The following is a 144,179-nucleotide window of genomic DNA, read 5'->3' on the forward strand; positions in this document are numbered from 1 at the left end:
AGCACGCTGCCTCCCCAAACATGCGCCCTTCAGCAACACTTTGCTTAATTCATCTAGTCCTATTAAAGTAGCGGGAGGGGAAAGGAATCCACAGAGGGCACACAAGGCTGTGCCCATGGGCCAGCCAAGAAACACCAGCACAATGACCCAAAATAATCCCCACACTAAGCAGTTGCAGGCTGCCATCTGAAAGCCAGTGACACGGCAAAGAAGGGTTAACTTTGACTGCAAGTGTATGCAGAGATATACAGATAGAACTCTCTTTTGTTTGCAAATCTTATTTTGGGGAAAAAAAAAGATATTTTCAGCCAAGAAAAATCTGTTTCCTATATTTAACAAAAGTCTAATATAACAAATACCAAGTCACACGTGCCTCCTGGGAAACTTCCTAAGGAGGAAAGGGAAATATCAGATTCGCTTTAATGAGTAGTTTTCTAGACTAGAATGACTTGGATGCAAATTTTTAACATATCTCTACAGAGATAAGTTGCAATGTACCTTCAACACATGAGAAAATATGGCTATAGATGAAGAACACAATTAATGTTTGGAATATATGTTTGGAATATCATACATTAAGAAAATCCCAAGGTCCAGACTATGGCTTGCCCATAAAGCAGCAGAACTTCTCGGGTTGTCAACAGGCAACCTAAGAAGGACACCTCCCATTGCTTATTCTCTGGCTTAATGAGAAACAGGTTGCACGCAACTAGTGCCAGGTTAATTGAGTTTACATATCTGCTGGTCCTTTTCATTATCACCTACTCCCTGTGCTGAGCTTTGAGACTATGAGCTTTATTTAACAGATCCATCAAGCCTATTATCCACCAAGACTATTAACAGTTATCTCCCCAATGACTGAGATGTGTTGTGAGCTGTCAGAGCGTTTTATTTCTGCCTTGTTCATTCTTTCAGCAGTCTGGAAAATTGCAGATATATTTATATGTATGAAAATGCTACACAATCCAAAACACAACCTGGCAATTTCTTCTAGTCATGTGAGATGTCCAGCAGCTAAATAAACCAAGAAAAATAAAAAAAATGGAAAAATAAACTGATTATACCTAAAACACTGGAACATTTCCCAGTGTTTCTTTTTTAATAATTCAAAATTGAGATTTCATGGTAAAAATACAGACTGCTCAGGAAATTCTTTTAAAATTAAAAAACAAGTGTTTACTATGTGCACCTTGGTTATCACTGGACTGCTGTTAACCAGCCGTATATATAAGGTGATAAAGTGGTTAAACATCAAGGAGAGAGATACAGAAGCAAAAGTTAGGGTAGTAAAAACCAGTATTACTCAGCCTAATGAGCGATCACTGCAGGTGGCACAGTATTACTGAGTTAAACAGGTTGCTCTAATTCAGACGCTAATAACATACATGAACAACATGGCAGCAGGCACTGCTTTGAAATCATGAGAGAGTAAACAATGTCTTGAAAAATAGCAGTAACTCTGGATCCATGGGCAGTGTAAACTGTTCCATTTCTTTAGCCAAGTTCTGTTTACAAAACACTTAAAATATGACCAAAAAGAATGTTTTCTTGAACAATGTAACTCTACCTAGATAGTGTTGCTCATGGACTAATTTCATATCAATCATGCTAATATTTCATACTAATGCTGCTTTCACTGTTCCTGTTTAGAAAAAGAGACTGTAACAGGGCTCAGGGAAAAAATGGCGTGGATTTATTAGCTGAATTTATGCTGTTTTATGATATCGTACTGAAAAGTACACAAATTGCTCAATTATCAGTAAAGGCAGAAAAATATATGGAAAACAGCCTCACCTTTACAGCACAACTCTATGGCTTTTTAAATGATCAAGTTTCTCTGCCAGGGATTCACCAAAGCAGGAAAGCAAGGCGAATACATTGTTTGACAAAAGCCCTTGTCTCCCCTTTTGTCACCTGAGCGTGACCGACCGCCCTGTACCAAAACACGGACATGCCACAGCGACAGTGGCCTCAGCAAGTGGCTCAGGTCTTGGGTGGGCTGCAAGGAACAGAGGGATCACTGCAAACAGCAAACATCTCTCGGGAACTGAGGGACCCCTGAGCCTGGCATTCCCTGACATCCACACCCGTAAACCTGCTACCTTGGGAGAAACTATCTTTGCGCCGGTTCACGTAACGCCAACGGGGTGGCTGGGCTGGCTGGAGCTGCCGGGCAAGGACAGAAGTGTCTGGAAGCCACCAGCTGCGGCCAGAGACTGCCCATCCCCGGGGGAACTGCCGGCTGCCCGGCTAAAGCCGCGGCGTGTCACCTGTGCCACAGGGCTGAAGACGCAGCTTCCAGCCTTAGCCGGGGTTTTGGCGGCTGCGTTTTAGTTGATGCGGTAAGTAACTTCTGATCTCAACCACAAAACCACGAGGCAGGGAAACTAAAGATAGACGCTAATACATGTGCATGTCATGTTTTGATTGGTGAAAACTTTTGGAGGAGAGACCTGCCATATCCTAGAGGTATTAAAAACATGTCTCCGCCTTCCTTCCATGACAGGGGTAGAGAAATAAGGATGGCTAAAAAAGTTCTGCAGCGATCTTACAGAAAACTCCACCGTGCCCAGTGGAAGAGAGTCCATTTCAGAGCAGACATACAATAGAAACAGCAGAGAACCAAAACAGGGAGGAAAACATGCCTCCCAAAATCACTATGGGAAGGTTTCTGTTTGTATCCGTTACACAAGCACTTCAGATATTCCTCAAATCCCCCAATTTCCTTCATTTTGTCTTTTCCATCTTTTTGGTAGATACCAAGAATATTCTGTAATTTCCAAGGAATTTTCAGTGTCTATTTCTGTTACCACATTTGGTAATTTTTTAAAAGACAGCTTACAAATGCTGTTGAATAGGCAGCTTTTTATAATTCAACTATGTTTATGCTTCAGAAAATTCTGGTAAAAACCACTTAGGCTGTATTAAATCACATCAGAGTGAAACACTGTAAGATACTCTCAGTAACTTTCTTGTTACCTAGATATCTCAAAGAAAGTCTTAGCCACAAAATGATTTGAGCATTTAGTTTAACAAAACATCTTATATTCAAGGTAAATACATGGTGATCTGAATTATGTCAAAATTATGCCTGAATTATGTCAACATTTTTTTCATAGTTTATATGAAGAGGTGGGTTTTTTTCATCAATTTTTTCAGCACTGAAGTTGCTAAACGAATGTTATGGTTGAAAATGTGAATATACGGATGTCATGGTATTCACAGCTATAATGCTGCTGGCAAGCCTGACAGCTTGCCAGCTGAAATTTTAAACACCCAGTCAGCTTAAGCAGAAGAATGAATTTAAATAAAGAAACTTCACAGGACATAGCAAAACATTGGTACTATATCTTCAGTCATGTCTTTGCTGCACAGGCCCTTAAAATTGAGTTTGCAGACCTTTTTTTTTTATTTCCATTAGAAAACAAACAGGCTAATTTCACTCTGAACATGTACACACTGAAATAATATTGCAAATTAGTACTCAATTTCCAATTGCCTTTCATAAACAAACCAGTCAAACAGCTAATTAAAACTGTCTTCAGACATCTCAGTTGCCAATATATTCAAGATGTCCTAAATCTGGCTTCAAGCTAGAACAAAACAAGAAAGTACAGTCTGTTGTTCTATTGAATGACTTAGCTATTTCAAGCAGATTTTACTAGGGTATCTGAAATGTTGGTAGTCCACAAAATTTATGAAAACACTATGAATACATTCAAGTCTTTTCTCAGAATTACCAAAAAGACTGTTATGAATAATTGTTCCTTGTCTCCAAGACTGACGATTTGAAAAGGATGCTGCAAAACTCACTGTTTTTTCTCCATCTATTGATATCTATACAGCCTAGAGCTAGATCTGAAAAAAAAAACCAAAACAAAAAAAAAAGACTTTTGTGACTACAATGGCATCAAATCTAAACTGTAACCTGAGAATCTGCACATAGCTCCTGTCTAATCCCAAAGGGTTGTATGGCTCATGAGAGTTCTTGATGTACGTGGCCTAAATTCAGAGTCGGGCAGTGGCAAATTAGGTTACTGGCAGTTTAGCAATTTAGGCCAATTACCCTAATACAAATTTCTACTTGCGAGCACGTTCATTCTTTTTCACATTACATCCTTCACAGACATAGCATATCCAGTCCAAAATGCAAGCAAGGCTTATGGCTTTCCCCTCAACTGTGTGTGTAATGTGACCATAACCAGACTGCAAAAAGCAGCAAAACTCAGCCAGCTAACAGTTACCAAGTAGGGGAAAAAAATGTCCCGTCACCAGCAAACTGAGACAGTGAACCCATGTCAGAAGGTGGAGGGTACGGGAAGATTCCCACCTCGGCTTTTCTGGTTCTCTTGAGGAAGAGAGCTTTTCTCTGCAGGCATGAGAAGAATCATCAACACCAGTTGGTTCCCTACCTTCTCAAAGGAGAAAGGTAGCCTCAGGTGGAGGCAGGTGCCAACTGGGAAAATATTTGATCAAAGCAGATGAAGGACAGGCTAAGGATATCCATGACAAGTGAATCCAATAGTGACCTTTGATTCCAGGATTCTTGTTACAGCTTTTAGCTTTGGGTCCCTTCAATACTCTCAGACTCACTGTTGTCTCCTCTCTTCAAACAGTGCTACCCTGAAATCAGTATTTGAGACATCCCAAACTCAGAAATCACTTATAAATGCTCCAGCTGGGCTGTTGGTAATCTAAACTTTCTTCTTTGAATTCTTTGGGATAATGTGAAAGGAAAGTAAGGAGAGCAAGCTCAGTGAGTCGAACAGTGACTTCATTCTCAGAGAGGTAATTTCCAGACTCCAGAACAGAAATCTGGGCACACAGCAATCATCTTTATATCTGGTAATGGCCAACCTGCCTGCACACGGATATTGCTTTGTAACTGGTTTGTCTCCTTACCATGTGCTCCATTGGGAGGCTTTAATTCTCTCCCCAAAGATATGAAGTCCCACAGAGAAAAAGCAGTTGTTCTGGGAAGGAGTGGGAGCTGCTTGCCAGGATACCGTCAAAATCAGTGCCCTAGAGTTACTGTGATGGTTCTCTCTTCAAAAAGTTCAGCGCTTCAGTGAAATGAAGTACGGTTTTAGTCTAAATGGCACCACACAAAAGACCAAGATCCATTAGACATGTGGTGAAAGTGAGCTGCAAAAACTTTAGTAGCCATCTTTCATACCCAGGTAAGACCCAGTACATAGACATGCACACACACACACACACTTCTCCTGAGGTTTGGCTTAGGAAAGAAATAAAACAAGCTAATCTTTAGTCAGCTGCACATCTACTCCAGTTTTTTAATCTGAAGTCACTAAACCAGTTTCCCTGCTAGTGCGTATATTTTTTGTTTTTTCAACTGTATTTATAGTTAATTTAAAAGATCTTGCTAGAAGAAACAAGGAACTGTTGTTAGATTCATAAATTAAAGCTAAAACACTGAGGTATATGTTTAGCTTACTGCTACACATTACTGGGCATCTCCTCGTAACATGCTTATTGCATATAATGCTTATTGCACCTCTGATCTAATGCCCCCACCAGTTTCCACCTATCGCATTCCAGGTCCCAGTTACTCACGGTCATGCAATCCCCTACACAGAAGTATGGATAGCAGTCTTCAGGACAGCTTTATATTTGTATGTATGTAAACTTAGCATCTTTAGCTAAGGTCTAGGAGGATTAAGATAAAAATTCTTGATCCAAACCCTCATTAACTTGGGTAGAACATGCTCTCCTCTAGCACTCTCCTTTGCTGGCAGAATTCAGAAACCTAGGAGAGGGATTGCCTTCTCCACACCTCCTCCTCCATGGCACAGGAGCATCAGCAGTAACTTACATTGGCTCTTTGTTCTGCTGTATTCATCTTGGAACACTGTATGGCATCATTTCTAGATATAATAACATAAATTCAAATAAAATAACTTTACATTTGCAGAACAAACCCTTTTTGGGAAAATGATATGCCAAAACCCCACTTTAAAGGGCATTACATTGTTTAAATTGAAAGGCTTTTCATATATTCTCGTAAGGAGAGAGCATATAGAGCATATATTAATTCATAGTTCTGTATATTGAAATAATACCAAAAACATTTTAAGTCCTGGTTTAAACTATTAGTTTGCAGAATAGGCTTTACCTTATATTAAGTAAAATATCAGACAAGTTTGTGACAATTGTGACACAATTAAGCATATCACATTTGTGATTATAGTAAGAAATTCTCTTAAGAATCAACTTTCTCTACATAAATTTACGGCTACACAAGATGTGCATGTATATTTCCACTGATATTTGTGTTCCAATAAACGAAATTTAAAACACTAAACCCGCCATCTTTGCCAAGTTTTCCTTTTCAGTTTTTCTTTCCAATTTATAACGATAATTGTTTCAGCTTAGAGTTACCGGGAGGTGCCGCGCAGAGGGCTGAGGCTGGGGTGAGGCAGGAGCAGCAGCTGCCCTCAGTGCCCCCTCGCATCGCGCAGCTCGGGCTCAGAACGCCGGTGGGGAACGCTGCAGGAGCAGGGAGCGATCTGGGACAATTGCCCCATCACTGAAGTATCTGGGTATGCCGGAGCACGATTAGTTCATAGTACATTAGAGATCAAATGAGATAAAGAACGAAGCCTGTGAAAATAACGAGCTACTCAGGAGCATTTCTTAGCTCTGAGTAAAACTGGCGGGTGCCTGAAACATGGTCAGTCTGAACGAGGGAAGAAAAGGTGTGTTAATACATCCTGTACCAGGAGAGGAAAGCAGGGCCTTGAAGACAATTTTTAATAGCTTGAACTTCATCAAGATTACAGTGAATCCCTTCTGTGACTCACTTCTGTGTCTAGGTCAGCCAGTTTTCAAAACCGGAACTCAAGTGGTACCACAAACATACTTGATCAGAGCTGGTCAGAGTTTCAAGTTTTCATTTTGTGTGAAATTCCAAATTTTAAAATTTCTTTTCAGTGCTAATTGGAACAAAAAAAAAAAATCTGAATTTTTGATAACTCAGTGACAGACAGCAAGACAACTTTTCTGCAGTTGGGCTTTTCTTTTTCCCAATTAGTCTTGTTTCAGTGTTCTTGCATGTGTCCTCAGCACAAGAGGACTATCGGTGAGGCACTTTCTCAGCATGCAAAGCATGTGGTATGGCTCATTTCAGAAAACATGGTATTGCCCAATGGGACATGACTGCTGCCGCCAACAATCACTCTAAAAAAATGAGGCAAGTCTGCACTGCTGGGATTAAGGTCAGAAACAGAATCTTAGTGCCTCTATACTGAGCTTCTCCCTACCCACTTCTGCTGCCCCTGAACTACTTCCTTTACAGTAGTTAAGAAACAGTATGTCCCTAATGACTGTCCCATCTAAAAATAAGTGCTCTCGACACACAAGAGATGTCAGGCTAGCATAGCAGGATGCTGAAGCGTCTCTGGATGCGTAGCAGGGCTTCTCTTACACTGGGTTGCAGCAATTTAAGAATTCACACTTGATAAATGCAATAAGGGCGGCTTCTTTTTATCTCTTCAAATGGTACCAGGACTGATATATTCCTGACCCTTATCTGGGTCTCTAGCTTATTCTTTTGTGCTGTTCTCTGGAATCATAAAATTTGCCTAATGTTTCATTAGGCAAACATGCACTGTAGTTGTATATGCTTTTTCACTGACATCTATAGATGAACTATGTAATTGACAGCAGCTGGCTCAACTTTTTGCTTGGGTCTACATTTTCTTAAACGACACTCATACAGAAACATACTCTGATAGTGTTTCTCAAGCAGAGAGATAATGCCTGAACTCTGGAAAGTTTCTTAACTATAGCTGAAATAACTCTTCTTCAGCTTTTATTTTTATCTTGTTTTCCAGATATAACAGTACAGCAATAGGCTTCTCTGCATTACACTTAAGTAATGCTACTACTTGATTCAAAAATCCATGTCCTTGCTTTTTCTTTCCAAGGTGAGTGAAAATTATAACTGAAGCTAAATGAAACGTACTATTTTTCTTAATAGCAACATACTACATTATCCCTGGTATGGGCTAGATTAAGCTGATTAAAGCCCTGCTGGAGCAAGGCCCAGAGAAACAGTCTGTCCTTGTTACCTACCACAGGAATGGAAAAAGATCACTTTCATTACAGTAGCAGTATTTAGTCTCCTGAAATACTACTGTTTACAAACTGAGAGGGAGTGGTATTGCAGGTATTGTTTCTCCCTCTTTTCTTGCATTCTCTTCACTGTAGTAATTTTGTAGATGCCTGTGTTGGCATGGAGGAACTTTATTTTGGAAGTTTGAGTACTGCACTTTTTCAGAAACCTCCCAAAAGTTAGGAAAGTACATGGACTTACAGGGGGTGCTGAGCTGAAAGTCTAAGAAAGTTCTTTTTCAATTTGCAATGGAAACATCGCAAAAGCATTCTTTTAAAATGTGTTTATCAGTGCTATAGACATAAACATTACACAGTTATTGGGCTTGACAGGTACCCAAGCAACCAATCCTCTGAGAAAAAGGACTGTAAAAGAACTGCACTTGAGAAACCACATAGTAAAGGAAGCACTAAGGGCCATAAAAACAGCCTCCAAAACTCCCCCGAAAACATTCATTTTCTATTGATTGTTTCTACTGGGAGGATTACCATGTTTGGCAAAGGAAACTACACTGGCATATGTCTCAATGGCATTCACAGCTTCTTGACTGCTGTGGGTTGTGATTCATTTGTTGGCTAGGATGTTCGCTTTTGTCTGCTTGCTCTACAAGATTTCAAGTGTTACCTAATTCTTGTTTCAATAGAATTGTATGTCATCATATTTATCCAGTACGTGATCAACATTGCCTCTAGGTCTTCTTTTTTAAAAGAATTCTGTGATTTCAGAGAATAAAACTGGTCTCTTGTCTTGTCCGCAAAGCCATTCTGTCAGGAAAACTTAACTTCTACTCCTTAAGAGAATACTTTTCTTCAGGATTCATATCACTCTACGTCCCAGGAAACTGCAGAGATCCATTCCATGAGGGAGGAGAAGGGGCCAGATGTTTGCTCCTCTTTTGAAGGAAGTTAGAACCTACCTTATCCAACACGTAGAGCAGTATTCGGTATCCACTACTAAAGCAAATGCAAAGTAGGCTAGGAAAAAGTAATGGCCTTATCTTTAGGAGTTCATGGACATACTCATTATCGTAAAATGCTTATTGAGACCTCCAGATTGTCTCTTTTCCCCTTGGCAAACTTTGTCCTGAACTTTTTAGAACTAACTTATCCACCGTCTTTGCCACATTGCCAAGCTGTTTCAAAGTCCCTTACAGACTAAAGCAAAAGCAAGCCATGCTCTGAGTGTTACTAAGGCATTTTCTTTGATACCTAAACCTGCACTTACTGCAGGTTTCAGTGTCACAGATGGAAAGGGGCCTCTATTTATATAGTACTATCTCAGCTATGTATGGATGACAGAACCCTAAGTAAATTGCTCTTTGCCCTTGTTTTTCTGGCCATTACAGAAATGAACAGTACATTGAATTACAGTATCATTTTTATATCAGGACAATATTAGAGTCCAAGCCTTGAGCTGTTTCTAAACTAGTCTCTATTTAAATAAATCTGGAAAGTAGTGCCTAAGTTGTTTTACAGGCTCAGCATAACAGAGGAAAACTAAGCAATTCATGGTAGCATTGGCTAAATAAATATGAAGAAAAACCACTAACAGTTCTTTAGTTTCCCCTCAAAAAGTCCTTAGTGGGTTTCTTTTATTACATGGCTTTGGAAGAATAAAAGAAAGTAATTTTGTATCTTTTCCTCCGGTTTATACCCTTAACGGATCTTGTCTTCACAAAGATTTTGTTCGCTAGGTTTTCATGCAGTGCTGTAATTCTTTGCAATAATGCTTGAATAGAATTTTTTAAAAGCTATTTTAACAATAGTTTTGTTCACTTACTTACAGATTCTGTCTTTTAAAAATAATTAAGCTTGTATATGTCATTTTTTTTTTTTTTTAAAATTTCAATACATTTAGTTTAACAACTGGATCTTGTTGTTCACTAGAATAAAGATAGAGACATCAGAAGGGGATGCTAAATCCCAAGTAAATATTGCCATTAGAAAACAAACCATGTAGATCAAAATTACAGTTTTAGACTGCTTTACTTCTCCTACTTTTCGTATAAGAAAATGTAAATAGAATATTAAAAACTATTTTGGTGGAAAAGGCAAAATTCATCCTTTACCAAAAACGAAAAACAGAACTGAAAAGCTTTGGGGGAAAAAAAGCCCCAAACCCCTAACCTCGTACTCCAAATGAAAGCCTCAAGAACTTTCCAACCATTGCTACAAGAAAACCATCAGTTTCCAGACTTTTGAAAATGCATTCTCCTAATTCTATCATGTCCCTGAAACAAATAAAGTTCAACATATGGAAGACAGCAGCAAGGGTAATGAACCACTTGCTCAGCTCAAGTCAACTCCACAAAACCCTCCACCTCTTACAGGTGGTGCTTGGTCCCTCAGAAAACGGCGTATTAAGGCTGTTCAAGCTTTTGCAATTGTTTGCAGTTCAACTGCCTCTTCCTACACCTTAGCCAGAAACAACCTTCATTACAACGCCACTCACCATTTTAGGGCCACACTGAAGTCTGGGACGACTCTATACTTGGCTGTTGTTCCACATGGACTGAGCCAGAAGCGACCACGTACACCTGGGGCCTGCAATGGAACCCAGCATCACACAGGCAGGTGTGGCCACAGCTCACCGCAAACTCTGCACAGCTCAAAAAGGTCTTCGCAGCTCATTTCAGCTTTGGGTGCTTGCTAAGAGTCATTCTGTCCTAATTATTTATAGAATCTCTGTCAGTTAAATTATCCATTTTAGAAAAAAACCTCCAGAATCCTTCTCCAATTCCTAAAATACTAAAGCACAATAAATGATTGTAAGACTCAAATATTTATAGAAAATAGGCTGGAAAACAAAGATGACAACCCTCAGCTGAGCTAGTCGCCTGAGGCCTGAAGGCCCTGCATGAACATGTGAATGTTACTGCATGAAACTTATCACCCGAATGTTCAACACTGCAATATTTGTTCTCCCAAGGCAGACAATTTGGTAATAAAAAGTACACTCCCTTCCAGTCAAAACAAGCAATGAAAGAACACATTCTGCCCAAATGATTAGTTTTCTTGTTTGAGAAAACTTGATTCTAGCGAATGAAAAATGTAAGAGAACACTGTGTACCAATAACAAGTATTAGGATTTGTTAGTCCTGAGCTCCCCCCTAACTGACGGGGGCAGAATGATTTGGGGGGGGGGGGGGGGGGGGGCAGGCAGATGAGATCTCAGCATGCACACACAAGTATGCAATGGACGTGTTTCACGGAGCTTGGCTTACTTTACACTATTTCTTTTTTCCTTATTATACGACAAAAATATTAAGAAAAATAAAGAACTTCAATGCTATTAATAAAAGCCTCAATTTAGAAGTCCTTCTGGCAGCTTCACAACTACAACATTTGAAAACCAAGCATTTTCCCTTTGCCAGCAATAAAGGTGTTCCTATGGCTACCGCTTTGTTCGAAAATCTAGTTGGAAACCCTAAGTCTCATTGAACCATTGAATAATTTTCCAAGTTGGCAGGTATTCTTAACGAACCAGGGAAAAACCTTTCTCTGATCACTTTATGAAAGATGTACACTTGGAAGTTACCCACTCAACCATTATGTCATTAATATCAATATTGTATGTTTTGCAAATCCTGCATTCAGGGAACTACTTCCATTTTTTTTCCTCATGTTGCTTTATCCTAAGCAATTACTGTGTCCTCTTAAAGCAAAAGAAATTTATTGCAAAACACTAATTTAAAAACCAGTGCTGTTGAAAAGCTGTATCCTCACCTCTTCTGTAAATAACGATCAATTAAAAACAGCGGCAGAAGTCAACAGTGAGAAATTGCTACAGGTACTTGGGCCTAATGAAATTCTGAGAACCTGCTAAAGTCCCAGATCAATAAAGCTTTTAAACATTTCAAAGTCCCACGATAATTCACATTTCTCACACATACAATTTCTCACAATACAATATCTTATTGAACTTGAGTCTACACCAAAAATACCATCTCAGTGTATATAAGCACAGCTCTGCGTAAGGAATTCTCCACTGCAAAATATTAAGGAAACTATAAAGAGTGTCTGACCAATATTGAATATACTTAATCAGTGAGGTTTAAAAGTCAAATATTCAAAACTGGTATAAAAAGCATCTTTACTGAACAACTTATGAAAAGGAAATTGTGAATCATTTGAGGCCATTAAACAAATTACATTACTGATACTGACAAGAACTCAGCAAAATGTTTGCCAAACATTTTGTTTGTCCACAAAGTATTCAGTGAAAAATATACCAAACAGGTTACATTACACAAGCAAGCATTTAAAAAAATCAATGTAAAAACAGTAATTATATTCCCAACTGCTTTTTTCCCCCGTCCGTTTTCCAAAACATGTAGAGGACAAACATCACGTGGATCACTTCTCAGTCTCGTTCTCAGGTTCACTGTCTCCACTATCACTGTCTCTTCCAGGGTGTTCTGGCATTGTTCGATGTTCATCCACTTCGGCCACTTTCAATTCTCCTTCCTTTATCGTTTCTTCCCCTACCTTATTTTCTTCTTCTTCTGCATCTTCCTGCATGCCTTGCACTTCACCTTCTACTTCAGTCTCTTGAGTTTGAGTAGTTTCTGGTTCTTCAATCATGGCAGGTGGGGGCAGTAAACGCTAGATGATTAAAAAAGAAAGGATTTTCATTTTTTACAACAAATGCATCTATTTGGGCATCTACTCCTATTTTGGCTTGAACTGTTCACCTTATATTTAGGATTTTGCATTAGATAACAAGTTAACAACAAAGACTTAAAAATTAGAAGCCCTAATCATTTGTAGGCACTGAACTCCTATATAAAAAAAAATTTAAGAATAATCTTGGCTCACACAATGGTCTTATCAGACACATTTTTTTGCCTGAAAAAGAGCGTGTTAAAAACTCAAGTATTTCCAAATTCCAGGAAAACACATTTCATTATCCCAAACAGCCAGACAAGTAATAGGGCTAGGGTAAATCCCTACTGGGAGCAACAAGCACATTTCTATCGTAATCTATTACCATTTTGAACTCCTAGATATGTTCAACTTGCCTTTTGAGGCCTTTAACAGGCTTGTCTTTAACAACTCATTCCAGTAATTTCCCCTTGAAACGTCTCATAAAATGCTATGTGAACGTTATCCGTACTTATACAAGTTTCACCCACAGCTGTAAGTGTAGAACAACGCAAGTTCCAGTAACAGTTAAAGCAATGCTTAGATATTTTTCACATAATACTTCTGGAAAAGTACTGCAGTATATTCAAAGTGTTTTGCTTGCAACCAAAAAAGCAGTTTCCAAAACATTATAAGCACCAATGGTAGCCATATTACAGACTTCGGAAAAAAAATACCAAGAACAGAGTGAGCTGAAAAGGATGAATGCTATACAACTCCAGGCTGTACAGAAACACTCTTTCTACACTGCACTTCTTGCAGCCTGACATTATCTAATGACATGATGGATATGCCCTTGGAATACTGTGAAGTATTTTAATGAAATGAAAGCTCGATAAACCTCCCATGGATGATTGTTTAGTTTTGTTTTGCTTAAAGGCAACTTGGCTTCACATGACAAATTGTTTAATTACAGTGAAGTCTTATCTTCAATCAGATGACACTAATATTACAAATTTCTGACAAGTATAGGCAAATCTATGAAGCAATTATGACTACCAGCAGAGATATGAAAAGCACTCTTTGTAGACTTTGAAGTTGTCATACTGGTCTCTATGATCCATCTGTTCACAGAAAAAGTGTATTTCAAAACCAGAGATCCTTTAATTACAAAAACATATTCTTGATGCCTGAGACAAACTCAGACTTCTGTGATTTAGTTAGATGCATATTGTACTTCGTGACTACTACTGTTAAGACCAGTGTAAAAGAAAAGGAAAAATATCATGTACTAAATAGGGTAAAAGAAATGTAATGCCCGCATTTTTTTTTTTTTGTAGTTCATTTTTTGGCTTCTTCTGCAAGGAGAATGTGATTCATTGCCACAGTAGGAAAGCAGTAGTTTTGTAACTAATTTTAGCTAGCAATGGATAAGATTAGGATACTAAGAAGAGTAACTGGTATTATCCTCTTTCTCTATCCCCTTTTTCTTTACAGCAGACAGATAATTAGAGCACTTCCCCAAAACAGTGAGAAAATATCCTGTCCACCTGGCAGAAGCTATGCCTCCCAGAAGAAAAGAAAAAAAAAATCCAAGATTCACTGGACAAGAACTGCAGAGGAAATTTTCCATCTGGGAGTCTGACATTCAGTTAAAGGAGAAGTTTGGGTTCTGATCTCTAATGATTACACTGTTCCGTATTAGATAAAACAGTCACTGGAAGAAGGAAAGAAGAGGAGGTGATAGAGAAACATCTTTGCATTAAAGAACAGAACCTAGATCTCACAGACAAGTACCTTGGACTAATCTGTTCAAGGATACAGAGCTGTGCTTGCACTCTCCTCCCACAGGCAGCTAATACAGAGTGCGTAGTATCCTTTTACATCAATTTTTTCCACTTTTGGAAATGCTTCAGAAGAGCAAAAACCAACAAGTGAACTTCAGAGTACCATAAAGAATAAATTATAGGTAATATAATCATGATACACCCCAGACATTAAGTGAAAGCTGATGCAGTTGAGGGGCAGCATTTCTGTTTACTATCAACTACCTCTAGGCATCTACTGATCCAAGTATGCTGAGTAAAGGCAGCTTTCTGCTCAGGATACTATCTAAACTACCGTAAAGCTCTGCTCACATACATAAGACAACACGGTATTTCTGTTGGGTTCCAAATTCTGCTTCAGGGATTAAACACTGACAAAATTAGGTGAGAAAACACTGCCAAAACAGAACTGAGAAAGCATCTACAACTGTTTCCAAGCCCATGCTATTTTGCTTGGTGCTGAACTAGTGCTGAAAAAAATTGCTTCAGAATAAACACGTTACAGCTGCGAACCAGCCTGGATAATGCAGTGAGCTAACATGGTTAAAATGGTTCCAAGACATGATCTGGTCTTTCTATACACTGCAGGGTTGTCATGAAAACCTCTATTACAAAACATTATTGCACCATGCGGTGGTGCTGTAATACCACTAGCTGCACTCACCTGAAACATAACACACAAGTTTACTTCAAGTAAATACTGGACAGGCTAGTTCTTTAGTATTAATGAGGAATTTTGGGGCCCAGACAGAGCCGTGTCTAGCACTCAGCATCAATTACTACTGGTTTTGGGGCCTTAAATTGGGGCTTAAATTACTAAAAGATACAGCTCTTGCCTCTGCAAGATTTTAAAGTCCTCAATATTCTCGCTCCTAGTCATAAAACCTTCTTGAATTTTAAACATAACAGGAACAGTCTCAAACCTCAACAGCATCCCATGTCACCTACTAAAAATCAATTTTATTTTAAATGCACACCTTCCAAAAGTTAGAAGGTCCTTACCTGTTGATAGTGGCGTGTACTCTGTATCATGTGCATATACATATTGTACACAAAGTTAGCCATTTGAGGCATGTTCTTAATAACATGTATTTGGTGAGATGGTCTCTCTCCATTCTAAGGAAGGGGAAAAAAAGTAGACATTCAGCAAGCAAAGCAAAACAGCCATTATTCCAAGGTTATTTAACTATACTACAAAACATAAACCCCAAGAAATTAAATAATGCTTTTTAAAGAAAAAAAATAGCTCAATTCTTTGGAAAGATAGAAAGTGTAAGTCTTACATGTTGGGGAACTGGATTAATCATGATACTACAGCCCAACGAAGAAATTTCAAAAGGAAAGGCTGGGTTCTGATGCTTACTCCATAAAGTACATTTTGGACTTGAGTCATTTAACATATTAAAGGCACAAATAGTGTAGGATCAGATTAGCACTTAGCCTGCTTGTCCATCACTGTCCAGCTCCTTGCTCCCATTTGCTGACCATACACACTGCATTCTTTGTTGCACAGTGGACCTGAAAGTGTCAATTGAAGGGCTCCCTCCCAAACTTGTCAACAGCACTTAAGACCAGGGAAAAATCTGTAACTGAATTTTGAGTTCATGTAGGCACCCCTTCTCAAAGCTCCAGGAAGCAAAGCAGATATGCTCCTCCATTTCTTCATTTAGCATCCTACTCTGTGTGTCCTGTGGTTAGATGCTTAATACAAACCTTTCCCTAAAGACATAGTGTGGTATTACAAATTACATTTTCATACTTATACACCTAGCTCAGCAACAAAACTCTTTTGTGATTCTGGACCCAATAAAAAAAAAAAAAAAGAAAAATTAATTGGTTATCAGGAATTACTCAGTCAAATGTAATTTTACCTCTTTTAATAAGAAGCGATTAGCTTTGTGTGGCTTTTTTTTTTTGAGAAATAACATTATTTTGTTTCATACCAAGACCAAAAATACATAACATACTAAAAACTTACCTGTTTATCATAAAAAAAAATATTGAATCACTTACAGAGGCAGAACTTAGTAAAAAACAGGCACAACAGAGTTATTAATGTAACTAAGTTTTGTGGAAAAATCAATTAAAATCAGCTAGTGTGTATCATGATAAAAGTTAACTCTAGGGACATAATTATCCAAGAGGCACTAATTTAGCAGAGAAGGTGGTCCCATCTCTTATAGCCCACTCAAAAAAAGTGGGCAGACACACATACCCATTACAGATAGCAAAATTCAGAGCAGCTGTTCCTACCTGTCTTGCCGTTGGAAAACATTCTGTGGGAACGATGTGGAGGTGAAGTGGTCGAGCTGTGAGTTGGCTGAAAGCTGGAGTTAGCTCAAAACAGTTCTGAAACAGCGATACCCTTGCAAAGATATAAAGCCCAAGTCTGGCTCTTGACATGGCAACAACTAATCGTCGGACATCCCTTCAGAAAACAAACAAAATCAATCATGTTCTTTTCACTGATGACATAGTTGCAGTAAAAATAAGTACAAGTATACAGAAGTCTTAATTAAAGGGAATATAAAATCATCTGCTAAAATACTATTTTGTCTTTAGTTTTTTTCCCTACATAGTTTCAATAACTACCGAATCCTAGAACCATTACATAAGAGAGGGTTCACTGTACCGACGATATGAAAAATCACCCTCTACTATTTTCCTAGACTTCAGAGGTAAAGATTTACATTGAGAACAAATCACAACAGCTTTTCGGTATCCCTGAATGAATAAACATGAGTTTGATAACTCATCAAACTACTGCTGAATAGACAAGTCTTCCTCCACCCCACCCCAAAACTGAAGTGTAAACATTTTTAACTACACATCATAATGCAACTTATGCAGTGATCAAACCCTTCTGACACAAAACAAATAAAAAGCTCACTTACAGGAAAGAATCTATGAGAAAACTTAAGCCCACATTTGTTCAACAAGCATTACATTCCTATCATTCTATTAGGGTGAAACCAAGTTCAGCCTATCTGCAGTAATATAAACTAATTATAGTATAAGAGCCATTACTAAAGGATAAAGTGGTTGTGAAGAGGGTACCAGACAGTTATAAAAGGAAGTATGTCTGAACTTCATTCAAAACATAGTATTAAACTTCGTTTCTATACCTACTCAAATAATTGAACACTTTTGTATAACGTACTATAAACATCTTTCTGATACAGAAAACATGTAATTTCATGACACTTACAAGAGTATCTTCTTACATACCTAAGGTGGCCTACAGCTTTGGTACGCACTAGTGAAAGGAGAATATAATCATTTTGTTGACCTTGAAATCTGTCCACAGTTGTTACCTAGAGAATCAAAAACCAAGAAAAAACCTCCATAGGTTAATCTTTGCCATTTCAATTAAAACATGACACCAAAATTTTAACATCAACTTCAGACTAAGACTGCAATAAATGGGAAGAGAAAAGAAAATGCTTTCTCTCAAGAAAATGCTAAAGCATTTTTAGTTGACCTCTAACCAAAAATCATCAGCCTGTTCTTTTTGGGAGATGTTGGGAGGAGCTTTTGTCTGACTGTATACCAATTCTTTTACATTTTTATTCAATTCAGACAGCTAATAGTGGGGTGCTAATACCAAAAGATTGTGGAAAGCCATCAGTTTTGTAATACAGAGTTTTAACCTGCAGAATTAGCACCAGATTGTTGTAGGTATGTTTTTTATTTGTGTCATCAGATTTGTCATCATACATTTTATCAAATCATTTCCACTCTGGGTGGACCTAAAGGTGTGGGTTTTGGGGTTTTGTTTTGTTTGGTTTTGTTTTTTTTTTTTTTTTTGAGGACAAAATAAATGACAAAAGAAAAGAGTTATTCTGTCCCATGTAGTCTGTAGGCTTTCCAACTTCACTGACTTCAGTTTGTTTGTATGTCAAATTACAAACAGGCAAAAGCAAGGGCACTACTCTATGAAATTCCATAGAATATAGGTTAATAAATGTGTAGTTAACCAGGGAATACTTGTGCAGAAAGCTGTGAATCTATTCAATTAGTCTGTTCTATAGTATGACAATTTAAAAGCAAACAAACCAGAATAAATCCAGTGACTGATATATTTTCAAAGTCACCTTGTTTGGCCGCCCAATCAGTGGATTATTTCCACACCGCTGATTGATGACATCACGGATCAGGTGTTTCTGCCCATTGTATGTTGTCAGGATACTTATCTTGTCTGCAGGATAACCAAGCAGGCACATATACATGAAGAGTGCTACAACATACTCTGCTTCACCAAGATTCTTAAGTTTAAAAGAGGAGAGAGAGGGAAAAAAAAAGGAAAAACAAAAAGGAAAAAAGGGGTTACTCAACTTGTAAGGTTGGAAAGAATAACATCTGACGTGACATTATCGTGTATTTAGACAAAAAATCTCAGTGCTGAGAAACATCTATAGATCTGAACTTTCTTTGCTCACTTAAAAGACATTTTGAAAGAGCAAAAGAACAAGTAGGTTTAATAACTTCATTCTGATTCCTCTTCAGAGAATTGCTGAAAATCTCTACATCAGTATTATTGCTAGTCATTGATTGACACTTTTCAATATCTACTCAGAAGCTCTCAGTTTTATTTCAACACAAGACTAAAATCTAAATATTTAATAGTCCATTTAAATTATATTTATGAGCTATTAAATATTTACACATTTGTATATAAGTGCATTTATACGCTTATAGCTGTCTGCCCAACAGAACTGCCACCTTAACTGTATTATTACAGAACTCAACCAATACAATATTTCATTTTTCCTTCTTAAAGGTCACATGCCAAAAAAACACCTGTTATGTAAAACTGTGCAATTATTATTTGTTAAGAAGTATTACAAGCTGATAGTCTACAGATACTTGTATTTAAATACGAGGGTTTAAAAAACACTTAGCACCAATTTAACATGTTTCCAAATACGCACACAAAAAAGTTGCAATGACTCATGCTCCAGTAAGATGAAAGTAAGAATTAGTTGAAGTAGAATAACTAAACTCCTTTCAACTATTAATTAGGAGAGACACATCTGGATTTCAAATCCAGTTATTTCTACTGAGGCCATACCTATTCAATTTCAAATGACCAGCTGTTATTTTGTATTTTGTAACTTTTTTTCTGTGCCATTACTAATAATAGATGTCTGTCCCAAAGCATCACTCTTCTGGCTGTAGGAAGTTTTGTCCTATTTCCAGACTGAAGTTATTCATAGCCTGTTTAAATCCCTTTGCCGTCAACAAAAGTTATCTTTCAGGCTAAAAAGTTTTTCTCAATTGCTGCCATTTACTTCTGCTCTATTTATACCGGGAATCTTATGCCTGCTTGGTGTATGTTTGACTAGGCTAGACATACCAGCCTCCTTTATTTCTTCTTATTAAGTGGGCTCTGCATTACTTGGAAAATGCAGTTGCTACACATACCAAACACCTGTGGGTGTAAAGCTATTCCACAAATCTTAATCCCCTTTAAGTCTGGAAGGAAATGCCCAAATTCACAAAGAGAGAAATAATACATGGTAGGAATTTGTCTTCTCATGAAAAACTATGCAATGCCACCAACATACTCTGCTAATATCTCTCCATCCTCAAGATCATGAAAAAAATGTAACTGTAGAACATATTATAAGAGTTTGCTCACGAAAGCACTGTAAAGGTGTTCTGTGTCCTTGCGTGAGTGTTCTCAGTCTTCTTTGGCTCAGGAGCGGACTAAAGCAGTGCTCAGATTCTCAGTTATCAGAATCCTGTTTTTAAGGCACTAATTTCAGCTGTTCCACAGGACAACTTTTTATTACTTGTACATTACAGTGTTACAGCTTAAAAAACAAAATCATAAGAAACTCTCCCCTCCAAACAACCCTGTCCTCAAACTAGAAATGAGATATAGTGGATTATGGCTCACCATGGCTTTGTTCATTAACAGCACACTAGTTTGTATTAAAAAAAAAAAAAACTGAGAGGAACCCAAGCACAAACTCTAATTATCTTTCACACCTTTTAAAAAATAGATTAACATAACTCCCAATGATCTTCACAGGGAAAAAATGACCATGAATATTATCATCTTAAAGTATATTGTTTGTTTTCCATAATGTTAAACAAAATATAGGTGTTCATTCCATGTTTGAATTAAAGTCATTAACTTGCACACAGCTACAGCCTCTAACTTTGCCAAAACCCAAACTGGTAATTTAGGCACCAGAGTTTGTTTTCGTCACTGTTTTTAAAACAAGAAAAATAAGAGGACTGAAAATATAAGCATCTCATTACAAGTGTAAAAGGTTTTCCTATATTTAAGAGAATTAGATGGAGGCTGTTGTTGCTGGCTTTACTTGAAAGTTTAGTTGAGAAATTCCAAGGCTAAGGTTTTTTTGGCAATTTACTTCAGCCTCAATGTCTCTCTGCCTCTTACGTATATTTCTTCAGTACTGTTTCATTCTTTTATGAATGGGCTTTTTAGCATTCTTAAATATAGATCAAACCAAAACAGTGACTCTTCAAACTCAAATATGTGCCACAGAGCAAACTTTGATCCTTCATGTACAGGGGAAATGCTACTGTTTATTTCACTGTCATGGCAGTACAGCTGAATTACAATGGAATTTAATTTGCCATAGGCCAAAACAACGTTTTATAATGAATTATACACCACATCTCACCCCTCTCATAATATTGAGAAAACACAGCTATCAAGCAAAGTCATTCACTTTGAGCAAAAAGCACAACATAATACATTATCATTTTCAACATTCAAAACTGATTAAAAGGAGAAAAAAAAAAATCATGCATACACGACTCAATTATCTGAGAACATGAATTAAACATCAGTTTACTGTATTTTGATAGTCTGTCTTCATTGCAGATTTAATAAGCCATATCCAGATTAAATAAAGTATACATGTAATATTTCTCTTACCTGATAGAAATAAGGATTGGGTTCAGACTCTCCCACACCATTGAAGTCTTCTACGTTTATGAGCTGGAAGTCGTACAAAAACCCAGCATTGGCTGTTCTGAACTCTGGCAGAAGCTGCACGTGAGGCAGGTTACCCAGATTCTTGTACCGCCAGTTGTAGAGGTTACATAAACTGTCCCAAAACACAAAGAGACAAACCCCAAATAGTTACAGCGGGTTCTTGAACTCATTCAAGATAGTTCAGGTACACACAACGCCTTGCTTTGAAGATGAATGCTTCTCTAGGTTTTCAATGAAAAAAAAAATATTGCTGGATAGCCTGTACATATATAAACGAACATACTGGTACAAGCTATCCAGCAATTAAGTTCTGATTCTGTTTGGTTCTCTCTCACAGAAAACTTCAGATTTCACTTCTTTTTAGAAAGCTCAATGCAGCACACTCACCCTTAAGCCTGTTACACTTGATCAGCTCTACACTGAAGGGTACAAATTTTGCAAAGAAATCTAGTAGGAATTTTCATGGGGAACAAACCTTAAGGAATATTAATGCTTCTTTACAAAAGAAAGGAGTAAGGGAAAACGGATTTTTTGCATTATCTGCTGTAAAGCCCCTTACTGCAAAAAGAAATTTATTTTCTTATTTTGCGTATTGCCATGTATTAACATGAGATGTGAAGGGAAGCAACCAAAATCTACACAATTCTGAATCATATCTGGTATTTATAGGGACAGTAATATAAACAAAATGCCTCAGTCAGAAATGCACAACAATATCCAGACCAGATAACGTAGCAGATAGCTCATGGGGAAGCTACCTCTGATCAGAAAAGACAAAGCGCAGGAAGGTATGGAAAAAAATCCTTGATCAAGAAATTGCTTGCAAAGTGAAGGAATTCTTCTGCTCTCTTATCTCTAAGAAGTTCTGAGATGTTGCAAAATAGTAGATGGAAAAATAAACTTCATTTATCATCATGCTCAGATACAATTTGCATTTTTAAAATCATACTGAAAGTATCTGTTATTCATACGACTGGAAAATAATATTCTACCAGCCCCAACATTTCTTACATAAAAGACTTGAAGTTGTCCTTCACATTGTTCATTCCACTTTATGCCTAAAAAAAATTAGGATTTAAAACTAAACTTTAGTTTAGCTATTTATTTAGATTTTAGATTTCATACGGAGTAATTTTCTCTTCTTTGGTTTTATTTTTCCTTGCTAATATGACACCACAAACACGCACTTTACACAAAAAATAAATTTGACATCTAAATTACCACAATGAAATGACAAATACATGCATAAAAAGAAAAGTTATCTTACTACAGAGAAGCAGTATCTCTTTTAATATTAAAAAAAAGGCATTATGCTCTTGTGTGGACAGCCCGGTTGTCTCCAATCAATCAAAGCTGAAGCTCTGCTGAAATACTACAAGAAAAGTACCCTTTTGCAGACCATAAGGGAAATATGGCATATTCAAGGCCAAATAAAGAAAATCTTTATTTAGTCTTGAAAATTTTAAATATATTAGTTTACAAAAGGAAGCTTCTGCAAAAAGAGTCTCAGCTGTAAAAAAAACCCCAAACACTTAAGAATATTAAAATTCCTTTAAATAGCATTTTCATTAAAGTACTCATACAGTAGCAGAGTACTACTATATAAAAATAAAAGGAAGTAAAACTGATTGCATTTCAGCGAAGTACAATCTGACTTCCTAGTCTAAGCTGAAACAAATGGAACAAAACAACTAAATTAGTTTTGCAAACTCCTGTCATAACAACAGGAAAAAAGTTTCCAATGCTATGCGTGCTTTTCCAATCTTTAACCTGGTAGTTTCTTGCAAGCTAGACATGACATTTTCTCTTGACTCACCTTGCTCTTGCTCTTCCTTGTGCATCCAAATCAACAGTTGGCACTCCAACACGAACAAACCGTGTAAAGAGGGACTGCTCCATGTTGGAGTATTTTTGAAAAGCCATGTTCTTAATGACTGGTGGCAACTGATGATGGTCACCAATCATAATCCACCGCTTCAAACGACTGAATCCATCCTGGGGGTTCTAGAATTAAACAATTACTCAATTATAACTATTACAGTATAATCGAGGCACTCAATTACAACACATTAATAGTCAAATTGGCTGTCTTAGTCTAAGCCCTAAATTTCAACATTTGTTGTCAAGCTACACTGAACTGCGCTCATTTTAAAGACAACTACGAGCTTCTTTCCAATCTACTACCAGAAAAAGGGAGTAGTATTTTAAATAGTCTTGTTTCTTATAAAGCAACAGGTAAGTTCATCTATTAAAATCAGTAGAGAAACATCAGGATAAATATCATATTACATTGTTTTAAAGGCCAAAAGTAACATATTATCAGAGGACAAAAGGAAGAACCAATAATAGAAGTTACAGTAGTAAAAAAACTGGTTTCTACACAGTACTGTTACCCTAGAACAGCCTTTCAAACATGATTTTTTGGATTCTGAGATAGTGGATATGAAGTGCCTGAAGCATCTGAAACAATTTTAGTGCTCACATTTCTGGGGCACAAACTGAGCCTGCTTTTCAAGTGTCTCTCTGGTTCATGTGCTTCACCTGTTTACCTCTGGAATTCCCACATGGCCTCTTCCATGACCAGGTTGTGCCTCTAATTAATCCTCACCCTGGCTCTTGGACTGACTGCTCTTCAGTTTGGTATCTCTCTTTCCAGTTCCTCACCATCCTTTGTGTACCTATGTTACATACTGACAGAGCTCATGAAGGAACATTGTAATACAGGGACAAAAAAGGAACAGATGCGTGGGTAACGTTATCCAGGAATTAGAATCCTGAAGATTTCCACCTGCCAGTTTTACAATTCAGACCCTCGTTTCTTACACACTCCTGTGATATCTCCCTCTCCCCATAGGAGCACTATTCAAAACAGAGCCTAGAGTTCCTTTTCTTGGCACTTGAAGTGGAAGAGCGCTGAAGCTCCCTCTGATCAGAGAGCAAGAAAGGAAAACTGAACTCTGGACTGCCGGCTCATCAAGCCTGAAGATGCCTTAGTAAGAAAGTAAGGGGACGAAAATTATTTTCAATGGCATGGGAAAAAAGGTTACTGATTTGGAGAAGACCAAGCATTCTATATAATCATTCTGCTCTTATCAGAAATTTCAAATCTCAGACAAAGAGCCCTTCAAAGAACTCTGCTTTTAAAAATTTCTTACTCTCAATTGCAAGTGCAAGAAATCAAGTACTACTACTCTGTAAGCCTAGTTCTTTAGGTCTTGTTAAAAAAACCCCTCCATTTTCAAGGACTATTTGGATAGCTCTTGTAAGAATGGTCATGGAATATCCCCCAGAATATGGCTCTATGGTAAAAAGGTCTGCTTTAATTACACAAAACTCTTCAGCTTCTACATTGCTCATATCCATATATTTCCCCTCACCAGCCTGATGCATCTGGTTATTCAATGCTCATTCAAACATTTGAAAAACACTATAAGATGCTTATTTCATTAAATATAGTAATTTCATTATCAATGAAAACCATGGTAAAAGCCACGCAGGATTTACTCATTACACAGCACTATAATACAATGTTGTAACATTAAATTCAAGACTGCCAAAACGCAAAAGCAACAGCCTAAAGTATTACACCTGTCTTTACGCACAGAGATTTAAATACCTAATTGCAGGAGAAGCCACCTAAATGACAACTTATGCCTCCATACCTTTCTGACAGGGGAATCTAACTAGGCAGCAAGAAGAAATCTTGTATTTCAGGTTTAACTAAATTGAATGTTGTTCTAAAGACTACAGTGAGGATTCACTAAGCCTGCAGGACAGAAAGGAACCAAGTGTATTTCATTGCATTATTATAATTGCTGAACTAATAAGTGAAAGGGAAAGAGAGCTTGACTGTCACTGGTTTATGATTTCTGAGAAGCCTCACCCAGTAGAGGTTTGCTCTCCAAACACCCCAAACAAGATGGACAAATATGTGCTCCTGTTCAGAGTTCCGGCAGTATTTGGGGTTTAGAGGGTGAATTAGTTGCCTACCTGCTCACAATTATCAAAACTCAGTCTTGAACACATCGAGAAGGTGTTAAAGAACTGCATTAATATCCCCAAAACTTAAAAACCTACAGAATTAAACAGCAGCTGAGAACAGGAACTTGGGCTTTAATAGCAATACGGTTAACTTGGACATGCACATTCTTTTGTGCACTAAGCCCATACTGAGTTACTTTCCTGCAATTGTATTCTACTCTCCATTGTTAAAGAGTAAAGTGAAAAATTATGAGCTGCAATTACAAATATATCAAATATTTCATGGAGTTTCTATCACACCTTTTTCAATTGAGATTAATTTTCTTTTAGAATGAATACCCAAAAGCTTGGATGTGGTTTTCTAGAAGACTTAAAATTATTGCTTTTCAATGAAAATATCTGCCCCAGGCAAAACTTCTGGAAGGAAACTTAATTTTTGAATATGAGCAAATGCAGACTGTGTATTTTTCAGAAAGCCACTAGAGTAAGAACCAAATCAACAGTACAGAGTGTCTTCAGTTTTACTGACTTCCCACAGCTAAAGAGTTTGCACAGAGTCCCTGAGGGAGCCCATACTTCACTTCCAGAGGTGAAATTTTATCTCGTGATAATCTGCAATTACAGAGATAACAGAGCCACAGATGTGCGAGAAGCACATTTTGCTTACTTATGAAATCCTCTAGCTCTTAGAAGAGGAAAGTGATGCATCTCAAGCTCAGGTTGATAAAAGCAACCACAGATAATCTTCACTGGAGGCACAAAAAATTTCAAGACAGTCTGAGTGAATGTGTTGAGTTTAGAATGATCAGAGTAAACGACTTTAGGGAAAGATACTCAACTTTAAAAGCAGTAGTGTTGGCCCTCTATTACAACAATCCCTTATGTTACAGAGCCATTGCTACCTGGCTTCCTAAAGACTGTGCTATAAATATCCCCTGTGCCACATTAGCTTCAGTTTCCCTCTTTCCTTCCCTGCGTTAGCAGGACCTTTCCAGCTGCAAGACTTCCATTCAACTCTATCACACCTACATTCCTTTATCTACCAACGGTTGGTTTGCCAAAGAGTACAACCTGCAGTTTACTCTAGGCTAAACATTTACCAATTAGCTAGACAAAAGGTGCATAATTATTGGGCAGAAGTAGAACCAGTAACCGTTTCTTTTCTTTCTGTGGAGTTGTAACATCAATTAGAATGTCTCCTCTCCACTTGGCTCCAGTATTCCTGAAAGTTGTAGGTGCCTGGTATCTCTCAATTTCTGCTACTCCCGACTGAAACTGACCAAACACCACAAGCAGACAGTATGACACAAAGCAATTATGTAAGCCTTACGTTCTTGGGAAACAAACCTGTTATTTAATAAGAAGTATTAATTTTAACCATTTTTAAAATTAGCAATAATCACTATTAAATGAGAAAGAATAAAAGTTACAAAGCCAGGACCTAGTTTACATAAATACCTTCACTTTTTTATTTTCAGAATGAAAGCCTGCTAATACTACTATTTAGTCAATAAAAGCAACATACTTAAAACTTATTAGCTTACTCCACAATATTAAAAAATCAGGATAAACAACTAATGTAGAACAATGTGAAAGTTCTTACTGTCCACTCAAATGGCAAATATCAGTTCTAGGTTACTTTCTGCACAAGATATTTTCCCTTTAATATTCTATATTGTTCAAGAACACAGACTTTCATTTATCATTTTTTGTAATAAATTTTATAATTCAGGTCTAACCTGCAACAGGAGAGGTATAAAGGTTTCTATCTCCAGAATCTGAGCAGACTCTTCCATTAAGATGTTGTCATACTAAGAAAGAAAAAGTAAAGAGATGTCCATCAGTCAAGTAATACAAATTGATGCTGTTATTCAGCCTACCAAAAGAAAGCATCAATTACTCATTCGGTTTTTGATGGGTGGGACAGTTACAGCAGGATTTTACTTTATAGGCAAAATATCAGTATTACTAAAAATCCATGTCAGAGGGTGAAATCCTACTACATCAATGGCTGATCTATCTGTACCAGTCAGAGCTTACATCTAGAAGGAATCCATGACTGAACTACATGACGTGCTTCCCATATGCCATAATTCATCTGCAAGAGAAAAGCTTTCTGCAACTGAGCAAACTGATTTGGTATCTTTGCACTGAAGAAAAGGAGCACTTTTGTGATCCAATACAGTGCATTATAGGAGAAAAATAATACTGAAAGAATTATTGGTGGTGGGCTTTTGTTTTGTTTTTGTCAGATAAAAGTTTGTATTAAATGAATACCTATGGTTAACATTGCAGAATGAAAACAGCATTGCATCATAGTTCTTTTTCCTCAAATTAGTCATTTTTTAGGTAAACAAAGTTATAAAGGCCATGTTTTTTGCCCAGTTCTGCCTTTATTTTATTACTCAATCATATCACTGCTGTTCATCATCTAATATGGCAAAACTTTTTTTTTTTAATAGAGATGCACTATTAAGCACTTTTGTATATACAATAATTTAAAAGTGATCTCATCTTTTACTTACAGAAGTTAAATTTTTCTTCAGTAAAATTACAATTTGAAACATACTGGTAAAAAATGCAACTCAAAATAATCTAGTTGCCTAGCTTTAGGAAAGATAAAAAGGTTTATACAAGGCAGGGGGTGGACACCAAACCCAAAAAACAATTAGTGTAGTAACACTAGTATAATTATTACTTTGAAACCTAATTCAACCAGGTCATGTCGTTTCAGAGCAGCATGAGTACAAGTCATGGCAATGATTTTTGCTTCTTTCACCAACAGGTATTTGGATCTATCCAGGCCACTGCGGAGAAGTTCAAATGCTCTGAATTCCTGTAGTAGAGAAAAGAAAATTTTGAAAGTCAGAATACAAAAAATTATTGCTTATAAAACTATTTGGCCACCTTCTTAATATAATTAGGCAAGAAAGTTATGAGGGTATCTATTGTTAACAATCCCATCTGAATCTTTTTTTTTTTTTATACTAAACCTGGAAACAACAATATTTCGAAAAATAATCTTTTAAAAACACATCCAAGAATTCTGCAACCTGTGTGCATATATAAATTTACAGACAATTGTTCAATTGATTCTGAGGAACCACCTCAGAATCCCCCAAAATTTTGTTTTACTACATCTTCTTGTTTCCTACTTTACTGCAGTGTAACATCACATCAAATTCAGTATTAGAAAGACCAATAAAGTTAATATGACCAAATGATACCCAGATCACCTTTACCCTAACTTTTTAAAAGCCTCTCAAGCAATTCTGGGAAAAATAGAAGATAATCTGTTTAAGTTACTTCTAGGTTATCTGATTAAAGGCAATTCACTGTAAATACAAAGACCCTGTGAGGATCAGAGGAGCAGTGATAGGCGCACCAATGCCAGTAACCTAACACGCAGAACGGCTGCTTCCTAAGGTCAAAATAAAACAAATTATACCCTTGTCCCTATTGTAAAACATGCCTATATTACTCAAAGGTAGAAATTCTCACCTGACTGCCTTGCAAGCTAATGAAGCTGTCTAGAAGTATATACTCCTTTTAGGATGTAGGGCAAAGGAGAATTTTGGAACTCTGTAAAGTTTTTTATAGGATTAGCCAGATCCACTTACCTTTAATAGTTACATGTCTTACCTCAAGCTGAGTGAATATTTTCTTAACATGTCTAAAACACCCTTCAGCAATTTCCATATCTTCTTCATAGGACTTGCCTTTGAAAATTGGTTGAGGAGCATTTGCAAAATACTGGTGAAATGGAAAAAAACTGGAGACATCTGTTACATCTGGCAATTTTCCACCTTTAATTTTCACCTTGCTGATATACTCCTCCCAACGAGACATTACCTATGGCAAACAAAAGTGTCATACTGACATGTTTTTATATCATACAGTCATTGGCAAGGTCTTACACACATAGTATTAAAAAAAAAATTTCTCACAAAAGCAAGGTATGTCTAAATTAGCATTTGACCTTGATTCAGGATGAGATTTTTGAAGCTGTGGTGAGTTGACCTTGGCTAGCTGCCAGACTCCGACCCAGCATCCCTCACTACTCCTCCTCAACAGGACCAGGGGAGAAAATAAGATGGAAAAGCTTATGAGTTGAGATAAAGACAGGGAGATCACTTAGCAAGTACCATCACAGGCAAAACAGACTTGACTTGGGGAAAATTAATTTAACATATTGTGGATTAAAAATAGAGTAGGATGGTGAGAAACAAAGACAAAACCAAAACCACCTTTCTTCTCCACCCCCTCCGTCTCAGGCTCAATTTCACTCCTTCATTCCCTACTCTTTACCTCCTCCCCACCCTGAGCAGTGCAAGAGGAATGGGGCTTGTCATTCAAGTTCATAACACCGCATCTCTACTACCCCCTCCTCCGCACACTTCTCCCCTGCTCCAGCATAGGCTTTCCACAGGCTGCAGCTTCCTTCAGGGCATATCCACCTGTTCCAGCATGGGGTCTTCCATGGGCTGCAGTGTGGGTATCTGCTCCGACACGGTCCTCCATGGGCTGCAGGGGGACAACCTTCTTCACCATGGTCCTCTCCATGAGCTATGGGGGGATCTCTCCTCCAGTGCCTGGAGCACCTCCTGCCCTTCCTTTTCCTTGGTCTGTGGGGTTGTTTCTCACACACTCTGCCCCCAGATGCTGCACAGTGTTTTTTGACCTTTTCTCAAAGATGTTTTCAAAGAGGCGCCACGAGTGTCGCTGATGGGCTCAGCTTTGGCCAGTAGTGGGTCCGTCGGAGCTGGCTGTGTCCAGCACGGGGCAGTCCCTGGCCTCTTCTCACAAAGGTCACCCCTGCAGCCCCTCGCTACCAAAACTTTGCCACATAAACCCAACAGAGAAGCAAATCTCTTGATTATCTCCACCTCCAAGTTGGATTCCTTTGGGAGGAAATTGAACCAGAAGATGAGCTCTAGTAGTGCTCCTAGAACTCTCCAACACCTAATGACCATTTAATGTTTAGGCTCGCACTATAGCTAGCCCAGAGTAACTTCTGTAAAAACATATACAGTGTATGCATTTGATCCTAAGTACCCTCTACAAGTCTGCTTAAGCCACACTAATTGCTAATGTAGACCATGTCACTGAAAAATAACGTGAAGGGAAACGAAGGACATACAATATACAGGAAATCACCATTTTGTATATTATGCATCTGATTTCACACTGGCATTTTAACACCATAAAAGCTTCTAGCAGGATCATCAAGTAGCTGCTCTAATGCTTGTCCAAAATGTAAAGCAGCCCACAGATTTTCCTATCTGAAGAAGAAACTTCAGGTTAGAATCTCTGCCAGCAGTCATGAAGAGCAGCAATGATAGCCTTTCAATTGGTGAGTCATCAGGAGGGATTTAAAACAATACAAGTAAGTAATGTTGCAATTATAGCGTTAGCTGTTATTGTATTTTGAACCACCAAAGAAAATGTGGTTTTTTTAGACTCAATTCTGAAAAATTCACTCCAATTTTTACAAACTGTTTCGTAACATACTGAGGTCACACAGTCTCTGTAGAAGTATTTCAGTCCTTACTTGGTATAAGAAAAAGTGGCCAGCTGTTTCACAAGTGTAAGAAACATCTCCTGGGACTCCAAGACTCTCTTGCAATCTTCCAACTTCTCGTAGAAGTTCAAGTCTTCGAGCCAGCACATAATTAACTCTTCCATACCTACAAAATGGATTAAATATAACATAATTTGTATTTAAATGTATTTAATTCAAAACTGTTTCATTTAAGTATCACAATGAGACATCACAAACAACCCAAACCACCCCCTCCCTCTCGCCCCCGCCCCCCCCGCAAAAAACCTCACAACTACTACCAGGTTTCCAAAAAGCAAGAATTTGCTACATGCTGTCTATTTCTATCAGTTGAGTCCCAATAATTTACAAAGCCATGCAAGAGCCATTACTGTAGAAAAAGCTCCTTCCATCTTATCACTTCAACAAAAGCTTCATAAGTGTTAGTAAAACATTCTTATAATGTACCTGTAAAGCAGAAAAGCATTACTTCCAATGTACTGTTTAGGAACTATGGTACACTACATGTTACACAAATATAAGCAAGTTATACAAGTCTATGGACCATCATAAATGCAACCTATACCTGAAGTTTCAATATGTAAGGCTGACTTCCTCTGGCAATATACAAAATGTCTTGCAATAATGCTTAGCCCACCATAACACACAGGTCTACATCCACACATAGGAAGTCCCGTACTCACAGCTGCCTGTTCAATAACTTTTATGACTGATTAGCTTTTAACCTTACTCCTTTCATTCTTCCTCCTCTTACCCAATTCAAGACCAATTTTTTTCCTTTATAAATCAGTTTCCTTAATCCATGCACTCCGCCCTCCCACAAGCAGTACAAGAAAAACAAAAATCAATGTATCACATTTTCTAAAAAAGAAAACAAATTAAGAAGTGGTATAAATGGATGGAATTAAAGAAATGAGAGGAACAGGACACTTTCTTTTAAAAATGCATACATAGTTAAAAGCTCAAATGTGAATAAAAGCTAAATTTCAAGTTCTTATTAAACTTACTATTCATAAAATATGCTTTCTGCACAGAAAAAAATTAAAAAGATGCAATCCCTGGTAATCACAATGGGTTCTATTGTCTTATTTAAAAGGGTGAGAGTAGTTAAAGCTGGAGATTTGAATTTACTAAGACACAACTGAATATGATATTGTTCACAACTGGAAAAAACAAGATCCTCAGGAACTACGACAGTCAAGATTCCTGGAATACTAGATAGTATTTTCTTCTTCAACAAAACTAATCCATTATAATTACAAGTGACTGAAACCAGTTGTTTGGTTCCCCCCTCCCCCCCACTTCCAACTTCCTCTTATTTCTCACAATTGAAGTCATATGCCCTCTTTTATGTATTTGTTCATTGCTACAAAAATTTTCTTTAGCTGTGATTCCCTTTGTGTTTAAGTGACAGTACCAGTTTAATCAGCTCCTCTCCACCTTATGTTCTTATACCCCCAGCCCCACTTTGCTGTGCCTGCAGAGGGAGTAAAAAAGGAACACTAAGCTTGCAAGCAGTAGAAATTACTTAAGCAGTATTGTGCCCTCTAAAGCAGCCTGACACAGAAAAAGCATGAACTCAGAAGCAACCTAAAAACAAACAAAAGGCATATGTGAAATAAACTTCTCACACTAGTGCAGCCCACCTTCAAATATATTCCTCAACCCTTATCCCTCCCTCCCAAACTGCCAGAACCCATAGGACTTTGCAGTAATGTCCTGTAGGTCTGGAGTTACCCTGAAAGAGAATGAAAATATACAATGTAAAGTGTCTCAAAGAAAACTCCTTTTAATTATGAGCGCTACTGTTCAAAGAATATACTAAACGTGAATATTACTAAATGAAGATCTGCCATGGCATCATTTCACTAAGATTTTGGCTATCAAATTTCTGGAATAATTTGACTATGTCAAAGCACTCAAATTTAAAAAAAATCACAAGGTATTTATTTTGCTAAATGAAACTCAACTATGCACATGTGAGTAACTTCTAGTGACTATATATAATTTTTACTACAGCTTTTGAAGTCAAAGTATTGCTACAATAATCCAGTACTGGACAGTTCAGTTATTTCCAGTGCACAACCCTTATACCCCCACTTACATTTATGAATGTGTGTAATCCTACTGACGTCAATTGGACTAACACGTAACAAATGTACAAGTATTTACAAGATCAGGTTCTTAAGTCTTTGTACTGATACAGAGTTTGATAGCTTTCCTTATGTATGTATTATTCAAAATGTGTTATTTACCAATGAAATAAGCAACTTTGTAATCAAGCAATATTCTGAAGAATCAAAAGCAGTAAGTTTAATTTCATGTTTATATTTATGCATGCAATATTCACCATGCCAGTAGAAGTGATATCACATTTGCACAGAAAATTCGTAACTGCAAAAACCTACCTTTATTATTCAACTTTCTCTCACGAAACAGATCAATTCTCTAAAATGTGTATGGGCCCAGAATATAACAAATTACTTTTATTCAGGCAGCTGAGTTTGTGAACAAGCAACTGCCTGATTCTGCCTTTGAAGTCTCAAGAGAACACAGTTTCTCTACTGAATAAGAACCAAAATTACTTAACTCTGTATTGAAAACAAGTGCACTCTGCGTTACTGGGATTCAGTAATATGAGAAAGTAAAACTTGTGAAGCACAGCTCCTTGCTCATTTACAAGGGAGGTAGAATGGATTCAACACATACAACTTGCTATGATATTTATGCAAGGGAGTTTATCATTAGCACCTCCTTTCTCACCTGCTGAAATCTTTCTCTGTCTCTAATTCCTCTTCTCCATGACCCAGACGCAGGAGGTGGCGCTCATCAATGTCTAGAGCCATGATTTTTTCAAACAGCTGGTTCAAGGCCTAAAGATTGACAAGAACAGGAGAAAAGGTAGTTTTTAGAAGTTCAGAGGCTCTTGCAGGGGAAAACTGAAGAATTACAGCTAGGAAATTATACCTATTTTGGTATAAATGGAAGCCAAAGCAAACATGAAGTTAATACTGAAACTAGAGCTCTTAATCTTGACAACAGGGACATTAGCCTACTAAAACTCTTGTATTTGCATACTTTATACAATTTAATACAATCTAATACAATTTAATTTTATTTTATAATTTTAAAACAATTTTAAAACTTGATTCCATCACCTAGTTAGTTTAGTTGATAAAGCTATCAGTTTATAAAACTGTCTCAAGAAGCATACTTTGCAAACATTGGTTTTGTTAGATGACTTTAAACCATTTAACTTTCACTGTACATTAGAAGAGCGTGATCTGGTATTGATTGGCAGGTGCTGTGACTCTACTCCATATGGATAAATAAATTTTGCTGCACTAAACTTCAAGGTGTGCTATATCACCTGCCTTAAACTCTTAAATTCTCTAACAGCTCAATATCAACTGTCTAATTCAGTGTATTTCAAAGGAGTAAGTTTGTAAGCACTAGATCATCAAGTTATGAAACTAAGAATAAACATGAGCAAGCTCCACCTGTACTTCAAGTCAGCTGGAAGTCATGCAAAAATGTTAAAGTACAGCGTCAAGGCATCGGGAATGAACCTGCTGAGTTCATTTCCTGAAGTACAATTTCAAGTTTATGTTCTCATATAAGTCTTGTCTTGTCTGGTAAGAAGAGTCTCCTACCTGCCTCAAATTATTTCTTTCCTTTTCTCCCCAACGGACATGCTCTGAACCCTTTCTCTCAACTTCACTACCTGTTAACTCTCCCGCAACCCACTGTAACTCCTCACCAAAATGAAGCCCCATCCACCATTCTTTGATCAACAGCATAAAAGTGCCTGATCTTGCTTTGATGGACAAAGATGAAATGTTTTCGAAGTAGTATGTTCAGTTAAAATAGCTCATAACTGAGATACGATAGGCTAATCAGGGAGATCAGGAAATAGATGACCCTGGTTTCCAAACAAATCCTTCCAAACCAGATGCAGCTTTAAAGTAAGAATCTTTAAGACTTTTATCTTTATTATAATTATTATTATTATTTTATATATGCTTGAGAATTAGCAGCTAGACTCCATCTCTTATGAATGGGAAGCAAGCATTCAGCTGAAGAGGCCATGATACCTTTCATGCCTTCCCTTAGAAGCACGAAGCACAGAGCAACCAGTGTCTGAGAAAGTTAGTTAGTAAAAATCTGGCATGCATGCAGTGTATGTGCAACTGTAAGAACTGCACAGACACTTTTTCAAAACACTTCCTAATTTCTATCCCCAACCAGTTAAATATATTGAAAACTTCTGATAAATAGTTCAGAACTACAAATCTGAAATTCAAAAATTTAATTTCACATTATGAAACTGGCAAAATTGCACACACGCCAACTCAAGTTTTCATTGTTAAGAGACAACTGCAATCCCAAACCTACTGATCTCAATACCTGCTGTTCTTGATTTTAATTACAGGAAAATTTCATACATGACTGACACTTTACCTGATTAGAGTGGGTAACTATAAGAGTTCGTTGCTCTGGGAAATTATGATAAAGATTGGATATTATCTGGACTGCTACATCAGTTTTTCCAGTACCAGGTGGACCTACTACCTAAAAACAAAACCAAAAAATTAAAAACAAAAATCAAAACCGAAAATCAACACACAGTTCATCAGAATATTGCGCAATACAGAAATATAGCCAGTTGGGAAAAAAGCAGAACAATCTCACAAGACACTGACATCATACATTAACAAGAAAAAAATCTTCTGATTCATGTATAATTGCTTGCTGGCTTCTGTGAACTTCAAGAACACGTACATACACCATGAAAGACTTAGCCCAATGCTGAGACAGATTCCTGCCTAAAAGGAATACAGTAATCCAGCAATTACTTGCTGGCTTTTGTGAACTTCAAGAACAGATACAATATATCTTGAAAGACTAATTCAGATTAATTAGAGAGATTCCTGCCTAAGAGGAATATGCTAATCCAGCATATGAAATACTATTCTGTTTTGCAACCCATGAAAACAGACCTCCTCAGAGAAAAAAGGCTGTTCAGCCTCAGGGCTGGCTAAACACAGAGGAAACAGTGGAAAAAGCATCAAAACACACAAGTGAAAAAGAATAAGGTGAGGCAGATATAAAGAAGAGAAAAAGAGAGACCACTCTTTTTATTTACTCAAAAATCTACAACTGATGATACAGAAGTAATACTGACAGTTAATGTTTTTATAGGCTCAATTATACCAACCACATTCAAAAATTGACACCTGAGACATTTTAAAGGCATCCAAGTATTATAAAGCATCTCAAAGTAATTTGTTCGGCATTAAGAAGCACAGAAGAGCAGGTTTCATATGTAACTACACATAAAATTACAAATTGCTATGAAATTACGCTTGCTTTATTTAAAGAATCTCATTGATCACTGGATTCAAAAGCAAGTAGGGTTGTACTTCTCAAAAATATTTGACAGAAATACATGACACACTGAGAGAAAATAAAACAGGCCTGTATTACGTAACTGTTTTCTCAGTCTGCCTTCTCTCCTTGCAAAAAAGTGGGCGAGTGAAAAAAAAAACAAACAGAAAAAAATCAGAAATACACCCTCAAAACCAAAAAGCTGACTTTGTCATTGTTTTTCCCTTTTCACCTAACAGACTCTCATTCTCTAACACCTCTTAAAAATCAACAAATGCGGTTTTAGTAGAAAAGTTCAAATTATATAATGACCATCTTCTCAAATATTTATGAACGCTGATGGAGTTCCAGGCACAGGAAGTTACTTCTCTTCTTTAAAGCCCTCCAAAAGTGAGGTAGATGGTAGTTTATAAAGCATTATACATTTGCATTTGAAGGTCATTAATAGTTCAACAAATATTAAATGATACTAAGAAACAGTATGCAATGCTATTTAAAAAAATAAGACAAAAAAAACCTCTAGGTAACTTAGAGACCCCCTCTCTAGTATTTTGTGTGTTAATTATATACTACAAAAAGGTAATAAAGATTTTAATTTTCCAATCTTCTTTTCTATTGACAATACTACTGATAGAAAACAATACTCCTATACACTGGTGTGGGTATTCTTAGATAAACACTCTAATTATGTAAAACCAGCAGTTCTAATCATTCCAAAAATTCCTTTCCAACATTGTTTAATAACCAAATTTAAAGCATCACTGTGGCATTTTCACAGCATTCAAAAAAAGAGCTTTGATTTTTAAATAAACCTTAAATTTGACATTCTATCAACAAGCAGAAAGTTCTGCTGTGTCCTACTAGAAAACATACCATACTCAAAAACACTGCCAAGAACTCAGGCAACTTTTATACACATTTACGACACTACTAATTTCAGCACACCTAGTCAGGCAGGGACAAAAGGCATACAATTCCACTGAAGTTTATTTTTTCCTTTGCCATGCACCTTTTGTGTGCTAGCTACAGAGTGCACAGGGAGTGGTAAAACATAAGGAGGAAGGGGAGGAGGAATAGTATGGTACTAATGAATACCAATACAAAACCCTAAAAATTAGTGTTATTCCCTATACAGACCAAGAAAAAAATTAAGAATATCAGAGGAAAGTCATTCAAATATTCCACTGAGTCACTACCAAGATAGACTGTACTTCATTGGGAGACAGGTACTTGTAGTCAGACTCTAACTGAGAGTGGTAAACCTTAAAGACCTTTGCAGAAAGGTCTTTATCAAAAATTATCTTCATAACAGATCTCCAGCTTTGGTTTGGTTTGTAATTTCTTAGTTCTAGAAGTCAGCAGGATATAAAGGATAGCACAGTACATTTCACAAGACAGCAGAACAAAACTCCCTGAAGACAATTAAATGACTTTCATTTCCTTTAATGGAGTTAGATCAAACTAAAAATGATGCAAGTAATTTAAAACAGCCAAAAATGACAGACATGGCAAAAGCTTTACAGTCTAAAACTAGCAATCCAACCACTGAAAAAGTAAATTCGGTTGCCGTGGAAAGTCTTCAGCCACTGAAACACAGGATACAGTTATATAGAGATCAAATGTGTTTCTGTATGATTTCTGAAGATGGGAGGATGCTGAACCTTTGTATGTTTATTTTTCGTATTTTTAAACTATTGATAGAAGTGACCTCAGCAAGGCTACAGAAGTGGCATTTCACTGGCATTTCACTGAATGTACCTAAAGCCAGAATCAAATAAGTAAGTGTATAAAATCTTTAAAAATATCCTTACCATAGTTAGCCCAGGCTGCATTCCTGCACGTATAGCTTCAATCTGAGTATGGGTAAATTGAATAGTATTGCTGTAACAAAGTAAAACAAGATCAGAGAATTGATAGATTTTGCCAACAGTTTTGATAAAATCAATTGTTTTAAAAAGTTTGATTTAAATTAATTAGCTACATGTTTCTCCAGAACTACATGCTTGCAAACTTTTATATAAATTAAACCATCATTACAACTATCTTCTTTTATAGACATGACAATCGTGCAATTTCTAAACAAGACAGTAAATCATGTTGTCTACGTGACAACAAAATCATCCCATTTAAAAGATTGTCTGTCTTTAGTTATTATTTGCTGAGAATGATGTAAAATTATTTATTTATTATTATTTATTATGATTCTCCTAATATTCAAAATCCTGACACAATACTAAAAGACAGTATTTCTCATTGTTCTTCAAGGAAATTTTTTAACAGAGGGGATAATAGAATAGTTTTGATTTAAATATAAACCAAAACAGTCTCATATTCAAATCTTCTTGTGGTAATGAAATCAAAATGACATTTCATTTATAACCAACAATACTATTTTTAAGTATTTCTGAAAATGAACTGCTATGCATGTGTTACCATTTGTAAATAAGTTCTCATCTATTTATTACCGTTTTGGTTGATTATATGGATATGGTCCCCTGTTTGGAATGACGTGAGGTTCTACAATCAGTGTTTTAGCTTCTTCAGGTTTTTCTTCATTCCCATCCTCTTTTCTTTTCTTTCCTTTACCTCCCTTTATTGGGAAAGTTATCCTGTGACATGTAATTTAAGATTACATTTCAACTCATTCACTATGATGTCTCAGAAGTTTATACAGAAAGATTTTTTCGTCACCATTAAGACAAACTTTCACACAATAGGGAAAAAAGAATTGCAGACAACAAAGCAGTAATGAGAATAAGGAAAAGGAATGATGAAGCTGATTTTAAGAAAGCATATTTGAAAAAAGTATGTCAAAAGTGCCCTTTACATAGCTTGAAAAGCCAGGAGCAGTGCTGAGAGCGAGCTGGAAAACACTGAAGGCAAAGGGTTCATAAACAAAAATGGAAGGGACGGGAGTAAAGTTATAACAGAAAGCCACCAGCACTGTCTGTTCAGCAGTAATAACTGGATTTTGTTCTAGAACTGATGCACTTTTTTTTTTTTTTTACATACAAGATATGTCAATGTTCTAAACTGCTCCAACACATGAAGCCTTTTATCCTCCCAGTTCAATTTTTTTTATAGCTCTCTGTATCATATGTTAGCAAGCTTCTCTACTTTAATTCAGAAACAAATCACCGTGAAGGAATACCAATGGCTATCCAATTATCTTGAGACAACAATACAGACATCTTCAACAGCAATAATCTCTTAGTCTCTTTACAGGACAAATGCAGCAGTAGGAAGAGCAACAGCTCTTCATAAAGAGGAATATCTGTATTTTAATCTATGAACTAAAAATGAACACTAGTTCATTGAGGGAAATTACGTGTGGTATCTTGTCTTGATACCTTCAGACTATTTTTATATTATCCTAAAAGAAAGAGCACCTCCCTTCAACCACTGAACTCAACTCCACCTGACAATGCACTTCAGCAAGAATACCAGACCAGGAGTACTTGAAATTTTGAGATCACCTGAAGGGGGGTATTTGCAGAACTGGATTGTCAACGGTCACTTTAATATTGTATCCAGGAAAGCTAGCTTTTAAGTGATCAATGGACAGGAAAGTGTCATTAAAATCCAGAGTTGCAATCTGATTTGGCATTTTTGAATAGTGTGCACTACTTGGGTCTCCATATCCGAGAATGATGTCATGCAGCCAGTCAGGGACCACACAATCTGTGTTCATCAAATTCCTAATAGTCTCCAGAACAGCCTGCAAATTAGAAAAATAGATAAAGTATGATTGGAGAGATTGACTTTTTACCAAGAAAGTGACATACTGAAGACTAATCAAGTCTATTCTAAGATGCTAGCATGTAACAGTCTTTAATCAATAGGTGTTTGGTTAGATTGAGTCAATATACATGGTGTATATATGCAAACACCAGTGTCAAACCATATAATTCTTAAACTATCCTGTTAGTAAAGAGGACCTTAATCATCAGTAATGTTTTCATTCCAGAACACTCAGAGGAAAAAAAAAAAAAAGGCATAGTTCAAAATAACCTATAAACAAAATAAAGTGTCTGCTATGGCCCTAGCTTATCGTCCTAGTTTAACAATGAGCGAACAATTCATATGTTGTCAATAGCTACACATATTTCTGCTTGAGGTTCTTCTCCAGGATTTTCACAAGGTCATGCTTTTTGTACCAAAAAAATGCATTAAAACTTCTGTGTGGTCATAGTCCTGGCACACATTTGGTTTCTATGTACAATCTTGGAGTGCACCTTCCTTGCTTCTCAACCCTTTCTTTCCCCACTTAAATTCAGTAATCCAACAAGACAACTGATGACTCCACAGAGTCCCCAACATGTTTCCACATACATATTCTTCTAAAAAATTTCAGCTTTGTGGATACTGATTGAGCTATCAATTTCTGGAAGCAGCAAATGGTAAGCCTTATGTCAGGCTTTTTGAAGACTACAGACACAGGGCATTTTAAAACAATTACTCTTTACTTTGACCAGCACAAAAAACATATTTAGTGTAATGCACAACTGTATGGCAAATGGATGCCTCAGCCTAAAACCTAGCTGCAGTTCTTTTTAGAAATCTAATAAATTCAACACCGTCGTGAAGCTTAAGGTTTCTCCTTCAACCCTGTAAGTTTCATCCCTGCAGCCAGCTAAAGCTTCCTTCCAAAAGCTTGCTCTTCACCCCCAAATTAATTTCTCTAATCATCTGTGGTTATGCCAGTATTTTCTCCCCTTTCCCCCTCCCATGAAAACACCAATGCTCCAGACCCTGGCCTTACACAGACGGTATGCACTTTAACTAACAGGTAGCTGAACTTTAGTCTTCCTGTCAAAGGGCTACTTCAGTGGCAAGTCTTCAACAACCACCTTACTTGAAACTTGGCATTAGGACATCATGCATCTGCTCTTCAGCAGAAGAAACACAGGATATGAAACCTGCGCTGATTTCCAGATCCTCCAACTTACCATGCCACCAAACATGGACACAAATGGATGGCAAACATAGCGCATCAGCAGTCCGCACCAGGATAGAATACAGACCTTCCAAATGCCGATCTTGTGAAGAATAGTCAGCCAAAACCAAGTAAGAAATTTTATTCTGATAATTTTCATTTGCATATCCAGCTCCAAAGGGTAGAATTCTCTGCCCTTTTCCTGCTTGTGTTGTACCATTCAAGGAATCAAAGTAATGCGGTCATCATTCCTGCTTAAACAGTCAACCTCTATAAAGGTTCTGATTCTTCCCCTCTACTCAGCATGGATGAGATTGTATCTGGAGCGCTGTGTCCAATGCTGGGCTTCTCAGGACAAGAGACACAGACGTACTGGAATGAGTCCAGCAAAGGGCCACTAAGATGATTTAGGGATGGGAGAATCTGCTACATGAGAGACAGAGAGCTGGGATTGTTTAGCCTCAAGAAGAGAAGGCTCAAGGGGTGGTGGAGAATTTTATCAGTTTGTATAAAAAAAAATAATGGGAGGGAGTAAGGACAATGGAACCAGGCTCCTCTCAGTAGTGCCCTGAGAAAGGACAAGAGGCAACGGATACAAATTGAGATACAGGAAATTCCACTTAAATATATGAAAAAGTTTTTACCGTACAGGTAATTGAACATTGGAACAGGTTGTGCAGACAGGTCATGCAGTCTCCATCACTGGAGATATCCAATTCCAACTGTACAACGTCACAAGATCTTGAGCAACCTGCTCTAGCTGACTCTGCTTTAAGCCGGGCTTGGACTAGATCATCTTGGACTAGAGGTCCCTCCAACCTCAATCATGGATTGTTCCTTCCAATCTCAACCATGTTGTGGATTCTGTGATAGCTCTGTAAAGTTATTAACTCAAAGGCAACTTAGCACTATAAAATTTAAGACTAATGTTAAGTTATATGTTCCATCCTTTCCTTATCTAAAAAGTTTGCTTGATTGTATAAAAGCAGAATGGCTCCTACTGTTTCAAATTTAATTCGCATACTGAGGAAACATGTCATAGCAGCTCTGTCCTTGTACAGGACCCTCTGTATAGTCAAATTCCTAGCTGTTGGACGAAGTGAACGTGCATGGGATAATACAGCTGGCATTAAATATCACTGTGACAGAAAATATACTCTCAGCTCAGCCCCATTTTATAATAAAGGGGATCGCTCAAAGAATCTTACGTGATGCCTACAAACCACACCAGAAATTTTCTCTCCCTTTGGCTCTCCAAGGCAGGTAGCATATTTTTTCTTGCTCTTGGTCTTATGAACATTTTAGTATGTGACCTGCAGGACCAGAGAGGTCCTGCACTTAACTTCTGAAGCCTGCATGTCCTGCAATTACTTCAGAGGCCCAAGATATACTGATGGATGAGTCCCATATTAACTAAGAATATTTATATTTTTGTTGCAAATATAAAACAAGTGTTTCTGGCTTAAATGTATATCAAGCATAGCATAATACATTTGTGCTAAGAAAAGCAGAAATAAATCGGAAAACGTAGCTTCTTCAGGTGGTATTTCTAAATCTAGATGATTGATTTCTCAGAGGAAAGTTTAAGAAACATGTCCCTAACAGCTAGCATGCTGGTTTTACGTCACAAAAACTTTGCTTCAGCTTTTCAAAAGTAACTTCTATACATGTAAAAATAGTAAGATTAGTTCCTGTAAGAACTAACACTGCTGACCAATTGTAGTGACGTAGTGGCATCACCTCCAGCAAACACATTGTATTTGCACTTCCACTGCTGTCTCATCTGCTTAATTTACTAAGACTGCACAAGCGTTCTCTTGCCTTCCCTCCTACAAGCTCAGCTTAAAACTTCAAGCTGCCTTCTATCTGCTCCATACACTATCAACACTAATCACAGCGATACCTTGTTTTCTTTTATCCAGCCAAAGTTAGAAAGGTTTGCAGATGACATGGAATGCTTGCACCCAAACTGGTAGCAATGTGATAAATCTGGAAGTATCTTAGATTATCTTGACGAATGTATGAGACTTAAATAAAAACCAGAATGGTTTGCCTGTAAATTAGCTGCAAGTACACAGCATAAATTTGAAAGCTACACTCACATCTAACAGCAATTCTGAGCAAACTTAAGTATTCACTGCAGCACTTTCCTTCTAACTACACAAAAATGCATACATATGCAAATAAAACACAAGTCTATAGTGCCGGCACACCAACAGGCTTTGGCAGAGAGCACTTGTGCTTATAATGCAAAATGAACCTGCCACAGACACACAACATTAACAATCAGTTCTGGGTTTTTTTTTTTTATGTAGAGTTATAAAGGACTCTCTATGAAGTACTTTCAGTATACCAATCCAGAGCTGGATGGCATCAGAATGCTCTGTGCAGACCACAAGCTACTGTTTCACACCAGAGGCATCTTTCCAGATACAGAAAAGAAAAAGATGAAGTATTCCTGCCTCCCTCTTTAACCACCTGCACAGAACTTGCTGTAGAATACTCTAAAATGAAAATCACTTCAATTATGCAACGCATGATTTTAAGGCACCAAAAGAAAGACAGTTTTTCGTTCATGTTGCATTTTCATAATGGAAAACTCAAGGAACGTTAAAGATTCAAAGTTCTAAATGATCTAACAGCAAAGAAACTGAGCATGCATACAAGAAATATTTTCAGGTATACAAAATTATGCACCCTCACAGCAAAAAAAGCCAACAGCATCTTGTCTGCATTAGGAAGTTGCCAGCAGGTCGAGGGAGGTGCTCCTTCCTCTCTGCTCAGCACTGTTGAGGCTGAATCATAGAATCATAGCATAGTTTGGGTTGGAAGGGACCTTTAAAGGTCATCTAGTTCAACCCCCGCTGCAATGAACAGAGACATCTTCAACTCGATCAGGTTGCTCAGAGTCCCGTCCAACCTGACCTTGAATGTTTCCAGGGATGGGGCATCTACCACCTCTCTGGGCAACCTGTTCCAGAGTTTCACCACTCTCATCACAAAAATTTTCTTCCTTATATCTAGTCTGAATCTACCCTCTTTTAGTTTAAACCTGTTCTGTCACAACAGGCCCTACTAAAAACTCTGTCCCCATCTTTCTTGTAAGTCCCCTTTAAGTATTGAAAGGCTGCAGTAAGGTCTCCCCAGAGCCTTCTCTTCTCCAGGCTGAACAACCCCAACTCTCTCAGCCTTTCCTCACAGGAGAGGTGTTCCATCCCTCTGATCATTTTTGTGGCCCTCCTCTGGACCCATTCCAACAGGTCCATGTCTGTCTTGTACTGAGGACTCCAGAGCTGGATGCAGTACTCCAGGTGGGGTCTCACCAGAGCAGAGTAGAGGGGCAGAATCACCTCCCTCGACCTGCTGGCCACGCTTCTTTTGATGCGGCCCAGGATACGGTTGGCCTTCTGGGCTGCGAGCACACGTTGCTGGCTCATGTTCAGTTTTTCATCCACCAGTACCCCCAAGTCCTTCTCGGCAGGGCTGCTCTCAATCCCTTCATCCCCCAGCCTGTATTGATACCGGGAGTTGCCCTGACCCAGGTGCAGGACCTTGCACTTGGCCATGTTGAACCTCATGAGGTTCACATGGGCCCACTTCTCAAGCTTGTCCAGGTCCCTCTGGATGGCAACCTGTCCCTGAATCTGGAGCACTGTGTTCGTTTCTGGGCTCCTCAGCAAAAAAAGAGACATGGAGTTATTGGAGCAGGGCCACAAAGATGATTAAGGGAGTGGAGCATCTTTCACATTAGGAGAGGTCAAGAGACCTGGGACTATTCAGCCTGGAAAAGAGACAGCTCAGGGGGTCTCATATCAAAGTGATAAATATCTGATAGGAGGAAGTGAAGATGAGGGAGCCAGACGCTTCTCAGTAGTGTCCAGTGACAGGACAAGAGACAATGGGCACAAATTAGATTCCATCTGAACAAAAGAAAACACTTTTTTTACTGTGAGGACAATTCAGCACTAAAGAGGTTGCCCAGAGTTTTGTATTCTTAGTTCTTGGAGATATTAAAAACCCAACTATATATGGTGCTGGACAGTCTACTACAGGTGACCCTGCTTGACCAGGGGCTTGGACTAGATAATCTCCAGAGTTGCCTTGCAACCTAAATGGTTCTATAATTCTGTAATTATACCACTTGATGAAAAAAGTTTACTATGGGCAACACAGACCAGTTGGTCAAAGTTAAATTTATGTCAACTCCCAGTTCTAGAAACTCAAATATACATTTCAATTTTGCTGGAAAACTTTCCTCTTCTTGCTTTAACAGAGGGTAAGGAAAGCTAAGTTACTGATAAGCTTCCTGAAAAACAACATTTGCTGAATTTATATGCAAAACAACTAAAGTTGTGTGTATAATTTTAATTTTACTTATAGGCAATATACAGTATTATAATGCATTAGCAATAGGTTTATTTTGAACTCTGACCAAATTCCTTGAAGGCTCTCTTGACAATGAATACCCAAGGAAGTAAAATGCCAAAGAATCATGCACTGCAACTGTGTGAAAACTGTTAGGGTACGAAAAAAAGCACCATTCAATTTACAAAGTTCCAGTTAACATACAATCTCTAAGGACTATCAAATATATCAGTGCTAAAAATCTCATCTGATACCCTCCAAAGCCCAGTAAAAAACTGATCCAGTGATGCTCCCAAAAGCTAACAGGTTTCTCTGATTTTCACCTTTTGACTAGTTACTCTTCCTTTTCCTATAGTCCACTATTACATCAGGTAACAAAAATGTTCCACATACTCCCTTGACCCAAAAGGCCAAATATAACTCGTCTGTAGGCTACCCGTTAAAAGACTGAAATCATAAACTGATGTTTTATTATATACTCAAATGAAGTAGGAGTGTTCTGATTTTCAGTTACTTCAACACTTAGCTGCAGGGGGAAGTTATCACCAGCTGACATGCTCTAACTTCCTGAAGTGATCCAACGCCATCTAAAAAGCCTAACTACATGTATCTAAAACGAACATGTCTCAGTACTGCTGGCATATTCAGACAAACTCTTATCCTAAGAGTCAATGAGCAGTACCTTACCTTGAAATTGTTTTCTTTTGGTTTTCTTCTCATTATTATATTAAATGTCTCATAAACATCTTCTGCTCCATTTTGGATTGTATTGGTCATGTCTTGTTGATACTGGTTTGGGTCCAGAAATACTCTGTATGTTCTGCAATCCCCTTTAAGTCTTGGTTTGGGTTCAGGTCCTGCCCGAAATGAAACAGTAAGATTAGAATTTCAAGTAGTGCTAAAAGCAGATTATCATTCAAATAAATGATCCATAACCACTCCTGAAATGAAATTTAGTCAAATTCATATGATGAAACTAATTTCTGCATGGCATTACAAACATTCTTATTTCATGCTTTCATCGCATTTCTAATAGAGGTTTTGAATATAAGCTATTTTATTCCTAAAACCAAAATGTACTGGATTTATTTAATTAATCTAATTACATCAGATTTTACCAGAGGAAACTAGTTAACCTTTCTCAGGCTACTTATGGAATTGGTTTGTTTTTTCCGGTAGGTAATGAATTCAAACAGCATTGCTTAAAAGAGAAGCAAGTCAATGATTATGCTGTTAATAGGGGGAAAAAAAGGAGGAAAGAAAAAAAAAAAAATCTTTCAAACAAGTTTTGGTATACCATACCTTCTTCAATAACACGTCCTTTCTCATCCAACATGCCCTGGATTTCACAACCTCTGACATACACCAGGCCAGTTTGCTCAACAAAAGGTCGTCGTCGGTCAAACTTGGTGCCATAAGGTTGCGTGGGACGTACCGTAACCAAAAAGCAGACATCATGTTTACGCAGACCTGATTCCGAAAAGGAATGTTTAGTGATCTGATTGAATGCCATTCTCCTTTTCCGTTCCTTAATATATATACAATAGAATACACAAAAATTTCTTTTAAATAAAACCCCACCTGTTTAGAGAATAATGTGTTCTGTTTCAAACCATGCTTTTAACTTAGAGGATACAGAAACATAGGATATTGTCATCTTTTCCACTATTCTGCACACTAATATCTGCTAGGACTTCAGATATGAAAAGAAGAAATTGACTGCTTTTTTCATGACAACAAACTTATTTATTTCAAGATTATTCTTACCTCAGTAATCTTGCTTAGTTACACAACCTAGATATTTTCAGTCTTATCTCCAAAGTAGTGTGTCATTAACCTCTTACTCTCATTACTTTCTTCTAGACTAACCTCCAATATTTTTTTTAATAACAATTTAAGTGCATAGAACTGGGCACAAAATCCTAAACAAAGTTACTTTAGTTATCTACTTAATAGGGTAAAAGGTCATTTAAGCAACTTACTTGTTTTCCATGCTACATTCCAGTTTATAAATCCTGACATGATTTGGTTGAGTGTTTTCCTTTTTCCCTCAGCAGTAACATATTGTTGTGGAGTCACATTTGCTTTAGAGCAATGATGACCTCAGACTCTTTTCATTCTGCAGAGCTACTGCCCAACAAGTTATTCCCCCAACATGCATCTGTGCAGTGACTTGTTCTTGCTTAAGTTTAGTATCTTAATATTCATCCCTGTTGAATTACACCCTGCTGTTAAAATGCAGTTTCTCCAATTCACTGATGTAATTTTGAACACTAATCCTTTTCTCCAGTATACCTACAGACCCTCACAGATCTAAGACACCTTCAAAATTTAGTAAACGCATGCTGAATTTTTCATACGAGACAAATAATTTCTCATTACTCACCAGGTATTATCCAACCTAAAGCAGTTTCATGAAGACTCTGTTATGTCAGGCAATGATTTATTAACTCTTCACCTCAGTTTTGATTAAGTTAAAGCATTACTGCTTTTGAAATCAGAGGCTGTTCTAGTATTTAAAAAGCTACATGCACCATTATATAGCTACCTTCAGTATAGTGAAGTCTGCTGTCATCCTCCTAGCTTTTCTACTTTAATAGAAATCTACATTCCCAAACTTGTATCTGCTAATTTATCACACGATCCAGCCTTAGCATTTGTGCTACGTGACCCGTAATCACACTATGCAGCTCCAGCACATTTAACAGGTTTCTCTAACAAAAGAGAAGGGAGTGACATTTACTGATAATCCAAGTACAAGTACATGTTTCTATGCCACTTGCCAACATGGTCAACTAAAGTTCAATTCCCCAGGCAAAAGAAGTGTTGCCTGTGGATACTTATAAGAAACAGTATTTGGTACAGTCAGCGCTTCCTAACAACGTTCAAATATACTGAAAACTACTAAAATGCACTAGTTTGAATTAAATCAAAACCTGGCCTCTCCACGTGTATATGAGACAGATATCACATTCCCCACTACTTTTCCCATATGACATTATTAGCATGCTTATTAATTTAAAAGTTACTTTTCCACATTCCCTGTAAAGGGCAGAATTTTACAGTTACAAACTGAATGACATCAGTCTAAAACAGTAAACATTCTGCTCTCAATGGTCATGTAAATACTTTAATAATTTCAGTCTTCATTTTAGGAAAGTATAAACTTCTTAGACTTGGAATTTGAATAACTGACTTTAAACAGTGTATTAAGATTAGCAAACCTGTATCTCAGATAAAAAACCCCTTCTTACAAATAAGATTACATCAAAGTGTATTTTGATGAGCACTTATTTTGAGCACCTTATTTCAAAGTATGTAAGTACCTTCCCATTCATCTTTGATGTTATCTCGGACATTCAAATTAATTGTAACATCCGCTCGTACTCGCATGGGCCAGTTTTCACCAATATTGGGCTTTGCCACCTCCACCACTGTGAAAGAGACAATGGGTTGTGCCATCCTAGCCCATCCACCAAACACCACACCTCCATATTCCGATAACCTAAAAAAAACCCAGCAACAAAAAAACCCCAAATACCAAAGTTTTGTTAGTCATTATCTGATAACAGATTCAGTTCTTTTTTTAAGCTGTGAAACAATTTACCTTACAGTCAGCTCTAAGCAGAAGTCTTAATTTTACATGCTACTGAAGTAGATTCACATAATCCTGCATTTTAGAACTGAAGCATAACATGAACTGACTTACTTTTATATTTCAAAAAACAAAGGCAATTTATGCTGGCATTATAAAAAAAAACGCCAAGACTCAGAGAGAGAAGAAAAAGGGAAGATAACAAAAAGCAACTACTGAGTGTAAGAGCTATCACACCGAATGACCCCTTGAAATCTAAAGAGGATCAAAATGTGGCAGATGGCAAATTCAAGAATACTCAGTAACACCTCTCATAAACCAGAAGAGTTGGTGGTAAAGTTTCCAGATTTTGTAATGTCAGCCAAGGCTTAGCACTTTTGGAAAACTAACTCATCCGTCTTAACATAACAAAGGTTGGTTGTTAGCATCCAACATACTGTCTGAACACATCTACAGGGATACGCATCAACACACCCTTAAAAAATCATCCCACAGGATGGCAACACCTTATAGAAGAAGTTAGTATAAAACATAGTACCTATGTAATTATTTAAAATACATTTGTTACTATACATTTTGTATATACATAATATCAATTATTCATTCTCAAATGCACTTTGATTACAACTGAAGTTGAACTGTGGTTTGCATCAGTTAATAAATATTACCATGGTTTCATCCTACTGACACTATCTTCAATGTCCTGTCTGATCTCATAGGTAGACTCTAAGCGGAAGAGATTGAAGTTCCTCAGCAGGTAGTCATGAAGAGTCAGAAACTGTAGGTTCAATTTGGGAAGTGCAAGGCAGCCTAAAGGGGTAAAGGTGGAAGGGAAGAGGTATTTGATGGATAAACAAAAAGAAGATTAATTAATATATTGGTTCTACGAATTCATATATATATACACACGTTATTCTATAACTGCCATAGCTGTTATCCTGGGAGATTCTGAGAACTACTCCTTTTATAAATATACATCACTAAGAAGTACACATTTTTCTCCCTCCTTCCCCCAAATTTTCAGGTTTCCTCTAAATGAACCTGCACAAGATTAAAGGAATTTTCATCCTTCTGGCAGTAATACAGTGAACTATTTAAATTCTGAATCCTTCCCTGTATTCAGACCTCAACAAAATTGATTTTACAAAAATCAAATGCAGGGCAAAGTAATGGTACTTTGGGAATTCAACAATTAAGCCACCATTAAATGATGAAAGAGGCTCCTTAACTAATTTTTTTTTTAAAAAAAAAAAGCATTACCCAACAATTCCCCAATTTCAATCCTTTACATTTGCTAGAAGCCACAAAAACCATTAATGTAGAAAGAAGTTTTAAGCCAAGAAATCAAAATTTAATACACAACTTTCTTCAAAAGTTTCTGTTGCTGATTATAGACTTATTTTTTTTTAACGAGAATGAAAAACATGGGAAGATTAGATCTAGCTAAACAAGGAGTATTAAAACTCCTAGACAGTCCTAAAGCTTGCATAGCTTAGGGTAGTCTTAGATGCAAATTTTCCATAATAAAAATTCTTGTATGTTACTCATTTAACATTACTGGACTAACGCTCCAGTTTAACACCTATGCTTAAGACCTGTGAAAGCATCAGGCTTTTCTAACTTGCAGTATTATCCTTGAAACCTTTCACTGGTATATGTAATACATATTGGCTTCCACATGCACTGAGATACAATGGCAACGAAGAAAGGCAACAGAACACAGTAATTTCTATTCTGGAAAGCCTCAGTGATAAAGTGATAAAACACTTTAACACATTTCCCAACACCAAGTAATAATCCCTGCTCTGTAAAGCTAGTTATATGCACAAAGGACAGAGCCTGAAGCAACACCTCTTTAAGGGTGCACAGCATTTATCAGACAGATATTCTTCTTCCCTCTTTTTTTTTTAAAAGAAAATAGAAACAATGCTCCTATCTTTCTTGGGCTAAATTACTCTTACTTAAGTTTTAGACCAAAAGAATGTAGCTACTTTTAAGAGCACAAAAAAAAAAAAAAAAAGACCACAAAAACAAAACTGTCTTGTTTGAAATCAGGGCTGGAGAACACAGGAAGATTAAAAAGAGAAAGTGTAAACTGAAACTAAGAGAAGCAAAATAGAAAAATACTTTTAACAGTCTGGCAGCAACAGAAATGCTTCATGACAGTTCTATCAATACACGGATAATAATAGCAAAAGAGTTCACCACAGAAGGAGGAAATGTTTCCACTAGCAACCACTGTTACTTGCCAACATTACATTTCACCATTAATAAAATTTCTTTAATGCGTTATTAAAAATTCACAAAACAGCACAGAAACAGGTGTGATGAGCTGCTCTTTCTCCCCACCCACCCTCCCCCAGCAATAACACATACATTGTGATCAATATATTTGGCTAATAAAACACAAAATACACACACAGTGCATGCACAAGTTGAGTCCTGCAAAGTCAGCCTTCCAATACAGTCAATAAAGCTACCTTGACTTTTATTTAAGAGCCTGAATGTTCCAGAGCATTAGAACAACCTATGTTGTTCACTGAAATAAAAAATAAAATTTTAAAAAATCTTGGGTTTTATATTAATTTCCTAGAAATTACAGCAATCACCCTGTTTTGGGTTTTTTTGGGGGGGAGGGGGCGGTGGTGTGTGTGCTTTGTTTTGTCTTGGGGGGGGTGTGTGTGTCTTTTTTTGTTGTTTTGTTGGGGTATTTTTAAAGAACAAATCCCATCATGAGACCTATTTTTCAGAAGAATCTGAATCAGCTTTCAACTACTTGCAACATACTAAACACAAGTACTTTATCTCTTCTTGGGCAGATCTCTAGATGGCATTTGTATCATATCTGTTTGGAAAAAGATCCTTTGTTGCCTATAACCCTGCAGTCAAATTTCAAAAATCTCTTTCTTCTCATTAATACTTGCTGACAGAGAATTTATCCCAAAAAACTAATTTATGCTAAGCAGCTGAACTTAAGGCTTATACCTACACAAAGAAACTCTGAATCAAAATTACATGGAGGAGGGTACAGGATACTCACTTCTTAAACCAGAAACATACTTTATACTAGACTTTGAAGATATATGCTGTTATTTGGAATTTCCATGTTCCAAATTAAAATTTTCACATTCCTAATAAAGATTCTCATGATCTACATTGAAATTTTCAGCAAGAGATTTTAAAAAGCACAAGTTTTTTAAAGCAGCTAGACAAAAATACATGTTGTTTACCGCAAAGCTTAAAATTATGTAGTTCCTTGTTTGCAATACCTGCAGTTTGCTTCTCTGATCATGACCACATCGAGCAACAACACTAAGTTCTGAATTTAGAGTGCATACACTACTTTTCACTTCTACCTTGAAATCAAAGAGTAAGATAATTAGTGTTAATTTCCTCCCATCACCACCCTTTTTTTTTTTTCCTTTTTAAAAAGGCTTTCTTGAACATACTTAAGAGCAAAGCACAGACAACAGCTTTTCTGCTGCATGTTTACAACCTGTTTCATCTTACAGTAACTACCTGTGCTACAGCTGGGTGTGTAACACATCTGTTTCCCAGATTAGAAGCAAATAAATATCTTCATGTAAACACAAGCCTTTGGATTTTTCTTTAAATCCACTATAAATTTGCTATCAATTTTATCTCAGAGTTCCTGATGCACAACTCAAAAAAAGCTGACCTTACTCTAAGATACCGGAAGATGCCAAAGTACTGCATATAAGTTCCAAAGACAGAACGAACATATACATCAGAACTGCTTTTTTTACAGCATTTCCTGTCTTGTTCAGCATTTACTGAACTACTAATCATACCTTCTCCAGAATAATATTCAGTGGGCACAATATTTTCATCCCAAATAATCTTCTCTGTGGGATAAAGAGGCATCTGGTTGAGTTGCTGGATTTGAGATATTCGTCGCTCATGACGGGAAACCTAAAGAAAGGATGCATTTTAAATCAAAAAGGGACAATAAAGCTATCTTTGAAACACACACGTTAATCCATAAGACTGCTGGTGGTCACCTGCCATTTCCTCTCTTTTAATAAGTTTTGGTTTGGTTTGTTTTTTTAATTAAATATAACTAAATGCACACAGTGACATCAAAAGATGAACAAACACATAGTCCAACTATTGGTCATAGCACTAGAGTCAAACAATCATTTGGCTACTCAGCTGACCAAAAATGGCACAAGAGAACTGAAAATATTCAGCCAAGGCTTAGCAGAGAATCAACTTCAAATGAAATTTATTTTGCTCTCCATTAAACATATGGTAAATAGCTAACTAACACTGCTCATTCAGCAACAGCTAGTCTTAATTCCCTCTTTGGGAGGAAAAAGAAAAAATCCATCCAATACTACAATAAGTCATCTGAACAAATATCTCTCCCTGGCATCCATAAGCATCATATTATCACCATCTAAACCTTAAGAAACTACGTGAACGACTTTTAAAGAAATCAACAACCACAAAATAAGCCTATGAAAAAGATTTAAAAAAACAGCCATCCCATTCTAACACTGATATCAGATTAGAAGCCTACAGTAATATTGTTATACACTGCATATCCAAAAAAACCATTATGTGCCTCAAACGGTATTTCAAATGGGCTTGAGTAACCAAAGAGGTACTGAATGTCTAGATCTACTTTAGCAGACCTTTTGTTTTTAAAGGGGACAAACAGGTTACTACAAAAAGAGCAACAACTTTTCCAGAAGAACTCAACTGTTGCCGAGACCCTGCTTATTGATCTTTACAATTACACCAAACACACACATACTAGTGTCTCAGGGAAATTACATTTATAAATAAACATTTTCAAATACTTAATCTATATGGTTTTAAACCCCACCTCAGTACGCAGTTTGCTGCTACAACACTGCTGTGGTTCACAGGTGGTTCAGCAAAAGGTCCTGCACGGCTACTTTACTACAGTGTAGCTGCTAGATTTAGCTATGTCTTGAGCTTGCAAAGGAAAAAGGCAAGCGATACGAGTTCTGTTTTTACCAGCAACTCCAGCAGAAACTCCTTCCCGCAGCGGGAGTCCTCCCCGGCGGGGAGGGGCGGCAGCAGGCAGAGGTATGACGCCACCTGGTGGAGGACGTTCGAGCTGCACAGCAGAGGGAAAAACGGGAGCTTGCGTCACTTGGACCGAAACCTGAGGGAGCGCACCTACCATAGCTGTTTCTTGCTTAAAAAAACATTTCCAACTGTGAATTTCATCAGAGACCAACAATTACAGATCAGTATTCTAAGCGAAGTTTGAGATATTTAAAATATTTATTTTTGGAATTGTTACAAAGTGCTCTAGAAGACCTCCATGGGTGGAGTGTGTTCAGCCACAGGTGTAAGCTGAACCAGTCATCCGCAATAAACAGAGCAAGGTGTGAATATTCTTTACTGTTTCAAGGCATGTACCTGAAAACAGAACCAAACAACAGAGCACACATTGCCTTTGTCAAAATACAGACTGTAATCCTCTTAATCACAGCGTTTACAATACAGTACAGTTAATGCATACACGGTATACTTTTATGATTTCTGTTGTAGTTTCTGTACAGAGCAGAGTAAAAAAACCTAAATCAAGAAAGTTAGAGGTTAACTACTGTAAGTTAATTACTGCTACAATGAATTTAAGCAGTTAGCTATTTTCCAGAAAACTACTACTTTCTCACGTTCGTTAGAAAAAAAGAAAATAAAGATATTTTTCTTATACTGGAATTCTCGTACTTCACTACTAGTGGATGCAAACTCTCCCTGTCTCTCTATTTCAGCAGATGTAAAGGCATCATGCCAAGTCAGAAAGACCTGAGAAGGCACATGAGAAGTCAGAAAGAAAAAGGGCTAGAAATTTGTTAAATTAAAACATACTGAGAACAAAGAATTTCAATTTCATGTTAAATTTCATTTTGATAACTTACCTAAGGGGTCCAAATAACTTCACCAGTGAATCACGAGTATCTACTGCAGCTACATTTGAGAGTGCAAAGTCGTATAACTCTGGGAAATGTGCAAATGCTGCTCTCTACAAAAGACCCATGCCCAAAAACTGAATGTAAGCATATTAATGAAACAATTTAGTATCAATCTAAATATTTATAAAAAAGCATAGCTTCTTCTCAGTATCTTTTTTATACACCCCCCTATCAGCATTTGTTCTGTCATTAAAATAAACATAAAGGGGCAGACATGTAGCCTTGCAGACAACTAAGAAAAACAAGGAACAAGTTTAATTTAACCATGCTTCCTTGAATTTTTTTGTTAAAACTGATGGGAAAAATTCTGAAAAGTGTAACTATCTTTGTATGATTATAAATAATGTGAATTTTTATTTTGTCTCTTATTTACAAGGGACCACTATGGCTACTATATGCATGTACTGATCTTGAAGAAATGGTGCCACCTACTGCATAATCATAAGTTAAGTTCCTACAGCACTTAATTTTCCCTTCTGAATAGATTTAATGGGAGCAGTTCATCTCGACAATATCAAATCAAAAGTGGTGCTGTTTTGCTAGAGCGTATTATTTAGTCAAGTCACATAACATAACATTGAAGCATTAGTGTCTTCGATATAGTATAGAAAGTCAAGTTAAAACTCAATAGGAGTAACTCAATAGGAAAAATAAAGGGTATGCTTTGGGAAATTACTTAATGCCTATTCCAGATACAAATTAGACTACACCAACAAAACAGAATCCTTTCCCGCCTATAAGCACTTCACCGTCTGCCTACCTGTAAAGAAGTAATTCTGTCATAGTGAATTGTTGTCATCTCATTCTCTGTCAAAGCATTTCCAGTCTGATCATTGATTTCAAAGCCAGTGTAGAATTTAAGCATATCTAAAAGCTGAGACATCATCCATATAAATTAGTGGGTTAACAGTAAGAGACACCCTACCACAAACAAAAACACAATTTAAGAGGACAAATCTGGGCACCATGCACAAACAAGAGCTCCTCAAAATTCTTGAAGAAATGGACTAAGGAGTGGTATCTAAATTTTATACTTGGCTGATGCACAAAATAATTTTGTTTAGGTACCTCATCTACAAGCCAGAGAAATTACAGCACAGCCCACAACTAATGCAGTTTTTTTTTCTTTACATAGTAGGACTTGAAACTGAAACTAATTCTACTAAGGTGACCAGAGAAACTGAACAAACGCTAGAGATGGGTGACAGCAAGCAGCAGGAAAAGCAGCTGAGATGCATGAAAGGGGAGAGATCTTCAGATCCTGCCATAAAAAACAATATACTGTTTATGACTGAGTAAACTGAAGGACAGTAGTGAAAAACAGCTGCACTGTAGAACAGTTTCAGGTCAAAACGAAGCACAGAAGAATGCACTCTTCTGCTATACATGGGGTAAAGCATGTCAGAAGCTGCACTGTTTTCTAAGTTGTACTTTTAAGAACTGTTCAAAAACAGAGCCAGAAATTAAGAGCAGTCACGCACATTGGTACAGGTAAGAAAGAACTACTGTCTGAAGATTTAAATAAGCATGTAGTTTGCACCCATCAGAAAAAAATGTCTTAACAAAAAAATAAAAACAAACCAATTGCAGTATTCAGAGCCACATCAGAATGAAAAAGTTATTTTCAACAACTTTGTATCTCACCTGGCAGAAGAGATGACCCTCCTTCTCTCTTTTAGCAAGACTGGACAGGTAACAGTGAACAACAAGATGGGAGTCATCCAACACCGTATTAAACCAGCGCCGTGTGGGAAGCAAAGCCTGTGGTAAACAACCTCACATTAGTACAAGCAATTCTTCAAAATGTAAGAAATCCTGGTTTCTCATAGTTTTCCATTTCAAGAAGGCATATCAAGATAGATTGCTGCACAGTTATTTACATATCTAATACCCTAACAAAGGTTCTCAGGCCGGTCAGCCTGACCTCGGTGCCGAGGAAGATCATGGAGCGGTTCGTTTTGAGGGCGCTCACGAGCCATGTCCGGGACAACCAGGGGATCAGGCCCAGCCAGCACGGGTTCATGGAAGGCAGGTCCTGCTTGACCAACCTGATTTTCTTCTATGAGCAGGTGACCCGCCTGGTGGATGAGGGAAAGGCAGTGGATGTGGTCTACCTGGACTTCAGTAAAGCCTTTGACACTGTCTCCCACAGCATTCTCCTAGAGAAACTGGCGGCTCACGGCCTAGACAGGTGCACTCTTCGCTGAGTAAAAACCTGGCTGGACGGCCGAGCCCAGAGAGTTATGGTCAACGGAGTTAAATCCAGTTGGCGGCCAGTCACGAGCGGTGTTCCCCAGGGCTCAGTGTTGGGGCCAGTCTTGTTCAATATCTTTATCAACGATCTGGATGAGGGGGTCGAGTGCTCCCTCAGTCAGTTTGCAGACGACACCAAGTTGGGTGGGAGCGCTGATCTGCTGGAGGGTAGGAAGGCTCTGCAGAGGGACCTGGACAGGCTGGATCGATGGGCCGAGGCCAACTGTATGAGATTCAACAAGGCCAAGTGCCGGGTCCTGCACTTCGGCCACAACAACCCCAGGCAACGCTACAGGCTTGGGGAAGAGTGGCTGGAAAGCTGCCCAGAGGAAAAGGACCTGGGGGTGCTGGTTGACAGCCGGCTGAACATGAGCCGGCAGTGTGCCCAGGTGGCCAAGAAGGCCAACGGCATCCTGGCCTGTATCAGAAATAGTGTGGCCATCAGGAGTAGGGAGGTGATCGTGCCCCTGTACTCAGCACTGGTGAGGCTGCACTTCGAATGCTGTGTTCAGTTTTGGGCCCCTCACTACAAGAAGGACATGGAGGTGCTGGAGCGTGTCCAGAGGAGGGCAATGAAGCTGGTGAAGGGCCTGGAGCACAAGCCTTATGAGGAGTGGCTGAGGGACCTGGGACTGTTTAGCCTGGAGAAAAGGAGGCTGAGGGGAGACCTCATCGCGCTCTACAACTACCTGAAAGGAGGTTGTAGCGAGGTGGGTGTTGGTCTCTTCTCCCAAGTAACAGGCGATAGGACGAGAGGAAATGGCCTCAAGTTGCGCCAAGGGAGGTTTAGACTGGACATAAGGAGAAATTTCTTTACTGAAAGAGTGGTCAGGCCTTGGAACAGGCTGCCCAGGGAAGCGGTTGAGTCACCATCCCTGGAAGTATTTAAAAGACGTGTAGATGAGGCCCTTAGGGACATGGTGTAGTGGGCATGGTGTGTTGGGTTGATGGCTGGACTCGATGATCTTAGAGGTCTTTTCCAACCTTAATGATTCTATGATTAAACCAGCATTTATGTATGCCAAGACACTGGTTTTATACAGCTATGAACACAGCGTTTTATAGGACTGGGAGCACAGCACAAACTTGCCATTAGTGAGATTGCATCCTGCCAGTAATAAAAGTAAATTAAATAAAGCAATTGTTCTATTAGTACTGTCTATATGATGATTGTGTGCTACAAAAGATACGTTAAACTGCTGCAACATTGTTTTAAATGTTTGTTTTCTATACTCATGTCATTAATTTTAAACTTGTCTTTCTCAAGACTGCAAACTGTGTTTCTTCTAAATATAGTATGGTATCTTCTATTCTTTGTAAGATTCTCAAATTAGGTCTAAGAATTTTTCAAATCTTAATTAAAAACCTGTAAAAGCTTTTTGTAAACAGAACAGAGATCATTTCTTCTCAATGTAAATAGCTTAAGCTGCTATTTGTAGCAACTGTTCAACAGCACACAGCAGTACACCTCAACAATTCAAGAGAAAAATGAGTTGTTCTCAATGGAATCTACAGACTGAATTTAGAAAGCCAAAAAGTATCAACGTGGTGTTTAGAACTAAGATGAAGAAAAGAAAAGAATCTGTAGTAGAAAATGCACAATTGCCCTGCACAGTAATTACAAAAAACCAAACTCGGAAAACCGTAAGAACTTTCCATGGAGTCATTCCTTTCAAATGATCAAATCACCAAGTCTTGATGGCAGTCTATATACTGTAATATGAAACAAAGACTCTGAAAAAGGCCTTTACATAGGTAAAAAGAGCCCATTAACACAGTACATGCTACTGGGGCAAAAAGACTTGGATTTACAGCTAATTTCTCATTTGCTTGTTCCAGTCATTTAAACAGGCTTCATAAACTGTCTGAATTCTAACCTTCCTGTAATACCTAGCAAGAACCAACATTAAATGTACCACCTCTAAGCATTCTGGCTAACAGCCAGACTTAAGTTTAACTTCAAATACATATTTTCTCTTATGAAAGTATATAATATTCCATAAGACAACAAGCTCTAATTTAAAGAATTCATTCTATTGCAACTCCAAGCACAGGCTACTTAAGTGATTTAGCAGAGGACAGTTAGCCTGTATGAGTTCAAGATCAAGCCGTTTGAAAGTTCCCTATGCTTACTGTTTCAGAAAACTGTCATATTCTTCTAAATCTGAAGTTATTTTAATTACTAGTCATGTAAGAAATTGTAAATTCATGTCTTTTATTTTTAATTCTAGTACTGTAAAGCTTAAAATTGTCCCACTTTTTCAGCACCTGCTGAAAAATTTCATAAAACCTTGCTTGGCCTCCTATTATTCTGTAACAAATCTAGATTACCAGACCTGTTACTTCTAAATAACGAATTCTAGTCAAATAGAAATAGTTTGCATTTCAGAACTACTGATGCTTTCTGGGATTATACCCTGCAACACAGAAGATACTTTAAGTGACCTATTATGCACTGGGAAGAGTACTTCTGGGTTATTCCTAGCGGATTAGTGTTGTCACACATTTTCATCAATTGCCAAAATTATTACCACTACTCCAATTAACAGTCATCTTCACTGAGCAATTTAGAATCCTAGCTTTCTCTAACAGTTCATCTCATTTATAAACATTACGAATCAGTTCCCAACGTGGATGCACTTCTACAAACTCAGATTGTTGTAGTTTAAGCCGGCAGGCAGCTGAACACCACAGAGCCATTTGCTCACTCCCCCTCAGTGGCATGGAGGAGAGAATCAAAAAAAAAAAAAAAAGGAAAAGGTAAAACTCGTGGGTTGAGATAAACACAATTTAATAGGACAGAAAAGAAAGGGAAAACAGTAATAATAATGATAAAAGAATATACAAAACAAGTGATGCACAACGCAATTGCTCACCACCTGCTGACCGATGCCCAGCCAGTTCCTGAGCAGGGGACCCCCGGCCAGCTTTTTCCCTAGTTTATATACTGAGCATGACATCATATAGTATGGAATACCCCTTTGGTCAGTTGGGGTCAGCTGTCCTGGCTGTGTCGCCTCCCAGCTTCTTGTGCACCCCCAGCCTACCCGCTGGTGGAGTGGTGTGAGCAGCAGAAAAGGCCTTGACTCTGTGTAAGCACTGCTCAGCAATAACAAAGACATCCCTGTGTCATCAACATTATTCTCATCCTAAATCCAAAACACAGCACTATACCAGCTACTAGAAAGAAAATTAACTCTATCCCAGCCAAAACCAGGACACAGATGGAAAACCACCATTAAGCAACCAAATGCACAACTGTGACATAACCACCTGCTAACTGGAATAAGGCTGTAATGACTTTAGGTATTTAAAACCTAGAAAAGTACACCTCCGAACAGGTTGAAACAATTTAATAGCTTACCTCAAGATCTAGCATGAGTTCAATGAATCTCTCACAATAATGAACTTTGTCCATAGAAATAGGACCTAGATAGAAAAAAATAATTTTTTTGCAGTTGATCCACACCACAATATATTTGTACTTGAACTATACTTTAAAAATGTAATAAATGCTACTAATATACCAGTATTAGCTTTTAACAAGATTAAAAAGTTAACTAGCATATTCTTCTCTTTTTCTGAAACAATCCTTTCTTTCATTGCAAACTAGAAAATTTTTGGATATAAGAAAGTAATGGAACCAGAGATTCAGGAGTGATTTTATCCACTCTGAAAAAAACAATCAATGTGACATACAAAAATGCACACTTCCACAAGATACCAATGGCCCGCTAAGCCTCTTAAGAACTTTTAACTCCGGGTACTCAAAAATACCTATTTAAAAGCTGCCACCAAGGTGTGTGCTAAAGGCCTTGACAATATTCAAAGGTACTCAGTGGTGACTACTAAGGAGGCTTTAGAATCATGTCAAAACACAACACTAAGCCTGCTTTAATGCTTTTAATATCTACTTCCTAAAGCCTCCAAAGAACTGTTAATGTAAATCTTCCTAAAACAGGTCTTGCATAACTGGGAAAACACAAGGGATAAGTATCCTTCCTGAGGAAGCCACAATACACAGCATTTCCCCTTAGAGCTCAGTTAAGAGCTGAAGTTTGCTAGGAGTTTAAGAGCAAAAGCAGAACTCTGGGAAGTGATTTCACCCAAATTGTGCTGTACTTAGAGCATAATAAGCCTTTTTTGTCAAAAGGCTAACACCTTCCTATACAAACACTTTTCCTTTCTAAATCAGGCAAGCATATAATTTTGCTTGTCACAATGACTTATAAATCAAGAGCAGTCAAATCTTACAGAATTTCACTTCACTTAGGGTTTTGTTCTTACCATAAATCGACAATACTGACAGAACAGAGCCTTACGATATGCATTTATACCACCTGTTTAACAAGGCATCTAAGTACGTATAAAATGCTTTAATGCTGAAAGAAGGCTGTAAGCACACACTAAAGAGTATCAGTACCCAGAAATATTTTTTTATGAAGTCCATACTGAACAGAAGGAGAAGAGGTTTAAAGTAGCTTTCTGCTATTTCGTTTTTAAAACATATAGAGATTTGAATACTAATTTTGACATGAAATCCATGCAGACAGGCCGGGATTTCACTAAAACCCCATCCAGATAAGGTCTCCAACCTCAGGTTAGTATCCTAAGGAGTATTTGCTTCAGCAACAGAAAAGAATTTAAGACAGATTACCAGATAACAAAGTAACATAAGAACCACCGTTACCTGAGACAGGTATTGATTTTAGCACAGAAATGAATTTCTGAATGAGCTGTGAAAGAAATCTTCTCTCCCGATATGCTCTAAAATCAGACATATGACAAAAGCATTAGTATTCCTTAAACACAAACTACAAGTGTCTTTCACTAACACGAAGTCAGATGCTCCAAAATTTATATAATGGTAGCAGGTTGCTTTGAAACACACCTAAACTGTTTAGATGATAACTTTTCTCTCTGCACCCAGGAAAACAGATTAGCAGAGTCTACTTTTTTAGGCACAGAACTGATTAATAACCCATGCTTCTACTGAGTCAAAGAGGACTTTTGGACATACTTCTGTATGTCACCACCTACACCTTACCACATTGCAACACAAAGTATTGGAACATTTAACTTTGGTGAGATACACACAAATTTATTCAAATACTTGCATAAGCTATTTGCTTAAGAGCTAAGTATTTGCTAAAGGTCATGAAAAAATACAAGTAGCTACATGAATATTCTCTTATGGCCTCCATCCTATAGCTCTAAGATTTGGTATCACAAATTCTCTGATTAAATAAAATACTAGAGTTCTATAACAGTATTTTGCATAAAGACTACTGGAAAACAAAACAGTTTCCAGGAGACCACATATGATCAATCCTTATTTGCCATCTTCACAGTTTTTTAAAAAAACACATTTTTTTACTGAAACAATTTATTTTAGCTGAAACACAATGAATGCATTAAGGGCTTTGGATTTAACAGGAAAAAAGGTTTCTGTAACATACTGCATTCTTGCCTCCTCATCCATTTTCTCATCATTTTTCTTAATTAGATTCCAGAATTTTCTTAGTTTTGGTGTCTTTTTCAGCTCTTGTTCCAGCCGTTTCTGAAATGTTAACATGTTATTCAGTCACCAAGAATCCTTGTTTTCATGAGAAATAAAAATACAATCCAGTCTTCTTATTAGAAAAGAAAAAATATATAATAAACTGAAATAAACAGCTGTCCCAGACTAATCTTAATAAGTATCACTGTAAAACAAGAATGTAATACTGCTAGAGAGTCTAGCCATGGCTAGACGTCAGCTCCATTCCCCCATCGCTGTGACCTTGCAGGCCTTGTCTACAAATTATAGCTTGAAGAAGCTATAAGCAACAAAGCTTAATTTTTTGAAAAATTAATTTGAAAAATAATTAATTAATAATTACAATTACATGGAAATTTGCAACAAACAATAAAGAGAATTTTACCAAGCACACAAAAATATAATTCCATAGCAATGTAGGCAGCTTTAAATATTAGACTTCCATAACAGTATTCCATAAAAATTCACTTTACAGGACTTGGATAACACCCAGAAGATTGCTTTGCCAGTTTACAGTGTTATGCTTACAGGTTGTAGAGCCATCCACATTGGTAAGGAAATGAGCTGCTGCACCTGACCTCTGATCAAATCCACTTCCTGTTAGAGAAGTTAGAGACAGAAAATGTTTTTTTAAAATTCTTATTTTTTCTGATGTGCCTGTCTTACAAAATACATCAATGTACATTACCATCTGATAAAAATATATATATTTTTGTATTAGATTCATAATTTCCCAACAGGAAACCGCACAGTAACACAGCCCTACCCAGTAACACTTAAAACTGTTGATGACTTACGCATTTTAGGTTCTTTTCATGGATTCTGTCAGTTCTTAATACTTCAGCAGGGGCCCCATCCATGTAAGTATTTTTAGCATAGAAACTGATGAGAACAGATTTTCCTTCTTCAGTCATTTTTCGCTCTTGAACTTGAACTTGCGCTTTCTCTATTTGTTTTTACTCTATTCTTTCTCTCCTGAAGCCCTTCATTTATCAAATTTTTCCCACTTCATCTACCTCTTCCCATTATCTGAAATAACTAATTTTGTCTATAATTCATGTAACTTCAACTGTTGCTTCAAATGTTCTCTCTCCAACTCTGTCTGTGATCTGGACCCACAAAGTTTTCTTTCTTTCCTAAACTACTGAAAAACTTCCATTAACATCTTAAATATGTCTTCACAAACAAATACTCCATTCTTAGCATTCTAAAACTTCACACTTCAGTGCTCCTTACTTAAAACACTACTGTGACTGTCCTGTTCTGCATTTCACAAAGTGCAGCTTCTAATGGCAATATGCTTTTACAAGCACTTTTTTACTGGCTTCCATATCATGTTATACGAGAAACATGCTCTGGCAAGCAGGATTCCGTACAGTCACTATCAAACCCTCCTTTACAATGAAGATCCGTTGTAGCGTGGCCACTACAGAAAAATACTACCTCAATAAACTATACACATAAGGTTCAGGATGATTACTGGCTCCCATAATCATTCCTAACTCCAAAATCAAATCATACACTTTCTAAATTGTTTTGTCTGCGAGACAAGATTTTGTTCTTTACTTGTGCAGACCCTGATTTTGACTGATACACCCTGTGTGCAATTTAAGTAAAGAAAAAGCCCACTAGCAACAGAGGTAACAGAGTACTGTTTTATATAACAGGTAATTGTAAATTATTCTCCACACTTGCTAATTAGGATCTATAACTGTGTTTTTACTACAGATCGAGAACACAACTTGGTCCAATGCTTTCTTAAAACTAACTCAAGAGAAATGCAGAGAGAAATATTATCTAAACCTGGTTTCAAAGGTAAAAAAATTACTATCTTTCTCAATAGTTAATGGAAATAATTTTGTGCAATTTCCCAGCCAAGCTAAGAAGAGCACAGTAGTAAGTAATCTGCTTTTAAGTGTAGAGCACCTTTTCAAATATAAATACATATTTTTTAAGTACCATTTTAAATATAAGTCTTAATATAGGCCTTTAAATTGCAGTAAGTGCCAATACTCCAATTTTGAGTCTTTTTAATGACCTTGTGTCACAGAAAAGCAAGCGTGATGAGAGAGATAAAGCAAGAATCAAAAAGAGGGGTAAAAGCCCTCTGGTACCATCTTCTTCCTTAAATGGGAATTTTGCTTCATCTGTCTCATAAGAAGGAATTGCTCAAACTACACTCCTGTTAACACAGAACAGCATAAACACACTGGAAGTATGTTACTTTTAACATACCAAACTATTGAAGCAGTGGTCAAGGAAAAGCAGCAGGACCGTCTGTTCATGCAGAGAGTATTCACTGTCATTTTCAACCAGCGATGCTTCCAATATGCATTTGAAAAAGAAGGGAAAGTGTTCTGGCTTTCTTTTGAATGTCTAGGAATAGAAGAGGAAGTTGGTTTTGAGTCAGGTTGATACTAATCATTTCAATCTTCATTCACATAACATAGCTTAAGTTCTCTAAATCCATTTAGATCTCTAAAACGAAGGATTAGTTTTTCTCTTTTTCATTTATTCTGACCAGGCAGCACAAACAAAACAGAGTAACGATATCCTCCTGACTAGGGATGCTCACACTATGGGAGTGCTCTTAGTGGGACTACTGCCTTCTGCGTGGTCTAACACAGGTGATACATAGGACAAACTGAACAAAAAGCACAAGTGGGGTGATTGTGCTGTGGGAATGCTCAACTGGCAATTGCACCGAATTCCTGTAAAATGACACAGGTTAGAAGAGAATTGGTAGATTTTGAAGAAAACTATGGCAGCTGTTTAGTGATCTGCAAAAAGTGAGCAGGTAAAAACCACCAGAGATTAATTACAGTTGTGGAACTCCCATTCAGCTATCTCAGCCTGAAAACTATAAACTGAATAATCGTGGAGATAAAACAGTTTCTTTACAAGGGCAGCCACCTAACAAATAAAGATTTAATTAAACTGCTTGGAAACTAACATGCACCTGTCATCTTGCTTCTAGTACCTATGCCAGAACAAAAAAGGCACAGACATCATACGCGCAAGATATTAATCCCTTGTGCTTTGCCAGCACCAAAGTAATGGCACTATTATTGGAGTAAGTGTGCTTCTGAAATAATGGTTGTACAGAATTTCTAACTAGGCGGATGTTGTTGAGATGGCCTGTGAGAACTGGACTCTTTGTAGAAACACTAAATTATTTCTGAATTTATTATTACAAAAAACAGTACACATAGAAGCAGAATAAGAGATTATCTTAGTAAAAAATTTCATGCAAGAAAGCTACAAAACCATATTCACAGGTTTTAAGCAAGACACTATTGGATAAATGTTAGACTTCCAGTGGTGCCTTCTCATATCCACAGACATAAAAATCCTTTTTTCTTTCAATATTAGAGGAAGAACTTCTGTGCAAATCCCAGACTTCCTGTCAAGTGCCAAAAAAGCAAACACTGATGATGATGTAAAGGCATCACACAGCAGAACAAAGGACTCGTGCAAAAGAAATAAGGTGATTTTTCATCCATCCATTGCTTTCTCCAAAAAGAACACACAATTTAACACACTATATGAGACATTCCAGCTGAGGTACCACTTACTTTTAACACTACAAACTTTGCTACCTTCTGTCAGTATAAGTGAGCATACTGCAAAAGCTGCAACTTATAGATCAAAGTCAATTCTAGTTGTAATTGAAATTGATTACCTCCCACGCAGGGACATTCTCTCTGAACTTCTCATTCACCATACAGCAGATTGACATTAAATATGCCTTACTGGACACCTCTGGAGAATAATTCATCCATAGATAATTTTCAAGGTACTGGCTGTGAAGAGACAAAGAATACTTCATTAGTTGCTGCCACCCACATAATCTGTCACTCATTTGAAAGAGCAGTTATCCACAGGGGGTTTTTTCTTCCTTCTCCTTAAAGCCATTTTTATAGTTTGTGAGTAGTTCCTGAAGTTACCTCTCATCTAGGACACTGCAGCAAAACTTGTTAGACTCAGTAACTGCTACAAGAGACAGATGAGTTTATCAGGAAGACACATTCACCAGAGGGTTTGCAAATGTAACAAGTAGCCACAGCTCAATACATAGTCAGAACATGAATTCGTATTGATTTTCAAAAAAGAGGAAAAAAAGAAGAAACTTCACTTGTCTAAAGAAAGTCTCATGCAGCATTTCCTAGCATAATATGCAAAGGACAACTACTGTTGCAATCATATAAAGGCAATAAAAATATTACATTACACTGCTATGAAACAAAGTGGTGAATATTACAGGGGTGATTAAGTGTTTCCAGGAAGGTGAAAAAAAATTACTAGACACTGGAAAATAGCAAGTTCCCAGCAATGAGCATTTCTTCTTGGTTAATATGGCACATTTCTCATAGAAGAGGCTCTTAAAATTAGATCTTAGAGACGAGAGGCTATTTGGACAAACAACTGTCTCCCCCTTTTAAATTCCTCTTGAAACTATGCAGGCTAGTTACTGCTGAGGAGGCAATCCCTAAATCCCATCATATTCAACAGTGCACTTGCACCTTGTGCTACTTTAACAACCGCCACCAGAAAGTGGCAAGTCTTGTTTCTTCCTAAACAAGCTGCTCATTCATTCCTTTCTCTTAATGTCAGCTCTAACATTAATTTGGCCCCTCATGAGCCAACTCAGTTTTACCTATTTACTTTTTTCCACAGCTTACTTTTCTGATGTCTTACAGTAAGCTACTTCCATAATTTCACATAAGAGGAGTACCAGAGACGGTGGGAAAAAAGGGCAGTGAGAAGTTGTATGTAACCAGGAGCAAAAGACTCAGTAATGGTCAGACAGGGACTTCTGCTTCCTGGGAGCTCAGCCAGAACGCGTAGCTTCAGGTGGAGCCGAGATAACTTCATAGGCGTATACAAAATGAAATACATGCTGCTTCCCAAGAGCTTGGATCTGCCAACAGGAGGGAGAAAAACCTCACGAAATCCATAGAACTCCATACTTCATTCCACCCAGGAATTCCAATAAACTTCAATACATTTTAGTAAAAATATTATTATGCCCCCACATGAGGATAAATATGTATGTGAGCAAGAATGAAGGACAGGAAAATCTCATTTGTGTGAAGACTGGAGAGTTTGACAGATGGATGGGGAGGTGGGGGGAAGAAAAGAGAGAAAATGACTCACAGGACAAATGGCAGTAGATGGGGTATAGACCAGAAAGCACTAAAGTTACATTACAGGCTGGTAACAGTAAGAGTGTTCACAGAAAACCTAAAAACCTCTAACTCCATGGTATTGCTGGCATACTAATTCCAGAAGTCGTGCTACCATTTGTCAGTAGCTTACGTTTTCTCTTCTGCCTCTTCTAATAAAGAAGTAGGAAACAGGGAAGTTTTTTTGTTCTACTTTTCTAGTTAGGGGTACTACTTATATATTTCAGCCTTTTCAAACAAAGAATCTATCTTGACCAAAACCCATCTCATTCTATCTGCTCATAAGATTTGAGAGATAAAACAGAGCCAAACAGAACACTAAATATTGTGTGTCTAAATATGTAAATACAGCAAATATTTATTTTTACATCATTTTAGACATGCTTTATAAGTTCTTCCAGGAAAGTCTGAAGTAGCTGCAAGAATGTTCTAAACAGATTTCCACTTCTTTTCAAGTGAAGCAAATGTTAGTGATGCTGCTGCAGCACAATTCATTTTCACCCTCGCAGTAAGAGACTTAATCCAAAAACTTCCTCCGACTTCGGTTAAGTTCCGATTTAAGGCTTAATGACGGACACCAACTTTTTCACCTCTTTCATTCACACTCTCTTCTTCGGTGCTTCACTTACACTAGAAATTCAGAATCATAAATCAAGATACTCTGATATGTTACTTATGCTTATGAAATTATTTCCTCTTCAAATTAAGCTCTCCTCACTTAATATTCCTAGGTACACAATTCAAGGCTTTAGCAAGTAGGAACAAATAAGTATACTGCCTTCAAACTGACTTACTGCCCTGCATTTGCTTCTCATCTTTATGGGTTCCTATGAAAAAATAACTTAAAATTAGCTTACCTGAATTCAAGAAGCATTATCTTTCTAATAGCAAACCTAAAAAGGAAAAAGTAATCAATTAACACAGGAAAGAAGGCCTCCCATAAACGTCTTAGCTGCATGGAAAATGGCTGTATTTTCCCTTATTTTGTTATATAACGAGACCTGTAGAAACATCTAGGAATTATTTCTGCTTGCCCATTTCCATGCAAGAGCAACCACTTGAGTGCAGAAGCAACTGCTGTAACGCTGTGGAAGCTAAAGTTCATGAAGGTTCTTTAAGCAATCAAATTCACATTAAAAAAATCCAATCTAGATCTTTCAAACATGAAGACATTGCTTCCAACAGCCTTGAAGACATAAACTGCTAGAAGCTGAGAGTGTCTTCTGGAAAACAACGACTATATATTAATCAGTTCGTAATGGTCTCTGTTCTTAGTGACTGGAAATGGAAGCTTGCTCTAATCCTGTATGGCAATTCTTAGATTACTTTCACAAAGGAATCATAAACAGAATTATCTCTCAGAATTATCAGAGCTCAAACTTCCTTTGAAGAGCTCCAAACCACTATGGTTACAACTCTTTTCTGTACACACAGTTTATCTTGACTTCTTTGTCTCCCCCACCTAGCATTACAATTTATTGAAATGAGACTTGTCCTTTATAAACCTGGTAACAATAATTAGGGAAAGAGCAGAAAGCTAGAGGCAGCACACTCCTCAATTGATTTTTTTTCTTTATATACCTTAGTGACAAAAGAAGGGACCAGCCTTCTATAACCATCACAACAAAACCAACATAAAAACACAACAGACTGCCAGATCAAGGAACCAACCAATACTACGTCGAACCATCACATTTAAGGATTATGAGCTCATGAACGTTTTTTGCCACATTCAGACTTTGAAATACCATGATTAAATGACTCAAATGCACTTGAGTCATTTTCATCTGCTTTCAACATGTGAATGCATTTTGAAATATTTTATGAAACAGGAGAAACCACTTCAATACAGATACTGTTGGAATGCTTGTCTACAAGTGAAAGTGACTAGTGTACTTACTTTGACCTGACAATTTCTTTTGTATATACATCTTCAATAACCTATGGGAAAGAATATTTCAAAAAAAGGGTTAAGAATTTTATATACTTCATAAAGTGATTAAAAATGCATTAAGATATCTTATGCACTCAAAGTTACTCTGAATTAGTTACTCTCTGCTTACTGCTATTTGATGAAAAATGTCGCAACAATTATGTCTCAGCTCTGAAGAGTCCAAAAGCTTCATAGACGTACATTCTCACAAAGAAAGTGAATCAATTTAGGAGAAAGAACACAACAATAGAGAATTGATAGGACCTTCATTCAAGTTATTCTGAAGGAATAACCTACATGTCACTGAGATTTTTATATAAAAGTCAAACAGATTTGCAAACCTTTTTATTGTTTATCTTTGGCTTACTGTTGAATTTAAAGAACAGTCTTCAAGAGACAAGTCTGCATCAACTCAGTCATCTGTTGTCACTGTTTCTTTACCTGACATTTAACCAAATCCAGACATTTTTACCTAGTTTTTCCAACAGGAATGAAAGAATCTGCACACTCTGGTTGCAACAGCCATACTTTGACATCACCTCCTAGTTCTAACAATCACAGACAAATACTATCACAAATACTACAAAGAGAGCCAGTAAACTGAGGCTGGAAAGGGAGATTTAGTCAAATACCCACACGGGAAAGAAACCTAACATTTAAGAACCCCGCACTACAGAAAACCAAACACATCAGGCCAAATTTTAAACATTCAAAACACACACATCCACCAGAACAGCACTAAAGTTGTCTGATCAAAACTCTCTGAAGAAGTTTTTAGAAAGAAGTATACAGTAACACCTGCACCTTTCATCCTTCTTGGATTTCGAAGAGCAGCCCCTCCTCAAACATCTTTTAAACTCAAAAGGAGATGCTCAAAAATCTTTTACTCTCGTAAGTACTTAGCCAAAATAAACGGAACAAATAGCATACAAAAGAACCGCACTGCTATAGCACACCTTCATAACAGTGCCTACATTTATAAACTACAAATACAAAACAAACAATTTATAATTAGAGTGTGTTAAGGAACTATTGACTTTCCAAGCAGTCTCCTTATATAAAATAAGCACCATTGGAGGTTGGCACATCAGAAAAGGGTTGATCCTCATTCTTTTACACTCCATCACAATTCCAACAGAAGTATTTACCTTTGAATCGAAGGACAACTTTTTCTTCACATGTGGAGCCCAGTATTTATTTGCTAACTGTAAGGGGAATATAAAAAAAAAGGTTAAATATATACATTTTCAGTTGTAATGATACAATAACTCTATAACGCATCCCATCCCCAAACTTGATTTCACTAATATCTTACCTAGTTTCAGTTTACGGTAACTACAGATAACAAAATTATGTTTTCCGACAACAATGCTTTTCAACCATTTAAGGTTTTATGCCCAAACCTTTTCCAACAGAGGTGTGATTCTCTGTAAAATTTCGGAAGTATAGCCTGCTACATAATAAACAATTTTTTTTCTTAAGTTACTTCTAGCAAAAAAAAAAATCATGATGTTTCTGGGACTGCAAACCGCAGATTGCAAACGATTAAGCTCCCATGGAGGAATTTCACAAAGAAACAGAGGTACCTATAAAGGTCTGACATTTTAAGGCTATTTGCCATAGCATCACTGCACCAAAACTCGTGAGCTATGGTGGCAAGAGCCTCCTAACCAACTTCATTCAAACTTCTTTATGCTGTAGAAGAGGAAGGAAAGCAGCATTTCCAGCACAAAAAATGAACACCTGTATAAAACCACTTAAAATGCTCAGCTACAAGAAACCGTCGGCAACTTTTCACGTGTTGTAGCAAACCTGACGCATTTTGCAGCGCTGCTGCTGTAACTCTCTCCAGCCTGAACGCGCTGGGGGCACACGCTCTTTCACACGCACCACAGGCGTCACCTCCCTCCTCGCTGACGACAGAACAAGACCCTTCCCCAAGGCCCACGGACTGCAACGACTACTTAAACACCCAGGCGCCGTCGCTGCCGGAACGGCCTTTCCAGCGCCTGGCGCCGGCCCTACCTGGGTCACGTACTCCGCGTTGATCTGCGAGACAGTGGGCGCCACGATCTTCTTCGGCGGGCCCGAGGACGCCGGCGCCGCCATGGCGAGGCCGGCCCGAGCCGCCCAGCACAGGCCGGGCAGCGCCGCCGCCCCCCGCCGCGCTCAGCCTGGGCCAGGCCCAGCGCACCGCTGCCTGCAGCGGGGCCGCCGCGTGAGGAGCAGCGGAGAGGGGAGCGCTTCCGGGGCGAGGAGCGCTAGAGCGGCCGCGGGGAGCGGCGGGGCGGCGGCTGCGCCACCTGCCGCGCCCTCCCTGCCACTGCCGCCGGCGAGCGCGGCGCGGGGTGGCGGCGCTGCGCCTCTGGCCCCGGGCGGTGCGGCTGAGGGCGCGGGCTGCCTGCGCCGCGCTCCGCAGGTCGCGGTCAAGGCCTGTCCCGGGCCAGCCTCGGTAGCGGGCCGCCCGTTGCAAGGAGCGCCTCGGCGGGCCGCCCGGCAGCCTGTGAAAGCCGGAAGGCTGCGGTAAGGGCAGGGGGAGGCAGCGGGTGGCTCTGCCCCCACCCTTCAGGTGCTCTGCACACACGCGCAGGGCGACCCCTTCCGTTCGCTGACGTGCCGCTCCGAGCAGAGGCTTCCGTCCCGCGGGCGCGGAAGGGACCCGCTCTTACGGGCGTCAAACGCACGCCGCCGCGATCTCGGGCGGCCGCGGCCGCCTGCGCGGGGGGGTCGGGGGTGCCGGGGGAAACCACGCGCTCGCGGAAGCCAGCAGTTTGGTAATGATTTAGAATGGCTCGCAATTAACTTATTCTATTTGGTAAACAGATTAATTAAGGAGGAAATTAAGGGACTCCCTAGAGAAGTTACAGTGCTTTGTTTCTGTGCTCATTATCCAGCACCTGCCGGGTGAGTACCTTAAACTTGCAGGCGGGTACCATTGAAGTCTGCTTGAATATGAGCTCCTTTGTTTTGATACCAAGGTGATCTCCATTTCATCTCTTCAAGCAGAGGTTAAACTAAGTATTCCTTTTGAAGTTGAATTAGAATGTACAATGGGAATGGAAAAAGTAATGACAGTAGCTTGAATAGGATCAGACAATGGCTACATTCAAATAAATATGCCTACTGCGTGCCTTTGCTTTAAAAGATCCAGAAAATCTAAGTTTTCTGTATAGAGACTAGTAAAATCAAAAAGTTACAAAAGTACTGATAAAAAATCCTGTAAATAACAAGGTTTGAGCACTGTCTTGTCTAGGGATTGGAGCCTTTAGAGAGATCTGTATTTGATGAAAGTATGCAAATGCAAAGCAATTAAAACACACTTAAACCAATGTACCCTGTTTGACATTTAAATTGTGATAAAAATCAGCAAATTAAGAGGCTTCAATTTAATGGACCTAGAGGTTGCAGCTTCATGATTGACGTAGGCTTATCGAAATCTATGCAGACGCCAAAAGGGGTGATTACATTTGCCCTTTCTCCGTCACTTGGTACAACTGCTAGCGCTTGCATCCATGGACAGGTGTAGGAAATATGAGTAAAATTTACCTGAGCTCTGAGCTGGCTGGTTGAGCCACGTTCGCGTGTTGCTGCACCTTAGCTGGTAAGTCTGGGAGGACACTGTAGGCAGGATTACCTTCCACAGTTAGCTTGTTCTGTAGTTGGCCACCTCAGAAATCAACATAGCTAGCTTATATTTGCATGTATCGGAACAAGTAGAAGTGGAACAGCTTGTCAGTTTGGCAGAAAAGGAGAAGAGTACTTTTACTACCCGTAAGTAGACTAGATGGCTAAATGGCAGCAAGGGAAAGAACTATTGAAGCTACAAATCAGTGATGAAAAAGGGCGAAGGAATATAAGTTCATTACCTATAAATACAGGCTGAAAATAGGAAAGCTTCTAAAATTGACTTTCAGATGGGAGCCAAAAGTTTTACTTGTGTTTAAGACAGCGTGGGACACCTAGGAGAGGCTATAATGATTTCTTGGGATCAGAGGTGACAGTAATTGATGTTCTTGGATTTCTAATCACATGCTCAAGTATCACCCACAAGGTGACATTTTTTCAGAACTATTACCATGCCAAAAAGTAGGTAGGCAGATTTTGGACTTGGGTTGGTAAATCTTCTAAACAGCTTTGCAAGGCTAACTTAGACCTTCTGACCTCTGTTTTACGATAGATCATCAGTCATGTGTCAAAACCCACAAATTTCCATATGGCATCGAAACTATGAAAACTCAAGGAGGAATCCGTGTTTACTTAACTTTTGGCATTTGGGTGTCCCAGTGAGGAGGTAAGTTGTATTAAACCTCCCTACAGTCAATGTGGCGACAGACGTCCTGCCAGAGGGCACATCAGAACTAAAGTGCTCTGACTCATTTTCTGAAGGAACTTCTGATATTGGAAACTATTAGATGCCTAATGTTAGGCATTATGATTACATCCCTCAGTGGCAATGTCAAATAAAGTGATAAAGATCTCCTCCCTATAAATAATGCATTAAATATTTCTCTATAAGGGCTATTGTTTAGTTAGAGAGTGCTGCAACAGTAGGACTACAAACGAATGGCAAAAGCATAAATTAGTGCATTGGCAAAATGCATCGCTTTCAAGACTCAAAAGCAGCTGAACCTTTAAAAAGGAGTTGTGGTGAGACCAGGCATAATGACACCCACCGTTGTACCTATGTCCCCATCTGCGACTCTCACCCCAGCTCGCAACTGTCTGTTAAGACTGGTCTCTCGAAGGCTACGCGCGCTTTCCCCCAGAGTGGAGGCACGTCTGTCACTTTCCACCCCAAACTGCTTTGTAGTCAGGGGAAGAATAAAACCCTGCACCCCGTCGTCCCCACAGCCTTCTGTGAAGTTCTCCATCTTTCTGTAGTCATTGACTTAACACGTCAAGAAAATCAAATATTCTTTCTCTTCAAAAATCTGTTAATTCATTCATGAAGACATGTATTATTTAAAACGTCACGCATTTGAGTAGATGCAGTTTTCAAGACTATTATTCATTTCCAGCCTGCATACAGTCCTGGTCAATTTATATTCAATGCTGCTTTCTTGCTTAATTAGCTCTTCTTGTTTTGGATGCTTGCCCTTCTATATTATTGTAGCCAGGAAAAATATGCTTTTCTACTTGTCCTTGTAAACTATACAGCCAATAAGCTGGCCATTGCTTTTATCTCAATGATACTCTCCTGAATACAGTATCGCTGGGTCAGGAAGTATCTAGTGATAATCAGCACAGGCTGATTCTATGTTCTGTGCTGTATACCTTTTAGATGATTTTAGGTTCTAACTAGAGTCACAGAAATGATTAATTTCTAGCAATGAAAACCCCAAACAATTAATCTATAAGGATTTCTAATATTAATTGATTTTAAGGTTTGTTAAAGGTTGGTTTGTTTTAGGGTCTTCAGTGAGACATGACCAGTGAAACTAGTTTCAGCAGCTACATACTTCTAATACAAAAGTTGCTTCACTTTTTATTGTTTCTCTTTCACACAAATACAGAGATTTATCCTTTGAATCTTTTATCTTTCAGCTTCTTAGACATAAATAAACCCTGCACTGAAAGATGCAGACTCAGTACGGATACCATGTTGCACTTATGTAAACTCTGGTGGGACAGCTTTGTTCCAGAGCAGGTAACACAGACCAGCACTGCCCTCAGGTTGCAAAATGGCATTACCTTTCCCATTCCGGTCATCAGGTTCCTTCAAAATTATGAACAGGCATCAGCTGACTCGTCCTCGTCCAAGCAAGCATTGTGTTAGGGACAGACGATTCCCCATGTGCTGCAGCCTGGTCATCGCAGTAGAGCAGCAGCAATTTCTCCTGGCTCTTTGATCTGGAACGATGCAGTGGCTGCTATCACAACTCTACAATCGCCTGAACTCCCAGTCGCTGGGGGAGCAGGGATGGCAGAGATTCCCCTAACATAAGACAGCATTGAAGTTATCGAAACCTTCTTGCCTGGATGGGGACTCTGTTTCCTCATAGTCAAGGGCATGTTTCATCACGCTCTGATGAAACAAAGCAGCTCACTGGCAGCATTGTCATGCTGCTCCACGCTCTCCCACCCACGGGTTGTTTTCCTCCTGGTCCACCAGTACAAGTTCAAGCTAGCCTAAAGCTCCAGGGCATGGTCAAGGCTGTTGAGACTGCTTTAATTCTTGATGGAGATGCAGGGGCCTCTTCTTCCTTCCAAAATCGTTGAATGTGGCTGTACTTCTGCTTACGATGGTAGTTTTTATACTTTTCTATGTATGCTGAATACTTTTACTTTTTCTTGGACCGTGTGGTACTTGGACCTTTGCTCAGAGGCAAAGGGAAGTCTACGTTACTTTTTTCAAAAGTGAGCTGTGATTGTTCTGACAGCAAGTTCATTTGTATGCAGAAAGTGAAAGACACCCAAGTCCTAGAGGGAGATTGCTGAATTGTGCTTTCCCTGTGCACAACTTCAAGACTTAATAATATCGAGGTGGTCCAGGTGATTTTTAATAGAACTGTGCTTCCCAGGATGGAGGTCTAGATAGCTGAGGTGCATCTCACGGGTGTACGGGAATTTGTTCTCTGGTCTAATATAATTGTATTATACTGAATGCCTAAGCTTAGCTTTGGGGAAGTACCTAACTGCACACTGGATACCTTAGCTTTGGGCAGATGAATCCCAGCCCTAGTGACATTAAGCCATATGTTGGGTAGGCTTTTTGTGAAGCAAGGATGTAAAGCTTAGGAGACTGCATCTCTTTAAAATCAACTTTTATGTCTAACTTTTTGACTTTTACACAGGAACGAAAGTTTTTTTGAGAGGCATCCCTCTGAAAAGCTCTGAAACAAAGCTCCAAACATGAGAATTTCAAGTTTCATCATGTATATATACAAACTTGCACATACATCTTTTCTTCTAACCAAAGGAAAGTGACTATGAGTATGCAGCATTTTGAAATATTACTTGCAAAGTTATATGAAGTAAATTTTTGAAAGGGATCCGGAATGCATGGTATGCAGATGGAATAATACGTACATTATTCAAAGAAGACCAGAAACCTCCTGTGTCTCTTCCTGTTGAACTGATAGAAGCAGCATCGATTTAACCTGCTTTCAGGTAAATAAAATTTGGAAAAACTTTTCAAAAAAGGTCAGAGGAATCTTTCAACATGTAAAAAGTTTAGGCACAATAATAGGGGTTATTCCTTTGGTTATAGTTTATCCTTCATAGTAGTTAATATTCACATAAACTAAACGTTCAGTCTGTTCATTATAATTTTAATTCAATCACATCATATTGCTTTTACTATTTTATTTATGTGCATTCTTCTAGTCCAAGAGTTTGTCACTGTGTTCATCTCATTAAATATGGGTACTCACTCAGTAAATATGCGTACTTCCACGCAGTAAATATGGGTACTTTCAAAAATGATGCCTCAGTTTAGTAACAGATGCTTCTTAAAATATTTAGAATTTTAAAGTGTAAAGAAGCCGTCAGTAGCATTCTGATTTGTGTATAAATATTTATTTAGCACACGTTCTGGCCAATGTACTGCCCTTGATTTTTGTGCAAAACTTAAGTAACTTCAATGGAAATTCTGAGCTCATGACTAGAGAAAAATATGGTTAATTCAGCAACCCAGCTGCTTTTACATCCCAGAATAGCATGCAGTGCCTCTAGTGAAGGAGGTGGGGAAATACGGGAATTTATGTCATTCTTAGCTTTCTGTTGCTGGGCTCACATTTGGGTAACAGCTTAAGTTAGAGCAGACTCTGGGCTATTCTAATTCTCTTGATACTTTTAGCTAGGTTCCTACCAACTGGAGCAGAACAGTGGTATGAACATACGAGACCAATGGCCAGTAAAGCTCTAGAAATATTTGCTAGAAATACTGTGGCAGGCAGTTATGTGATAAAATTTCTATGGGACAAAAAATTAATGTGAGATAAATCTGTTTGATAGAGGAACATGAGGCTTTTGTCACTGAAATCAGATTCTAAGGCAAATACTTCCTTTCTGTTAGTGCTAGCAGGAGAAATGTTACAGAAAGCTGAGTCTATTTGCAGAATCATTGTAAAAGTAGATTCTTGATCACATATCCTTTCTCACGATATAGAAAAAAATACAGATTGCAGACAAAATGGAAGCATATCTAATATGCAGCATAAAACTTAATAAAGAGAGAACAATTCTAAGATGCTGAGAGCTAGCTCCAGTTTCCTAAGCTTTCATCCTTGCCTTTCTCCGTATTTTCTAGACTTTTGGTAGACATTGCCATTAGCATGCAAGGATTTTAAGAGAGGATAAAATGGCAATAAAACAGAATACCTACTGAAAACAGCAAAATTTACACTGGTGTAATACTGAAAAATAATTTATTAACTTCTAATAATTTCTTTTTCTGAAAAAAGCCTTCTACTGTGATATAAACTAAAATATTACACAACAAATCATTTTAGCTTATCGGCAAATGGACATTTTTCCTCTGCTAATTGCACTAGCATCAGACACGCTATTTGATGCCTGAGGGAATTCTTACGAAGCTATTCTCACTACCCAAGTACCTGCTATTATTAAGACCCAGAGTATAAAATACAAGATAAAGTGCACTACGGCAAACAAGGTTGCCAAGATACTAATCCAAGGTTGCTCTCAATGTCCTGAAAAAATCATAACATGTTTCGATCTTAAAAATTATCCTCAAATTGACTGAGACACTTGAGGCGTCTAGATGGCTTAGCAGATTTCTACTCAGTTTAGTAGGACTGCACTGTCACGAACAGGAATCTGCTCAGCCGTATTTTCAGGATCCTCTTAGAATCAAAATAAAGTAGGAATTGAGGAAATCATCTGAGTTTCTGTAGCTCAGCAAGCTACTTCTGCAAACACATACTAAGCATTAAAATTTATACTCTAAAAAAATGCACAGATAAAATAATGCAAATTTGCATAGCAGGAAGATAGTGTTTTCCTTGATGTCAATAGAAATTGAGTGCAGTGGATTAGCAGTACAAATGGGAGACAGCATGTGTAGTTGGTTTCTTTAGCTTAGGAATAGAATTTTACTTTTTTATATAGCAGTGGCCACATAATTCTCTGTATTCCCCTCCTTCACTGTGTCAGCAAGGCGCATTCCAGTGCCACATCCAGTGAAGCCGCCACAGGCGAAGCTGGATAGCCACCATTTCCACATGCTCTTACTACCCTACATATCCAGACCACTTTCAGTGGAGAATGACGGGTCAGTCTGCGTCATAGCCTGTCAGCTTCTCATCCTCATGCACTCATATCCTCAGGCACCATTTTGCATGCCACGCCAGCACACGTGCAACAACCGGCTCCGTGACTCTCCGTAAGTCACATATGGGGTTTCACAGATCCATACAAATTGGGACCGGGGACACTGGAGGGATTCCAGTGAAGAGGGAAAATTTCAGCAGCATATCCAAACTGTGTCAGGTGTATGGCAGAATCAAGTCACACATTAGCATAACCAAGAAGCAGACGGGAACTGGAATGGCAGAGTACACAAGTAAAACAGCATTCAAAGACTTGTGGTAACTCAGGGCAGACATAATGACCCGTTCATGTTAGAACGGCAGTTTCTGAACAAGGAAATGATCAATTCTACTTGTGAGTGATTTTGTTGGCATAAGGCTGATTTCTCCTTCACTTGCACAGACTTTGAAGATTCACTTTTTCAACAGATGCTAAAAAAGATGCTGTTAAAAAGCTGCTTGACAGAACTAGTCATTTTATGAAGAAGTACAATTAATTTGCTCAACCTGGAGAAAATAAGGTATATGAGAGCATAGAAAAGTCACTTCTGCAATTTCATTTTTCCTTATGATAACTGCCTCTCAGACACATCTCATCCATAGCCATCAGACCATAAAACTAGGCTATTAAGTTAAAACTTGCAATTTAAAAATCCACAAAACCTTGTGCTAGGAATATGAACCGTGACCTCTTTAGTTATTTAGGAGATCTAGGCATTTTCAACATTATTACAAGGGGCCATTAGAAGGACCGAATCCATAGTCTTTATTGATTTAAGAGTCATCCAACTGTACTTATCTAAGTGTTACTCAAGTGAGCTACTGTTGCGAGATTATGACTTTCAGAGTTTTACATTTATACTAGAAGGCAGCCAGGAAACCTAAACGTTAGATCCAGCATCTCAATTTGAAGCCTAAGGTCTCATTAACTTCAATTAAGTTTCTTTTGTGTCTGTCTCCCATTTGCCTCACTAACTTTTCTTGTTGGCTCTGGGTATAATAGTGAGAGCAGATCACAGACAAGTAAGAAACCAAACACTCAGTGAGAAGCAGCAACAAAAGTGATTAAATAGTTTTTCTGTGGTTTATGATGGCTTTTTTTTCCTTTTTGAATTTTTCCCTAGACATATATAGGAATACATATATATATATATTTTGCAAGTTTTAACTTTCTGCAAGCATTGCAAGGATAGCACAGCAATCAAAATCATAAACGTTTTAAAGTTCTCCATAGCCACATTTCCTAGATAGAAAATGGACGATGTGATCAGTTAGTACTGCAGTTCCAGTTAATTTAGTATTGCATACATTCTTTGTCTTTAAAAAAATCCCTTTTACCTTTTTCTGCTTGTTTTAAAATATTTGACCTTTCTTTTATTCCACATCAAACTACCTCAAAGCTGAATCCAAGCAGTTTGAGAAGTTCTCCTTGGGGGGAGCTCAATATTAACACAGGAGGATCCACTGTTTTCCTGTTTAAAATATGCTTTGGTTCTGCATATAGTCTTAAAAAAATCCACTACTTCAGTACTATGAGATTATTACTATTAGCCATCAGGTCATTCTAACAAAACTACAGGCAATGTCTCTGCCACCAGAGATACTTCAAAGACTGATGGCTTGACCTTGCCTTGAAGCATTACGGAAAATGACTAACATACTAATGAACATCACAAAGTGTTATTGTTAACACTGGGAAAACCATTCTAGCTCAAATTCTCAAAGGTACTTCAAGAATTTTACTGTTAACTTCAAAAGAGACAGGATTTCAACCTTAGATTCTTTTCTCCTGACTCTTAGAAACCGCTTTACCCCTTTCTAGCTAGTTTATGCTATAATCCCCCTAAAATTGTGAATTTATACTGACACAAAACTTTTCATAAAGGGGTTGAGCGCCAGACAAACAAAGTGGCCCTTACTGCCCTTCTGAAATCCCATGGAGCCCAAAGATTGCATTAGTTTCCAAATTAATCAGACAGTAATACTTCCCGCATATGTCTATTCATCCCTGAAAAGTAGCTTTCTGTATTACCTTCCCCTCATTTTACTCAAATTTATATTTTCAAAACATACCAAGTTTAGTGTTCTCTGAACGTTAGTCTCAAACATAGCATTTTTTAAAATTCCTGTGACTCCTTAAGAAAGATCTTACTATCTTTAAACATATTCCTATTTTATAACAGAAAATATGTGAGACAAAACCTATTGTTCTAACATGCAAATTTAGTTATTTTGATATGCAGTACTAAACTTTTCTGCGTATTGAATGTTATGTAGTTTCAAAACTCTGGTTTGCACATAAAGTATACAATAAAAGTACAACATAAATAAAATAGTTTATTACAAGTATTTTAAAAGAGCTCTACAATACACTTTCAAAACATTTTATACAGTATTCTGTCTTTCAATATGAAACAATTCACATAGGGAGAAAAAATCTCAATATATAACTATAGTCATTATTAACGTACTGAATTCATCTGTCATACAAAAATCACAGTAACTACAGACTGTTTCTGAGTATCTTTTATTCTCTCTGAAAATGGGAAAGAATAACATGTACGAAAATAAAATAAAAACTCCCTTCACTTCATTTATACCAAATACTACAAAGCTCATGCCACAGCAAAACCTAGATAAATCACTTCAAAAATGTAAAAAAAACCAAAATCAAAACCATTTTATTTAAATAAATATGGATCTATTTAAATAGTGAAAAGAATGCCATGTATCTTACAGATATGTTAATTTAGAAATAGGATTAAAAACTTCAGGTTTCAACTATTCAGAAGTTGTATGACAAAGGAAAATACCCTAAAAGGTAGTTTTTGCAGAGGAAAAAAAAAACAAACTTCATTCTTGTTCATAATGAATAAAGCTCCACTGCACTTACACTTCTTGCCAGCCCCACAGGCAAAATGGGCAAAGCTCTCTACTTACCAGAAAGTATAACTACAGATTCTATTAATACAAAATCGGAATTACTTAATTTGAGCTAAAAGTAATTTTCAGTCTCTTATATTTAATGTAACGAGAACATGAATTCCTGACAAAACTGCTTGTCTGAGTTATTATCACATCTCAGAGAACATTTCTTTTACTGGTGCAATATGTACACTAGAAGGAAAAGAGACTGGAAGAGATAGTAAGCCTGTTTGTAATATTAATGATAATTTCTTGTCCTCTTTTCTTGCAGAAAAATAGTTCACTATTGTATGAATTAGCTAGAAAAGGAAAGGGATATACAAAGAAGTGGAGATAATGAAGCGGTTAAATGGATTAACTGATTATAAACCCTGCTATTGTCTACTTATATTTTATCATAAAAAGGGAAAAGATCTAATTCCTCATCCATAGATCTCCCAGCACATTACAAAGCAGTTAAATTTTTTCTATTTACTGTTCTAGAATGTCACATCAACATTTTTTCTCATAGAACTTTTCCCCCTTTTTCTACTTTCTTTTTTGCATCTTCTATCTAAAAATAACTTACTTTTTTTTAAAAGTATGAAATAAATACAGCAAGTGTCCTTTGTTTGCAACATATAGGGAGCCAGAAGAAAGTAAAAGGATGTTTTTTCTGTATTCTGGAAATTACCTTTTTATCTTTACTTTTCTGATAGTTATCATTGGACAGCATGTCATAAAATACTGTACGGTAAAAAGTATACTTTTAAAATATCTGATTCATGGAGCACTGCAGATTGCTGCAACACTATTAATACAGTAAGAATGTGTATTTATAAATTAATTTAGGAAAAGAAATGCAAAGTGGCTTTTTTGTTGCATTTTTTTTTTGTTTTAAACGTCTTCTCACGTTCATCACAAATTATATCAAGTAGATAGTTCTGAAGACAGTAAATTAACTCTTCACCAGCTCATCTCCATAACACAAAAAGATAATCACCTTCAGTCAATTCTTCGGTCTAACATAAGCCTTTTAATAATTATGCAACCAAAAATTTTAATACATAATTTCATAGGGCATTATCCCGTTTTGATAAAAACAATATATTCTTCGGTTGTTGCTCAGTGGAACTCAGCTTTAAGCTCTCTTTAAAGTGAATAAGGTGATGTCTTTTCAAATGTGGGGCCTGTCTGAAATTTTTACCACAAACTAAACATTCAAATGGCTTCTGTCCAGCATGCATTAGGTAATGTCTTTCAAGCTTAGAAGGTGATTTAAAAGTTTTAAAGCAGATACTGCATTGATACAATTTGTTAACAACTTCACTTTTTTCAGTACCTTCAGAAAAATCATGCCAATTGCTGCAACAGCTTTGCTCTGTTTCCAGCAATTTACTACACAAATAAGGCTGTGTGTTTCTACTGGTGGTGTCAAGAACAAAGTCCCCTGACTCGATTTCAACTTTGATTTCAGCTGCTTGGTTTGACTGAATCAGCTCAAATTCTTCAAAGCCAGATGCCTGTAAAGGTGTTTGAGAATAACCCGAACAACCCACAGGCTGAGAAGACTTAAATTCAATGTGATCTCCCTGATGATTGAAAAGTTTGTTCAGGTTTTCAAATTCTACCTGGCAAACAGGGCTTTTATACAGTCTCTTTTCAGTATGGGTGAGCTGATGTCTTTTTAAGTGAGCTGACTGTCTAAATGTCTTCCCACAAACATTACAGCCAAAGGGCTTCTGTCCCGTGTGTGTAAGATAGTGTCTTTGAAGTTTGGATGAAGATGGAAAGATTTTTTCACATCTGTCACATTTACACACTTTGTGTCTGTTATGTATATTTTTAGCAGAAGCTGAAAAAGCACAGTGAAGTACTTCTGGATTATCAAAGAAACCATCATCTGATGAACCATAAAAAGCATCATCTTTATTATGCAGTGAATCATCGATGTTTAACATGCTTTCACCAGTAAGCATACCTTTTAAATTAATTCCAAAGTCGTGAGGTTGCGGGTGCTCTTGCCAAGGTAATGGCACAACAAACGTTCTTTTCATCCGATTACTAAGTGCCTTGTGCATGTCAAGCTTGCTATGGCAATCCTTGAAAGGTTTAGTGGAAGCACGCTGATCAGAACGCTGATCTCTAGCTGCAACCAGGTCAGGACTTTTAAAGTGACCTGATTTTATTTTTTTTCTGTCAGTCAAAGAAAAATCTGTTGCCTTTCCTCCAGTATGCTTCAGCTTCATCAGGAATTTATTTTTCATGCTGACCGTGTGGCTGCATGCTGTTGTACCATTATTTGAACTTTTGCCATCTCTCAGATAACAACATTTGTGCAAATTTAGAACCTGCTCCGTTTCAAAACACTGCTCACATGCTGGGCACTGAAAGGGTACAATATAAATTGAGTGAACATCATGTGGGTCATTCTCCTGCGACTCGTAAGCGTCAGCATTCTCAAAACTATCCCTCTTTCCTTCCAACAGGTTCTGTGGCCTGGGATATTTAAGAGTCTTTGCTTTGTATAAAATATTGGGGAAAGTCTTATTTCTGGCATGGAGCTGTTTGTGCTTCATGAGCTTGCTCTGTATTTTAAACCCCTTCTGACAAAAGCAGCACTGAAAAGGCCTTTCTTCTGTGTGTGTGAGCTGATGGATTTTCAAGTGCGTTGACTGTCTGAAAGATTTACCGCATGAAGAACACTTAAAAGGTTTCTGGCCAGTGTGAATAAGGAAGTGTCTTTCTAGCTTAGATCTTGATGGAAATGTCTTGTTACATGATTCACAAGCATGAGTTTTCTTTCTCCTTCTGGTACCACATATATGATCTGCCTTCAGGCACTGATGCAGCATCCACCTCTCTTCAGTTGTAAAAGACTTCCAGCACATAGAACATCGAAATATGCCGTAAGTGACCCTGTCTTGCTCAAAATTCACAGAATTTTTTGCTTGTTTGGTACCATTCTGATAATTTTCATTATGAAGCTGCTGATGCTTTAAGAAAGTGATTAAGTTTTTGAAGTTTCTGTGACAAACAATACACTTAAAAGGCAGATTATGGGTTAACTGATGCCTCTCCAGGTGGACTAGCTGCCTAAATGTTTTATGGCACACATGACATTCAAATGGCTTTTGACCAGTATGTATCAGATAATGCCTCGCTAATTTTGATGGAGTTTCAAACTGTTTATAGCAAATGTCACAAATATATGGCTTTTTCTTAGGTATCCTGTCAGCTGTTACACACTGCTGAACTTTTAACATTTTTAAAAAGCAATTACACCTTGCCTACTGTTAGTTTCTTCAGCTAGGTATTTCAAGTGAAATCATCAATTGCATACTAAGATTGAAGGCTGTAGAAGCAGCAAATTTTCTTAGGAGAGATATTCTTAAATCCCACAGGTCCCTAAAATAAGAAAGAGAGTATTATTTTAGTCTATATTAATAGATAATTGCCTAAAATTTTCTCATTTTCTACATAAAAGACCAAAAGCATCTAGATTAGAATACTCCTGATTTAACTTAGCTTAAAATGCTTTCCTCATAACAGAGTAATCACTTGTTATGTTACATGATATGGAAAAACTAGACTACTTTCCAGAAGAAACAAACAAGTCAAGTCATCTGTGCTGTAAACAGATACTGTTTAGTCCTGCATGTTACTTCCAAATAATATACAGTTCAGCTACACTATGATAATTAGGTTATATACAAATATTCTTTAAAAAAAAAAACCACACAAAAACTTACTGTAATAAATTTCTTCCCTACAGCAGTAATTCTAAATCCCAGATACAATGTTTATGAAGATGAGAGAAAGAGATAAGAACTCGGGATTCTTGGGCTTCAGAAATAAAAATTAAATGAATCCCGTGTTAGTGAGAAGTAAAAATTAACAATACATTGAAACTCAGTACAAAGTTACTATTCACATTTCTGTGAATACCAACTGTATCCAGAAGAAACAATAATCATTTTTGCTTTATCTCAAAATGGCAAACACCAGAACCAGTCAGCAAGAGCAACACACTAACCATAGACTACAACCAGAACGAGGATACTCCCCAAAACAAGGATGAACACAGGCTATGTTCACTATCTCACCACAGAGCTAGAATATCAGTTGTGGTACCTAACCATGCGTATACTCTGAAGTCATCATAAATACAGAGGTTGTTATCATAATTCATCATAATGAATATTTTAGTCTAAACCAGAATCATGAAATAGTCAGTTTTAATTTTCCTTGAATTTTCAACAGACGAAACACCCTAAGCTGCTGTGTCTCAGCTAAGGCCTAATGACTTGCAAAAAAGAAACAATAACTTTGCAAGTACCTGAGTGCATGAAAAGTTATTAAAATATTCACAGGAACAGCTAGAAAGGACCTCAAGCAACCATTTAGTCCAAGCCTTCCACTATGAAGCCAACTCATGTCTAGACAGCCTCCAAAGTGGTCTTCACTTCAGCTGAAGGAGGTTCCTTAACCTTAGCAGGATTCCCGCTCCAATGAGTCGCCCTCTTACAAAGCTTCTCCTTGCACTCTGCCGAGCCTTTCTTTACTACAAAGTTATTTTCATTGTCCTTCCCCCTGTGAACCTGGAAAATAACTAAAAAGTGTTCTCTGTCACAACTTTATGTATTCAAAAGCTCCTTTCCTCTTTTTTTTTTTTTCCTTAACTAGGAAAATTCTGGTTTTTCTCAGTATTGCTTTTAGGTCGACTTAAAAAAAAAAAAAAAGAACTGATTAGTCTTTTTAATCGTCTCTGGACTAATTTCAATTGGTCACATCCTTCCTACGTTGCAGCATCTAAGACAGATTAAGTATTCCAGTCCACAAGACTAGTAAGAACAACAGAATAAAAATACCTGTGTGGTATTACCTATAAAAAAGAAAAGGGATGGAGGGAGCAAACTTTAAAGCAACAGCATAATAGTTACGACTTGTTATAACTTTGAGATACACAATACATTTCTACTAACTATAATTTGTGGTATTTTGATACTACAACTCACAAGTTGTACATTCTTGCTACACACCAGCAGAATAAAAAGTAATTCAGTGTCTCTAAAAGCCCTGTCTCTTCACAAAGAGTTAATGTCCCTAGTTTTTAAAAATTCGGAAGTATCTGAAAAGCCCATGCAAAGTCTACTGCAATTTAAAGCAAGTTACAATGAGATTCAAGGCATATGCCCAACAGACTGAAAATATCTGGTGAATCAAAATTTTTCTTAAGTTTAATGGAAAGAAACCTGGTTATCTGGTAGGATCATTCCACCTCTAATAGATATGTTCCTACATAATTGTGGGCCTTATTAAATAACTTCTGGATGTATGCCTTAGATGCAGTTGTCACTACACTGAAGAGTTACCTAATCTCACTGATCTCGTTCAGGATAGGCCTTATCAATGCTATGAAGCAGTTGAGAAAGTCAACTTTTCCTTTCTTATTCTCTTTTCCCGTAGAATTTTAACAGCTACTCAGTTTCAGTCATCTTTTGAAGATGCAAGAAAGAAAACACAACACTCTTAGGAGACCCCCTTTTCCTCCCAGTTGTTGTCACATCACGTGAAGGCAGAGAGTTTAGAGAGAGTAAGTGTGTGACACCAAATGCTTTCTAGTTTGTGCTACTGTGAAGCTAGAGACAGGTAGGCTGAGAAAAGGCGAAAAGCTTCTCTGCTATGCTAGAAGTTTCTGTACAGCTCAAGGCAGCCTCCATTAGCAAGGAAGGAAAACCTCCTGAGAAAGAACTGTAAAGACTGATGAATTTTAGTTAACATACTGTCATACAGATCTAATTTACACATCAGGAAAGTGCTCAAACAGTATAGTGACATGCAAAGAAAAAAAGTCCGAAGTAAGAGACAGCTGTGGCATATTACACAAGGGATTTTGTATCTAGCTTATAAATTTTTTAAAGATTCTGACTGGTGAATGAGGAAAATGTGCTGTAGTACAAGGTGTCAAAAGCAGAGTAGAGCTGCTTGCTGTGGTCTTCTTGCCCTGTGAAAGACTAAAGGCTTAGATAAGGTAAACTTAGGGGATGCAGGGGAAGGAGAAAGGAGCTAAAATGGGCATTACTGTGTGGCCCAAATATATTTTAAATCCTATTTACTAAGGACAGACTTCTCCACATCTATTTCAGGGTGCTCTGTGCCTTGCAAATCTAAGGAATACTGCTGCTAAAGATCAAAGAGCAAAAGACAAGCTTGGAATATTGTCTCCTGCCAGCCTTGGAACTACACAGGCTTGTCCTAATTAGAGTCAGAAAACGTACCTCCCTATGTGATATGGATTTAGTTTGTGGCATAGGTCCATTTAATATTAAATTGACACTACTTTTCATCTTGGCTGCAAAGTCATGCAGAAAAATAGAGTTAAGAAGTAATGTAGGCCACTGAAGGTCCACAGAGGACCCTCCTAAGTCTAGTATTATTTAGTGATTAAGTAAATATTATGTTTATTAATATTACAGATGGCAGCAAGCTGCAACAAAATGAAAACATGATGGAAGAAAATTCTGAATTCTAATCCAGTCTCTACTAATCAGAGAAGGTTTTTAAAAAAAAACATAAAACAAACAAAAAAAACTGGGAAGGAAAGTGCAAGCTTTTCTACTTAGGCAGGAATAATCAACTGGAAGGGGAACAACTTACTAGGTTTTACTTCTGCAGAAAAGACCTGAAGTCTAAGTTGGAACAGAAGCTGAATATGCCAACAACATGCCATCCATACCAGGATGCATGAACAGAAGTAAAGTTTTGATAGCACATAAATCTTCCATACTACTCACTACTGTTTAGAATTCAGCTGCAGTACTCTATGCAGTTTTGAATACTGCTCTTCAAATTGAGTCAAGTGTATGAACTAATTGGAATGAGTCCAGAGAAGAGGATCAAGAATGATCAGAGCTTAAATGCATAATATACAGGAAAAGATTAAAGTAACTGGGAATGTTTAAGTTAAAAAGGAGAAGACCTGATTAAAAAGAACAAAAAACCCAAACCAAAACCAAACATAAGAGCCAGCTTTGAAGAAAATGGAAATAGGCTGTACCCCAAGCCATTTATAGTTGTGACTAGAAATTGATTCAAATTATAGCAGAGAGGATTTAAATACATTATTGTCCTTACCGTTGCAAAGTTTTTCTTAATGAGCATACAAATAAGTTGTGTGGGGAGATCGCTCTGCCTCCAACACCAGAGGTCTCCAAAAAAGGTTGTACAAACATTTCTCAAACTCCCACACTCATATAGCTGACCTATACAAGATGAATATTCTGGCTTGTTTTCATACGACTCATTAATATAATTCAAAACAAACCACTTAAGAATTGAAAATGCAATATATTTCCAAATTTGCCACTGAATGATTCTTCTGCACTGTTATTAGTATATCCTCAAACCTTTGAGATAAGCTAATGCTTATAGCTTTCCAGACACAATTACAAGAAAATTAATTATAATAATAAATGTGTGAAGAAACATAAGATGCTTCTTACAACATTAGCTACAAAACAGAGAAGTGAAAATCTAGCTGCTGGTTTATGAAACACATAGCATGCAACAGAGAGAGCATGAGAGCCCTGAGACAAACACACTGCACGCCGGGTCTCCTCACCAGCTCTCCCCAGGGAAAAGTTCAGATTGCTGCCATGGGGGAACGAATTTCACCAGAAATGCAACCTTCACCTGTAGTTATACAGAAATCCACATCACGCATTACTGCTCCTCAAAGCTAACGCCTCTCGTTCTCCCCTATTTTTCAAAACATTTTCTGAAGCAAAACAAAATAAAAGATATATGACGGTGAAGCGGGGCTGGTTTAAGGACAAACCTAAGTTCCGCTGAAGGGGCCCGAGACCCGCGGGACTGACACCCCCACCACGCCCCACAGACACCCCCCAGCAGGACACACTTAAATCCAGTTAAGAACTTAAAAGCAATTAGCGAGGCGGCTCTTACAGAAAGCGGACCGCGAACAGGCGCACAGCGGCGGGCGGCTTCCCCACGGCGGAAAGCGGGCTCCCTGCTGGGGCCGCGCCGGCCCGGCCCGCGGCCGCCCGCCCCCGCCGCGGCTCTCCCAGCGCGCAGTGCGCCCCCGCCCGCCGGCGAGGCGGGCACGGCACAGCCCGGCACCGGCACCCGCGCCCGGCGATGCCCAGGGGCTCTGCCCCGGAGCTCTGCCCCGACGCGCGGCACTGGCGGCCGGCAGCGCCGCGCCGGGGCCGGGGCCGGCCCAGCGCCCCGGGCCCGCGGCGGAGCCCGCAGCGGTGCTGACCGCCGGCCGAGGGGAAGGGCGGCAGGCGGCGACCGGGGGCGAAGAAGGGAGCGACCTGGAGAAGCAGCTACGGCACCTCCACCTTCCTCATCCCTCCCGCGGTTGCTGCCGCCTAAACTCTTCCCCCCGGATGGCACCGGGACGCCGGGAAACCCGGGCCGGAGCTTTCCGTTCCCCCGCGCAATCCGGCCCCGCCTTCCGCCGCTCTGAGGCGCCGGGCCGGGCCTCGGCCAGGCCGGTGCTGGGGCCGGGCCGAGGGGCGGGGAGGGCGGCCCTCGACTTTATTTCTGTCCGGGCAGAAAATGTCCCCTGTCTCTGCTGATGAATTCTTGGTGACACGTTACTCCCTACAAATAAGATGTATTTTCTGCCTCAGCATCCTAACAGCAAAGAGCGATTCCCGGCGCTGTGGGGTTTGCAGCTGAAGCATGGTGGCGGAACTACCCTGCGTGTGACAAACGCACCCTAAGGCCAAACCCTGCGGCCTAAAGGCTGGGAAGTGGTGCCCTGAAGGGAAGGGGGAAAGGCGCATTTCCCTGGGAAGTCCAGAACGACGTTCAATAACGCATGCGCACGGAGGTAACGGTTCTGCAGAGTTTTGCCGCCTCTGCAGGAGAGAGGGATCGCGCACGTGCAGGAGCTCATGGGCTGAAGGACAGACAGGGGTCCCAGCGGCAGCCGGAGCCCCCTCAGTGAGCGCAGCTTGGCTGAGGTTACCTCAGAGAAACACCAGGCAAAGGGCCAAAAACATCCAGAAAAAGGTAGAAACTGTTTGCAGTTGAGTCCTGTGTCCAGCTCTGGGGTCCCTGGCACAAGACAGACATGGACCTGTTAGAGCGGGTCCAGAGGAGGCCACGAAAATGGCTGGAACACCTCTCCTGTGAGGAAAGGCTGAGAGAGTTGGGGTTGTTCAGCCTGGAGAAGAGAAGGCTTTGGGGAGACCTTGTTGCAGCCTTTCAGTACTTAAAGGGGGCTTAAAAGAAAGACGGGGACAGACTTTTCACCAAGCACCATAGTGACAGGACAAGGGGCAACAGTTTTAAACTGAAAGAGGGCAGATTTAGATCAGGCATAAAGAAGAAATATTTTACAGTGAGGGTGGCAAGACACTGGACCAGGTTGCCCAGAGAAGCTGTGGATGCCCCATCCCTGGAAGTGTTCAAGGTCAGGCTGGACCTGGCTTTGAGCAACCTGATCTAGTGAAAGATGTCCCTGCCCACAGCAGGGGGTTGGACTAGATGATCTTTAAAGGTCCCTGCCAACCCAAACCACGCTATGATTCTGTGATTCTACCTCATAAAAGAACATGCAGATAGCAGAGCAAAGTGTAAGATATTCACCATAAAAGCCTGTTCACAAAGCACAAGGACATGGATGAAGCTGGTTAGGTTGTAGCCCCATTGGGACAGAGGAATTCCAGTCATCAGAGTTTTGACTCAGCCACCTGTGTGAACAGCTCAATATGGACTCTATCTGTCAAATCTTACTCAAACTTTATCAGAATTGTCACATAAAGACAGGCTGTAGATTTTTTTCTTGGGTTTGTTGCTGTTGTTGATTTGTTTTGTTTTGTTTTGTTTTTAAGAAATCTGCCCTAGCCCAGGAGTTACAGAGGGCCAGTAGAAGATGTCTTTTATGTATTCCTCTCAAAAAAAAAGACAATAACCCACCAAAACCCACAAAATTCCACCTTTTTAAAATTAGACAATTGGTTAGACCATCTTTGTGAGTGAATTTGCAACACTGAAGACAAAATAAGTCATTCTTTAGATAACACTTTATTAAAGGTTTATTTTTTTAATATAGATGCATTTTCCTAAGAGCTTTGCTTATTTTCTTTCTTTTGTTCATGCAGACTGGAATTAAACAAAAATAATTACTTGCACATAATTTATTTCTTAGAAAAACAGAAGTGCTAGCTCACTCATACTTTTCCTTCAGCTGTCCTTTTTCTGAGATTCCACCTCTGTGTGATGGGTGAGGTTAGGATCTGACTCCTAGCAGGAGGAATGGAAGAGGGCAGAACAGAACAGACAACAAATCAAATATTTAAATCAGTGGAGGGCTGAACCCTTCGGTATAATAGGGAGAAACACCCTAGAAGCTGTCCTGGAGAGCAGCTGCGTTAGCACAGAACAGCTAATATGTCTTCATTGGATTTCTCCGGTGTCCAGCAGAAGAGGTAGCTGAAGTAATTTTTATTGTCTTTCTGCTCTGTGTGTTGAGCTCTGTCTCCCAGCCCTACTGGGAATTCAAGAGGCAATCGTGTATGCTGAGGAAACTCCCAATAGCATGGCTGTTTCAAAACTATTTGGATATGCTTGCTGGAAGTCAAGGCTGTAAGAAAGCTGAGAACCAGGTGGCAGTGAGGAACTCAGCTTACAAAGTCAAGTTTCAGCTTTCTTTTCCAACACGTGCATGATCCAAATCCCTGCTACTCACAAAATAATTCAGAAAAGGTCTGCCTACATTTTGTCTTTTGTCAACACTAATGCAGAGAAAAGTTTTCACCCAGGTTTCTTTGCTGGGATATTTTGTTTGGTTTTGAGCTTTTAAGTTACCTTCAGATTGCTAACAGGCTACTCTAAACAGCCTCAATAAAGGATGTGGGTACGTAATTGTCACTTAGATTGCACTGGGGACCTCATCCTTGCCCAATCCTATGCTCCTCACTCATGGATAGAACTCTTCCTACTTGCAATGAAACAAAGAGAAAGACAGAATCAGAGTAGTTATTGATGTGTCTCTCTTTTTTTAAAGGAATGAATTAACCTGGGAATCAGTCATCTTTCACTGATGCGCAGCTTATGTAGTACAAGCCATTGCAGTATGATGCCAGCTGATTAAACAATAATAAAACAGAGAATTTGATAATCATAATTCTGGTTTTGGGTAGAAGATACACCCAATCACTTCTCCCTCCCTGTTGATGAATAAAGATAGAAATCCTGTTGCTATATCAAAAGAAAAATTGTTTACTCATGAATTTTGTATACATTAATGAAAGAGGAGTTGGCAGCATTTACAGGCCTAAGCATATGATAATTTTGCAGGCCCCAGTATCTCTACAGAACTGTCCTTGAGATGTATTTTTTGATATCTAGAAACAACTGTAGAAGAATCACTACTTCTTAGTTTAGCACTATTAGAAATCAAATCAGTCTCGTCACCAGTGGTACTAAATAATATCTGACCTAGTTTGCAACACTAGTAAGCCAAATTTTAACACTACAGGACAAAATTTATTTGCAGTTAAGCTTAAATGCTCAAGGAAATCACTTAAATAGTGTTGATCATTACTTCAGCAGCATAGAATCATTTATTAACCTGAAAGACAGCCAAGTCTTGTAGTTAAAATGGGGATTGGGACAGTCTATAGCTGAAAGCTTGGAAACGCCATATGACCACAGGGAAGTCACTTAGCCTTCTAGGTGTCAGTTTCCCAGCTCTAAAAAGTGCGTATTTGCCACATGCATCTTATAAAGTTATTCAGAAAATTAATTAATCGTTTAATAATTGTAGATCACCTGATTATATATCTTTTTAAAGCACCTCTTTCATTTTAATGTATATCCAGTCTTAGCAGTCTGTTCTTCATGAAACCTCTCCTCTGGTCTGAAGCAAGAATGCAAGCAGCTGAGTATAGCTGGTGCCCAATAACAAATTAATGTAGCAGATCCACAGCTGGTGTAGATTGTTGTAGCTCTCTTGATTTTAATGAAGCTGAAGCAATGTATGCCAGCTGAGGATCTGCTTGTATAGTTCTGGGAGTTAGCAGAGAGTGTAATCTCAAAACACTAAATTCAATCTTATAGCCCAATTATAACAAAACAGGTGAATTCATTCAATATGTTTTTGTAGAAAACCCTGCGAACACAGGGAATCGATTATTTGCTTTTATGATGCTAAAGAATAAAATATGCACAGTTTGTAGGAAATAATGTTGCAACATTGTAGCAACAATGCAAGACCTCCTAGGAGTGGAAGAAGGTTTTATTTTAAATCTAAACTAATTTCAGTCATTCACTTATGCCTTCATCACATATCTTGGTTTTGGATATGCCTTTCTGTAACCTGACTGTGATTATTTTCACCATCCTGTCCCACAGTGGCAAGTCATTGGGATTCACTCATGCCCTTTGCGTCCTCATCTGGGTGTCCTGCTAAGCTGTAGGTAGATATGTGCTAGGATCTTGATGACCTGCTAATGGGGGTGCTTTGAATACATGCCATTCTTGTAACTGTTCTCCAGCTGGTTTTTCCTTCTGATGCTTCCACACCCAGAAATTGCTATTCATCCTCCATGAATACTAATCTTAACATCTCTGTAACAATTCTCTACATACTGAGAATGTGCAGAATGTGCGTGCTTCGGTATACCCATTATCCCTGTTTTATTTATCTAGATTAGGTTATATTTAATAGATAAATAAAAAGAAGCATACTGAAACAATCTGCATGATTGTTGTCTGACTTGGCACTCAGAGGTTAAACAGGTCTGGCTCTAGCGATAGCTATAGTGTTACATGTAAGATTCTTTTTTTAATTCATTTTTTCAAAGAAAAGAAAGCGTAAAAAAATAAACAATGAAAAAATTCCTAAACTTTCCTTAAAGAAAGGTTAGAACTGAATTTCAAGATCCTGAAATGCTGAATTGTGCCTTCATTTGTCAAAGAAAACTTTATTTCCCACTTGCTACAACAACATAAGCTATGTAACTCTTTTACCCTACTATTCTAAATGCATATTACTCCACTTCTTATAGAAGCCACACTGTTTGGAGTAGGTATTAACATTTTAGTTTTAACATTAAAAAAAATGAGCGATTGCTCTTTTTGTGGGTGTACGCTATAGTATATTGATATGGAAAACCAGTCTTTGTTCAAATAAATTTCAATTCTCTTTTATTTTTAGGAATTATAAGATTTTCCCTTAAAATATTGTAACGATGCCTCCGCAAACTGACAGTTGGCAATTCAATTACATGAATTGCAGGGACAGTCTGTGAGTTAACTGCAACACGTTATCATTAATGTTGTGTCTGCTTTTGTAAGGTGTTCTGTACTTTAAACACTGCTGTATATGCAATGTGTTACAGCGATTTCCCTGGTGTTATTTTTATTGAATTCTAGGCTCAATAGGCACATAACACAGTATATAACTTGCTAATGTGTCAATTAATGCCACCTCAGGGCTGAAGTAAATTGCAAGGACTTTTAAAACTGTGAATATGCATTTCATGCTAGTTTTAGGTTTCTCCGTTTTTCTCTTGTTCTATTTTCTGCCTTTTTTTTTCCTAAATAGTCCATCTTAAAGCCCTCTGGTGCATAACAATGAATTGCCCTGAGGGGAGATAGCTGTTTAATGAATCTCAGAAATATGTATTCTACACGTGCAAGCATCATATTTTATTTGATTAAGCACTATATGTGGCAGAAGCTCCATAAATTCTCTCTGTATGCTCAAAACAAGAAGCAACTTATAATGACATTTTTGAGAAAAGTAAACTTTATTCAACCAGACTTATAAAAAGCTAGAGCATCATCTCAAAAAAGAGAAGTTTTAAAAGAAAGTGATGAAATTTTATACGCAACACATTTAGTTCTGTGAAATGTAAGAATAACTATACTTCAATACATTTAAGATATAGTTGTGCCTAACTACAATCACTTCCATTAACTTTTTGGGTTTATCTAGCAATATATTCTACTTTGTGTAGCAGTATATTTCAAGATAAATTTAATATCTGGTATAGTGTATTTAAAACTGATACAGAAAACAGTTTATTTAGATGTTCGTTTGTTGAGTAAAAAACCCACAAATTGCTGGCTCACAGCCTTTAATCTCTAGAATCCCTTAAGAATCCCTGCTTTGAAATTAGTTGCAGGCTCTATCAATTATATCTGTTTAAATGGACAAATTTAATTACTACAGAAGAGCAATTGATTTTTAAATTACCACTGATTGCACAGTGGGTATCTCAGTGGGAAGACAGGTACACGCAGGCTCTCAAATGGAATCAATGTATTAATTAATCTACAGATTGACATACTCCATAGAAAGTTCCCCTTCTCTTCACCTCCTTCCTGTAGATTCATTTGTTTCAATTTAAAAATGAATTTCTGATGATCTAGAAGAGAAAAATTCAAATGCAATATAAAATTGCACATGCTGTGTATAATATGTAAGTTTTTGTTTCTGACTTTGCACTTTCGGTGCCTTTTACTAGCCTAGGTGGCCTCTGAGTGATAAAGCATTCCTTACAACACTGAAACATTAAATTGTGCAGTATCATGCCAAGGTATATGTATGTGTGCAGGAGTGGAGCTGAAGATGACTCTAAGTAAAATGGTAATGAATTCCTTTCACGGAACCAGTAAAATGAGCATAAACAAAAACAGAGCTGGAGAAAACAAACATCTCCTCAGTGCTGTGTTCAGTGCTGGGCTCCCCATACAAGAGAAGAGATGGACATACTGGAATGAGTCCAGCAAAGAGCCACTAAGATGATTAAGGAGCATCTGTTATATGAGGAGAGGCTGAGAGAGCTGGGACTATTTAGCCTCGGGAAGAGAAGACTTAGTGGTGATCTTATCAATGTGTATAAATACATAACGGGAGGGAGTAAAGAAGTTGGAGCCAGATTCCTCTCGGTGGTGGCCACTGAAAGGACAGGAGGCAAGAGGCATAGATTGAAATATAGGAAATTTCACCTAAACATGAGAAAAAAAGCCTTTTTTTGCTTTGACAGTCAGTGGTAAAACACTGGAAGAGGTTGCCCAGAGAGGTTGTGGAGTCTCCATCCTTGGAGATATTCAGGATCTGGCTGAACCCATCCCTGAGCTATCTGCTCTAGCTGACCCTGCTTTGGCTAGAGGCTTGGACTAGATAATCTCCAGAGGTGTCTTCCAGCCTCAGCCATTCTGTGATTCTATGGATATTGTTAACATGTGTAACATATAAGGGACTTGTTGTAATATTTCATTTTTAAAACTGCTTTCTAGTCATGAAGTGTGCAGGTTCTTATCTTCCGAGGTAGGTGTTTTCTGAGGCCTATCTACTCAAGGAAGCATAAGCATCTACCTACCTACTAATATTGCACTTTTAGAGTAAGGCACTGAATCCAGCTATATTATATTATAACTTCTTAAGCCTATGATTTCATTGAGAATCTTGATCTAAGTCTACAAAGGACTTGAATATTCCTGCATTGGCAGCAACTAACTTGGAGCTAATCAAAGGAGCTAGCAATTAAACTGGCTTATAGTTCTGTGGGACCTCAGCTTGAGTTGAGGAGAAATAAATGAGCTGGAAACACAAGTCAAAATTACTGATGGACGACCAGTTTCTGTGCCACTCCCTGGGAAACAAGTGTCAATAATAATATTTGGAGCCAGTTATTCCTGGATGTGGTAGACAATACTGAATGATTACTAAATCAATTATAGCTGATTGTATTTTAGAATTGATTTACATTTGGTTTTGGCAAGTGGTAAGTGCACTAAAGAACAGTTGGTCATAAAAACAACCTTCTTTTAAGTGATCACATATAGATTAAATTTAGATTAACTGGAGGATTAATAGAAGTTGGTCTTTAGGTTTCTTGATTTCAAAAGGAAGGATGAACTTCAAGAAATTAGGAGAATTAATTAATTAAGTGAAAGAGTGGTCAGCAAGGAAAGCTAAACCTCAGTGATGGGAAGTGTAGTGGTGAAAAAAGAATTGCCAAAACTCAAATGTTATTAGTCTTAAAAAAAAAATAAAGCAAAAGGTTCTTCAGCCATTTTAGGTTCTCCTCCATTCAATTTAGGAGAACAGTAAGTGAAATCCCTGTGCACTGAAGATGAAGGAGCAATGGAGGATAAATTATGCATGGTTCAAAATGTATTTGAATATTTTGCCTCAGTTTTCAATATGGATCACAAGATAGATGAAAGGAAAGGGGGACTGAAAATCTGAAGTAGCAGCAAAACTTGTAAAGCTTGATGTGGATCAGTTAGGAAAGCTGTATGTTTGTTTTCCACAAGTATAATGGAAGTGGTATATGAAACACAGTGACAGCAGGAAATTGGTTTTGATGAGCCAAGAAATCCTTTCTATTCTTAAACTCCAGTGCCCCTGTATTGACTTGCACAAAAACTCCTGTCCATCAATACAATTAGTTTTTTCTACACCGCAGAGAATCTTGACAAATCAAATTATCTTGATTTGTAATATAAATGTTTTCATTTAGATTTGATCCTGTAATTTAGAAACTATGGACACATCATTGCATGTAAATGCAGTGGGATGCAGATGGTATAATTATCTATCCAGGGTAGCTAGTAATTAAGTGTTTTAAATTTCAAGATTAGGAGTTGAGTAACAATCTAGACTCAACTAGATTGAGTCCTGTCCATAGGCAGATGCCTGCACATGTGGAGTCCTTAAAACTCAATAGAGCTCTCTGCAGGTACAAGAATCTTCATCATAAAGCTACTCTGAAAATCAGGAACTAAGAGTCTCACATAGTTACAAGTAGCCTAAGTATTTCTGATAAATCAAGTAATATGCTGAAATTTAATAGATGTGCTTAATGTCAGTTAAAGTCATATTGCAGGGAGCATAAATTTATTAACTTGGAGAAAAATACACATTTAGCTTCTAGGGATAGATTTTTACTTGCATAAGATCTGTAGGACTGCATATTAAGGTAAAATATATTTTTCATCTCACAGTGCTTCACGCTGCTGACTTCAGCTTTAAATTACATTTTGCTTAACATAAGTAACAAAAATAGTTTAAAAAAAAAGAAAATTTATAAATTTTACACACCTTCCAAGTCCTCCAGTTATCATAATATATTATGGATACTCATGTCAACCTACACATTTACTTGTGTGTCCTCTACTACTCCAGAATTTTCATGAGAGCATAACACCTTTCCACTTAAGTACCAGCCTGCAGCTGTCTACTGCCCTTTGCATGTGAGAGCTAGAAAATGCCGATTCTTCAGGGTCCCATCCCTCCCTTCCACAGATTGTCTACCTTTTACCATAGGTTGTTGAAGTTGTCAGCTTTCTATTTGTAGTTTAAGTATTCTTGAAGCCCTTTAAGCAAAGGGATATAGCTTGGATGTCTGGTCAATCCTAAGAGCTCCGTATCATCCAGGATCCTCTTAAAATCTGGAAGCAGTCATATTTCCTTCTTTGGCAATCTGAATTTCATCTGTTCACAAACCCTGCCTAACCTTGCCCTGGTGGGGATGTTGGGGCTTTTCTAGGACAAAGTCCAAACTATCTTGTTTGATTGACATCAGTCATCTGACATTACTGCACAGATCGATGGCATAAGCAAGCTGCCAGGCTTAGGCATGAAGTTCCAGGACCTGTCTTCAAAAAAGTACATCCTTGAGTCAGCTATAAGAAGCAGCTTTCTTGCTAGTAGTACTGAGTGGGTTGCCCAGAGCTAACCCTGAAAGCTTTCCAGTAGTCGAACAGTATGGATAAGTGACATGTTTGGCTCCAAAACTGACACTGAGACTGCCTCTGTCCAGTAGTGTGATCACTGATGTATAGGTGTGTATGGGTTTTACACAGAAATTCTGAAAACCCTGATGCATTCCTTGGTTTGTAACAACTACTGCTTTATCTCTTAGTCAGAAAGCAAATAATATTATGAGCAACTGCTGGGGCTCTGTGGTCTAAGTTTGGTAACTTTCCATTTAAACTCTTGTTTCAATAAGTCAAAAGCCGAAGGTGCTTCACTCTGAAGTCTGTCTTTGGTCTGGCAAAAGCATGATACAATTTTGCCATCCTGTGATGAATTCTGAGTTTACATAGGACATTTATTATAAAAGCACCCTCTTTTTCTATAGTAACAACTTAACTTCAAAAAGATAATAAGACTTCATAACCTGTAGAAGTTCAGCCAATGAACAGATGAAGAAGTAGACAATCCCAGCATCTAAAAGTCACCTGGCAGAGACCAATACAATATATAGAAAGATTAGAAACCAAAACACCAGTCCAAAGAGAAGATTTCCTTTCTGTTATTGAATGCTGACAACTGAAGTGGAAGGAAAGTGGTTCCATGTATCCCATCACTTACTGTACTTAGTACATTTCGGGAACCCAATGACCACAAACCAACAGAATGTCTTATGTTTTACCCTGGTTTATGAGTTAGAGAAAAGGCACTCACTCAGTAGTCGCAAACGTCTTAATTTCAAGATGAATGAATGATTAACTGAGAACACATTGCCATAGTTACCTGCTAATCAGCAATAGTCAGAGTTGGCCAATTCATAACAGTTTTACTGCTCTTCACCACGGTCCTGCACCATCCTGTGTTTTTGCCTGAGTGGACCACAGGATTCCTCTCAGTCCCGCTCAATGTTTGCTGAGCCATGTCTTCATTCATATCTTCAGAATCTTTGTTTTAATGTCACAGCACAACTTTGGATATTTTTTCAGGAGCCTATCTATAATAATCACGGTAAAGAATAACAGGTCTTCAGTGTTTTCTCCATGCCACCTACCAGTATTTTGAAAATGGCACTGTTTAGGGGGAAAAAAAAAAGATGGAATGAAACAAGAGAAGTTGTAGGAACTATTTAGTTTCACTCCTGGTCTGAAATTGTATGGTTTTCTGATAGGGATCCAACAGTGCATGACATGATAAATCCTGCAATTCATGCAGTACACAGCAGAGCAGTATAATGTATGACCATGGCGTTCAGCACCTTTTTTAAAACACTGTAGTGCAGTGTAATCACAACAACGCAAAGGAAGGATGTTTAGATGTGTATGTGGGCTCAGTGGGGTGAGAGCTGGTGTTGCAAATCATTTAACCCTCAGAAAAAATTGGCAAATTTCAAATGTGGATGTAACCCTAGAAGAGCCTGAGACAAAAAACTTAGGATAATATTTTGATGCATGCAAGTGAAGCAGAGGACATATTTCTAAACTGTCTCACAGAATGAAATGTTGTTCTCTTCAGTCAGCTTCTCATTAGGTTCACTCTTGGAACTGAGAGAGGAGAAGGGTGTGCAAAGAAAATGTATACTGCAATACAACTCGCTGGACTACTTCAGCATCATAGTCGGCAGCATTTATAAAAAAAATACAACACTGAAAATGGTGTAATGTATTTTATTCTTAAAACTTACCAAATACATATGACAAACAACATCAGTTAATCCTGATTTATTTTGCTTGCATGTTGTTGTTGTCTACTTTCCTGTTGTACAGCCAGATTGTTACAATATACTTAATGGATGAGATAGATACAATTGTTTGTAAATTTGATTATACCATTTGCACTTGGAGTACTAAGGTTGTGTTAGCACTTCCATTATAAGTTCCTGTTTGCCAGGGTTTATGTCACAACTGTAAAAATGTGCTTCTGAGCTAGTCTGGCTACCTAAGATTGCTGTCTAAGGAATAGTTAAATTATGCATAATTGAAACATAGTTTTATGTGCATTTCCCTACATTGGAACATAGTTAATAAAGATTTTTAGTACATAGATCAAAGGCTGCCTAGGGCTCCTTTGTTTACAATCACCTATCTTTTTTTTCCTCTGCATCTCCTTCTATACTTGGTGAGTAGAACTTTCCAGGTATCGTTATCTCCAAGGAGATTCCAGTTACGTACTGAAAAGAAAAAATAAACAAAAATAAACTTCATATATTGCTAAATATTCCCAGATATGTAATCACAGATTCCATTAAAAAAAAGGGAGAGGTAAAGTACTGCATTAGTTTGCATGCTAAGGACTATGAAATTATAATGATACTATCAGGAAATGTTTTTGTATAATTTAATTAGAATCATAGAATCATAGAATCATACAGGTTGGAAAAGACCTCTAAGATCATCGTGTCCAACTGTCAACCCAACACACCATGTCCACTAAACCATCTCCCTAAGGGCCTCATCTACACGTCTTTTAAATACTTCCAGGGATGGTGATTCAACCGCTTCCCTGGGCAGCCTGTTCCAAGGCCTGACCACTCTTTCAGTAAAGAAATTTCTCCTTATGTCCAGTCTAAACCTCCCTTGGCGCAACTTGAGGCCATCTCCTCTCGTCCTATCGCCTGTTACTTGGGAGAAGAGACCAACACCCACCTCGCTACAACCTCCTTTCAGGTAGTTGTAGAGCGCGATGAGGTCTCCCCTCAGCCTCCTCTTCTCCAGGCTAAACAGTCCCAGGTCCCTCAGCCGCTCCTCATAAGACTTGTGCTCCAGGCCCTTCACCAGCTTCCTTGCCCTCCTCTGGACACGCTCCAGCACCTCAAGGTCCTTCTTGTAGTGAGGGGCCCAAAACTGAACACAGTATTTGAGGTGTGGCCTCACCAGTGCCGAGTACAGAGGCACGATCACCTCCCTACTCCTGCTGGCCACACTATTTCTGATACAGGCCAGGATGCCATTGGCCTTCTTGGCCACCTGAGCACACTGCCGGCTCATGTTCAGCCCGCTGTCAACCAGCACCCCCAGGTCCTTTTCCTCTGGGCAGCTTTCCAGCCACTCTGCCCCAAGCCTGTAGCGTTGCCTGGGGTTGTTGTGGCCGAAGTGCAGGACCCAGCACTTGGCCTTGCTGAACCTCATACAATTGGTCTCAGCCCATCGATCCAGCCTGTCCAAAATTAGTAATATTGGGCCTTTATTCTTAATTTTCTTACATATTATAAGTCACCAAAATTAATGCAAAGCTTACATAAGTGGAACTGGTCAAGAACTGCTTGGTGAAACCACCTTTTTATCAGAAAATGCTCATTCACTAAAACTGTAATTTTTTGGAGCCATCTATCAATTTTAACGCAACCTTTTTTGGCAAAGTTATCTCCTGTCAAGCATGTGTTTTCCTGATTGAAACTGGGAAGTGAGATGGCCCCCCTTCCCGAACAAACAAATAGCTAAGGCATTCGTAGGGGATGTGGAGATTCCCAGTTCAGATCTCTGCTCTGAATTTGGCAAAACTGGAATTTAAACCCCTGTGTATGTTTGTGATGTGTGCCTGAGGCATGAGGCTGCTGAGTGTCGCTGTTTTACCAGTAAAAAAAAACAGCTCAGAGTTAACCTACTTTACTGTAGAATCAGAGATTTTCTGAAATCTGCCCAGCTCTAGATGTATGTAGCAGCTGTTGTCAGTATAAATTAAAGCATTGTAGTCCCATAAAATATTGTGCCGTGTTTACACAGGTACAAATGATCACACATAATGTGAAGTAGCAGAAAGGCTGCCTCTAGAAGTGGCCAAACTTGCTTCAGGTGTGCACTGCATGTAGTCAGATCTAAGAAACCAGAGAGGTGTTTTAATGTCATTGAGGTGATACATTAACATTTAAAAAATAACTTAGATGCTAGTGTAGGCGAATGGTTCAAAGTGTACATCAACAATCTTGTACTGTCTGAATATGTGCTCAACATACACGCTGCAATCAAAGATCTGTTGTCAGGGAATTCATTGACAATACTGGCTTGAAAATTTTACATCTAAAATATATTAAAGCTCTTCCTCATCTCAAAATAGAAAGCATATAAGCCACGATTTGTCAGTGGGCCTTGTCTTGTGCTGTGCCCAGGCATACTGTGATTTTGTTTATGTCTATGAAGTAGATGATGAATGTGCTTTTTGTCTTAGCGATGAATCTGCTGCCTTATGGTTAATGAGGAAGATTCAGGTAAAGCGTCTGGAATTTCTGTCTGTAAGGTGAACCCTTATCTATAGAGACCGATCAGAGTGAAGATGGGTGTTCCAGGATGCTGTGGTTTCTAGGACAGCTTGTTATGTGGAAACAGAGGGAGACGAGGAAGATCAAAGCAGAAGACCATATTTTTCTTCATTTTATTATCTTTATTTTTCCCTTTTCTCCCCCCATTTTCGGGCGAAGCCATCCATAAACCTTTTTTTTCTAATTTTTGGGGCCGTATTTCCAGCCTTCTCCACAAGATAAATTAGCCAACCCACCTTCTCCATGGAAAAAGGAATAAAAAGAATTGTTAATTGATTTCAGTTTATCAATTTTGATCAGAAATTCAAGTGGGAAAAAAGTGAGGAAGATCAAACTGTCTGTCAATTTTCATTGTATGTTTGAACCTGAGGGCAGATCCTTTAGCAATGAAGAAGTCAGACTTCCCCTGTACCTAAAATATAGTCTTCTCAAGATTAGATTTCAGTTAGTTTAAAGCAGCATAAACATATCAAGTCTCTATACAAACCCACTTTCAACATATGGCCACTAAAGGGTATGATGAAAACAGTGACCTGAGAATTTTGAAAACCTCTGGCATAAGTACTTCAGTTACAAATGAAGATATAGTGAGAAGTACGGGGAACTCAGGAAACCACTTGGGGTTAATATTCCAGTAGAGAACATGAAAGATTAGTCTGAAATTAAAGGCACTTTTCATATCTCTAGTATAATTGAAGCAAGGAAAACAGTTGGTGAACATGTCACTCACTTTTTAGACATGTCACAGCTGTCCACGTGCTTGCCACATCACCCTGTTCAATTTTTGGAGTTTTTAATATGAATATCAATCCTTCTTTTCATAAATGTAACCTATAAATGCCAGGAATCCCTTAGGAGTTTTCTCAGACTTTATTTAATGCCCCACAAGAAAGGATGTAAAAGAGACCTTTCTTTTGTAAAGTGATCCTATAATTCTGTTCAATATCCATCATTTTCAAGGCCAAGTAATCATATTTAATGGATCCTAAATTACTTTCTGTCAGGCAAGGATTCCCTCGATAATATTAACCAGTACAGAGGACTGACACTTGGAGGGCTGAAACTAAGAGGTTTTTTTATTGCAAGCAGCTTACAAGTACTTAGGCAGGGGTGGCGCTCACTAGCCCCGCAGTAGGTAAGGGTCAGGGTTTCCATTTTGACCTGTGCTTTCAATGGGTTTTAGCTTGGCTATAAATACTGAAATTGGTTTCTGCCAAAAAGCAATGCCTAAGGTGACCTGCAAAGGATTTTTATTCTTTGCCGTGTTTGTCTTCTATTTTTTCTCTCATTTATTTGAGGGGGGTGTGTGTGTTAGGCCTGGATTTCTTATGGCATATAAAGACGTTGTCAGGGAGCGGCAAGAGCAGGATGCTCTGTAAGGGGAGGCGAGCCAGGAGCCGAGGGTGACCCAAGGCAGGTGCGGGGCTGTGATCCCACTGACAAAGGTCCAGTCCTGTAATGCCCAAAGAAGAGCCGAGCTGGGTGGTGGTAATGAGGGTCAGCCAACAGTCCAGGGGTGGCCAGGCAAATCTGTAGTGGTGAGACAGGTGCAAGTCCAAGCTGGGAAGTCAAGTCAGTGGGTCAGGGTCAGGTCTGGATCGGTGGGGTACATGGCCAGGCACGGGCAGGGACCCTTGGGAGAGACCAAGGACAAGGGCAGGGGTTTGAAAGCAGCTTCCGAGCAAGGCGGGGGCAACCATCCCCCTTCTTACAGTTGTTTCTCACACAACTCTCTTCTCAACAGCCTGAACCCGGATTATGCAGCTGCACAGTGTCTGCGTTGACTTGAGAATCCCTTGGAGCAGGGGCATGGGGCTGCACTCGCTGTACTGGTAAATGTCTGCAATTTTTTCCTACCTCAGTTTTCATTACTTTTTTCATATTGATTAGCTTTTTCTGCTGAAACGTTTAAGAGTCCAGATGAGCAGTGTCCTGTCTAGTCTTTACTGTTGAGTTAAGGTTTGTGTAGAGGGGAGGTTGCTGTGCTGTGCAAGAGGTGGCTGGGAAGGAATCCACTCTAAGCAGCGCCTAGAATTTTATGTAGAGAGCTTTCACTGATTCAGCAGTTATGGCATTGATATTTTAACAATGATACTCTTTTCCCAAGTATTCAGTAGGCATTTAAGTTCAACAAATATTTAATAAAAGCTACTTAAACTCATCAGTAAAACATTATCAAAACTCTTTCCATCTCAATTTTTTTAGTAGAGAATGGTGCTGGAGATTTCAGGCTATGAAAGCATGGGCTAGTATGGCCTGGACTGGGTTTGATAATAAGTACATGATTTTCTGTGGTGTCAAATGGAAAATAATTTATTTGTTATATCTATTGTATAATTTACTCCAGCAGTAATGCAGAAGGGATCTGCTCTGCGTTATTGGAATTAAGGAGCAATAATGGGATACACTGAAAACTTAGCATTGCCAATCTGTTTCTTAACATGACATACTCTAAGGATCTGGGTAAAATTTCTCGGTTGGTTTGCTGAAGACTTCTTTTTCACTACGGATTAGTCATTTAAAGGCTGATCTTGCTCCCATGTGTAATTAATTACAGGGGTGGGGTAAATGTTGCTCAATTTGATGGGAAATGTCATTCATCTTCCACATATAAATGGTTTTATGGTCTAGTACAGAGGAAAATACGACTTTTAGACTTCCTCTGTGCTTCAGTTTATTTCTGTAACATGGAGAGAGCAAATCTTTTCTTGATCAAAAGACACTTTAAAATAAAATTCGTTATTACTTGTGAAGTGCTGAAACACCATGATACTTAGTGTCACATAATGCCTACGAACAAAATTTCTACCTGGAGAAAGTACAATAGCTTCCGTTGATTCTCCCAGAGTCACCTTCCACAGATGTGTTTACAGGTGGTGGGACTAAGTCTCAAGTCAAGGAATTTCCAACACTTCTGCATTGAAACCTTTTTCTGTATCATTTCCATTACAAACTAAATAGCCAATAAAGATCTTTCCCATCTGCCAAATATCAGTCACATTTTATCAGAAGTTTCACCTTCCATTTTTCTTTTATACTTTCTGCTAATTTTTACTCTTTTGTACTCATAATCAAGCTCCCACCCTTGTTTCTGGTAACTGCTTGACACAGATCCTACAGAATATATCAGAATTGTACAGATAGTCCTAGGAATCTAAAGACCAGATGATCAAGGACTTTGAATGGAAAAAGTTCTTCCCATCATCGCAAACCACTGTAGGTTTTTAGGTGAAGAAAATATTGTTCCCGGAAAGAAATGTTATTTCACAAAGATTTTTTTCTTTTTTTAAGACTGAAAGAGAGATTTCCCAATATTCATCTACAGCTGAGAGTTTGAAACAGTGATATGAACATTATGCAGAAATCTATGAACCTGGGCATAACAAAGAAAATAAGCTTTCAAAATGTCACATGGAGCACAATGAAGAGAATTTGGGTATCTGGAAATTTATCAGACTATTTTTTTTTTATTGGATTACATGAAAGACTGAAAACAATTAACTTCTTTAAAAGGATTTTTATTAGGAGGTAGGAGTAGGAGAAGATAGTAGGATCAGTTGTGAAAGCAGCTGAAGGAGGGGTTATGAATTTGGATGGTTATAAGAGAGAAAAAGGGGGATAAAATGAAGTTGAGCCACACCAACATATTCCACAAACAACCTAGGTTTCCTTAGTTACAGTCAGGACAAACAAGCCAATGGGCAATCACTAACACAAGAGAAATGGCTCAAAAATTTTCTGTGAAAAAAATTTTCTTAATACATGTTCTTTCCTTGAAGATTTACATGAAGTCTTCTGGAGGTGACGATTTAGTGTATAAGCGTTGGGTGGGGAAGACATTCAAATCTGTTTTTTCTGATTTGGAGTGGCCAGGGAATAATACTCTGTGCTGAATGCAAAAGGCAAAACGTATATATCTGACTTCCATACCTTAGGCCACTACCCTAACCAGGAGGAAATTGCCCTTTATGGCAATTTCAGTGCCATTAAGGTTTTCAAAAGTCTTTTACTCATTCCAAATAGAAAGGAGAACAAATGTAAAAAATTGCTACAGAAAGAGGAATGATTGTTATCTATTTAGCTATACCTTCTTCAGCCCTGCGTTTACCACTTTTGGCACTTTAAAGCACAATCCATTTTATACACATTTTCCGGGAAAAAATCAATATGAAACTCTAATCTGAGCTATAAGTAGTTGCTACACTGAGCAAAAAAAGTTTGATACACTGAACTGCTCAACCAAATAAATAATTTAGATAAGTGAGTCAATGGCGCTGAAAAGTAAGTCTTCATTAATGGACATCACTGAGAGAGCAAAGAAAGCAAAATGAATCATCAGTCCATTGCCTTTAATAATATGATTAAAGAAAGAAGGTACTGAATTATTAAGAACAGTGGGGATGGAAAAGAAAAAGAGCAAAAACCATAAAGGGTACCAGTTTGCAGAATGATGATGAACTGGATACTCTTGCTATTCTGAAGGGGTTTGTTTTTCTTTTAATTTTTTAACTCTGAGAGCTGATGATTATTTAGGCCTTGATTCTCCACCTAGCACAATCACAGGCATCTCATTCGTCTCAGTTTCATATAAACCAATGATTTATGTGATTTACATACAAAAGTGGATTAGCGACTGAATCTGGAGGAGGCCCCTGAAGTAGTATTAAAATCAAGTCCTATTCCTTCTGAGGTTAACAGCAAAACTCAGACAGACCCTAATGAGGATAGAAACAACCTCCAGGATTTTGAAGCTAGGACAGGAGAGTAACTTACATAGATTTTCTTTTTAGAGAAAAATAAAGAATGAATACACAAAATTTAATTCCATGAAAGAAGAACATTTTAGGATGATAGTAGTATGCTTTGAATCCACCTTCCAAATAATTACACAGAGCTAATTCCTTCAGATACCTTGCATTGCTTCAAGCAAAGGCTAGCCTTACTGCCCCTTTTTATTCAGCTATTCGGCTGTGTATTTTTCTTTGTATACAAGCGTATAATGTACAATTAAATGGGATGTACAGTTCAAAGATTTCTTGTATGTTGGACTGGCTTTTCTCTCTCAAATGATCTGATTCAGCTCTCTGGATATAGAATCCCTAAGTAATTATACATTTGGATTTAGTTTTAGATTTGCAACTCTTCAAAAGAATATTGTAAAAAGCTGAGGTAAGTCCTTGTCCACGACATCTGTGCATAAAGATTTGCTCAGATTCACTTGGTTATCTAAGTATGTGGTTTTCACATGCCATTAAAGCATGATGAAAGGGTATGCTGGGGATTCTATATTTTAATTTGATTTGATCAGTTGTTAACTTTTATTTCTTCTGAGTTGGACATTCTAATAGCAAAGATAACCTCATTTGGTGTATTACAGAGACCTCTGTTATTAATATTACTAAATTCCGTGATATAAAAGACACAGATTTATTTTATTTTATTTTATTTTATTTTATTTTATTTTATTTTATTCTCATAAATTTACTTTGCTAAATTTACATTTACGTGCTAGCCTTTGCTGCCTAACCATGTATCTGTAATGCTATAACCTCTGTCCTTACCTCTCTTCCAGCTGCCCTATGTTTTGGGGGGTTTTTTATTTCATTTTGCTACATCATGTCTAAATTGGATTGTCAGCTCTTCTAGGAAGAACAGAGAGAATTCTGCATGGTTTTGGTACTATAATAATAAGAATAATAATGATAATAATAACTGCACTCTGATCCCACTCATAAAAACTCCTGTACCCCCCTGCCCTATATTGAAAGCATGTATTACAAATCGCCTGAAGAAACTGCAGAGGCCGACTGCAGAAGGAAGTGAAGAATATGGTCACCAGCAGACGTGTTCAATGTATGACCAGCATCTCAGCATCCCTTATCACCTGATATGTACGTATCTGGGAGAGGAACTGTTTGATCCTTTGAGCAGCTTGCCAGGACAATCTGTCTGTGTTTTGATCCTTATTTAAAAGAGTGAGGAAAAAGAATGACATATGTCAGTAACTGAATTGTCCTTACAAATTTCACCTAACCTGCAGTCTATGAGCAAAGCACTCCAGCTCTACATTGTTGCTGAAGACAATATATGGATATTGGAATATGTTGCTTAATGCACTGCAGACAGAAGTTTGTGTACTGTAGTAATGACTGTGGTATCGAAATCTCTATATGGCACAGTATTCTGCAGTATAAATCATCATACATTCCAGAATGAGCAGCAGTGGAGGAGGTGGATAGGTATCCACTGCTTACTATCTCTTCCTGTGCAAGAAACAATGGCCCACCAGATGGAGCTGATGACAGTAAGCTGTGCGGTAAGAACAAACAAAAGGATGTGGTTTGCTTGTTTTCAGAAGAGGCTTATGTAGAAAGGACAGCAGATGAAAAGTACTATTTCAGTAGTTAAAAACGTGGAGATCCTGTCACTGACTGGGACCCAGCAGATTTTAGTTTAGGAGTAGGATGTATCCCACAGCAGTTTCTCCTTCTCCTTCCTCTTCTCCATTTTCTTCACTGGTTACATACATGACCATGGGGCTCCAAGTCCCTGATTGGTCACATTCACCCAATGGAATCATTTCATGCCAACTAAATATGCATTCTCTAACTGATTCCTTTTTCCTAAAGTATGAGAAGTACAAAAAGCCCCAAGGTATAACCAAGTGGCAGATGTCCATAGATCCACACAGAAGATCAAGGGCTTTTATGTTGTCTGTTTGCCAGAGTTGGAAGAAATCTGCTAAATAAATTCTCCTCCCTCACTGTGGCATTTTTGGCTTGTTTCCATATTGGCAAACTGTCTTCATTGTCTGGCTCAGAGAATAAGATTTCCCCAATGTTTATGTTCTATCTGAGATACTTAACCCATTGCATAGTAAATTTTAGAGAGTGTCCACACCTTGGTTTCCTTTATATCAGATTCGCTTTAATATAGTCCACCGGACTTAGTTGCAACCACTAAAAAGGCTTTGGGGATACATGTTTCTAATTTTCCTGTCTTGACTTTTTCCTGTGTCTCCTCACAACTAGTATTTTACGTGGTTGCACCACTGCAGCTGGTTACTGTGAATTCCAGCATATTACTGATCGTACAAAATCAGCGCGTTGGCCAGTAAGGCCTAGGTTTTAAAGCACAGACTGAATACATCTTCTTATACCTGGACTTTCCCTTTGTGAATCTTCAATGAAATAATAATAAATAATTTTCTCTGTCTACTTCAAAGACACAGTAAGGATTCAGTGACAATAGTAGTTGTCAGCCTAATACATTTTTGCACCTATTAAAGAGAACAGTATCTTGACAGACAGTGGTATGATTACACTTACCAGCAAACATGAAGGTAAAAATAACAGCTAATTAAGACTGAGATAAAAACCCCAATAACATGCCCTATTCAGAAATGTCCAAAGCAGTTATATCCACAAGTGGCAAGTGTTGGTTTCACCCAACTCAGGTAAGGAAGAGTAAAAAGTGGAAAAACAGAGAGCTATGATAAACAGGCTCATCAGGTACTCAATTATTTGTGTTGTGTTATCTCTGTCTTTCTCCTGTAAAAGAACTTTTGACAAAGGGACTTTACAAGCAATGTGTAGTTGGACATAACATAATCTTCTAATTAAATATATTACAATGAAAGATGATTTAATTTTTGCACTTTGGGGACATTTTACTGCATCTAATAAAACCATGACCTCAGTGGTAATGTTACAGACATTTTCTGTTTTCACTTTGGCAGATCCCTCAGTTATAGGAATAATCATTTGTCTAGAAGTGTGGCTCTTAACTGAAATACATCAAGACTTCTGCTTGTGTGTATAACAGTCACTGAATCAATGTTTTAGGAGAAGTCGTAAAGCCCTTCTAGTGATTCTAAAAATAGACCATGATTTGAACTTGCCCTAATATTTCACTGTGGACTCCAGAGAATGATGATGACCAGTCAGTAGTTATTCAGGTCGTGGAGGCTGCTGCTGACCAGCATCCCAAACTGAAGGTAGTAAAGTCACCAAAAGTTGTCAATATCTTCAGGATATTATCTGAAAAAATCATCTTGGCCTCTGTAGTCCGGTGATGTATTTTAGAAAGTCCAGAAAAGTGCCTAAGGGCAGCTGTGTGTCTGGTGATAAAAGCCTCGCAGTGCTGAATCTCTGACCATCTTCTGAAATCTTTAGTTAGACTGTGGGCTTGAAGACCACGAGAAAGTTATTTGAATCTATGAATAAACAGCAGACCCAGTTTTTGGAATTAATATCTCTTAGGGGTAATCTCATTTATACACACCAGGCACTACATTATATGAAAGGTAATTCAGCAGGGGAGATGTTAGAGGGGCTGCAGCAACCTCGGTTTCTGTAACTTCTGCAACCTCAGAGCCAGCTCATCCAAAATTAAAACTGTCTGGTTGTCAACTTTATCATTTCACCCAAAGGAAAGCTGACAGCTTCTAGATAATCTACTCTCTAAGTCCTCCTTTAGAGAGCAGTCTCCCGCTGGAGCCTGATGCGTGATTTTGGCAATTGCAGGTGAATCAAAACTTGGACACACAGCACTCTATTAGCTCTTCTCACCAAGTATTTAATTAAGTTCTAACAGCCTGGGTTTCCCATGGCTGATGCTCAATGATAATGTTTCTCCTATAATGTTTGATTTAAAAACCCACCACCTTTGCATAACCTTACTGGGATTACTTGATCTAGTGGGCTCTCTCTAGTAGCGTTTTTTACTTTCAGTCTGCCTACAGCAATAAAAATGAGCCTCTGTGTCATATGGATTCAGCTTTTTTCATTTTAATCAGATGCCCATCAAATGCAGGCAAGGCATAACAAATATTCATGACAAAAAGGCAATAATCTAAGACTTTGAATTACTTTAGCAATTCCAAATGCTCTCTGGAAAACAGGGATGCAACTGGAATCATAATCGAGGCCTGATTCATCACATCTATACTACTGACAGGGAAAAATCTTCTAGAAAATAGCTTCCAAGGATATGAGTGTGAATGGGTGCCTCTGTGTGTGTTGAGGATGGGGAAGTATTAATCTGTTGTAAAAAGCTGCCTGATTCCTTTAAGGAAAAGCTGATGTATAGCAAACTACATGCAAACCTAGGCAAAAAAGTGGAAAACAGACATTAGACTATTATCGGACAAATTCCTATAATGTTGCTAGTCTTGCAATGCAGGACGTAATTTCCACGCTATATTTTCCTAAATCAAGATTTTCAAGATCAGTAGTATTTTGTGATGTGAATAAACTTTTACTAAGGAAGACAAAGGCTATCAGCTGCGAGACTAGTGACTGTGCCACCTGTGACCCTTCCTGTCTTTCTCATTGCAGACTAGATATTAATGCTGTACTTTAAATATATGAGACTGCTTAAATCACATTGAGCCCTCCTCAGGGGAATGTTAAACAAACGGAGAACCTGTTAACATAACATTTATCAGCACACACACTGGCAGAAACAGTCTCAGAGATTTTGAATAAATCACAAAGCTATTTCCATCTCCTCATTTTTATTTTTTTCAGAAGACAACATATATGGACAGATGACTGTCTTAAGTGATTGGTGGTAAAAATTTTATAAATGTCAGATTAATAACAGGACTTACACGTTCCAGTAAAACTCTACAATGTGATCAATTTGGCACTCATTATTTATAAATATTTTATAGTATTTATATTTAATCACTATGTAAGACAATAGTAGCTAAGCTGTGCCTGTTCCAGACAAAGCTGAAAGAGTTTGGAGCTATTCCATCATCCAATATTATAGTAATTTCCATCTTTTGAATCTGTCTCAAATGGAATAGAACTGTCCAGTCATGCTGTGCAACAATATTTTCTCAAATGTGTATCAACTCTTTTGGAGACCTGTTAATTTATATTCTACATATTAAAGTGCTTTTCCAGAGGGAGGAAGTTGGAAAGGGCTGGAGGGGAAGGAAAAGAATCTTGTCCAAATATTTCTCAATTCACTCAAAGTCTAGTTAAGTGCTGAGTCCCTGTCAGCCTTCGTGACTATATTTCAGCCCCCGTTTCAAAACATATGCTGTTCCAATCCCTGCAGAAGTCTCTGCTGTTTGGTACCTCTTACTCCACCTTTGATCAAGTCGCACGCGGTCACTCCAAGCTGTCAGGCAGCCTTCATTTCCTCTAAGAACCCATGCAGATCCGGCCTGGTGGGGCTGCTGCAATGTAGAAATCACAAGTTTTGGGTTGAGGTTTTTTTGTACAGTATGGTATACTAATTTAATTCCCTCCCCAACATAAATTTGCTCTTTGTAAGACAGCCACAGTTATAAGTCTCCATTTCCGCCTCTGGGAATAAAGGCTATACAATTTCTAAAAAAATACTGTTAAGGCTTGACGTAAGAAAAACCAATAGATAACCAACCAAAAGTATTTTTTGAACCTCCTTTAAATCTTGCTAGCAAGGCAGTCCAAACCTCTTGATGATTTATGTGTTGCTCAAAACTTGAAGGAAGTCAAAAGTCCTGCCAATCCACAATGGTGTCCTAGAACTGTGTGAAGCTCTAAGGAAGTAGTAGCTATTTTGTGCTGTCTTCTGAGCGTATTTTCCAACCCTACCTAGAGTTCAGAGCAGTACGGAAACACTCCTACCTTCCTGAAATCAGGCAGCTGTAGATCAAACACCGTACATACATCAGAGCTTTACAGGGAATTGCTGGTAGGTCACTGATATGCAAAGCTAACCTTTAATTGTCTTCAAATGTTTCAGGATCATTTAAATCGCAATTCTACAGGGAAAGGAAGATGGAAGTGTGAAATAAAGAGTCTATGGGCCTGATTCATGAAAAAGTTACAGACCATTTACATAGGAAAGGAATGCGTGAAAATCCTTTACAGTGTGCCTATGTGGTTTATTAAATTCCTTTTCCCTGTGTAATCGGTTAACTGCACTGGAAAGGTGTGGATTCCAGAGAGGAGAGAAAAAGGCTGAAGAAAATGAGGTAGAGCATTGTAGCTTGCTCAAGATTTGTGCCCAGCACACAGACAAAAAGGTAACTGTGGTGAACACAGAAAACATTTTTGAGGTTCAGTAGCCTGTCTTCAAAGTGCTCATTGACGACGAGCTCATGAGTGCTCCAAGTTCTCCTGTGCTGGCACAGGAAGTGTGCTATACTGGAACATGAAAAATGATGCTGTGATGTTAAGGGTTTTTTGTTTTGTTGGTGGTGTTTTTATAGCAATCTCAGTATATGAAAAACCTGGGAGTAGCACAATTGTAATGTCAAACTCCATAGTCAAAGGAAGATCCATCAAAGCTAAACACTCAGTATGACTGGAAATATTTTCTCCTACTTACTGTTCTTTCTTCAGCATCTTTTCTTTGTCTGCCATAAAAGAACTTATGTCAGACTGTTCCGCCAAGGGGTAGAGATGTCCCCTCTTGCTGCCCTATTAGCAACGGCCTCTGGAGGGCCATTGCTCGCTTATTTAAGCTTATATAATCACTTGCTTATTTTGCTCTGTCTTTCCATTCAAACTGGAACCATGTTATCTGTGGCCCCCAAAAATGCTTGTTGACTGTGCCTTACAGGTCGGGGTTCAGGGTCAGAGACCAGCATTGGTCAGGACGGGATAGTTGCATTTTTGATGTGGAGGGAACTTCATGCCAACAGCTTCTAAGTGTAGCTTACAGTAAACGAAAACATATAATGAGAAGATTGAAGAGTGGAACCAGGAATATGTTCTGAATATGCAAAGTGGGATCCTGCAGTTAGTTACGATTGACTAACATTTTAAGTGGGAATTTCCTTACTCATATTACAGACAAAATTGTTTAATGTCACATTAGATAAAACCTTCTCTCTATCACAAGGCAGGTTCTGAGCAGACAAGCCATTTCAGAACAGGGTGGAGAGACGATACTAGACCTTATCAAAATGTATGTGAGACTAGGACTTCTTTTAACTATCCATGAGTGAAAACTCGGATGGCTAAGGAAAATGTAGACAGATGGCTAAAGAAAATGCAAGAGAGAAGGGAAAAGGAAAGAGAGAATTAGAAATACAGAAAGCGATTTGATAAATAGATAACAAAGAGAAGGGAGTCTGGAAGGTTTCTTTATTTGAAAAGAAAGGAAAACAGGAAGTTTTTGTAGCAAAACGGGAAGTCACAAACAGGAGAAGGAGAGAGAGAGAAAGATTGCGAAAATCTCCCAGCATCTCTTACGTCTAGAGTCATTGCTGAATTCCAAAAGAATATTCAGCCAATATGGAGAACCTGCATCAATCTAAATTACCATGGATTGTGCTGAAGACCAAATGAAGAGGATAAGCTGTGTGGCCTGAAGGGTATACAAGACGTGCAGGACAATCAAATCTGGATGTGTCCTGGGATACGCTGGAGAGATTGAACAAGTATGTATGAGAAACATGAGAGAGTGAACTGAGGTATGTGGGTTGAGCTGGCATGGAAGTAGAATGAATTTCTGCACATATCAAACAAATGGTTTGGTTGTATTTATGATTTAGGAGATGAAAGAGGAGCTTTTTTTACTGTTGTTTTGCTTAGCAACAGCAACAAAAACGAGTACTCAGCTGGGACTGTCAATTGCTCAGCTCATTAAAATATTAAGAGAGAACACATCTTAGCAGAGCTCTGACCCTGCAGAGCTGCCAAAATCAGCTTCCCAATACCCAGGGAAGGAGTGCTGAGAGTTTTTCTCCTTTTTCTTTTCTCTTTTACCCCTTATTGTCACCAGTCTTGAAGCAGACTGCTTCCTACCGCTAGTTTTCACTAGCTACTTTTCTTGTGTCTCAAGTAAAGAGGCCTGGGGCACCACGTTCCAGGGCTTCTTCAGCAAATAATACAGATTAATGCTCATCCCAGAAGACCTGTTGTAACAGGTTTCTTTTCCTCAGGTCCTTATGAGGTCAAAGCAATGCAAAGGTTCCCCTGCCTTCCATGACAGCCTGATTTATGTAAGAGGAATGATAGGACCAAAACTGAGAAGATAACTGAAGGGTCTGAAGATATTGTAGTGTGTTTGATTTTCTGGATGCCAGAATACATTGCTTAAAGTAGCAATTTGAGTAATTTCAAGACATTTTGAGTGACTTTATGAAGTCCTGTTAATGTTGCCATGGTTGGTTGACCCCAGCCAGCAGCCAAGCACCCACACAGCTGCTCGCTCATTCCCCCCTCTCCCCAGTGGGATGGGAGAGAGAATAGAAAGCACAAAAGTGAGAAAACTTGTGGGTCGAGATAAACACAGTTTAATAGGTGAAGAAAAAAGGTGTGATGTCAAGTGATGCAAAGGCACTCACTCACCACCTCCCACAAGCTGGCCGACACCCAGCCAATCTCCAGGCAGTAGCCACCTTGGAAGACAATCTCCCCTTCTTTGCCTTCTACCTCAGTTTTTATTGCTGAGCACGGTGCCATATGGTATGGACCATCCCTTTGGCCGCTTCAGGTCAGCTGTCCCGGCTGTGTCCCCTCCCAGCTTCTTGCCCACCCCCAGCCTACTCGCTGGGGGCACAGAGTGGGAAGAAGAGAAAGCCTTGGTGCTGTGCAAGCACTGTGCAGCAGTAGCCAAAACACTGGTGTGTTATCAACACTGTTTTAGCCACAAATCCAAAAAAGCAGCACCATATGGGCTGCTATAAAGAAAGTAACTCCCAGTTAAGCCCAGCCAGACCCAGTACAGTTGCTATGGTGGACCTATTTGCTCATAAATTCTGAATATAACTGGTACCACTGGAAAAGAGAACAAAATGAGGGAGTGAAAATACTGATTTTAAAATGTGGCTGTTTTCATTTCACAGTGCAGTGCACTCTCTCATATATAACTCTCATTGCCTGCCCTCTATGTATAAGGTGAGGAAAAGTAGCGGCTTTGACAAGGTAGAAAAGTAGTTTTCTGCATTTTCCTTATTTCTTTTGTTGCTCCCTTTTAATTTATTTACTATGGCTGCTTCTCTTCTTTTTCCTACAGCCTCATTTTTTTATTTCTCCCTGGTACGTTCCCTTCTGCAAGTTATCCAGATCCAGTAAAACAGTAGGTTTCACCACTGCTCTCCTCCAGCCGTGGAGCCACTGCATTCCCCCTCTGTCCATGTCACGTGCAGAGGCTGAACGCTCCATTGCTTTGGAGAGCCAGGATTACTCTAAAACCATCTGCTCAGCTCCTAGCCCCAGAAATGTAAGCTTTCAGTATCCTAAAACCAGTATCATAAAATACTTTCCAGTATCCTAAAAGCAGTATAAGGCATAGCCTCTTAGAAGATATTACTGATGGCTTAGACCCTTCATTTTCTGTGCTGATGCAGACTATGATGCTCACTGGCATTCACTTTGGCCTCAGTTGGTCAAAGTGTGTAAGCACACATGTAAACGTCTCACTAATATCAGGAAAGCAGATGTTAAGTGTCTTGCTGAATGGGGGGTTTGATAGCAGTTTTAACACATTTCAGGGAATAAATTCTTACTGTTAAAACAGTATTAAAACAGGTTAGCCCAATGTCAGTGCAGTACCTCTTAATGAAAAGGAGGATTTCTTAAGGAAATAGGAATATCGTTGACAGTTTGATACAAAATAGCTCAGAAACATGAACAAGTAGGTTTTTTGTACTGAGGAGATTGTACCTGAAATAGCAAAGACTGAGAAAACAAGCAGAGAGAGAGAAATCATTTGTTTTCTTCTTTCTTGTATAATTAGCCACTGGTCCACTCCCGAAAGGGAACACAAATGTTTAAATGCATTTTAAAAAACAAACAAAAAAAAAATCAAGGAAATAGTCTTTCAATAGCATAGATGGTTTGAAGTTTTGGGTTTTCCTATGAACACAGCTTTTCTGGTCCTCTGCAGTCTTTGTCAATTGTTGATCAACAACATGACAAGCTCCTACCAGTGTGACCTGCATTATCTTACTCTGTACTCATCAAAGCAATAGACAAGCTTTGTTGGAATGCTCTTCTTCCCACCTGAGTTCCTTCATTTCACAGCTGTAGTGGAGCACATGTCTTTGTCCTTCTTAGAGTGAAGGATTAAACATAGTTCATTTCCCCTATTTAGTCTTGTTGCCACAAGTTGTTTTCTGATGTCCTTCTCAAAGGCTTCTGGGGGAGCTGCTTGACATCAGCAACATGGAGAATCAGGATGGTAGCTCTGAAAATAAACTTTAAAAAGTACTTAGGCAAGCACATCTGAGGCACGTAATTTCTCTCATGAACTTGAAAGGGACAATACAAGGATGAGTAGTGTTTTGATGTTTAAGGTAGACACAGAATTATGTATTTCTTTGGATTCTAGTCCCCACAGTGCACTGACTTGTGGCCTGACTTAGAGCCAAAAGAGAGACATCTTTTAGGAAATTTTAGCTCACAGACCCTAGAACAACATCACAGATTTTCCCCGAGCCCTGGAATAGACCAGATTTATGAATGTTCCTTAGCATCTCTGCAGAGGAATAAAAGAGAGTGATTTGGGGGAAGGAGAGCATAAAGACTCTTCTTACAGGTACAGTAAGCTGTGCTTCAGCTGCTTTCATCAGAGGGCAGCTTTGAGTTGACCTGTGCTGAGATGGAGGTGAAACACCTTCTCTTCTGTGCCCCATCCTGTATCACTGGCTGCTGCTCCATCTCCCTAGGTGTAGAAGTTTGTACCCATTAACAGCAGTGACACTAAGCACCCAAGACTGGATGGACTGATTAAAGCTTACGGCAAGAGCTAGAAACTCAATAGGTCGGTGATTGATAGTTACAGTATTCCAACAGCTAATACTGATGCAAAACCCTTCTCCAAATTTTGCAGTAGACACATTTGGTGACGGTTGTCCCGTATCCCAGTCAAGTGTATTGCACAAGAGAGGAGCGCACTGTCTCTTTCTCTGGGTTGGGTTTTGTGCAAGGTCCGAGCTGGCTTAGGTGTTTGATCCAAGGAGAGGATTCATGACTATGACTTCTGAACGGCACCTGAGCGGAGAGCGAGGGATCTGAGTCCTTCCTTCAGTCGTTGCTGCCACCTGGCTCGGTATCCTGGGAAAGTGATCTAGCCGATTTAAAGATGCATTCTTGGCATCTGTGTCTCACTATGTGTTTTATAAATAAACCAGGTGTGTAATCTAGGTCTTTGGATTCTACTAGATGACAAGGCACCTGTGAGTTAGTTACTGTTCTTTTATCTGCTTCCCACCTGTACAGTGCAGCATCCCTGCTCCCTCAGCTGTGACCAACACCATCTGAGAGAACAGTTCCTGCCACAGCTGTTAGGACAGCTGTCTTGTAACGCTTGGTCAGAAAGGAGTGCTACAGCAGAGACATACTCATGTTGAGGTGGCAACTTGAGGTGGTTGTCTTGTTTTCAACCCCTTTGATCTTCAGAGTGAGGTGCAATGGCCCGTGGCTGATAAACTTCAGGAACGGATGCCAACACAGGACTCATAGTAATATAATCTGTTGCAGACTCTTTCTAGGCCCTGCCGTCCTACTCTCTTTTTGTGTGCTGGGCACTTTCAAATTTCAGCTGGGAATTCAGTCTGAAACTGGGAGCTAACGCAGAAGCTAACACAGGTAGGGTAAATGCCAGCCCCAGTCTCTGGTGCCTGCACTTCTTGGAGCTGTACTTCCCCAGCAGGAAGGGAGGCCTTGAAATAAATACCTGCGATGAGATTCTGCGGTGCTCTGCCTGTCAGTGCTGCTTTAAATACTCCGTTTATCAGGCCTGGGGAGTCAACTGATGCCTATTCTGGAATCTCAGTGACCACTAGGACAATCTGCAGTTGTTTGCATCGCTTCTCAGTCCTTCCTCCTGGGACGTGTCCCCTTCCGACGCGGAGTGGTCCCAAGTGCCCTGGGATGCGTCTAGATCCAACCCTGGGCCTTCTGCGCAGTGTCACAATGTGCGAGTATAAAAGCACCTCCAGCAGCCTGTTTCCTTCAAATGCTTCGCAAATGCCAAGTCAGAAAATGTTAGTTTTTTGTGGAAAGAAAACAGCTGTTTATTTTATTTTATTTGAATGATGGTGTGGATTTTAATTCAGCAAAGACATGAAGTATGTTGGTAAATTGTGAGTGTGTGTAGGTGGGTGTGTTAGTGGGTGTAGGGAGCATATGGAAGAAACTGCAGCATGAGAAAGCAACCAACAGAAGGGTTTTAAAAAGTATAAGACAAAGCAGACTTCTTCTCTTAATACGTTTTAACTCTCCTTTTGGCAATGGTTCACGCTACAACCTTTTTCTCCCACCCTCCTAGTCGATAAATTATACTCAGATCTCTCTGTATTTGCTTTGAATGTAATTCTTGTATTTATAGTTCTAGAACCAAAAAGGTAACACAAAAATGTTATCAGTAACACAAAATTAACAAAAAAACCCTTAGTCTGCAATGCAGAAAACTGCAGGGTAAGGTTTTGTGCGTTCGCTGTACATTACACTCCATGCATTGATCAGGAATGGTAATCACTATCATTAATCACTAGTCATTGTGCCCCGGTTTTGCACAACAGCAGAGCGAGAGCCAGATTTCAAGGACCTAAGGCTCCCCTCCCAAAGCACCGCTGAGGCCACCGAGGTCACTTCCCAGCCGCGCCCGACACGTGCCTCGGGGCCTAACGCGGCCTCCGGGGCTTGTCTTTCCCGCCCCAAGCGCCACCTTGGCCCCCCGCCCCGGACCGGCCGCGGCGGGCGGCGGGGGGGCGCGGGCGGCCGCCTGCAGTTGCGCGGCGGGAGCGGGGGGGGGCGGCATTGCCCGCGGGATGGCGGCCGGCGGGCGGCGGAGGGGGGGGCGACAAAATCCCCGCGTCTGAGCCTGAGCGGGCTCTGCGGGGCTCGCCGTGCGCCATAGGCGGAAGCGGCTTCATCGCGTTTCTCTTTAGGGGGCGATTGTGAGAGTTAAAAAAAAAAAAGGATAAAAAAGCAGGTCAGCACCAGCACCTAGGTAGTGTCACTGGGGCGTCAGTGACACCTCAGCCTGGGAACAGCCAAAACAGGCTTTCAGCAGGATTTTTAACTTGTTATGTGCTTAACCTGTAACATATCTATCAGAAACCTGGGACCTTACAGAGTAACAGATCCAGAGTATTGACTGCTCGGTACTCTGAAAACGGGCCAGATATTCAGAAGGATTAGAATAGAAGAGAATTAGAATAGAATAGGATAAAATGAATAGAATAGAATAGAATAGAATAGAATAGAATAGAATAGACTGTTCCAGTTGGAAGGGACCTACAATGATCATCTAGTCCACCTGCCTGACCAATTCAGGGCTGACCAAAAGTTAAAGCATGGTATTAAGGGCATTGTCCAAATGCCTCTTAAACACTGACAGGCACGGGGCATCGGCCACCTCTCTAGGAAGCCTGTTCCAGCATTTGACTACTGAAGAAATCGGTTCCTCTTTGAGCAACTATGCAAAGGCTCAGATTTTTTTGACAGGCTTTGCTCTCCAACATTCAGCCTAAGCAGGGTGGCACTCTTTGTGCAGCTTCTTTAAAAGCGTACATCTCGTGAGTAAAAGAGACAAGGAATAATGAGGATTGTTCTAACACCTTTTGCAGCATATTTACTTTACAGTTTATTTATAAGGTCTGCTCTGGTAAACTTTGGAAATCGTGATTCAAGCAACCAGATCATAAAACATTACCTTCCCAAGAAACATTTTGTCAAAGGCTTGGGAGCATAAATTCAACTCAAAGTCAAAATGAGAATTATGTTCCCAGTCACTTAGGTGCTTCTGAAAAATGTACGTGGAGTGCGTGGGCTTGGTAAAGGCAACAGATGGTATTGTGCTACCGAGTCTCATTGTTGAGATGCAAGTAAAACCCGAGTAAAAGCATGGAAGGCTTGCTCACCTGACCTCGGATCTATGAAACTATCAGGTGTTTACAGTCTGTATTTCTAGATATACCTGAGGCCAAGGCAGCTAGCTGCAATGCTCAGCTTTTTTCTGTGTGCCGGCTCACTTATGCTTATGGTCCTCATCCTAACTCAGATTTTTAAGGTCCTTAGACGTGACTGCAAAAGAAGAGTTACTGTGGGGCTTTCCTTTTGTTGAATATACACTGGAGAGCACAAGTCAGTATCAGGGAGAAAGGGCAGAAAAGAAAATCAAAAAGGAGGAATAGGAACACAAAGAGAGGGGAAGAAAGATGGAAAGGGGAGAAAAGAGGAACATGGTGGTAACAAAGGAAGGGTCGTCCAAGGACCAAAGGCATGCAACATCTGATGGCAGAAGGGAAAAAGCAATTTTCTCAATCCTCCTGCCCTCAGTGTCGTATTTTTAAAAGTCTCTGTAATTCACAGCTGAGTCAGGACTCAAAATTACCTACCTGATCAACTAAGGACCTAAAGAGCGTTGGGCACGTTCTCCTTTCCGATGACATACACCATTTACAGGGTACCTCACTGTAGACCTATCGCTGCTTACAAGAGAATCTTCGCAACAGTCTAATCTAACCCGTTACTGCTGTCCTCATTTTACAGGAGGGAAGAGTTCATAAATATATAACTTAAAACCACTGCAAAGTTCAATGCCAGTGTCAGTATTTAAGAGTTCTTGTCTCTGAGGACTGTGCTCACATCTCTGAGCTCTATTTACACCAGAGAGAGAAGGTTCTTTTTTTATTTGAAATAAGGTGTCTCAAAGTATCATAGGTAAAAAAAAAATCTTTTAAATAGAACCTGGCATTCTAGCAAACACTTTAAGAGGTGTAAATTGCAGCACGTTCTGCAACAGCAAGGTTTCCATGGTCCAATGCTTTCTGGTAATTTCAGAAAAAAAAGAATCTGAATAGAAAATCTGACCTTTTCAATAAGAAAATAAACACTTTGACCCTATTTCTTTTTTGCGAAAAAAAAAAAAATACAACCATGACCAAAAAAACCACCATTTAAAGTCTTTTATTTTCATGCAAATAGGAAATAAATATAAATTTGAAACCTTGCTGTTTGTTGTAAAGTGGAATTGAAGGCCTTTGGCCAGCTCTTTTTATCTCTTGAAATCACTTCGTGACAGATACCAAAAAGTTTGGCCACCCCTGATATATGTACGTATCAGAGTGTGCACTCAGTGTTTGACATACAGTGTATGAAATTGCTCACAGCACATTAAGAATGCTCAGCAATGGGCAATTTTAGGGTCGCACTTTATGCTGTAAGACACACTGTGCTGTTAGCAATCTTTTTTCTCTCACTAAGCACACATTATTTGAGTTTTCTAGTTGAGCATACACCTAAACGAATTTTTACTTTTTTTAAAGAGGGCCATAAGTTATCATCAAAGACTGGGGTCTCAAATCAGCTGTTATTTGAAGACTATCTGCTTCTTCTCAAAGTCCTATATCATCCTTACATCACTATCCTTTATAGCAAAGCATGAATTCGGAGGATATAAAATCTACAAGCCCAATTAAAAAGGCATTACATACAAATTGCACATTGAAGGTAGCATGGTTTTTTTAAACAAACCCCTGTCCTCTCGCAGGGTTTTTGTCTGACCTTTCTTCATTTCCTTAGCTTATTTTCTTTTTCAAAGACTTGCAAAGATGACTGCTTTTCATCCATTTTTCCCAATAAAAAATAGTGGTAGCTGCCTCCACTTTGCTACACCCTCTCTTTCAATTCCTCTACAGGGGGTTGATCGACCCATCTTTTAAAAGGGGGAAAAAACCAGCTTTGGGGAGCGCCTGTCAAATAAAGTTGCACAGTGATGTGACTCTGTGCGTGTGAGAGAGAGAGAGAGAGAGAAATCAAATAAAATCCAGAGCTGAAAAAATAATTCACTGTATGTAGCATAGAAGAAAAATCACGATGAAGTCCTGAGCTAACTCACATAATGCTTTCAGGAATCAGAAAAATGACACTGTCAAAACACAACATTAGTTTTCAGAAGCCTCCAGGCAAAATTTTATTTATTTAAATTTAGCTCCTATTTTAATAACAAAAAAGTGGCAGCATATTCTACATCAAAGAAAAAACTTTTCCTAATGTTTCCATTCCTCTTGTGAAGTACCGGAGCTGAAGTAGTGGAGCTGTCTTTCTCTAAATAATTACGTGAGTGGCAGGATCTCAACCTGAGAAAGCTTTTTGTCTGCACTGGGGACGGTAGCATAAAGAGAATCGCGTTTGGCTTACCTAATCTGAGCAGCAATATGAGATATTCTGACTTCTAGTATTTAAATAGTTAGTTTTAAACAAGATCCATAACAATGAAAGGCAAGTCCTGAATCAACATCTTGGTACGCTGTAGTGCCTTGATGAAGGAGGAGTACAAATGAGAAGCACATTCATGGGCTATAGCTCTCCAGTCAAGACCCATTAGCCACGTTCCTTGTGGCAATGCCCAGGAGAAATGTCCCCTAACAGCACGATGGCACACACGTGGTGGCTCCTCTTGCATATTACCCTCATTTCAGGCACCCTCACCTTCAGAAGCCAGACCAAAGCACACTGTTAGAGTAGTTGAAGCATTTACTATTTTATACCTTGTTGAAAGGATGAGATACGTTTTAAAGTGCGCTACTGGATCTCTTTCCGGGAAACTCTATTTATTCCTCTTTGTTCTTCATAGGTTAATCTTTTATAGTTACAACTAGTAATAGTGAGAAGGCAGTCCAGGGTCTATTCCTTCAAAGACATCCTATAAATAAAGAATAACCCCCTTAGGTCCCCAGACCTGTTGTTTGCCTTTGAAGCTTGGCTTCCCCACGGTTCCTAATAATACCATTCCTTTGGCACTGACTTCTTGTCTGCGTTTCCTTTCTATTACTTCATATAATTTAACATCTCCTGCTTTGAACCTTAACAGATCCAGCTCCGGAGCTGTGCGACTTTGGTTCACTTACAAAAGGCTCTACATTTGCACGTATCTGGGACTTGCTGCAGAACGGTTGGGTCTGTGTGGGAGTAGGACTGAACTTTGTTGCCACGAGATAGCTCTTACATCTGAGAAATTTATTTCTTCCTTCTGGACCCCTTGTTCTTCTATAAGCAACAAAATAAACTACTGTCAAGGCAGCTACCAACAAAACCTCGGGAATCAGAGAAGGCGAAGGGATGCTTGCACAAGCGTGCATCCCTCATGCAATGTCACAACTTCTATCTCAGAGAAACAATGTCTTTCTTGTAAAGTGGGGTATGGCAATAATAGGATGTACCAAGGATGTTACGGTTATTGAGAACTGTCAGCGATGTACCAAGGATGTTATGGTTACTGAGAATGTAGACTGCTGCCTGACGGAGCCCAGGAGAGGGATTTTCCCCTTCTGTCGTGGCAAAATCTGAAGTGGAACAAGTCTTCTCAAGAATAACAGAAAGTAGTAACGCTGGCTGCCTGGTGATGTGGCTTTGGGGCTGAAGTCTCTCTGTGGTAACCGTGCTTCTGCCAAAGCAAACACTCCTGCTCGGGGGACTGCGGAGAGCAGCGGAGCTCTTCTCCCAGCAGCATAACCGCAGAGACCTGTCCACATCCACGCCGGGCAGAGGAGGTCTCCGGAGTGTGTGTGGCTGTCCCAGTGATGGCCCAAGCAATGGACTTGTAAAGCATTTCGGGATCGTCGGGGATGAATCGTGCTGTAAAATGTATCATTAATGTTACTAGATGTATGATAGACTTCTCCTGTGATCTGAGGCTGCTGCAGGCAGTGTGCTGGGAGAAAAGTTCTCCAGATTGTGCTCATGCAAATCGGTATCTGTGATCCCATTCGTTATGGTTCCCACTACAACATTACTTTCACACTCTTGTGTGCTGCTCACTCGGTCTAAACTTTTTCTTATTGCAGGTTGTATGACTACAACATAGCATCTCTTTGCCAACACCTTTACAAGGGTGAGAAAACATTATTTCAAAGATACAAATATGGAAAGAAAACTAATGGATATGCTTAAACTTACCCAGGAAAGGGTTGGCGTGATCCTAACCTATGTCTCCTGATTCTGGAGTCCCCTAAAAGGGTACTAGCTCGGGGCAGCTGTCAATTTGTTCAGGGCATTTAGTGCAGCTTATCTTTTTGTTCTGAAACATTATTTTGTTCTGAACTGGAGATCTGCATAATTTAGAGAAGAGCAGGAATTTCTGAAAGCTGCAAGGACAAAAGTGAAATATCACCTATTTTGAGCACATCCTGGTTTTGCTGTGGACAGTAAGTCTTGTCAACTGGGTTAAATTGTGCAAAGAGTATTTCAAAACGATTTCGGATTAAATGATACAATCACAAAATAGCAATATAATGGGAAATGGAGGATGAGCAGACATATCCAAGAAATGGTTTTCAAACATTGCAAATGAAATGGAGAGTCAAGGCAATGACAAGGAGACTGCTGCCAGTGACATATCCTGTGAGAAGATCCTCAGAACAACCTGACTATTTGGGAATATAGGGAAAAAGCAGACAGTGCTCTAAAATATGAGAAAAGCAGGAAACCACAGGCAAAACCTAGCCTTGAATTAATCCAAGAGAAGTCAAAGCCAAGAAATTGTGAGCAGTGAGTCATCAGTAAAAGGGCACTTGCATGTAACATACGGGTTCAGTTCACAGGTACCCAGTCTGTTTTTTAAAATTAAAATTTAAAATATGTCAAAAATATTCAGTGTTCAGATGAAAGTTGAAAAAAAGAAGCTTTCAAGATCTCAAGTCTGTATTTTGAATGTTTGGCTAATACATCAACACAAGCTGGCTTGCCAAAAATATTAAAATACAACTAAAAAGATCATAAATTAGTAAATTGTCAAGTACTCTTAATATGTATTCCCAATGCCAGACATTTATACTAGTAAAAGCAGGTTACTTAAATAATAAGTGCCAGTTAGTACTCAGAAAGCTCAGGACAGTTTTACTTTAACAGCCAGAATAAACTAGGTTTGCTTCAGCAAACCCATCCTGAAAGAAGTAACAAAGATTTAACTTGGACACATGAAAAGTTTCTGTATTTTAGGATTTCAGTGTTCATTTAGAGAACTATTATACCATGCAGTACAAACCTTTTCTTAAATCAATGCATTCATTTATTTGAAATAAAACTTTTATTCAATCACTCTATTTTGATAGACTAGACTACTGCACATAGACAGGAGATAATGGATGGAACAGGATGTCCTTGAAGGAGAAGAGCTGCCTCAGATCACCTCTTTAATGCTCAGGAGACATCCTGCTTCCGATGCCCGTCAGACTTCCGAAGGCCACGAGGAAAGATGCACCAATGCTATCTGGTGTAACAGATCAGCTCCTCAATCACCTAACTATAAAACTCACAGGGAAAAAATTAAATAAGCTCTGCTTAAAATATCTCAATGTCATTTTTAAATCTATTTAGGAAGATCAGCTCTGGTTCCTTTATAGCAGCTTAGCCATGTGCATTGTAAAGGCTCGCTGGTACTGTAGCCATCACTGGGTTTTGAAATGAGTAAAACACTTAAGTTATTAAATCAGTTTTGGTCCTGCAGTCCCATTTGGTCAGTTCACTTTAACATGCTTTCAAGCAATTAAAGAAATTGATATACAGAGATTTTTAAAGGAGGCAGGAGACATAGATTTCTTTTTGAAAAAACAAAGAAAAGATGTGTAAGCCATATTCTAACACTTGTTACAACAGAGAAAAGAAAAATTAAAACCTTGGGTTACATTTTTAAAGACATTTTCCCACCTATTACGTAGCCCTTCTGTGTTCTGAGTGCTGGGACCTAGATCAGCCAACTTTTGGTGTCATAATAGGCACACAAAACCCTCTCCTGCAGGCTTAGTAGAAACTGGGGAAACAGAAGAATTCGTGTACACAAAGTCCTCAAAACCAGTGTCTTAGCACAGTACATGAATTTATAGTCTCAAGATTAAAACCTGCTGGGGTAAACACTCAGCAAAGCTAGTCGTGGGGGAAAAAAAAGCAACAAACCCTGCATCTAGAGATTTTGCATATTAGTTGTCTTTCCCTCTTTTCACTAAAACACATGTATGTGTGTGCGCACCCATCTCCCCACCTCCCGTCTTCAGCTAGCACTTCTGTTACAAAGAAAGTGAAAAAGAGCTCTGTGAAACAACTTATTCACAGCAGGACCCAGTAATTATGATGAAAGTAGGCAGCATAAGGCAGATAAAATGGTGTTAAGTTATTTCTTTCTATTATAAAAGTCTTAGGTCTCTGTACGGAGCAGCACTTCACTCACCTACCTGGCATATCAATGTTGAACAAATTGGCTTGTTCATACTTAAAACACCGCAGACCCAGCTTGTAGTTTCCGTTACTCGCACCACTTAGAAGCTGTATGAAGACTCTCAAGGAGAAAAAGTCAGCAAACTATTCTTTTTTAGCTATTCACAAAGTAAACCCGTTGAAGTTCTAGTTGTCTCAAAAAGGGAAAGGTTTGCTTTCTCTTGAGAAAAAAAAAAGATCACACTGTTTTTCAGACCAGTGCATTCCGTTACCATTTTTCAATGCACCTCTAGTGGGGAAAAGGATAGTTTGAGTCACGAATCTTGCAGGAAAACTTGCAGGAAAAGCTGGTTTCTTGAGGAGCAAATATCCTGCCACCTTAAAATGTGCAGTACAGTACAAAAGCCAAGACCAACATGTTCGGGTATCTTTTTTAAACTCACAATGAAAAAAATGACTGCTACAGGAGACATAGTCAAACTCATGCCATCTATTTGGCTTCCATGTATGTCTATGTAAAATTAAGCTTTGCCCTCATCTCTCTGAAAGTACTGTCTGCTTCTCTTTTCCTATTTCAGTCCAGCTTGTGTCTCTGGTCTGTGGGCACTCCACCCTGAAAGGAATAAAATACTGGTATTTCCAGAGAGAAGTAAGAAAATGATTTAGCCTTCTAAAACAGACACAAGTTCTTTTCTGATCGTGGGAAAGAATAAGGATCAAATATGTTTAAGTCTAACCTAAAAATGATACTGAATGCTAATCATCTAATGTATTGTTAACAGATTCTTCCCTTTTTTCTTAAGAAATTCAATTTAATACATCCATGTATTTATACACTGGTATATAAAAAGCTCTTCGCCTTCCCCTTTCTAAAAATATTTAAATAACTGTGAAAGAAATAGTTCTTACTAAAGAGGATGGCAGCTCTGCTATATTACTTGATATAATGGTAAGGAACAATGACATTTTACAGTCTCTATTTTCAAGTAATGATCAGCATAATATGCTGGACATGCGAAGCATCTAACAGAGGAAGATCCTCTTATCTTTAGTTACTGGCTTCGTATCAGCTGCTGCCAAGTGTGTATCTAGTAGCAGGTAAGAAAATGAAGCTGGCGTGCTAAGTCCACCTCTTAGTCACCCCGATGTAAACTTACTGCCATGCAGTTGACTTTTGTGGAGTTCTCTCAGAAATATACTGGTGCAAGAGAAGGACAACTGGAGTGCTGGCCATGTAGCTCCAGTGCTCACACACTGGAAGAGAAGCAATGAGAATATATAGATGTAGAACACAGGCAAAGGTTTGATACTCTTTTCTGAAGGTTTAATTTTATAGCCTGTCTGAAAATAAGATTTCTCTACAGTGCCTTACTGCCTCAAGCAAAGTCCAAAAGGCTTTCTCTCCTATACTGATCTTATATCATGTTATGAGTACAATATCAGTTGCAATGAAATCGATAGGCGCTTCACCTATGTGTCTGAGCCTGTTTTAATGAAAGCAGTGGTAAAACCCCTGTTGATTTTCTGGAGAAGACTGAAGCCCTGGGGAATACTGGTAGCTCTTTAATAGGAGCTGCCTCGCAGACGTAAAGCATGAGGACGCCCACTATTGCCTCAGAAAGCAGGATGGCAAATCCTAGTCTGGCCATCATCTCCATTATTCACTTTGGTAAAACGTGTATCCTGAATACCTCTCTGAATAGTTCTTCCCCGGTGCAACAAAGGGGTTAAAATCTGGCCACAAATAAAGTCTTCATGAGTTGGCCTGAAGTCAGTAAATTCAACATAGAATTGAAAGGAATCAAGTCTTTAAAACAGTATTGGAGCTAATGTTCTGATTTCACGTCCACCCAAAAGATCTGAAGTTATAATCAGTTTATTGTAACCAGGCCTAAATATATCAAACAAAAGAACTGATGTGATCAGAGCAATTGCCATCTCCCAAGAGCCACCCGCTATTACCAGAATGTATCTAAAAATAAGTGAGAAAAAAGCACAATATTTTGAAAAGAAACCTTTATTGTTCATACAAAGCTGACTCTGTCACATATCATGAGGCATCATCAACAAGCTAAATATGACTTTGCTTAAATCAAACAATATTGCGTAATGAAAGTAGCCAATACAGTTATGATCAATTCCTTTCTTTGTTCTTTCCTGGATGGAATGTTTGTTTTGATATCAACTCATCTCTTCTAAACTGCTAGCTTAGCCAGCATGTTATATGAATAACTTCCTTGCCAGGTAAATCCACCACAGGTACTAAAATCAGAGCTGGGGTCTTCTTGCCCAAATATTTTTCCAGGTATTCTTGCAGTCCTAAAACAGAAACAAAACAATTAATGAATCCTCTTTGTCTCAGTTTCTATTGTGTCCTATTTCTTAAAAATGATTTCTAAATACATTTTTGAAAATTATTGTGGAGTAGCGATTAACAAAGGGAAGTGAAATGCACCTTTTGAGTTTTCATTTTAAATAGAAGGAAGAATGACCATCTCCCACCTTCTCGTCAACTAATTTGAGATTAACTTTACAGGTTGCCTAAGGCCATAATTCAGCAAAACAGTTAAAAGCATGTTTCTCAACCTTGAGTGAATGAGTGGTCTGTTGATTACAGATACAGCAAGCTGAAACTAAGTGCAGGTAGTAAAAATAACTAAAAGCCAGTTGAAATTCAATTCTGTGTAATTTTTGATATTTGGATCATCAGCACGTAGTTGTCTATAAATTAAATTCTGCTCTCAAGTCCCACTGTGGTGCATCAATCTACTAAAAGTTAAAGTGGGCCATTCTTAAAAACATTATGAACGTGATTTCCATGTGAAGTCAATGGAAGCATGCCGCGTTGAAGATATAATGGAGGAAGTCCAGGGATGGCAACATATGCGACTGCATAGCTAAGATTATAGAGAGATTCAAACTGATAAAAATATAGAATCTAGCTATAAAGAGCTGTGAAGGGACTGGTATGTGACAGAAGTTTGTAAATTTAAAGTCTATTATGGGAACAGAATTGGTAACGGAGAAGATCTAATTAGGAGAATATGAGTGAAAAGTAAAATTTAAACTTGGCATCAAGACATTTCTGGTCGCGTTGCAGGCTCAGTGGACATGCTAGAAATCCAGCCACACAGAACCCTTAAAGACAACTATCGAAACCCCTCCAAATCACCCTACGAAACACAGTTTCCTAATGGTAAGCTATGGCCTGCATGGGTTTTGGTTTCAGTAAGTTATTTCTGTCTGCAGCTTCTGTGATTATGGCAGTTCTTTATAACACCAAGCAATCTTGGCTAGAGAGGGTGTAAAGAGGGCAGAACTTGACTGTCAAAGCTTTTTTTTTGGCGTCACTGCCTGTGAAACTGTGAATAGGCAGTTCAGTCAAAGTGTTACCTCATGTAGGATAAAACGGGAATTTTGCAATTGTATTCACTGAAGCCAAAACTCTTCTCTCTTGTTACCTGGCAGCAGTAGCATAAATTAATGTAATAATGGCAATGCCTCCTACGAAATATTGCAAAGACAGTACCAGTCTTCTGGAATTCTGCTGACTTCCTTTCATATTAACATCATTGACGTTAGAGGTGAAAACAGACGAGGGTGAGCCAAAGATCAACGGTCACCTCAAAGGACTTCTTCATGTTGTGTGTAAAAAGGACTCAGTCTATGTACTGCAGATATTCAGCAGTGACCTGATAATTAAGCATCAGCTAACATTTTCATTCTGAACTTTTACTTCAGAAAACTTTATAGCTACGCTGGCTCAGAAGGCATTAAATGGAAGTGGGTAAAGGCAAGTCACCTCAAAAATCACCAGTTCCACCCTATTAAAATTACATTTCCTTTTTTTCCTCAATTAAATTTGTGAAAATACAATTTTAGTCTTTAACTTTTTTCACAGGCTTAACAGCTGTGAAACAGTGCTAAAAGTTACCATAACAAAACCAGGTATTATTTTCAAAGAGAGAATTTGAAAGTCAGGCTATCTGGAAATATAACTCCATTCCTTTGTTTTTTTGAGGTGGCCAAAATAGCCATAAATATTTACATTTGAATTTGCCTTAGTGGACTTGGTTGCCAGCCAGAAAGAGCCACCTTTCCAAAAGACTACCGCCTTTTCTGCTGTAAGTGCAAGTAATTGAAATGTGGATGAAAATCTGGGACATATGCCTCTAAATGTTTTATTATACTTATAAATCAAATAGTTTGGTATGAAAACATTCTACCTTAGACGTGCATCTTTATACATTTAAAAATTGTGGATAAAAGTCTGCTCATGCAGCTTTCCCCTGAAAAGAGGAGACTGGGTCTTCTAAAACAGTAAAATTGTACTCTAAGGTCCCACAGAAGACAATGCACAATTAGAAAATCTGTGTCAGCCGATGTAATCATAGTTGACACAATCCAAAAATTGACAGCTATATATTTTACCTTCTATAATAAGTTACTCTAAATCCACCAATACTAATTTTATATTTTTAATGATGTGACACTAATAAAGACACAATCTATATTTTTTTCACTCATGCAAATTATGCTTTTAGATAAATAAGAGCCTCAGTCATGAGTATGAGTGTTTCCTGAAGCATGTAACTCTTTGTTTGAATACAAATATTTCAAAAATTTCTTTCCTTTGTATCACTTACTGGAATGTTTGCTCAGTTGCATGCCATACGTATAAAAGTTGATCTTAAAAGTGAAAACAAGTAAAGGACAGAGTTACAGCGAGTGTGCTTATTGGAGTTTTAGCAGCAGCTATATATGATTGATATCAGTCTTAAAGTTATTTAATCTGCCCTGATACAGAGTGTTTATTAAAGTACAAACAAAACCAGCTGATTAGTAAGCAGCAAACAAGTGGTGTGCGCTGTGCATGTTTTCATTTCATTTCCTATGAAGTCAGCATTAATTATTATTACTACATGAAATTCGCTGAAAGCAGGCGAGCTTTACATCCTGTAAGATGTATCCTCGCTGCTCCCAACTGATCAGCAGAAGTTCAGGGCACAGGTTCCATACGGCGCTTCTTTCTACACCCACCACTATGCATTTTTCTATTGACCTGGATACAGCTGAGGGATATGGACATAACCAAAACGTAAAATGAACAAAATTAATTCAAAGTCTTTGCCTCTCTCACCAAAAATTCTGGCATTACAATCTATTTCTGCCATTCCTCTGTAAGGACAGGATACTGAGATCAATAGTTTGATGATCTCTCACCCTGACTTAGCAGCCCTTCCATATAACATGGCACAATCTAACACCGTAAGCTATTGTTTTTAAAGGTGCTTTTCACACTAAGTAGATAAAACAATGTGCTGGGAGCCCTAAAGGGTCATCCCAAATGATTAGGAGGACGATTTTTACATCTGTGCTGTCATTGGCTTCAGCAGGATTTAGGCAGTATGAGGTGAGGCCACAGAATCCACTTGTGTTTCCAAAATCAGGTCCCCATTATTGCTGCCATACTCTTGCTTCACTGGATATTTGCAGGGGAGGAGTAACCCAATAGCTCATATTGAAAAGGAAAATGGTAACAAAAAGGAAGATCACATTTAGCCCAGTACATAAAAAATCACTTTCATATTACAACTACTATCTTTCCTTCACTTTTTAACCAAAAGATATTGTTACATTGCTTAGAGCAGGTTTTTAAATCCCTGAGCTAATAAAGCTCCATTGCTTCAGCTGCGGAGATCTGACATGCAGCGTGTACGTTGAAAAGATGCGTCACAGGGGATCAGGTTCCTAACAGTTGACTAAGAGTTCCAGTCCCAAAAGATGTGCCCCTGGTGTGCAGAACACTTAACCCTTCGACCAGTACCAACATGACTATTCACAAATTATTGATGTCCCTAAATCCCTGGCAGATTGCAGACAGTTCTTGTCTCCCTTGAAGCCAAAGCATATGGTCACTAATGAGATGGATTAAAAAATACATATACACATTCAAGGCTTTGCCACATGAATGTAAAGCCACGGAAATGGTAGAAGGTGATTGAACTGGACTGAACACTGTTAAATACATGATTAGCCTCTTGTTATGGATCATTTCCATTGATCTATATACAGTTTCACAACATAGTTTAATTAAAGCTGTCTGGAACAAGCCTCTGCCTTAAATGATCTGGCAGAGCAATGAAAAGGTGAAACATGAGGAACTGGAGACCCCCCTTCCTTTCTTAAACATCCAGCTCACTGTCTCTGAGGTTTACAACCATAGCAAGGAAGGAAAATGTGCCTTTAAAAAAATTATCTGGTTTTACTGCTGTTTATGAGGCTTATGTGCCCGAGAAATCAGTTTAGGATTTTTCCCACACTTTTACTTAAGATAATATAAAATGACATAGCGGAATATAAGATTTTAAAACAAACCCTGCACAATTGGCTTGCTTCGTTTTAGTTAATACCTTCCTGTCCAAAATAAGCCCAGTAAACAAAAATATACTGTTGGAATACAAAAGCGAGTCAATTTGCAAAATATGATTTTGTGATGCAGCTGTGAAGATTTTAAATGACAATCGTGGACATTTTGAATAGTCCAATACTTAGCTATTCATATGGTACCTTATGGTTTTCTTTACTGTTCTTGATGACATTATTTCACGTTGGTCATGTTGGTCACTTCCCTGTTAAGGGACCGGGTTTTCAAAATTGCTCTGCCCACAGCAAAAATGGAGGCAACATCTTGTAAATAATTGTGTTTCCATTTTGAAAACATATCAGCTAGATCTTCAAAAATACTAAGAGCCTACCAGTTCCAGGGAAAACTGGCCAAAGACATTTACTCAATGCTTTTATAAATTTCTTCCAAAATTATAAAATTTGAAGTCAGTCTTGATTTTTCTTCAAGTGAGAAACATTCATATGCACAAAAAGAGGGAAATCAACAATAACTAAATTTAGGAGGATGGAAATGGAACTTGCTTTGGAAGCCAACCACTCCTGATTATTTATTCTGGTTAATACACTAATTTCCCTTGGTCCTTCTGGTTTTGAGTGAGTTACAGTCTGACTTTGGCTACTTATTTATAATATCAGGATAGTGATGATTTGCATACTTCTAATGATGATCAGGGTGTAATTGAGTTTTGTTAAGGGCTGGTAAAACGGGAAGTTCCCTGGCACCTTTTGGCAGGCCAGATTAGGCACAGCTCTAGCGATGATGTAAGCTCCTTCATGCAATACTGGTGATGCACTTCAGTCGCTCTGGCCTGGGATATTTATCTGAATACGAGTTAAGCAGCTGTTTTGAATTGCAGGGGAAGTCTGTTGCCATGATATATGAGACAAATGACCAATATGAATTTGGATAAGGCTGTGAAACTGCTTTAAACCCTCTGATTACCTAAGCCAGTCTTTGAAACTATGACAATAAAAGAATTTGTGTTCTTTGCTACATAACTTCCAAAATCTAATCTGTATTGTGAAGATTTCTTAAGCTGTGTCTAGACTTCCCTCCCTTCTTTCAAAGCCAACTATTGATGAATGAGCTTTCCTGTTGCATGGTAAACAAGTAATAACATTTGTTTAAAAAAAATTAAAAAGTAACTGGCATAATTTAGACTTCAAAAAACCCCCAAATTTACCATTTCAGGCCTATTTGTAAAGTGTACATGCCCCAAAATAAAATAAAATAAAAATTACAGAGGGAGTTGGAGTTGCAGTTGCATTTGGAACTCAGGTCTCTACACACACATGCCTGGTTAGATGTCAAAACAGCCACTCAGATCTGCACAAGTCTGTATTGCAAACAATTCTTTCATAAAAATGTACCTTCAAGGATTCATCACATTTCATTTCAGTTTGTCTTGCATTTATGGACCCGTCTATACTGAAGGGCTTCTTGCACCAAACTAGTTTAGTTGTAACAATGAAAATGTCTTTTTCAAGTAATCACGTAACAGATGAAAATACAGCCTGGACTGGAAGCACTAAAGCCAATGTTAGCCATCCAAAGAACCATTTCAGATGATTGCAACCTCTTCTGTGAAGGATATGTTTATTAGGATCCAGACTGACAGGACTCTGCCATTTTGGTCATAAAATACTATGAGTTGTAGGTACAGATACATACAAAACAGGGTAACACTTCCCCTGGCCATTCACCAAATGAAATCATAGAATCATAGAATCATAGAACAGTTTGGGTTGGAAGGGTCCTTTAAAGGTCATCTAGTCCAACCCCCCTGCAATGAGCAGGGACATCTTCAACTCGATCAGGTTGCTCAGAGCCCCGTCCAACCTGACCTTGAATGTTTCCAGGGATGGGGCATCTACCACCTCTCTGGGCAACCTGTGCCAGTGTTTCACCACCCTCACTGTAAAAAATTTCTTCCTTATATCTAGTCTGAATCTACCCTCTTTTAGTTTAAAATCATTACTCCTTGTCCTATCACACAGACCCTACTAAAAATTCTGTCCCCATCTTTCTTATAAGCCCCCTTTAAGTACTGAAAGGCCGCAATAAGGTCTCCCCGAAGCCTTCTCTTCTCCAGGCTGAACAACCCCAACTCTCATATCCTTCCCTCATAGGAGAGGTGTTCCAGCCCTCTGACCGGTTTTGTGGCCCTCCTCTGGACCCCCTCCAATAGGTCCATGTCTTTCTTATACTGGGACAAAAATCCGCTATAAAGGGAAGACTACAGTTTTATTATATTTTACTGCTAGTCCTGTTTGTGCAGTGGACTTCTTGACCCTTTGGAATCTATCCCGAATCCAAAAAAACAGTTCTAGCAATGTTTTTACACAGGCCTCGGCAAAAACATAGTGAAAGTTGCTGTAGGCTTGGATGGATACCCTCAGGAGTCCGAGCAACTCTTTCTACAGCTGAGCAGAGGAAGGGGAAAATGAGCTGTATTTCCCTGCATGCCTTACTGATAACTGCTGCTCTCAGAATCGGTGAGGAGAAGCTGCGAGTGTGCAAGGTAGCAGCCATGGACCTTACTGTTCATGGGAGATACAAGAAAGATGAGTGATTGGCTTATCTTAATCCAAACTAGTTAGTCAACGAGGATGCCTGCGCTCTGCACCACCAGCAGCAAGAGGAGAGGGACAGCTTGCCGCAAATGACCAGCTCTGCAGGAATCCAGAAGCTGCCTCTCCCCCTCCCAGCCTCACCAACCTTCTGCTGTTCCTCTGCTTCGACAGGAGGGTGTGGGAAGGAAAGAGGGCTCATCGTCAGGGAGGGCATTAACATTTACAGGGACCTCACTTTTCGAGAGCTGAGTCACTTGGCTGAGTAACTACGGAAGTTTTTTTAGACTGCATTTTTTTAGCATCTGAAAGAATGAAAGAAAATTAGTAGACAAAAAAGTTATTTTTAGTGCTGGTTTGATTGTGGGGCTGTCAGCCTTGGCAATGCATCTCTTTTATCAAGCTGCCACGATACCTTGTTTTGTTTTCAGAGCAAAGTTTGATTAAAGACCAATTTCAGAAAAGTTAGTCTCTGTGGGCGTTAATTAGAGCTTTCTGGACTCTGCAGGGTTTAGCTTATGATCCGTTTCACTTACTAAACCCTGTAATTCAAGTTACAGGAAGACGGGAATGAACCAACCCCTTTCTATTCTTCTGGAGGCTTCTGTTTAACTCAGTGAGGAAAGAACCTCTTCTCCTTTCCTTCCCTAATATGGAATTCTAATTTCTGGCCTTTCCTAAACAAAATTAAAAATAATACTTCACATCTATAAAGAGTTTTCAAACTAATGAACTGAGACACATCCTTGGACCTTCAGAATGGGGTAGGTGAACTTTAGGAAGCCTTTGCTTCTAAGTAATGTTTTCAGTGGTGCCCAAGTATACTATACATCTTAGGAAAACCAGGTAAACATCTATTTCCCTTCCCCTGCTTTTTTCTGGGAGTGGAGTATTGTCATTCTGTAAGAGAAGGTCCCTGGCATTCTCTTCCTCTGCTCTTAGTAGCAGGCAAGAAAAGCCTTTTGCCTTTCCGTGAGCAAAAGGCCAGCTACTAGCTCAAAAAATCTTAGAAAGGTGGTTGATGAAAAAAGGCTTAGTACTTGTGGGTAGTAAGCAGCAGATTGAAATGGAATTTGTAACATGATATAGTTAGAATTAGGAACTACGTAATAAAATGAATGAAATGAAAACGCCATTGGGGTACCATGCAAATACAAGCAGACAAAAAACCAGCCCAAACCAAAACCTGACTCAGCTACATTGGGTATTTGAAACTAGGCTAGACAGAACAAAAAACCACATACTAAAGAACAAACCTGTGAAGGACAAGATGACCTAAAATGGTCCATCTCTGTTTTCCAGCAGAGAGCCTGCACAGGAGAACTGAGGCTGAATGAGGTAAGGTATTTAAGCAGAGTTCAGGGATACTACCACCTTAAAACATCCTATCCCTGAGGATACATTCTCTCCTGAACTTCCTCCCAGATTTTGAAACCTAAAATTCAGCTTAGTTGGAAAGCTGGTATGAACTCTTCCTAAAGCTATGCAGTGAGAGAGGCACCAGGAATGCTGAGGAGGTAAGCAAATCAGGCAATCATAATAATCAAATGAGGTTTTATACTGATATTCATAACAATTACAATTTCAATCCCAAATGCCATCCCTAAGACAATTATACACCACCTAACTCACTCTGGATATACAGAAGTTACCTTCCAAAGTACACACGGTACCAGTCAAATCAGGTACGTTATCATGCACATCAACGGCAAGTTGCAGAAAGAAATGTGACTCTTTTAAAGACAAACAAATGTTGCCGAGCTCTTCTGCGCACTAGTTATGGCTGTTTCTCAGTAGAAAGAATTAAGATTTAGCTTCCATAATAATTCTTTCAGGCTGCTGGCTACAGCTTAGAAAATAGCAGAGCATGAAAACTCATCGCTTTGTGTTTTCCAGTGTTCTGTTTTTAGCCGTGTCCTATATACAGGTTGAGAATCAGCCTATACTACGTTATAAATGTGCACTTTTGTTTAAAATGTCATTAACCTTCTGCACTAAAGAAAGAAACACTTAAGCATGCCCTGCCAGTACTCACAGTGAGGTCTAAATATAATTTCAAAGAGAACAGACAACTGAACTTTCTGACTACAATCACTCAGGGAAGAACTTGTGCTTTTTCTAAAACCATGACAGAGTGCAAAGATCACGAGCCTGTTTTCCCCGCGTGCTATCTTTCAACCCTGTAACAACCCAATCTCTTTAAGGGGTGGATGGTTATTGAACTTGTGTGCCAGCTGTGCTCAAAATCTCTGGGGAGGATGGGCTGTAATGACACCAAGCAGGGATGAGTTATGAACGGAGACAGATTATTACAAACACATGGAACAGTAAGGACCCATTTTTCAAGAGGCATCCAAGAATGCACTTCACAGAATGTGCAAGCACTTGTTTGCTCATATAGTCATCTGAATGTGCCTACGCGGACAGATAAAACTGCAGGATTCACTAGAGGCTCACGTACATCTTTTTTTGTTGTATGCAAAATCAGATAAATGTGCACTTTCTTGATTTTTTTTCCCCAGATTAATTGAAAACTTGGTGTGAAAATGATCAACTGCAACAGCACCTGTGCAGTAATTATGAAACTCGCCTTCTCACCTTTAGATCACATTACAGCTACTGACTCTTGGCCCATAGTCCAAGAGCACGAGATGGCGCAGATTTGCAAGCTGTAGGACAGTTGGTCGCTGTGCCCTCCAGGTAGGGTTGGGGACACTGGTGGGGCATTGTGTGTGGGCAGCTCGGCTGTGCCTGCTGGTAATTCAAGAACTTTTATCTCCAGGGCCTGTCAATCTGGCACCTTTCACAAGTGTTAAATTCACTTAAGTATATTTTTTAAGAAGCTGTCACGAGACATACTGAAGCAAATATGTCCTTCAGTGGTTACACATGGACTTGGTTGTAACAATGTTTGTTAAGTGCTTTGACATCCCCAAATGATATGTTTGGTGCAGCTTCCACATTTGTTCCTTTATTCAGGTCTGCTACATAGTCTCTAAAACGGATGGGTTTACGAAATATCTGGTTGGACATAGTGCATCCAAAAGGTCTGACCATGAGGAGATGTTTATATAACTAGTGGACACCACATACATCTGCTGGCAGGAGAATTTAGTCTACAAATAATAGAAAAGGTTTCTAAAAGACTTTGTGGTAAGCATCTTTAGACTGGGTACAGAGAAGATCATACGGTCCTTGCTTTATGTCGAATTAAGCTGTGATCATTTAAAATAATACTGATGGAATAATCGTTTTCAGTTTCTAGGCCAGATTCTCAACTGCTGTAAATCGTAGCTATGCTAATTTACACCTGCCGAGGAGCTTGCACAGTAGATTACATATTTATATATAGTATCATGTGCAAACTAATGAGGTTATTTCTAGATGTTTACCATTGTAAAGAGCTCTGAAACTTTAAATCAATCTGCTGCACTAATGTAAACAACTTATCGTAACAAAACCAGATAAAAGTGCACCGAACATGTTAAATACATTATTAGGTCGATGAAGATCATTCATATTGATCCAGGTCTGGCTTCACAGCACAGTTTAATCAAAGCTGCCTGGAAGAGGTAACAAAGAGTGGTCCTGGCATTCACTGCCTTTCATCCTGAGGTCACCGATTTAATCCTAGAGTGAGTCTACAAATGACTGAAATTTCATTACTGCTGCAAAATTAGCTGGAGCAGGCTAAAAAGAAGGGTAGGCCAGTATTCAGAGGCGGAACAAAACCCAGCTTCTGTTTTAATGGGGAAATCATGCTGCCAGAGGTTGCTGATGATCCACCCAGCAGTTTGTGGGCTCTTGATAGCCACACAACTACCTCCCCTTGATCTGGCAGATTTACATTAATTGGATTTTTATCCTGTATGGCAGCGACCCAAGATACCAGTACCCTCTTATTCCCTACAGTCAGGAAGAAAAGGAGAGAGATGAAAGTCTTTTGTTCCTCTTCATGGCCTCCAAGGATGACAAATAAATCTCACTGCTAGTGCTTCCTGTGTAACGTGAGCTCATAGCTGGTTACAGATTTGGGAACGGGAGACTGGGAGAGTCATTCAACTGTGTCAGCCGACAGCAAAATGAAAGAAAAAGGGTCTGAAACTCGGCCACATAGTGATGTGAGCTGCAAGTCATTTTTGCTCTAACTTGAAGTTATTAACAGCATAATTTATGAAAGCCTTCAGCAAGACTTACGTGTCATTTTATCAGGCACTGAATAACCACTAAATAACAGACAAGGTCTACCACAAAGAGTTTACCATCCACACAAAAAAACAGAGAGCTGAAAAAGGACCGTAGGACAGGTAGGAAACTAAGTCATAGAAAACTGTGCCAAAATTACACGATTCGTTAAGGTAATTTGTGGAAAAGCCAACAACTGACCCCAAATTCCAACCCACCGCACACCTCTTCTTCCTCTTGCTAGCACACCACAGTGAGCACACTTACGAACAACAATCCAGCGGCCAAGAACTGAATCATCCTTTTGCTCGGACTGCTTTTGGATCTCTGGATGTTAAAATCACAGTCCCAGAAGAGCACTGCTGCCGCGTTCCACCTGCTCTGTCGTCAAACAACTTCACTGCTCGGAGGCCTCTGCCGTTCTTCCACCATCAACAGCTGGGGTGGTTTACAGGTTATTTGAAAGTTACCTGTGGGCTTTATGCCAAAATAGTCTATCATATCTGTCAAGGGGCCACACAGCTGACTGTCTTATGATTGCTCAATAAACATTACTATATATTTTATACCACAGTGTATCATATAAGGCTGCAATAAAGTTAAATTATTACACAAATATATATATTTAAAAAAAAAAAAAAAGAATGTTTCATCACCAAAATACATGGTCCTAAACACCTGTTTTTAAAAAACTTTTGGAGAAGGCCTTTTGGAATTACACAAACTGCATGGCCTTCTGTAACTCTTGTCACTGAATGTACAAAATGTACCTTTTGTGATTTATAGCCACATGGGTGACAGGTACAGTACAGAGCATAGCCCAGCAGTGAATGGAAAAGCTCCCCAGGTCTGGCCTATTGCTTAGGGGTGCCAGGTTCCCCCAAGGTGGGCCAGCACCCACAGGTGACCAGTCAGCCAGCAGCACCGAAGGTTCCTCTGCTTGAACACTGGCTCCTTCGACAGGAATTTCTAGTTCCGGAGCCTTAAGCCACCCCTCCACCAAAAACTATGTTAGCTCAAAGAGATACTGGATTAATGAAATTGAAAATGCTCAGAAGGAAAACGGGTGTGATGCTTTAACCACTTTTAAGAAACACGAAGTGCGAGTGATGGAAGGGTGACCTTTATCTTTTCCACAAACAGAAGGCCAACCTACAAGGCACAGCGAAACATGCTTTTGATTTATCCTTGCGCCTCTTTCTGTTTTAAAGATGTAATCTGTGGTATGAGATCTGGTTTTAACAGTGCTGCAGTACTGCTAGAGGGAAATAAATTGTTCAAGAAGAGACGTCAGTTTTGAAGTAAAACAAAGATGCCCACGCAGCCCCCTCTTCGGTCAACACTGATACTTTATGCCATGGGCCTTAACTTGTCAGGGAATATCATACCCGCTGCATTGCAGAAGACGGTAGTGAGAAGGACAGGCCACAGACAGCCATCGACATCTCTTCACAGAGCGCCACTCTTCTCCTGGAACATCATCACTGGAG

At 38.7% G+C, this 144,179-nt stretch overlaps 3 protein-coding genes and 1 long non-coding RNA gene across 13 annotated transcripts in view; 1 reads left to right on the plus strand and 3 right to left on the minus strand.

Moving 5' to 3' along the window:
• Nucleotides 1-12,028: 12,028 nt before the first annotated feature.
• Nucleotides 12,029-72,469, minus strand: AQR (aquarius intron-binding spliceosomal factor). Of its 5 annotated transcripts, XM_075151752.1 has the most exons (36): nucleotides 72,256-72,450; nucleotides 71,379-71,435; nucleotides 70,198-70,238; nucleotides 69,155-69,190; nucleotides 66,794-66,914; nucleotides 65,347-65,487; nucleotides 63,640-63,708; nucleotides 63,032-63,132; nucleotides 62,263-62,339; nucleotides 60,937-61,001; nucleotides 56,964-57,080; nucleotides 56,080-56,193; nucleotides 55,266-55,369; nucleotides 54,352-54,454; nucleotides 53,157-53,277; nucleotides 50,013-50,154; nucleotides 49,076-49,254; nucleotides 47,052-47,219; nucleotides 46,437-46,606; nucleotides 41,398-41,487; nucleotides 39,925-40,166; nucleotides 38,914-39,057; nucleotides 38,260-38,329; nucleotides 35,522-35,632; nucleotides 33,824-33,933; nucleotides 31,052-31,187; nucleotides 29,143-29,352; nucleotides 28,199-28,336; nucleotides 27,240-27,311; nucleotides 23,336-23,523; nucleotides 21,460-21,631; nucleotides 18,638-18,808; nucleotides 17,772-17,857; nucleotides 16,797-16,971; nucleotides 15,546-15,659; nucleotides 12,029-12,738 (listed from the first exon to the last, which is right to left on the minus strand). In XM_075151752.1, the coding sequence occupies exons 1-36, from the start codon at nucleotides 72,337-72,339 to the stop codon at nucleotides 12,490-12,492; spliced, it is 4,488 nt and encodes a 1,495-aa protein (XP_075007853.1). In that variant the 5' UTR covers nucleotides 72,340-72,450; the 3' UTR covers nucleotides 12,029-12,489. The 5 variants fall into 5 exon arrangements, 4 of the variants coding, with proteins under 4 accessions (XP_075007853.1, XP_075007854.1, XP_075007855.1 ...); XR_012673898.1 differs by lacking the exon at nucleotides 41,398-41,487 and having other exon boundaries at nucleotides 18,600-18,808; XM_075151753.1 differs by lacking the exon at nucleotides 41,398-41,487 and having other exon boundaries at nucleotides 72,256-72,469.
• Nucleotides 72,470-72,678: 209 nt separating this feature from the next.
• Nucleotides 72,679-76,076, plus strand: LOC142082942 (uncharacterized). Of its 2 annotated transcripts, none has more exons than XR_012673900.1 (3): nucleotides 72,679-72,753; nucleotides 74,382-74,521; nucleotides 75,775-76,076. It is a non-coding gene; the product is annotated as an uncharacterized LOC142082942 (long non-coding RNA). The 2 variants fall into 2 exon arrangements; XR_012673901.1 differs by having other exon boundaries at nucleotides 74,408-74,521.
• Nucleotides 76,077-81,819: 5,743 nt separating this feature from the next.
• On the minus strand, nucleotides 81,820-90,792 carry ZNF770 (zinc finger protein 770). Of its 5 annotated transcripts, XM_075151756.1 has the most exons (4): nucleotides 90,375-90,417; nucleotides 90,031-90,186; nucleotides 86,746-87,018; nucleotides 81,820-85,814 (listed from the first exon to the last, which is right to left on the minus strand). In XM_075151756.1, the coding sequence occupies exon 4, from the start codon at nucleotides 85,670-85,672 to the stop codon at nucleotides 83,480-83,482; it is 2,193 nt and encodes a 730-aa protein (XP_075007857.1). In that variant the 5' UTR covers nucleotides 85,673-85,814; nucleotides 86,746-87,018; nucleotides 90,031-90,186; nucleotides 90,375-90,417; the 3' UTR covers nucleotides 81,820-83,479. The 5 variants fall into 5 exon arrangements, with proteins under 5 accessions (XP_075007857.1, XP_075007860.1, XP_075007859.1 ...); XM_075151759.1 differs by lacking the exons at nucleotides 86,746-87,018; nucleotides 90,031-90,186; nucleotides 90,375-90,417 and adding an exon at nucleotides 90,767-90,792; XM_075151758.1 differs by lacking the exons at nucleotides 86,746-87,018; nucleotides 90,031-90,186; nucleotides 90,375-90,417 and adding an exon at nucleotides 90,746-90,777.
• Nucleotides 90,793-131,524: 40,732 nt separating this feature from the next.
• DPH6 (diphthamine biosynthesis 6) overlaps nucleotides 131,525-144,179 on the minus strand; it is a 214,549-nt gene continuing 201,894 nt past the window's right edge. The window contains exon 15 of the mRNA XM_075151761.1: nucleotides 131,525-131,844. Coding sequence (XP_075007862.1) covers nucleotides 131,729-131,844 — 116 coding nt within the window. The 3' untranslated portion in view covers nucleotides 131,525-131,728. The remainder of the gene's footprint in view (nucleotides 131,845-144,179) is intronic.

This window comes from Calonectris borealis, chromosome 5, assembly GCF_964195595.1.
Source record: "Calonectris borealis chromosome 5, bCalBor7.hap1.2, whole genome shotgun sequence".
Taxonomy (NCBI): domain Eukaryota; kingdom Metazoa; phylum Chordata; class Aves; order Procellariiformes; family Procellariidae; genus Calonectris; species Calonectris borealis.

Excerpts from the sequence above, each read along its gene's own strand:
- AQR (XM_075151752.1), bottom strand. The coding sequence starts at position 72,339 with ATGGCGGCGCCGGCGTCCTCGGGCCCGCCGAAGAAGATCGTGGCGCCC. Across the intron at positions 69,191-70,197 it reads AAAGAAATTGTCAGGTCAAA|GTTTGCTATTAGAAAGATAA; the intron begins GTAAGTACACTA and ends TTTCCTTTTTAG. Across the intron at positions 56,194-56,963 it reads AGGGTCATCTCTTCTGCCAG|CTTTTAGATATGCTTAAATT; the intron begins GTGAGATACAAA and ends ATGATGTCTCAG.
- ZNF770 (XM_075151759.1), bottom strand. The coding sequence starts at position 85,672 with ATGTTAAAAGTTCAGCAGTGTGTAACAGCTGACAGGATACCTAAGAAA.